Source organism: Nomascus leucogenys, unplaced genomic scaffold (assembly GCF_006542625.1).
Source record: "Nomascus leucogenys isolate Asia unplaced genomic scaffold, Asia_NLE_v1 Super-Scaffold_361, whole genome shotgun sequence".
In the NCBI taxonomy this organism is placed as follows: Eukaryota; Metazoa; Chordata; class Mammalia; order Primates; family Hylobatidae; genus Nomascus; species Nomascus leucogenys.
This window is the reverse complement of record NW_022095772.1, coordinates 1,461,489-1,602,668: the sequence shown is the minus strand read 5'-3', so window position 1 is coordinate 1,602,668 and position 141,180 is coordinate 1,461,489. Positions and strand designations below refer to the sequence as shown.

Sequence of the window (141,180 nt, the reverse complement as noted above, 5' to 3'; positions counted from 1 at the left end):
CTCAAGAGAAACTAGACTAAGCACTAACCTGATATGTCCAGAAGGCCAGTGCTCGGGAGCTAATGTCCAACACGATCTCTGGTCGCAGTCCTGCCAGTACCATAGCTTTATATTCCTCTGATGGACTGAGTTCTGTGCGGACAATATCTAGCTTTCCAGAAAGGGTACTGTTGCAGGCAGGACAGAGAGCTGGTGAGCGACTAAACTCACCACTGCCATGCTGATCACAGAAGATGTGAGAGCAGGCAGTGACCCATGCATAGCCAGAGAGTTTGATGCGACACTTTCGATAATTACAAAGCAGCATGTCTTCACACAAAGACATAAGAGGATAGTGAGGTCTCCAGAAGCTGAAGAGAGTCCTAAGAAGGGGTAAATAAAAAGGCCAAGTAAGTTAAATTGCAATGAAAATAAAATAAATAATAAGTAAAAAATAAATATAACATGCACGTTTTTATCATAAAATACTGCACATTATATTCCTCGTATTTATTATAATTGATATATTGATTTCAGTTACTCAATAATATTAATTGTGCTCCTTGTTTGTCCGGTTTTCTAAAAACACTTTAAGGATAAAAGGTAAAGACAAAGGTGGTTACAAGCTTGCTAAAGTCAAAAATAATATATACGTGGGCCAGGCTCAGTGGCTCAAGCTTACAATCCCAGCACTTTGGGAAGCCAAGGCAGGCGGGTCCCTTCAGGTCAGGAGCTCGAGACCAGCCTGGCCAACATGGTGAAACCCAGTCTCTATTAAAAATACAAAAATTAGCCAGGCGTGGTGATTCAAGCCTCTAATCCCAGCTACTCGGGAGGCTGAGGCAGGAGAATCACTTGAATCCGGGAGGCAGAGGTTGCAGTGAAGCGAGATCACACCACTGCACTCCAGCCTGGGCGACAGAGCAAGAATCTCTCAAAACATATATATATAGGCCGGGCGCGGTGGCTCACCCCCGTATAATCTCAGCACTTTAGGAGGCCGACACGGGCGGATCACGAGGTCAGGAGTTCGAGACCAGCCTAACATGGTGAAACCCCGTTTCTACTAAAAATACAAAAAATTAGCCGGGTGTGGTGGTGGGCGCCTGTAGTCCCAGCTACTCGGGAGGCTGAGGCAGGAGAATCGTTCGAACTCCGGAGGCGGAGCTTGCAGTGAGCCGAGATCGCGCCACTGCACTCCAGCCGGCGACAGAGACTCCGTCCCGGGGGGGGGGGGGGGGGCGGGGGGGGAAGTTGCCTTGGCCCTCCGGGTCGACAGAAAGGAACACTCGCACACCTTTATCCCAATAGCCCCGCTGAGTGAGTTTCCTCAGGTATGTCACCTGGCAGCCACAGTTAAGATTAAGAGGCCTATTTTACGTCTGGCAGAGTAGGGGGCAGCGGGAAAGCAGAGGAGCTGGGAAGCTTTAAAGCTGAGTCCTCTCTCACGCAGGAGAGGCGCAGCTAATTCCGAATCTTCCACCAGCTGGGAGTAAGCGCCAATCTAATGTCTGTACAAGCTGCGTGAGGGGCAAGTTTTAGAGAAACAGACCCACAGAAATTACACTCTGGAATTTTCAGCCAGCTTTCCACGCTCAGTAGAGAAAATAATAGTAACAATAATAATAACAAACGATACTTAATCTGAGGCTGAAAGAAAAAGCGCGGAAAAACTCCGTCGCCTCCACAGCTCCCCAAGTGAAGATTCCAGGATTCTCTGTGCGCGAGTGCGTCAGGAAACTACGCCAGAGCGCGCATGCGTGGGGTTGCCCCGAAGCATCCTGGGACCTGGCAGGCTGAGGGAGTTGCGGCCAACAGCTCCGGCTAAGAATCAGGAGAAATTCCCAGAAACACTGTGACAGCTGTAATTGGACAGCTAGCACCTCCATGTTGAGGTAGTCCACCATTTTATTTTTTATCCACCTTGGAATAGACATCTTTCCACTCTCACACATCCTCTATACACATTTAAGGAAATTATAATTTTCCTTGAGTCTGCATTACAAACATGCATTACAGCTCTTTAAATTAAGCGATAGTGGGCCGGGCAAGGTGGCTCACGTCTGTAATCCCAACACTTTGGGAGGCTGAGGCGGGCAAATCATCTGAGGTCAGGAGTTCCAGACCAGCGTGGCCAACACGGTGAAACCTCGTCTCTACTAAAATACAAAAATCAGCTGGGCGTGGTGGTGGACGCCTGTAATCCCTACTCGGGAGGCTGAGGCAGGAGAATCACTTGAACCCAGGAGGCAAAGGTTGCAGTGAGCCGAGATCGCACCATTGCACTCCAGCCAGGGCAACAAGAGCAACACTCCGTCTTAAAAAATAATAATAATAATAATTAATTAAGCGATAGTATTGAGGGTCAGAACTTTGAGGTGACCTACCTGCGTGCTCTCCTGGAACTGCTGGCAGTGTTTAAATGATTGCACTGTGCCAGTTTCACTCTAATGCTGTTGCCTGTCATTTTCTTTGCTCTTCTGTGCTTACCCATAGCAGCTGCTTTAGGTAATTATTTTCTGCTTAATCTATATAGATCTGTTGGAATTCAGATTAAAAATTAGCCTGAAGAGGAAAGCTAGACGGGTCCTCAGGATATAAATCTTAATGAAGCTTTTTTTTCTTTTCCAGATAGGGTCTCACTCTGTCGCCCAGGCTGGAGTGCTGTGACGCAATCTCGGCTCACTGCAACCTCCGCCTTCTGGGTTCAAGCGATTCTCTTGCCTCAGCCTCTGGAGTAGCTGGGATTACAGGCACATGCCACCACACCCCGCTAATTTTTGTATTTTTAGTAGACACAGGGTCTCGCCATGTTGGCCAAGCTGGTTTCAAACTCTTGACCTCCAGTGATCCACCCATCTCGGCCTCCCAACGTGCCGGGATTACAGGCGTGCGCCACCATGCCCAGCCTTATACCGTCTTTTGTAGCCATCTTTCCAGATGTTGTGAACCTATTATGAATTAGTAACAGATGCAATTAGCCACGCAATGGACATCAAACCCTGCAAACCCCTGAGTAGTGCCAAACCACAATATCAAATCTTTTTCCTTCAAACAAAAAACTGTCAAAAACTATGCAACTTCCTACAAGGTTTGTCAACTTTTCAGAGTAATTAGGCCTTTGTACATTTCCTAAAATATCTTCTGATAACTTTAAAGTGGTAACTTAATTCTGGTATAAACCAGTTTCAAAAAAATGAGATCTTCATGTGTGAACCATATACTCCCTAACATCTGTTTTTGGCTGTTCGAGCCTTCTGTGTGAATTCTGGTTTTAACTATGCCAAATGTAGAAATATTAATACAAAAAAAAGTACAACTCATTTAAAGTTGAAAAATGCAAAATATTCTAATTTGACTAGTACCTAACTTTGTGATCCTAGCCAATTCCCTTCGTACTGCAATATGATCACTTCCTGGAGATGTATCTAAGTTAATAAATACTTAACATTAATTCATTTTAACACCATGTACTGCAAATATGCTACAATTTATCCATTCTTCTAATAGACATTGATTGCGGGTTTTTACAATTAAAAACAATACTGCAATGAACATTCTGTACGTGTCTCCTTGAGTACACATGCCAAAAATTCCTCTAGAATATAACACCCAGAGCCTGGGTTAGTATATAAGCAATTTCAAATCAACTAAATGTTGCCAAACCACTCTCCAATGTAAAAGCATAAATTTCACTGCCACCAACAAAGTAGAGAAGAGCCCAATGCTATAAATTCAGCAACATGCAGACATGTCAGGTTGTTTTACTTTATTTCATTGTTGTCTATCTGATGACAGTGAAATGGTATCTCAGCGTTGTTTTAATGTACAACTCTTTCATTACTCGTAAGAGTGAGCATTTTTTCATCTGAATGACTACTCAGGGATCCTCATCTGTGATTTGCCTGTTCATGTCCTTTGATGATTTTCTTGATTTATATGGAGTCATTTAACAGTAATATGACATGCAAACATAAGTTTGAATTTTAGTGTACACAAATTTATCAACTTTTTGTTTTTGTACTTATGTCTACTCCAATATCATACTCTTGCTTTTCAATAATTCTAAAGTTTTGCTTTTCATATATACAACTTTAATTCATTCTTCCCAACATAAAGAGTCTGAATAACTTACAATAGGAGTTGTGAAGGCCAGAGTGACCACAACATTCAAGAAAGCAAACATTCCAACAACTTCACTATTTGATGGAGTGGTAGTCTAGTCTATAACATTTCTAGGTTATATTTACCATGCAAGGGATACAATATGCATCAAAATATTAGATATGTTATCTTTCATTTGCTTTTAGAATGATATTTCATCATATTTATTGACTATACAAAACAAGGCAACCAACCACAAAGACAAAACTACTCAGAAGAACAAAATTATATTCCAGCTCTTTGGAAGGCCAAGGCAGGTGGATCACCTGAGGTCAGGAGTTTGAGTCCAGCCTGGCCAACATGATCAAACCCCATCTCTACAAGAAAACACAAAAATTAGCTGGGTATGGTGGCAGGCACCTGTAATTCCAGCTACTCAGGAGGCTGAGGCAGGAGAATAGCCTGAACCCGGGAGGCGGAGGTTGCGGTGAGCCAAGATCATGCCACTGCACTCCAGCCTGGACGACAAAGCCAGACTCTGTCTCAAAAAAAAAAAAAAAATTATAGATGTGAAATACTTTCCATAAGAATCAGGCCAGGCGAAATGGCTCACGCCTATAATCCCAGCACTTTGGGGCGCCAAGGTGGGCGGATCACCTGAGGTCGGGAGTTCGAGACCAGCCTCACCAACATGGAGAAACTCCGTCTCTACTAAAAATACAAAAATTAGCTGGATATGGTGGTGCATGCCTATAATCCCAGCTACTCAGGAGGCTGAGGCAGGAGAATAGCTTGAACCTGGAAGGTGGATTTGCAGTGAGCTGAGATCACGCCATTGCACTCCAGCCTGGGCAACAAGAGCAAAACTCCGTCTCAAAAAAAAAAAAGAAAAGAAATACTTTCCATGAGAATCTATATAGAGAAAAGCAGTCTGAAGATATTATAATGAAGGAGAAAAGGCTTTGAGTTTCAAGTACTAGTTTGCTATATTTGAACACATAGAAGTAACTTCCTGTTTATTTTGATACCTTGTTTTTATAGCCAAAAGTTGAGATTTGCAACAGAAAAGTCTGACTGCCTGAAGACCTAACATATTTCTTGTAATTTGTAAAATGGTTTAACTCAGTTGTTTACTGTTTTTAGACAAACTACTGAATATTCATGAAATGTATATTATTGATGAAGCAATTTCAAGAATCTTTTTTTTTTTTGAGACGGAGTCTCGCTCTGTCACCCACGCTGGAGTGCAGTGGCACGATCTCAGCTCACTGCAACCTCTGCCTCCCGGGTTCAAGCAATTCCTTGCCTCAGCCTCCTGCATAGCTGGGACTACAGGCACGCTGCCGCACCCAGCTAATTTTTTTTTGTATTTTTAGTAGAGATGGGGTTTCACCATCTTGGCCAGGCTGGTCTTGAACTCCTAGACCTCCTGATCTACCCTCCTCGGCCTCCTGAAGAGCTGGGATTACAGGCGTGATCAAGAATCTTAATTTAAAGAATAGGTTTCATATTCTGGCAAACACAAGTTAGTACAGTTGCATACCATTTGTGAGATTCTGGTATAAGCACGAGTATTAAATCTCATTACAAAAACAGTAAAGTATACCAGACTTTCAATATTTGGATTTTATTTTGTACCCCTTGCATGTTAAATATACCATCATGGATGTAAACACAGCATACAGGACAGTATGCTTTAGCCAAAACAATTGAGAATATTTCAACATGAAGCAGAAATGAGTTTTTAACCATACCTGAATGGTATGTGCAATTTAACTCAATGATAAATATCAAGTAAGATTGTAAATAAAATATTAACAATAAAAGATTTCCTACTAAGTACCAGTAAGGTTTTATGTATCTATTCCTCACATAAATAGATTGGTTTTGGCAGTCATTCTTATAATAGGCACTGATTCCAGGTTTTACAATTAAAAACAATACCACAGTGAATGTTCTATACATGTCTCCTTGAGTACACATGCCAAGAATTCCTTTTGGAAACTGCCCTGGTTTGTCAATCAGGGCTTCCCCCACCTTCCCCACCACCCCACCATGAACCCTCTATGGCTCCCATACCCAGAGACTAAGTTAGTATATAAGCAAGTATTTTTTTGGTATCTCTTTTGGGCCAGGCCTTAGGGAAAAAGAAGGTATCTTGCTTTCGTGGAGTTTACAATCTACCAAAGGATCTAAGAATAACATAAGAAAATGAAAATATTATTTTATTCTTTCCTTTGCCACCTCTTACATTTTTGCAAATTGATTCCATAAAGCCATTTCTGGTGAAAAAAGTCCATCTTTAACTTGAAGAATTATCTACCTTCATACTGCAAAGAAAAGTTTTAGGTATATAAATTTTTCTTTTTTTTTTGAGACAGAATATCTCACTCTGTCACCCAGGCTGGAGTGCAGTGGCACAATCTCGGCTTACTGCAATCTCCACCTCCCAGATTCAAGCGATTCTCTTGCCTCAGCTTCCCAAGTAGCTGGGACTACAGGTGTGCACCACCATGCCCGACTAATTTTTATATTTTTAGTAGAGACAGGGTTTCACCATGTTGACCAGGCTGGTCTCGAACTCCTGACCTCAGGTGATCCGCCCACCTCAGCCTCCTAAAGTGCTGGGATTATAGATGTGAGCCACCGCACCCAGCCAAAAAGTGTATTTTTAAAACTGCCCTGATATGTGTGTGAGCAACCACTCTAAAAAACTGAGTAAACCATTTAAAATTTGAACATGAATGACTTTAGAGTATGTTTCAGTAACTCTCAGAATCAACTGGTTTTATTTCATTGTGCCAGATGACAGCTATCTAATTACTATATGCTCGTGTTTTGAAACTAGGCTGCTTCTTTTATTTTTTTAATCACAGGTACATTTTCTTAATCTGGAATCACCACCTGTTTAGTAATTGTTTGACTCCGCAAAAATCAGAAGGCACTAACGGACAGCCAGCCCATCCTCATGGTGCCCTGAGTGAAGATAAGCCATTTTTGATATATGATGGATCAAAATCCCACTGCCTAAGGCTTCAAGCAGTGAGAGGAACAGCCATCAAAGTTTAACTCCAACCACATTAATTTAAGAAACGTTTATAAAAAATAAAGACATCCCAACCTGGGCAACATGGCAAAACCCCATCTCTACAAAAAATACAAAAAATTAGCCAGGCATGGTGGCCTGTGGTCCCAGCTACTTGGGAGCCTGAGGTGAGAGAATCACCTGAGGTTGGGCAGCCAGGGCTGCAGTGAGCCCTGATTATGCCACTGCACTCCAGCCTGGGCAATGGAGTGAGTCCCTGTCTCAAAAAAAAAAAATGAAGACATCAAGAGACTCTTATAAGATAGGAATCATTACATCTAAATAAGAACTAGAGGCCGGGCACGGTGGCTCACGCCTGTAATCCCAGCACTTTGGGAGGCCGAGGCAGGTGGATCATGAGGTCAGGAGATCGAGACCACAGTGAAACCCCGTCTCTACTAAAAATACAAAAAAAATTTAGCCGGGTAGGGTGGCAGGCGCCTGTATTCCCAGCTACTCAGGAGGCTGAGGCAGGAGAATGGCGTGAACCCGGGAGGCGGAGCTTGCAGTGAGCCGAGACTGCACTCCAGCCTGGGTGACAGAGCGAGACTCCGTCCCCAAAAAAAAAAAGTAAGAACTAGAAGAGATCATTAAGGATCAACTGATCCAGCAAGGGAAAATGAGGAACTAGATAACAAGTTAGTACCAAAATCAAGATTAATCAACTAAAGAAAATGTTATTCCAACAATTATATAAAGATACACATTATAGTGCCTATGACTAATTCTAGAAATTAAGTTTTGAGGGGCGGGGTGAAGGTAATGAGGGGTAGTCTAATTAACAGAAAGATATATAAGCAATAAAAAGATTTCCTCTTTTTTTTTTCTGAGATGAAGTCTAGCTCTGTCACCCAAGCTGGAGTGCAGTGGTGCGATCTCAGCTCACCACAACCTCTGCCTCCCAAGTTCAAGAGATTCTCCTGCCTCAGCCTCCCAAGTAGCTGGGATTACAGGTGCATGCCACCACACCCAGCTAATTTTTGTATTTTTGGTAGAAACGAGGTTTCACCATATTAGCCAGGCTGGTCTTGAACTTCTGACCTTAGGTGATCTGCCCACTTCGCCTCCCAAAGTGCTGGGTTTACAGGCGTGAGCCATCACATCAGGCCAAAACAAAGAATTTTCGTCAATCTATTATGCAGATGTCAAAAATTGCCAGGTAGTACAGAATCTAAGAGAAATATACACATGGATTCTGATGACAAAATAGTTAACATCAAACTGAGCATTTACCGTATGCTTTACCCACACCCTTACTAATTTAATCTTCAAAATAACCACCCTGAGTCAAATACTGTTGTCATCCTCTAAAATATAAAACTAAGACACAGATATTAGGAAACTTGCCAATGCTGTATAACTGGTGAAGTGATAGAGCATGGGTTTGAACTCAGTCTCCAGAACCCATATATATACTATACAATGCTACTTCTCAACATCTTAATTGACTTTTTTTTTTTTTTTGGAGATGGAATCTCGCTGTCACTCAGGCTGGAGTACAGTTGCGCTATCTCTGCTCACTGCAACTTCCACCTCCTGGGTTCAAGCCTCAGCCTCCTGCCTCAGCCTCCTGAGTAGCTGGGACTACAGGCGCACACCACCAGGCCCAGATAATTTTTTGTATTTTTTTTAGTAGAGATGGAGTTTTGCCATGTTGGCCAGTCTGGTCTCAAACTCCTGAGCTCAGACAATCCACCCACCTCGGCCTTCCAAAGTGCCAGGATTACAGGTGTGAGCCACCACTCCTGGCCTCAACTGACTTTTAAAAAGTGAAATTTAGCCGGGCGCGGTGGCTCAAGCCTGTAATCCCAGCACTTTGGGAGGCCGAGGCGGGCGGATCACGAGGTCAGGAGATCGAGACCATCCAGGCTAACACGGTGAAACCCCGTCTCTACTAAAAATACAAAAAATTAGCCGGGCGTGTTGGCGGGCGCCTGTAGTCCCAGCTACTTGGGAGGCTGAGGCAGGAGAATGGCTTGAACCTGGGAGGCGGAGCTTGCAGTGAGCCGAGATCGCGCCACTGCACTCCACCCTGGGGGACAGAGCAAGACTCCGTCTCAAAAAAAAAAATAAAAAATAAAAAATAAATAAAAAATAAAAAGTGAAATTTATAGCACCATAGCAGCTGGCCATGAAGTCACAAACCTGAATTTTCAAAGACTCATATATATGTCAAAGCTTCTCAATCTCAACGTAAGCCTTACCATAAAAGAAAAACGCAGTACTCATCTACTGTATATCCAGGATTTACAGCACCAAAGAGGTCCAGGCTGGAACAGCAAAACTCAGATCTGGTTTCAGTCTCTTGAAATTTTACTCCTGCAAAAGACAACAAAAGCTAAAAAATTATTTCGGCCGGGCGCGGTGGCTCAAGCCTGTAATCCCAGCACTTTGGGAGGTCGAGGCGGGCGGATCACGAGGTCAGGAGATCGAGACCACGGTGAAACCCCGTCTCTACTAAAAATACAAAAAATTAGCCGGGCGTGGTGGCGGACGCCTGTAGTCCCAGCTACTCGGAGAGGCTGAGGCAGGAGAATGGCGTGAACCCGGGAGGCGGAGCTTGCAGTGAGCCGAGATCCCGCCACTGCACTCCAGCCTGGGGGACAGAGAAAGACTCCGTTTCAAAAAAAAAAAAAAAAAAAATTATTTCAAGTTCTGATACTACTTTGAGTTGTTTGTATTTCCTGTATTCACCCTTCTTTCTACCTAATTCTCTGCTGAAAATGCAGGCACGGGTAAAGAATATAAGCTTGTCCTAAGTTACCTAAAATAACTTTTAAAATATTATAATACATGAATACAATAAAATTAGAAAATAGGTTTATAATAATAAACGATTGCTTGTAGAACCCAATTCTAGAGAAAATAACCCCTAGTATTTTAGTATATATATCCTTTCAGTTTTCTTAAGCAAACATATGCATATAAAAATATTTAAGCAGAAACATATTGCTCTATATAATCTGTTTTTCATGTGTCATGAATACCATTCTATTTCAATAAACATAAACCTGTATCATAACTTTTAGGTGACTCTATAGTGTTGTACCATATAGTCTTCACAAAATTGATTTAACCAACTCTGCGTTTCCTTTAATCTATATGTATAGATTGATAAAATAATGATTAGTTTAAAACTGCCAGGCTAAATTGCCTATAGAATTATACCATTGCCAGTGCTTTTTCTGTAGTGTTTTAACTTTTAGATTAATGATTCCTGACCCTAGTTCTAACTCACAAAAGTGATTTTTTGGGGATATAGAGATATCACAAAAGATCAAAGCACAACAAAACATTAGTCTCAAATTCATAATTTATTAAGATTTAAGAATTACCTGGGATTACAGACTAAATCCCAGTATGAATTCCAACAAGCAGAATTCAATTGCAGGTGTTTGCCCCTAGCTTTAGTCTGCTCAGAGCATGTGTTTAATCAGGCTGATCAGCTGAAACACGGACTTAACATGCATTTCATCATGGCAAACTGTAAATGACTGGGGAAGGGCAAACCAGCACTGGCTCCTCATCCCTAAACAGGAAAATTCTCCTAAGGTTAGAACTGGGGATTTTTTTGAATTACCAAATTCCATCCACTAATAACACTGAGTCCCAAGTCTTCTAAGTGATTAGAAATCCAAATGAGGTAAAAATGAAGATTTTGCTCTTACTCTTACCTCTGGCATCACATGAATCCAGCTTCTATCTAGAAATCCAGTTGAACCACAGGATCTATCAATTACCTAGGATCATTTCTGGAAAATTAAAAAAAAAAAATTAATTCACAAAGGTTATGATTACATGACAACTCACACCAGCATGTTCTACACCAAGTCACAAGAAAGTTTAGAGTAACCGTTCATCCTTTATTTAACTCTCCATTCATTAATATAAATTATTGACTCATCTATTTGGAAAATGTCACCAAATGCCCAAGCTCAGTATCAAATAGGGCAGGATCAGGAGTTCAAGGTTACAGTGAGCTGTGATCGTGCCACTGTACTCCAGCCTAGGCAATAGAGTAAGACTCTGTCTCAAACAAAACAAAACAAAAAAATTTAACAACAACAACAACAACAAAAAACTGAGCAGGACCCCTACACAAGCTTAATTTTGTATAAATTTACAAGCTTGGATAAAACTGCACAATAGTCTAACCAACTTCTGAAAGGCTATAAAGGTTAACAGCTTCACAGTAAGAAAACAGTTATGCAAGAGGAAGGAGTCAAGAACTTGTAAGATTCAGATAACTGAGAAAATAATCCAAAATAGTTTTTTCAAAGCATGTTTCAATTTCATTTGAGCCAATGCCAGATGGTATTTAACCTTTATTCTTCGTAATCCTTTGTCAAAATAATCTGAAGAAAATCTTCCCTTTATATAGAAAAATTGAATTAGTAACATTTGTAACCCAAGTCTGCCACAAGATGGCAATGTAAGAAAGAGGCTTGCTTTAATTTCCTCTTCCAGCATTTGCATGTAATCTGAACTTTCAGGTCACATACATACTAGATACGCAGTTCATTTTTGCAGGCAACCTTCACACTATTCCCTACTCTTTACCTAATTACTAGCTAGAAAATTTTTTGTGTTTACTTGTTATGATCATCTAAAACTTGTTAGCTAAAAATACTGCAGTTATACTTTCATCATTGTGTTCTTTTTCATGCAGCAATGTGGAGATTTAAAAATCCATAACCTCAGATACAATCTAGCCAGAAAGACAAGACTCATAGAAATTAACATACCACCAAATAAGTAGTAGAAAGCAAGTAAGGTTAAGAAAAGTAGAATTGGTCAAGGAAGGCTTCATGAAGCAAAAAGAGTGGGTCATAAGTGGACCCTAAAGTTGCATGTCCAATAAGTAACCACTTAATTAGAGTTAAAAAGTAAATTTCTCCATTACCTTAGTCACATTTTCATTACTCAATAGCTATATTGGCAGTACAAACATAGAGCATTTCCATCATAACAGAAGCCTCCATTGGACATCAGTGCCTTTAAGAATGAGTCTAAAATAAGCTGACAGATAAGAAAGCAGTGGTTATCATTCTTTAGAAATCCTATCTGTCAAGCAGTATAGAATTTGTATCATTTACATTTTACAACCCCCTATTTACAGGAAAATTGAGGCTCAGAAAAATTACATAAATTTCTTAAGGTCACCTAACTAGTAAGAGCTAGGATTTAAATTGAATTCCATCAAAACTCCATACTCTTCAATCCACCATGGTACTTCGTACAGGAAATAAGCAGAGCTAAAGAAGATGGTTTGCTTTAAAATGTAATGCAGTGACATGCTAGCTCAGTAGGTTGGAAAGAAACTGAAGCATTTTAAATATCTCAGACAGATATGATCAAAATGTTATTTTACTTCTTCCTTGCCCTATATTTCTACAATGCTTTAACTATGTAAAATGTTTTCAGATCAGCAGGATGCAAGGTTAACTAAGAGAATGTAGACAAGAAGCAAGACATGGTGTGAAAGGTTTCTCCAGTTTTAACAATGTCTACCTTAAAACTCCTTGATCTGTCCAAACCTAAAATAAATTTTTTTAAAAAGGAAATTAAAAAAAAACTACTTGATCTAAGTATTCTTACAGGATAATAATTATAGGTTGAAAGGAACAACTTTTCTATTAATCTCAACTCACAAACAAAACTCAGATTGCAAGAGGCCTGGTCTTTTTGTTTTGACACATAGCACAAAGCCTGGCACATAAATCCTGATGTTAAATATGTGAAATATGTGATACCTTTCCCAATGTGTGATGCTCCCTGCAGGATTCTAGTCATGCATGCTTCAACAAGTGTCATTCCACCATACAAAGGACATTTCGTATTTACTAAGTATTTTGCAAATGCTCCATAAACAATCAATGATCCCAGCATTTTGTTGACTGTGGGCAATAATCACTTCAAAGTACTAGTGTTCATAGCCAAAAGGTGCATTTTATAGGTGTGAACAGATGCTTCATGAAGGCCTAATACAAACTACAAATTGATACTAAATCAGCAGATACTTGTGTTAAGATTTCATTACCATTCCTTTCGACTCTATTCCAATTTACTCGGTGCCACCTAGCATTATAGGATACAATGGTAACTCAAAGAATCTCTAAGCTAGGCTTTTTAGATAGAAAAGACACACATATGTGTAATTAAGAGAACTTAAGGCAGCTTATCTTGATCAAAATTCAAGTACCAGGCTTTAGGTACCATCAGCCTTTAACCCTTTCTGTTGAGAATATCCAAATCCAAGCCCATATGATTTTCTTTTTTTTTTTTTGAGACGGAGTCTCGCTCTGTCGCCCAGGCTGGAGTGCAGTGGTGCAATGTAGGCTCAATGCAAGCTCCGCCTCCCGGGTTCACAGCATTTTCCTGCCTCAGCCTCTCCGAGTAGCTGGGACTACAGGCGCCTGCCACCACGCCCGGCTAATTTTTTTGTATTTTTAGTAGAGACGGGGTTTCACCGTGGTCTCGATCTCCTGACCTCGTGATCCGCCCGCCTCGGCCTCCCAAAGTGCTGGGATTACAGGCATGAGCCACCGCGCCCGGCAGGCCCATATGATTTTCAGGGGGTCTACAGATGGGCCAGTTCTGGACTGGCACACAGGGTGCTGGACTTCCCTCCTCAGTGGATTTCATCTTCAACCTGAAACAAAATGAAAACACAAAATTTTGTTTATAGTAAGTAAATACTAAACTAATAGCTTGGCATAGTTTTCTTTTAGAGATAGTTATATAAGTTACTGCTATCAGAACAGACTCCAAGTTTTATTTCCCACTCACTATCAGAGTTTCCTTCCTTTTTAAGGCAGAATAGTATTCCACTGTACATATGTATTAATATTTGCTTTATCCATTCATCTGTTGATGGACCCTTAGGTCAATTCCGTATCTTGGCTTTTGTGAATAATGATACAATGAACATGGGAGTATAGATATCTCTGACATACTAATTGTATTTCCTTTGAATATACCCAGAAATGAGATTTCTGGATTATATGGTAGTTCTATTTTTAATTTTTTGAGAAATTTCCATACTGTTTTCCATAATAGCTGCACTAATTAATATTCCCTAAAATAATAGATTTTGAAATCATACTAAACTAGATTTTAATCCTGGCTCTCTCATGTATTTGCTGTGCCCATGGGTAAGTCATGCAACTTCTCTAAACCTCAGCTGTCCCCTCTGTAAAATGAGGACAAATACCACATACCTTTTAAAACTTCTGTGAAGACTGAGGTAATAAATACACTTTGCACTGTAGCTGGCAGGGAGTTAAATGTTTAATATGTTATTTCTATGTCTTGCCCAAGGTCAACCAGCTAGTGAGTAGAAAGGCAAATATTCTGCCTAAAAATTTCACACTTTTCCACAGCCATAAAAAAAAAAAACAAACCATGTTCTTTGCAGCAACTGGAGCTGCTGGATGCTGCTGGAGGCCATTATCCTAAACGAATTTACACAAAAACAGAAAACCAAGTATTGCATGTTCTCACTTATAAGTGTGAGCTAAGCCTTGCGTAGGGAGCTAAATACTGGGTTCACAGGGACATAAAGTTGGGTACAAGAGACACTAGGTACTCCAAAAGGAAGAAAGGAGAGAGAGGGGCAAGAGCTGAAAAACTTCCTATTGGGTACAATGTTTACTACCTAGATGGCAGGATCAATAGAAGCCCAAACCTCAGCATCATGCAATATACCCTGAAACAAACCTGCACATGCACCCCATGAATCTACAATAAAAACAAATTTAACAACAAAAAGTCACACTTCTCACAATAACCCAGAAGCCAGAAAGGTCACTCATACAGTACTCATAAGGGCCCTTCCAACTCCAAGATATTGCGTCTTTTTTTTTTTTTTTTTTTTTTGAGACGGAGTTTTGCTCTTGTTGCCCAGACTAGAGTGCAATGGCGTGATCTCGGCTCACCACAACCTCCACCTCCCGGATTCAAGCGATTCTCCTGCCTCAGCCTCCCGAGTAGCTGGGATTACAGGCATGTGCCAACACGCCCGGCTAATTTTGTATTTTTAGTAGAGACGGGGTTTCTCCATGTTGATAAGGTTGGTCTCGAACTCCCAACCTCAGGTAATCCACCCTCCTCGGCCTCCCAAAGTGTTGGGGTTACAGGCATGAGCCACCGCGCCCGGCCATATTGTCTTTCAAGCAAAAAAAGACACAGGTTTGCTTCCTCCTTCCCCTCATTTCCTACTTAACAATGAAGACTCCAGTGTATTAAGAAGTTACTTATTAACAAAAGCATGCTTCCGTTGGAAAGAACGTAATTTTTTCCCAACTCACAAAACTTCCACCTAAAAAACCAGAACTAAGCCTCTTAAGACTAAAACAGCTTTGGAGAAATTCCCAAAGGCTTCCTTTTTTATTTTGCATGTTTACATCCTAAAATACATTTCAGCTTTTCCTAACTTAATACTAAAATACTCCCTCAACACCATGAGTTCAGGGGCATATCCAGCACACATTTTGTAAGTAAACACTGAAAGCATGCCCTTTCTGCCCCTGTGAATACAAAGATGACTTGGTTGTTCTGGGTCACTGCTGTCACTCCTTCCCGACATTAAACACATGCTCATAACAAGATAAACCATCCCCTACTCAAACCAAAGTGGGCAAAGATATATTCACATAAAAGCCATCAAGATGATTTTCCTTTCGGTAGAAAATGCTTTATTGCTCAATCAAGTTTAGAGTATTGATTGGTTTCTAATCACCACTATGTGTACAAAATAAATATAAATAGGAAGCACTGCAAAATATCTAGAGTCCTTTTAAACAAGAATATACCAAAACCCAATTGAAATGCCTTTGTGCCAACTGACTTATTTACAAGGTTATTCATTTGAGGCGGAAATATCAAGATCATAAACTATCTGAATATCTACTGATAAAAGCTAAATAAATTACAGTAGGTACATAAATTAGAATACTAAGTTACCATTATACCCTGAAAACCTACTGAAACAAAAAATATATTTTTAAAAAAATAATTTTTAAAGAATACTATGTTACCATTATAAAGAATGTGAACACTCTACTCATGGAACTTAAGTGGAAAAAGTAAGACACATAGTAGAGTAGGTATAGTAAAAGGGAAGGATACCTACACATATTTGCTTATATGCATAAAATATCTTAGTAACACTGTTATGAGGGAGAGGAATTGGATGGCTTAGGGAAGGGGATAAGAAACTTTGATATCTTTTGAATTTTGAACCATGTGAATGTATTACCTATTCACAAATATATATATGTATGTGTGTGTGTGTATATATATATATATATATATATATATATTTTTTTTTTTTTTTTTTTTTTTTTTTTTTTGAGACAGAGTTTCACTCTTGTTGCCCAGGCTGGAGTGCAATGGCGCGATCTCGGCTCACCGCAACCTCCACCTCCCGGGTTCAAGCGATTCTCCTGCCTCAGCCTCCTGAGTAGCTGGGATTACAGGCATGCGCCGCCTTCCCCCAAAAAATAAATTTTAACAATGCTTGAGAATTATAAAAATTATGGGAAGCCTACAAATACCTATTACTACATTCAATTAACTGGTTTATTATTTGTCTTTCTCACACTTTCTGCCTATAAGAATATCCAACACAAACATCATATAAAAATTAACATGTATCGGGCCGGGCGCGATGGCTCACGCCTGTAATCCCAGCACTTTGGGAGGCCGAGGCGGGTGGATCACGAGGTCAGGAGATCGAGACCACGGTGAAACCCTGTCTCTACTAAAAATACAAAAAATTAGCTGGCCGCGGTGGCGGGCGCCCGTAGTCCCAGCTACTCGGGAGGCTGAGGCAGGAGAATGGCGTGAACCCGGGAGGCGGAGCTTGCATTGAGCCGAGATCGCGCCACTGCACTCCAGCCTGGGGAACAGGGCGAGACTCCGTCTCAAAAAAAAAAAAAAATTAACATGTATCAAAAGAAAGAAAGGAATGTAGTGAAATTACATTGAAGGTCACTAAGCAAAACTTTTTACGAGAAAACAATTATCCAAAATACTTACTGTAAATAAATAAGTACTGCTTACTTCTAAAGGTACCTAACATTTATTACACACCAACTAGAGCCTAGTTTTTATATATTTTATCTGATCTTGGAAAGCTAAGTCTCGGAATGGCTCACTGCTTCTCCCAAGGTCACCAGAGCTGTAAACTGTGGCGCTGGAATTTAAATCTAGAGGCTTGCCCTGAACTAAGGTCCCTGATCTTTTTCCATAGCTTTTAAGGACACAATCACCACAGTGGCAACGTTAAAAATTAGGAGCTCCTTTTAAGGCTTATCTGTCTTCAGAGTTTGCTGCCCAGGTTCACCAAGAAAGCCGAAATGATCTGAGCAAAGGCCAGGGGAAAGACAAGGACCGCTGCAGCTTCCACAAACCCAGTAAGGACCTGGGCCCTCTAGACGCTCACCGGAGTAAACTCTACTAAGCTGAACGCCTTCTCCCGAAATCTGACCTCGCCCAGGGAGATATAAATCAAAACAGCATTGGGATGATAATATCTTTACCGCCAAGCAAAATGAAGCCGGCGTTTTCAAAGAACACACGCACTGTGCACATGAAGCACAGTCTATTGTTCCTGGGTCACCAGGACTCGGAGATGGAAGGCAAACCCAGTACTGCAGAGGCCCACGTGGAAACAAGCCAGGCAGAGCATTTCACTGCCTTCTCCCAACCTCCACACAGCCGAAATTAATCTCCTTGCGACTCACACACACTCCAATGCTGACTTGAAATAAAGGCCTGCCACCTGGGTATATAACTCAAATGGAAGAGAAATTCAAAACAATTAGACAGCAAAATTAAGCGCACACTCACCAGCCCACCAAAACGGAGAGGGAAAGTGGAGAGACAGGAAGTCGCCTTGGGAAGTGTCTTCAGAACCTGATTGGCTAATGAGTTCAAGAGGATTCCCTCCTCCTTTACCTTAAAAGGTGCTGAATTGACGTAACCCACTCCACCCCTCTCTCTTTATGGACCAGTGATGCTTCTTGCACTATTTTTAGAGTGAACTTCTTAAACCAAGTTTCCTTTTGAGTTAATGTACTTAGGCAAAAACAGGCTAATTTAAGCTATTTATACACGTTGTTGTTTGCGTGTGCCTACTGCATTCTATTCCAAAGAATTTTCATCCCTTAAGGGTAATTTATTATCTTTGTGACCTCAACATGGTTAACTTATGCTAGGCAACAGATTCCATTATAAACAGTCTAGATCGATTCAAGTTAAAATTTACCTTCATTTTTTCCCCCCAGATCCAAAGCTGGCCTGATAAAATTTACCTTCAGGTAATCTTTGAACTAACAGGCTTAGCAGATAAAAGGTAGGTGGATTAACTGTTTTAGGCTTCAAATAAAATTTAGCTGATTTTGAATCTGAACCTTGCCACTTATTTGCACACATCTAAGCCTCAGTTCCCTCAACCATAAAAAGAGGGAAAAAAGATGAAATCTTCCTACTCTGATGGTTGTGAGGATTAAGTAAAATAATTTATATAATGTACTCAGTACAATACCTAGTACACAGTACTCAACAATGTTAGCTGTTATTATTGTTATTACATATTTCTTGTTAGATTTATCTTCCCAAGTAGACTATAAACAACTAGAGAGCAAAGTGTACGTTTTACACATCTCCAGACAAAAACAATGACTTTCATTGCTGAGGACATAATTGATGAATCAATTATTTTGACTCCTCACATCACCCTCCAGTTAAAGTATAGGTTCTTACTCTGTTAAATTTTTTTTTTTTTTTTTGAAACAGGGTCTCACTTTGTGTCTCAGGCTGGAGTGCAGTGGTGAAATCTCGACTCACTGCAGCCTTGACCTCCTGGGTTCAAGCGATCCTCCTGCCTCAGCACCCCACTAAGTAGCTGGGACTACAGGCGTGCACCACCACACCCAGCTAATTTTTGTATTTTTTGTAGAGACGGGGTTTTGCCATGTTGCCCAAGCTGAAAGATTTCTTTTTAAGCCATAATTAGAGGACTCCCTGGCACAATATTCATCATTATTCTTAATAAATACTATTATAATAATAGGGAATACATATACAAATATGTGTTATATGTACAAATATACATGTAATGTGCAAATATTTGAAGTATAAAGATTCAAGGTATACAAAGAAATGATACAACTCTAACTCATAGTAGTTCTCATTTTTTAATCATTTCATCCTATCCACCCTGCTTCCATCTTACCAGAAATTACCTATTCCAGTCCACTTTAGAGTTTACCTGCCCCAAATATCCCAACATTTAGCATCAAGTCCTCATTTGTTGTTTCATAATTGATTTATTGTAACTTCTAGAGTCAAAACATTTCTTGAATGTTTACTATAAACATTCAAGAAATGTAATATTCATTACCTTGTTTAATCTTCACATTAACCCAAGAATGTAAGCACTTTCATTATAACTATTTCACCAAAAAAAAAAAAAAAAAAAAAAAAAAAAAAGGAAACAGAGTTATAGAGATTAAGGAATTTGTCTATTTAGCAAGTGGTAAAGTCAGGATTCAGATCCCAGTTGCTATGGTTTGAATGTCCCCTTCAAATGTTGAAACTCAGCCAGGCGCGGTGGCTCACGCTTGTAATTCCAGCACTTTGGGAGGCCGAGGCGGGCGGATCACGAGGTCAGGAGATCGAGACCACGGTGAAACCCCGTCTCTACTAAAAATACAAAAAAATTAGCCGGGCGTGGTGGCGGGCGCCTGTAGTCCCAGCTACTCGGAGAGGCTGAGGCAGGAGAATGGCGTGAACCCGGGAGGCAAAGGTTTCAGTGAGCCGAGATCGCACCACTGCACTCTAGCCTGGGTAACAGAGCGAGACTCTGCCTCAAAAAAAAAAAAAAAAAAAGAAACTTAATCCCTAAAGTGGCTGAAACTTAATCCTCATTAGAAGTGGGGCCTTCAAGAGGTGACTGGATCATGAGAGCTCTGCCCTCATGAATAAATTAATCTATTCATGGATTAATAGGCTATCATGGGAGGGGAACTAGTGGTTTTACAGAAAAGGAAAAGAGACTTAAGGATAGCATGTTAGCAGTCTCAGCCTCCTGGCCATGTGATTTCCTGCCACGCCTTGGAACATCACAGCTAGTCCCCTCCAGCAAGAAGGAGTTCAGATGCAACCCAGAGGCAGTCCCTTCACCTGGGACTTCACAGCATACATAACTGCAAAAAATAAATTTATTTTTTAAAATAAATTACCCCACAGCCTAGCCAACATGGCGAAACCTCGTCTCTACTAAAAATACAAAAATTAGCTGGGCATGGTGGTATGGGCTTGTAGTCCCAGCTACTCAGGAAGCTGAGGTGGGAGGATCGATCACTTGAACCCGGGAGGCGGAGGTTGCAGTGAACCAAGATTGTGCCACTGCACTCCAGCCTGAGTGACAGAGTGAGGGCCTGTCTCAAAAACTAACTAAATAAATAAATAGGCCGGGCGCGGTGGCTCACGCTTGTAATCCCAGCACTTTGGGAGGCCGAGGCGGGTGGATCACGAGGTCAGGAGATCGAGACCACAGTGAAACCCCGTCTCTACTAAAAATACAAAAAAAAAAATTAGCCGGGCGTGGTGGCGGGCGCCTGTAGTCCCAGCTACTCGGAGAGGCTGAGGCAGGAGAATGGCGTGAACCCGGGAGGCGGAGCTTGCAGTGAGCCGAGATTGCGCCACTGCACTCCAGCCTGGGCGACAGAGCGAGACTCTGTCTCAAAAAAATAAATAAATAAATAAATAAATAAATAAATAAATAAATAAATAACCCAGGCTTGGTGCAATGGCTCAGACCTGTAATCCCAGCACTTTGGGAGGCCGAAGCGGGTGGATCTCTTGAAGCCAGGAGTTCAAGACCAGCCTGGCCAACATGTTGAAACCCCATCTCTACTAAAAATAGAAAAAATTAGCCAGGCATGGTGGTGCACACCTGTAATCCCAGCTACTTGGGAGGCGAAGGCAGGAGAATCGCTTGAACTAATGAGGTGTAGGTTGCAGTGAGCCAAGATTATACCACTATACTCCAGCCTGGGAGACAGAGCAAGACTTTGTCTCCAAAAAATAAATTAATTAAAAAACAAACAAACTAATAAATAAGTGACCCAGTTTCAGGTATTCTGTTATAAGCAACAGAAAGCAAACTGAGACAGCAGCCATCCAACTTGAGAGCCCAAACTCAGCCACCACGTTGCACTGCCTCCTATTGTGTGATTTCAGAAAACCTTAGAAAGTACAATATTCTTTTCAAATTCCCATTAAATATCTAACATTTCTTTTTTTTTTTTTCACTTTATTTTATTTTATTTTATTATTTTTTTTTCTTTTTCATGTTTTTTTTATTTATTTTATTTTTTTTTATTATACTTTAGGGTTTTAGGGTACATGTGCACAATGTGCAGGTTTGTTACATATGTATCCATGTGCCATGTTGATTTCCTGCACCCATTAACTCGTCATTTAGCATTAGGTGTATCTCCTAATGCTGTCCCTCCCCCTTCCCCCCACCCCACAACAGTCCCCGGAGTGTGATGTTCCCCTTCCTGTGTCCATGAGTTCTCATTGTTCAATTCCCACCTATGAGAGAGAACATGCGGTGTTTGGTTTTTTGTCCTTGCGATAGTTTACTGAGAATGATGTTTTCCAGTTTCATCCATGTCCCTACAAAGGACACGAACTCATCATTTTTTATGGCTGCATAGTATTCCATGGTGTATATGTGCCACATTTTCTTAATCCAGTCTATCGTTGTTGGACATTTGGGTTGGTTCCAACTCTTTGCTATTGTGAGTAGTGCCGCAATATGAAAGTTTTGTCTCAGAGAAGTACCGGGTTGAATGAGATGTCAGTCTGTCCCTACTGGGGGGGGGGTGCCTCCCAGTTAGGCTGCTCAGGGGTGAGGGACCCACTTTAGGAGGCAGTCTGACCGTTCTCAGATCTCCAGCTCCGTGCTGGGAGAACCACTACTCTCTTCAAAGCTCAAGCAGAAATGCAGAAATCACCCGTCTTCTGTGTCGCTGGGGCTGGGAGCTGGAGACCGGCGCTGTTCCTATTCGGCCATCTTGGCTCCACCCCAAATCACTTTATTTTAAACTAGTTTTAAATCCCAGCTGTGTGAATTTTATCCTCTTCTGCTTTTTCTCACCTATAAAATGACCTCTCCCATCGCTCTTCCCTCCAGAGCAAGTGCTTGAAAATCATGATTCAGTTCATCCATAGAACGCACAGGCGGAGCGGTAGGATGAAGATGGATTTCAGCCCCCCCGATCTTCTCTCTCCGGCGCTCTCACTCCCCCTTACCTTTCACTCCGACAACATGGCGGCCCACTCTAACATTTCTTTATGATACTCTGTATTCCAGGCTTTAATACTTATAATAATCCATGATGAAATTCTCTTCAGCTGGTAACATCAAAATTTTGTGCTCTGTAAAATAACTTTGAAATTGCTTAAAAGTAGATAGATTCTTGGGGCCAGGTGTGGTAGTTCACATCTGTAGTCCCAGTACTTGGTAGATGGAGGCAGAAGGATCGCTTGAGCCCAAGAGTTTGAGAGCAGCCTGGGCAGCATGGTAAAACAACTGTCTCTACAAAAAAATAAAAAAATAAAAAATTGCCAAGAGTGGTGGTGCCTCTGTAGTCCCAGCTACTAAGGTAGGCTGAGATGGGAAGAGAGCATGAGCCCAGAAGGTAGAGGTTGTAGTGAGCTGTGTTTACACCACTGCACTGTAGCCTGGGCAACAGAGTGAGACCCTGTCTCAAAAAAAAGTAGATTCCTGGGGCACACCTTCAGAGATTCTAATTCAGTGGGTGAGACTCAGGAATATGTATTTTAATAAGCACCCTCAGGTACTTCTGGTAGATTTGAGGCTCACCCTTTGGAGAACACCGACTGAATGACTATCATTTAAGGATGTTATCACTGAAAGGGTGGTGGGGGTGAGGGATAAAGACTACACACTGAGTACAGTGCACACTGCTCGGGTGATGGGTGCACTAAAATCTCAGAAATCACCACTAAAGAACTTATTCATGTAACCAAACACCACCTGCTCCCCAAAAACCTACTGAAATAAAAAATACATTTAAAAAAAGGAAAAAAGGGATGTCATCACTGCTGAAGTGAGTAAAATCTTGGAAAAGGCAGCACTCTTTAAAAATTTCATTTATAATTTATTCAAAATGAAGAATTGAGAATAGCCATTTGTCTGTAATTAAAAATTAAGCATCTCCTTTGCAAGTTCACATTTGGTTATCCACCCTGGAGAAATATTGTGCTCAAAGGGGCATGTTCAAGAAAGGATGTTCCTTGTAGCACTGGTTATGACAGCAAAACAGTTAGAAACACCCATGTCTATTCAAAGAAGATCATTAAATCATGATACAACTATTCCTTGGCGGCAGGGGTGGTTAATGGGTACAAAAAAATCATTAGAAAGAATGAATAAAACCTACTATTTGATAGCACAATAGGGTGACTATAGTCAATAATTACTTAATTGTACATTTTAAAATAACTGAAAGACTGTCCATGGATAAAGGTTTCAGGGGACGGATACCCCATTCTCCAGGATGTGTTTATTTCACATTGCACATAAAACATCTCATGTGCCGGGTGCGGTGGTTCACGCCTGTAATCCCAGCACTTTGGGAGGCCGAGGCGGGTGGATCACGAGGTCAAGAGTTCAAGACCAGCATGACCAACATGGTGAAACCCTATCTCTACTAAAATATACAAAAATTAGCCAGGCATGGGGGCGTGCGCCTGTAATCCCAGTTACTGAGGCAGGAGAATCGCTTGAACCAGGGAGGCGGAGATTGCAGTGAGATGAGATCGCGCCATTGCACTCCAGCCTGGGTGACAGAGCGAGACTCAGTCTCAAATAAATAAGTAAATAAATAAATATCTTGCCGGGCGCGGTGGCTCACACTTGTAATCCCAGCACTTTGGGAGGCTGAGGCGGGCGGATCACGAGGTCAGGAGATCGAGACCACGGTGAAACCCTGTCTCTACTAAAAATACAAAAAATTAGCCAGGCGTGGTGGCGGGCGCCTGTAGTCCCAGCTACTCGGGAGGCTGAGGCAGGAGAATGGCGTGAACCCGGGAGGCGGAGCTTGCAGTGAGCCGAGATTGCGCCACTGCACTCCAGCCTGGGCGACAGAGCAAGACTCCGTTTCAAATAAATAAATAAATAAATAAATAAATATCTCATATACCCCATAGATTTATACACCTATTATGTACCCACAAAATTTTTTAAATGATACAACCATTCTATGAGATACTACCCAGTAGTTAAACAGAATGAAGTAAATCTGCATGTACTGACATGAAAACATCTCCAATGCATATGAAGTGAAAATAGCCAAGAGTAACACCATGTAATATGCTCACATTTATGTAACACTTCCCCCCCACACACACAAAAAAGGCAAAATAGAATAATTCTGTATGTGCACATCTTTGCAAGCAAATGAAAAGAAAATAGTCTGGAAAGAGACACACCAAACTGCTAACAAGTTACTCCTAGGAGCAGGATCGAGGGAATTAAGGGAAGAGCTTTTTGGTTTTGAATATCTGCAATGTTTTACAAGAAGAATGTGTTCGTGTTTAAAAAATAAAACAGTACCTCTCCACAAAATAAGGATAGAGATCCAAGAGTAGGTTTCAATTTAGAGGGGAGAAGAGAAAAGTAGGAGACCCCAACCCCCTAAGGCAGCAAAGGACAGGCTTCAAAGGCTAAATGGACACAACATTGAATGCCTATCCCCCAAGTTGAACCTAGGACTCCAGAGATTGGGCCTTCTACATGTTCAACACCTCCTACCCCAACCCTGAGTTACTACTTTCCCCCTTTTAATAGGTCTCAGAACTCTCTCCATTTTAAATTAATATCTCTTGAGGATCCTTTCCTTCCAAAGTTGTAGCAAAGTAGAAGGCTGTCATCAACATCCCCTTTCCTACCTATTCCTGAAGACATGTATGCAAATTCCTTTAAATGGTGTTCCTGATCCAAAGCTTTGCTGATCACTTTTGGGAAATTGGCAAATAAATAATAAATAAATTTGGAAATTTGTTTATAACATCAGGCAATATAACATATAAATAAATATAAATAAGTTTGGAAACATATTTGTAACACCAGGCAATATAATAAACCATACTTGTGGAATTTCAAAGCTTTTAAAATCTTACTAGTTTCCTTCAATTACTGATCTTTTTGATCCTGAATTTCTTTTTTAAACAACTCTCAAGATCCACCTCTTTGAATAAGGTGGGAAAAAGAAATCTTCAAGAGAGTGAAGTTCAATAAAATCTCACCTTTCCTTCAGAACCCACACTCTTTTTCAAGTCATACTCCTTGCTCCTTGACACCCTGTCTTATTTAGTATCTCGTCCAACAAATATCATTGAAAGCTAGATACTGTTCCAGGCATTGGTTACAGAGCAGTAAACAAAATACAAAAAGCCCTGGCTCACTTGGAGCTTACAGTCTATTCGAGAGAGTCAGATATCCTAAAAATTAAACAAATATATGTTAAGTTGTAATTAGTACTCTGGAAAAAAATAAAGCAGAGTAAGAGGCTACAAGTGATAGTGGGAGTGATGTTATTTATATCAAGGAAGGCACCACTGCTACTAAGAAGATGACATTTGAACAAAGACCTGAAGAAAGTCAGGGATCAATCTTGTTAGCTGCAGGAAGAGTAGACCAGGTAGAGAGAACAGAAGCCTGTAGGGAGAAGGGTGACTGGTATGTTTGAGACAAAGTGGAAACAGGCCAGAGTGCCTAACAGGAGTAAGCAAAGGGAAAAATAGTAGAAGATGAAATCAAAGCACTGGGGTAAGAAGCAGATCATATAGAGCCTGGTCAAGCCACAGCATTTGAGATGGGGAGCCACTGGAACAAAAATCTAACATGAGCTAACTTTCATTTTATTTATTTATTTTTAAATTTATCTTATTTTTCAGACAGGGTCTTACCCTGTTGCCCAGACTGGGGTGAAGCAGGGGAATTGCTTGAACCCCGGAGGCAGAGGTTGCAGTGAGCTGAGATCACACCACTGCACTCCAGCCTGGGCAACAGAGTGAGACTCCATCTGTAAAAATAAAGTAATTCTAGATAACCTGATGTCTTATCAGAAAATACTATAGCATGCTTTCTTTAAAGAAGTTTTTTTTTTACTTTTTGAGAAAGGGTCTTACTCTATCACCCAGGCTGGAGTACAGTGGCATGATCACAGCTCACAGCAGCCTTGACCTCTCAGGCTCAAGTGATAAATTATACAGCTAATTTTTGCACTTTTTGTAGAGTCAGGTTTCGCCATGTTGCCCAAGCTGGTCTTGAACTCCTGGGCTCAAGCAATCCTCCTGCCTGAGGATCTGAGTGCTGAGATTACAGGCATGAGCCACCACACCTACCCTAAAGGACATTTTAAAATCATAACTAGAATATCATTATTTTAAACATAACTAGAATACCATTATAATATCTAATAAATAATTCCCTAAAATCATCCAATTTCCAGTCCATATCCACATATCCCCATTTATTGCTGGCTTGTTCAAACCAGCATCCAAACATTGCATTTGGTTGTTATGCTTCAAATGTCTCTTTTACTCTAGAACAGTCCTAACAATTTTTTTTAATATAATAATATGAAGAGAGTAGGCCAGTTGTCCTGTCGAATATTAATTTGCATTTTTCATACTATGTGAGCCTGAATATCTTTTCCATGCACTTATTTATCAAATGCAAACTGTTTATTAATATCTTTCATCCACTTATCTATAGAGGTTTCGGTTTTAATTATGAAAATAAATTTATTGGTTTCTTCCAGGTTTTTTTTGTTTTTGCTTTTGAGACAGAGTCTCGCTCTTGTCACCCAGGCTGGAGTGCAGTACTGCGATCTTGGCTCACTGCAACCTCCGTCTCCTCGGTTCAAGCTTCTCCGGCTTCAGCCTCCTGAGTAGCTAGGATTACAGGCGCCCACCACAATGCCCAGCTAATTTTGTGCTAGAGAGGGGGGTTTCACCATGTTGGCCAGGCTGGTCTCGAACTACTCACCTCAGGTGATCTGCCTGCCTCGGCCTCCCAAAGAGGTGGGATTACAGGCATGAGCCACCGCACCCAGCCGGTTTCTTCCAGTTATTGGTGACATGCTTCAGTACTATTTTAGTTACACTTGTTCTGTATTTGACTATAAAGAAGTTATATCTTCAAAATATATTTTCAGTAATTCTCACTCTGACCACCATAATAACTAAAAAAGAAAAAGAATCAATAAAAACTTTAAAAATACATTTTAAAAAATGTGTGTGGGATGGTAACTACTGTGATGAAACAGAATACATTAGCCTAGTAGATAACAACATAATTTGGAGTCACCCAGATCTGACCCTGCCTTTTAGGAACTGCATATTATGAGCTGAATTGTGTCACCTCAAAATGTATATATTTGAATAGCTCTCATTATCTCAGAATCTGCCTGCATCTGGAGGTAGGACATGTAAAGGGGTAATTAAGATAAAATAAAGTCATATGGGTTGGGAATAATCCAGTATCACTGATGTCCTTATAAGAAAAGGAGATTAAGGGCCAGGCACGGTGGCTCACACCTATAATCTCAGCATTTTGGGAGGCTGAGGTGGGTGGATCACTTGGGGTCAGGAGTTTGAGACCAGCCTGGCCAACATGGTGAAACCCCGTCTCTACTAAAAATACAAAAATTAGCCAGGCGTGGTGGCCCACGCCTACATCCCAGCTACTCAGGAGGCTGAGGCAGGAGAATCGCTCAAGAACCTGGGAGGTGGAGGTTGCAGTGAGCCGAGATCTTGCCACTGCACTCCAGCCTGGGCAACAGAGCAAGACTCTGTCTCAAAAAATAAATAAAATAAAGGAGATTAGGACATAGACGCACAGAGAGGAAAGACAGCATCCATCTGCAAGCCAAGGAGAGAGGGAGGCAGGCCTTAGAAGAAATCAACCATGTCAAGACCTTTATCTTGGGCCTCTAGCTGCCAGAATTATGACAATGTATGTAGTTATAGCAGCCCTAGCAATACACTGTGTGATCTTGAATTAATTAAATTTTTCTAAAGCTCAGTTTCCTCAACTATAAAATGGAGATAATAACATATGCCTCATGAGGTTGTTGTGAGAATTAAATAATGTATGTAAAGCTCATAGCATATAAATAAATTCTGGCTACTATTCTTACAAAGATTAAATGAGGTTATGCATGTAAAGCATTTAGCTCAGCCTCTAGTACACAAAAAGTTCTACTATTAGCTATTTTTAATAAATTTTCATTTCATAAAGGCTTACATTATATTTTTCCTATCTCCAATGTATTTTCTTTTAGACCTAGTCCAATTTATTTGTGTCATAATTAAGTCAGATGTAACAGGCTTTTTACCACTGAAACAGGTTAAGCAATCCTATCCAACAAACATTTATTGAGCACTGGCATTTTGTTAGATTTATTTCCAACTACTTGATATGCTTTGGTGTTATTGTAAATGCTACCTTATCCAAAAATTTTATTTATAGTTGTTTGAAGCTCTTTTATAAGCATGGAATTTATTTTCATACGCTATTTTCTATCAGTCTTGCTAGGCTTTGTATTAAGGTAAAATTTTTATTCTGTAGTTTCTTCTAGCTTTTAAAATATTCATAATCAAATTACATGCAAATAATGAGATTTGGCGTTTTTTCTTTCTAAACTTCACGTCTTTTGATGAACAAAAATTAAAATGTATCAAATTTTTTTCTCTCTTTTTTTTTTTTTTCAGACGGAGTCTCACTCTGTCACCCAGGCTGGAGTTCAGTGGCGCGATCCCGGCTCACTGCAACCTCCGCCTCCCGGGTTCAAGCGACTCTCGTGCCTCAGCCTCCCAAGTAGCTGGGACTACAGGCGCCCGCGACCACGCCTGGCTAATTTTTCACTTTTTTTTTTTGGAATAGAGACAAGGTTTCGCTATTTTGCTCAGGTTGGTCTATAACAGATACTATTTTATCCTAACAATATGTTTCTAAATGATATTAGTGCCCAAATCAGGATTACCCAGTGATTTTGTTAATACAGGCTTATTGAATCAGAGCGTCTGGGGTGGGGAATTTGCTTAAGTATGCAGTCCCCATACTCGGTGATTCTCATGCAGCCAAACATTTGGGCGCCCCTCACCTAATGTCGCCAAGAACCAGAAGACCAATTAGCATTTTCGTGGGCTTCCTGCCCGATGGTTCCCTGTGTTCCCAAAGGGTTTTTGCAGTTTCACGGAACTTTTCACATTCCACTCGGCTTTTTTTTTTTTTTTTGAGACTCGCTCTGTCGCCCAGGCTGGAGTGCGGTGGCGCGGTCTCGGCTCACTGCAAGCTCCGCCTCCCGGGTTCACGCCATTCTCCTGCCTCAGCCTCCCAAGTAGCGGGGACTACAGGCGCCCGCCACCACGCCCGGCTAATTTTTTTTTTTTTTTTTTTTTTTTAGTAGAGATGGGGATTTCACCGTGTTAGCCAGGATGGTCTCGATTTCCTGACCTTGTGATCCGCTCGCCTCGGCCTCCCAAAGTGCTGGGATTATAGGCGTGAGCCACCGCGCCCGGCCCGATTTCCTTTTTTTTTTTTTTTTTTTCCAAAAAAAGGGCGGGGGAGAGTAGTCTGAATTGGGTTATGAGGTCCCCTGGGGAGTACCTCACCTCAGCCATTGAACTCACTTCGCTGGCCGTGAGTCTGTTCCAAGCTCCGGCAAAGGAGGCATCCGCCGGGCCCCTCCCCGAAGGGCGGGGTCCACGGCATCTCCTGCCCAGTCTGACCTCGCGCGGAGCCCCATTCTCTGGGAACTCACCTCCCCGAAGCTCAGGGAGAGCCCTGTTAGGGCCGCCTCTGGCCCTAGTCTCAGACCTTCCCAAGGGACATGGGAGTGGAGTGACAGGACGCACTCAGCTCGTGGCCCCACTGATGAGCTTCCCTCCGCCCTATGGGGAAAAGTAGTTTTTTTTAGACCTTATAAGATTCCCAAACCCAAAGACATTTCTCGTTTATGGTGACTTCCCAGAAGACATAGCGACATGCAAATATTGCAGGGCGCCACTCCCCTGTCCCTCACAGCCATCTTCCTGCCAGGGCGCACGCGCGCTGGGTGTTCCCGCCTAGTGACACTCGGCCCGCGATTCCTTGGAGCGGGTTGATGACGTCAGCGTTCGAATTCCATGGCGGCTCGGCGGCGACGGAGCACCGGCGGCGGCAGGGCGAGAGGTTCGGAGCTCAATATCATGGGACGGCATGCGGGGGCGGGGAGTCAGAAAGGAACGATACCACCTACTGTGACCCCCTTCCCCTTCCAGCACTGTAACCTGCACTTGGCTACCAAACCAGTTGGGGTGCTAAATTTTGTAAATTTCGGTTTTCAGAGCTTTGGGGATTACATAATTGTGCATAAAGCCTTGCGGAGCTGTAACAGCTAATGTGCCAGTACTGTTGTTAATACCTAATGTCATCCAATTTACAAAAAGTAATTGTAAGGCACACCATTATTTTATACACAACAAAGGATAAGCACTGAAAATGGTGAACTGTGATTGACTGCTTATGTCATCCATTGTAAGATGCATCCCAGTTCCAGAGAGTAAAATGCGAGTCTTAGACCTATTGAGATACGGTATTATGTGTATAATGTTCTTAAATGCATAGGTCCACCCTATAAATTAGGTACTATTGTACTTCTCTAGAAGTACAGTATTGTACAATATTCTAATATTGGAGCAAGTGAAGTAGGAAGAGATCAAATACTTCACGTTTCCACAGAGAAAAGCAGCAGAGCTAGGCTCTAAATTAGGCACAGACTCTTGAGCACTTTACTAACCTTTATCCCATACCGCCTCATGTATGAGGTGGGTATTTGGGGGACATTGGGCCACAAGTAAAACAGATAAGCAGGCCTCAGTCCATAAGCTTACAAGACTCCTGGGGCTCCCTTTTATTTTGTTTTATTTCATTTGGCTAGAATAGCAATTTAGGAAGAATTACACAGAATGTTACACAAGAGTAGTGTGGTGACAGTTGTTATTGCCTCTGTAAACTTAGAAAATTATCTGAAACCGGCGGGGTGCGGTGGCTCACGCCTGTAATCTCGCACTTTGGGAGGCCGAGGAAGGCAGATCACTTGAGGTCACGAGTTCGAGACCAGCCTGGCCAACATGGTGAAACCCTGTCTGTACTAAAAATACAAAAATTAGCTGGGCATGGCAGTACACGCCTGTAATCCCAGCTACTCGGGAGGCTGAGGCACGAGAATCACTTGAACCCAGGAGGCGGAGGTTGCAGTGAGCCAAGATCGCACCACTGCACTCCAGCCTGGGCGAGAGAGTGAGACTCCACCTCAAAAAAAAAAAAAAGAAAATTATCTTAAACCATTTCTTTAAAAGATTTTTTTCAATCTTTAAAATCTGCACGTATTCAGGTGTACTCATTCTTTCCTAATTTCCAAATTCTGTAGCATTAAATGAAAGCAAAAGAGTTAATAATGGCAACACGGCTCCAGAAGACTCTTCCCCTGCCAAGAAAACTCGCAGATGCCAGAGACAGGAGTCGAAAAAGATGTTTGTGGCTGGAGGAAAAGCTAATAAGGACAGGACAGAAGACAAGCAAGATGGTATGCCAGGAAGGTCATGGGCCAGCAAAAGGGTCTCTGGTAGGAGTGGATCTGGGGGATGATATCTTGTTATTTCAACTCTTATTTCTTCTTTCTTTCAGGATATAATTAATTTCTCTATCCTTTGGGCATACCACAGCACTAATCTACTGCCTTGAATCTTCATTTTCATGTATTTGAGATGGATTGGGGTCTAAGGAAAGACCAGGATTGGTTGGGCAGGCAGAGTTAATCCTGACAAGTTTCTGTTTAACCACAACAGCTGTTTTTGATTCCCATAAAGTAGTACCTATCTGTCTTTCCTCAGAATCTGTGAAGGCCTTGCTGTTAAAGGGCAAAGCTCCTGTGGACCCAGAGTGTACAGCCAAGGTGGGGAAGGTAAGAGACTCTGGAACCGATCTTCAGTCCATGGATGTCTCAGAGAGCATCCTTTGTTATAAGGACTCCTGTCTGGGATGCTGTTAGTATTCATTTTAGGAACCCTCTCCAAAATATGATGAGTGATTAGTTTTCTCTAATGGCAAGAGATAGGGCTTGGGGTTAATAATCAGGGTATTTTTTAACATGGTTTGTTAGACCATTCTTGCATTGCTATAAAGAAATACCTGAGACTAGGTACTTTATAAGAAAAGAGGTTCCTAGAGGCTGTACAGGAAGCATAGCAGTATCTGCTCCTCAGGAGGCCTTAGGAAGCTTTTATTCATGGCAGAAGGTGAAGCAGGAATAGGCACTTCACATGGCAAAAGCAGGGGAGAGAGAGAGATTGGAGAAGATGTCACAGAGAGAGAAAGAGAGAATGGGGGAGGTGTCACATGCTTTTAAACTACCAAATCTTGTGTGAATTCACTCACTATCAAGAGGACAGCAGCAAGACAGTGGTGCTAAACCATTCATGAGAAATCCACTTCCATGACTGAATCACTTCCCACCAGGCCCCACATCCAGTACTGAGGATTACAATTCAGCGTGAGATTTGGGAGGAGACAAATATACAAACTATATCACATGCATACCTTTTGTGGTTGCCATCAGCCTTCTACACCTCATTCTCTTTTTAAACCAGAAAATGGTATCCTTGTTAAGGGAAAACTGTTTTCTTGTTCTAATGAGAAACTGTACCCTGGAATGGCATGAGTTACTGATGAATGGGGAAAAAAGGAGGCTACCTCTGGAGTAAGTTTTCCTTAACTCAGTTAGAATCTTTTTTTTTTTTTTGAGATGGAGTCTCAGTCACCCAGGCTGGAGTGCAGTGGTGTGATCTCAGCTCACTGCATCCTCCACTTCCTGGGTTCAAGTAATTCTCTTGCCTTAGCCTCCCAAGTAGCTGTGATTACAGGTGCCCACCACCACGCCCAGCCTGGGCTAATTTTTATATTTTTAGTAGAGACGGGGCTTCACCGTGTTGGCCAAGCTGGTCTCGAACGCCTGACCTCAAGTGATCTGCCCACCTCAGCCTCCCGAAATGCTGGGATTGCAGGCGTGAGCCACCATGTGCAGCCTAACTCAGAATCTTTTGTATAGTTAAAAAAAAAAAGGAGGCATGTTTTCATTTATAGTAAGGTTACACCCAGGTTACTGGTAGAACATAGGTTTGCAATTCTTTCCTTGGGAGATGAATGTTGATGTTGCTGTAGAATGACAGCTTGAGCCATAAGAAAATTTAAAGCCTCATTTAGGATCTCAGGGCTGAACCTATACTAATGTTGATTTTTTCTCTCTCTTTCTTTCTAGGCTCATGTGTATTGTGAAGGAAATGATGTCTATGATGTCATGCTAAATCAGGTAAGAGGCAGAAGAGGTGGAACCATTATATTATGAGACCATCTTCTTGATAATTATTGATGATAGCATCCCAGTGCTCAGATCTTTAAAGTCCCTTTTTTTTTTTTTTTAAATTTTGTTTTTTCTTTTTGAGATGGAGTCTCACTTCATCTCCCAGGCTGGAGTAAAATGGCGCAATCTCGGCTCACCGCAACCTCTGCTTCTAGGGTTCAAGCAATTCTCCTGCCTCAGCCTCATGAGTAGCTGGGGTTACAGGTGTGCACCACCACACCCAGCTAATTTTTTGTATTTTTAGTAGAGACAAGGTTTCGCCACGTTGACCAGGGTCTGGTCTTGAACTCGTGACCTCAAGTGATCCACCCACCTCAGCCTCCCAAAGTGCTGGGATTATAGGCGTGAGCCCCTGCTCCCGGCAAGTCCTTTATATTAATATTAGCCATTAGTGGTTAAACACCTGAGTACTCAGCCCTAGCACACATCAGATAGCAGAGTCCTCTGTGACAAGATTTTTTTTGCAAATTTCGTATCATTTATTGAAACTGTTAACTCTCTGTTCATATCCTTTTGCACTTTTTTTTTTTTTTTTAAAAGAGACAGGATCTTGTTCTGTCACCCAGGCTGGAGTGCAGTTGGTACAGTCATAGCCCACTGCAACCTTGAACTTCTGGGCTCCAGCAATCCTCCCACCTAAGCTTCCTGAGTAGCTCGGACTTCAGGCGCATGCCACGAAGCCTGACTAATTTTTAAATTTTTTATGAAGATAAGAATCTCGCTATGTTGGATAGGTGGTCTTGAATTCTTGGCCTCAAATGATCCTCCTGCCTTGTCCTCATGAGGCACTGGGATTACAGGGATGAGCCACTGGGACAAGCTGTTTTGCACATTTTCTAAAAAGTTATTGGTCCTTTTCTTACTGGTTTCAAGGAACTTTATATAATATGGAGAAGAGCCTTTTGTCTGTAACATAAACTGCTTATATGTTTTCCAGATTTGTCATTTACCTTTTGGTTTTCCTTATAGTACACTTTGCCAATATTGAAGTTTTAAATTTTTTCTATAGTTAAATTTATTAATTTATTAATTTTTCTTTTTTAAAAAATTTTGGGTTTTTTTTTTTTTTGGAGACAGTCTTGCTATGTTGCTCAGGTTGGCCTTGAACTTGTGGCCTCGTGTGATCCTCCAACCTCAGCCTCCCCAAGCCCAGCTTTCTTTTTAATCAACCTTTTTCTCTTGTTTGTGGTTTTGAGTAGATAATACATTTGCCTCATTAATATATTTCCTGGATATGACTTCATATTTGAATTTATTGATCCAACAAATTATATATTATATATTATATATATTACAAAAATATATTATATATTATATATATTACAAAAATATATTATATATATTATAACCAATTAGTATTTATTTGTTACTATTTCTTCTACTTAAAATACCACAAGCAAATAGAAAACACCTTAAGGTTGGCTGGGTGCAGTGGCTCACACCTGTAATCCCAGCACTTTGGGAGGCTGAGATGGGCAGATCACCTGAGGTCGGGAGTTCAAGACCAGCCTGAGCAATGTAGAGAAATCCCATCTCTACTAAAAATAAAAAATTAGCCGGGTGTGGTGGCACATGCCTGTAATCCCAGCTACTCGGGAGGCTGAGGCACGAGAATTGCTTGAACCCGGGAGACGGAGGTTGCGGTGAGCTGAGATCGCACCATTACATTCCAGCCCTGGGCAACAAAAGCAAAACTCCTTCTCAAAAAAAAAGAAGGAAAATACCTTAAGGCAGCCAGGTGTGGTGGCTCATGCCTGTCATCCTAGCACTTTCAGAGGCCAAGGCTGGAGAATCACTTCAGGTCAGGAGTTCAAGATCAGCCTGGGCAACATGGTGAAACCTTGTCTCTACAAAAAAATACAAAAACACCTGGGCATGGGCCAGCTACTTTGGAGGCTGAAGTGGGAGGATTGCTTGAGCCTGGGAGGTTGAGGCTACAGTGAGGTGTGATTGAGCCATTGCACTCCAGCCTGGGTGACAGAGGGAGACCCTATTTCAAAAACAAACAAACAAACAAAAATCATAAAAACATTTACAAAAAAATTTTTTAAAGGAAAAGAAAATATCAAGCTGGGCGTGGTGGCTCATGCCTGTAATCCCAGCACTTTGGGAGGCCAAGGTGGGCAGATCACTTGAGTTAGGAGTTCAAGACCAGCCTTGCCAATATGTTGAAACTCCATCTCTACTAAAAATACAAAAAAAATTAGTCTGGTGTGGTGGCGTGTGCCTGTAATCCCAGCTACTAGGGAGGCTGAGGCACAAGAAATTGCTTGAACCTGGGACACAGGTGGCAGTGAGCGGAGATTGCACCACTGCACTCCAGCCTGGGTGACAGAGCAAGACTCCGTCTCAAAAAAAAAAAAATCTCAGGCTCCTTTTTGTTCTAACATCTAATGACCTTTTTTTTTCACCAGTGGGCTAAGGTCGTACAATGGCTTTAGAATGTGAGCAAGCAGGAGATAGAGGTAGGAAGGGGCAGCATGCTTAACAAAGAAGAATGCCTCCATATCCAGGGCTTGGCCATACAACATCAGCTGCTATGCCTTATCATGGACTTCTCTCTCTCTTCACTCTGAGTGATTTACTTACAGATACCTCTTTTTAGATACTGGCCATATTCTCTCTCAGTATCTCCAAGTCAGGTCAGGTTAGGTATGGGACAGATGTGGCAGTGGTTTTGCGTATCCCTTGTCCCCTCCCATTATTGCCCTGCTCTCAGCTCATTGTCAAATTTCTGCAGCTGACAAACAAAAGCTGTGAGTAGAACTGTCAAGGAGTAAGTCATTTAACAGTTGAGCATAACAGTTTTAGACCTTTGGAGCATCAAAATTGTTTTCATTTGGGAAATAATTATTGGGAGTGGATTGGGACCTGGAAAACACATATAGCTTAGAAAATATCTAAATAGGGAGCTGAGGCAGGAAAAAACTGGAGGAGCCATTCAATGTAGGATATTTGAGGTTGGATAGAGGGTTTTAGGAAGCTTCTAGACTCCCACTTTAATTCCTAAGAATCCAAAGTTTAATGTATAAGCCCTATTTCTTCTTTATGTCTTTAATCTTCCAAGAGTCTAATTTTCTTGCCTGATACTATGCTTTTCCTTATGGAAATCACTGGCACCTGTGACGAAGGATAAGTCATTGGTTTATGTGATTCCCATTTGCAAAACTCCTTTTTTTTGTTTTTTGTTTTTGTTTTCACTCAACGTAGACCAATCTCCAGTTCAACAACAACAAGTACTATCTAATTCAGCTATTAGAAGATGATGCCCAGAGGAACTTCAGTGTTTGGATGAGATGGGGCCGAGGTAATGATTTTTATTGAGATTTTATGAGTTGGCATTCAGAAAGTCAGAAGCAGCTTAGAGGGTGGCCAAAGGATTCTCTGGGTTTAAATTGGGTCAGTAGAGGCCTGAAGTCTGGGAGAGGCTTAGGAATCAAGTTGAGCATCTTGAAATTGGGGAATGGCAGGCATCCTCCTTAGAGTTCCCACTGGAAAAACTAAGAGCAGCCCATTGAGGCTGAAAACTCTTCTATAGTTGAACTGCTAGTAGTGCTCATAGACTATGGCAGTTAGCAGGTAACTTGTATTAACATGATTAGTTCCCTAAATCCTTTCACCTTTCCCTTCTCCCTTTCCTGCCTGTTTGTCAGATGTTAAGCAGAGAGATCTTGGAGAGCTGGCCTGTTACTATTAGGGAACTATCTTACGTGTGGCATTTACTTTGCAGTTGGGAAAATGGGACAGCACAGCCTGGTGGCTTGTTCAGGCAATCTCAACAAGGCCAAGGAAATCTTTCAGAAGAAGTGAGTGCTGAAAAGTGACTATAAAAAAATACACCCTCCTCTTCTTAGATGTATCTTCTCTAAGAATTTTTTTTTAGACAGTTTCACTCTTGTTGCCTAGGCTGGAGTGCAATGGCACGATCTCAGCTCACTGCAACCTCCACCTCCTGGGTTTAAGCGATTCTCCTGCCTCAGCCTCCTGAGTAGCTGGGATTACAGACGCCCACCACCACGCCCAGCTAATTTTTGTATTTTTAATAGAGATGGGGTTTCGCCATGTTGGCCAGGCTGGTCTCGAACTCCTGACCTCAGGTGATCCGCCCGCCTCAGCCTCCCAAAGTGCGGAATTACAGGCGTGAGCCACCGTGCCCTGCCTTCTCTAAGAATTTTATAAGTGTGCGGCTTATAAAAAACTTTTCGTTTTATAGGTGTGATTTGGCCTAAATGTTAATGTCTTTTCACCCTGACATTCTGTTGTTGAAACACCAAACTGCATCCTTAGTGATTAAATCAAACTAATACCTTGAAGGTCACTAAAAACAGAAGAATCTAATATATTTAACACATGACCGACAAATTTAGGAAATTTGGGATAAGTGGAGACTATCCTGGGGTAGATAATATTCAACTAGGGGCCGAGCACGGTGGCTCACACCTGTAATCCCAGCACTTTGGGAGGCTGAGGCGGGAGGATTGCTTGAAGCTAGGAGTTTGAGACCAGCCTGGGCAACAAAGCGAGACCCCTGACTCTCCCAAAAAAAAAGAAAAAAAGAGAATATTCAGTTAGAGTTTTTAAAACTTTATGATATAGATGAAGAACTTTCTGGAGAATTGGGGAACATGTTTCTTTCAAGGAAAGGGATTAGATAGGTATCTTTTGTTTGAAATCTCAATGGCTTTTGTGGTGTTTGGGAAGGACAAGCATTGCTTTTCCCATTTTTTAAATTCCATTTGTCTCCAGAGCTTTTTTGTCCATTTAGTGTCCTCATTTAGAATTAGACTAATTTTGATTTATGGAAAGTTGATGTGTAAAGGAGCTCAGTGCTGGAAAATAAATTCTTTGGAGATTTTCTGTCTAAGGAAACAGTTGTAAGTCCATCTTCATAGTAGACCTTTATTTGTAAGGTTTTCTTACACCTTGGACTCTACAGATTCCTTGACAAAACGAAAAACAATTGGGAAGATCGAGAAAAGTTTGAGAAGGTGCCTGGAAAATATGATATGCTACAGATGGACTATGCCACCAATACTCAGGTAACTCTCACTATACTTTTTGAAAGAAACCCATCTTCTTTTTTCTTTATTTTTTATTTATTTTTTTTTGTTGTTGTTGTTTTTGTTTTGTTTTTTTTTTTTTGAGAAGGAGTCTCGCTCTTTCACCCAGGCTGGAGTGCAGTGGCGCGATCTTGGCTCACTGCAGGCTCTGTCCCCCGGGGTTCACGCCATTCTCCTGCCTCAGCCTCTCCGAGTAGCTGGGACCACAGGCGCCCGCCACCACGCCCGGCTAATTTTTTTTGTATTTTTTTAGTAGAGATGGGGTTTCACCGTGGTCTCGATCTCCTGACCTCGTGATCCGCCCGCCTCGGCCTCCCACAGTGCTGGGATTACAAGCGTGAGCCACCGTGCCCGGCCTCTTTTTTCATTTTATTTGTTAGAGGCAAAATTGTGCTCTGTTGCCCAGGCTGGGTGGCACAATCATGGCTCACTGCAGCCTCAAGATCCCTAGGCTCAAGTGATCCTCCCACCTCAGCCTCCTCAGTATCAGGAACTACAGGCATGTGCCACTGTGCCCAGCTGATTTTTTTTTTTTTTTTTTTTGTAAAGACGAGGTTTCACTATGTTGCCCAGGCTGGTCTCGAATTCCTGGGCTCAAGCAGTCCTCTTGTCTTGGCCTCCCAAAGTCTTGAGATTACAGGCATGAGGCACCACACCTACTCCTGTTTCTTCTTACTCAGGGTAAAGCAGAATAGCTTAGATCATTCCTAGACTGGGACAGGCCAGGATATCTTGAGTCCTTTCTACTTCTCACCTCAGGGGTGCTCTCACTGATCTTTGTAATCCCGAAGGGACAGTAAGAATGAGGACAGAATATGCCTTTCTAGTCGCGGCTCTGTTATTTACTAAGGTGTTTTGTTTTGTTTTTTTTTTTTTTGAGATGGAGTTTCATTCTTGTTGCCCAGGTTGGAGTGCAATGGCTCAGTCTCAGCTCACTGCAACCTCCAGCTCCCTGCAACCTCCAGCTCCCGGGTTCAAGCGATTCTCCTGCCTCAGCCTCTCAGGTAGCTGGGATTACAGGTGCCCGCCACTATGCCCAGCTAATTTTTTTTGTATTTTTAGTAGAGACAGGGTTTCACCATGTTGGCCAGTCTGGTCTTGAACTCATGACCTTGGGTGATCTACCTGCCTCAGCTTCCCAAAGTGCTGGGATTACAGGCGTGAGCCACCACGCCCGGCCTACTAAGGTTCTTATAAAATCTTAGGCCCTATTTCCAGAAGTTTATTGTTGTTTTCATTTTTTTGTTTTTGTTTTTTTTTTCTTGAGACGGAGTCTCGCTTTGTCGCCCAGGCTGGAGTGCAGTGGCATGATCTCGGCTCACTGCAGGCTCCGCCTCCAGGTTCACACCATCCTCCTGCCTCAGCCTCCCGAGTAGCTGGGACTACAGGCGCCTGTCACCACGCCCGGCTAATTTTTTTTTTGTATTTTTAGTAGAGACGGAGTTTCATCATGTTAGTCAGGATGGTCCCAATCTCCTGACCTCATGATCCGCCCGTCTTGGCCTCCCAAAGTGCTGGGATTACAGGCATGAGCCACCGTGCCTGGCCCAAGAAGTTTATTGTTATGGACCAAGAGAGGAGTGATAAAAAATCAAACTGATTAAACAATTACATTTAAATTTGTTTTCACTTCTGGATATATACCACCATAAAAAATTTAATTTAGATAAACTGAGGTATACCAGTATGCTGAAACTGTCCTGAAACAGTCACATATCCAAAAAAATGGAGAAGTTTTAGTCTTTTTTAAGATGGGAAGATCTGAGACATAATAGCTATCTTTACACACTGACGTCATGAGGAAAGCCTTTTTTTTCTAGACTTATTCTGAGTTGTAAAATGTGGGAGGCAGAACTAGTATGGTCAACTGTCTATATCCATGGATTCAGTGAACTGAGAATTAAAAATATTTGAAAAATTGCTTCTGTACTGAACCTGTACAGCCTTTTTTTCCTTGCTTGTCATTATTCCCTAGACAATGCAATATAAAAACTTTACAAAGCATTTACATTGTATAATACTGGGTGTTATAAGAAATCTAGAGATGATTTCTTAGATTTTCTTTTGTTTTGTTTGTTTTTTGCTATAGGATGAAGAGGAAACAAAGAAAGAGGAATCTCTTAAATCTCCCTTGAAGCCAGAGTCACAGCTAGATCTTCGGGTACAAGAGTTAATAAAGTTGATCTGTAATGTTCAGGCCATGGAAGAAATGATGATGGAAATGAAGTATAATACCAAGAAAGCCCCACTTGGTAGGACTTCACATTTTCTTCTGCATTCTCTCCTCATAATTCCTAGTTCCTTTAATGGATGTTTTATTATCATTATGATTTAAAGCTTGCTCATAGTACTGAATGAAGAAAATGGAATTTGGGGTGACAGGTTGTATGGAGGGAGGAGGAACTATTTTGAAAGTTGAGGCTGGGTGTGGTGGGTCATGCCTATAATCCCAACACTTTGGGGGGCCAAGGCAGGTGGATTTCTTGAGCCCAGGAGTTTGAAACCAGCCTGGGCAACATGGTGAGACCCTGTCTCTACTAAAAATAGAAAAATTAGCCAGGCATGGTGGTGTGTGCCTGTGATCCAGCTACTTGGGAAGCTGAGGTGGGAGGATCACCCGAGCCCAGGAGGTTGAGCTGCATTTAGCTGTGTTCGTGCCACAGCACTCAGCCTGGGCAACAGGAGTGAGACCCCATCTCAAGAAAAGAAAAAAAAGTTGAAAGATGATAGTCTTTTTTAGGGAAGGACGTTAAGTACAGTTCACTAGATGGGATCCTAGTTTGGAGTCTGATCTCTGACTGGGCCTTTAGGGAAGCTGACAGTGGCACAAATCAAGGCAGGTTACCAGTCTCTTAAGAAGATTGAGGATTGTATTCGGGCTGGCCAGCATGGACGAGCTCTCATGGAAGCATGCAATGAATTCTACACCAGGATTCCGCATAACTTTGGGTAAGGCCTGTGCTGTTACTTCACTTTGTTCTTCTACCTATACATATCCCCTGTATCCATCAGCAGCAGCTATACTCTTTTAAATCTTTTATTCCTAAGAAAATGATCGTCTTGAATAGATACAGAAACAAAATGATATATAGGTAGCCTATTTAATCAGCTTACAAATATGGGATGCAATCTCCCGGCTTGACCACAGCCATGTTCTCTGAGAAAGTGGAAGTTACCAACCCAAGAGAGAATGGATCTAGCTATCCAACCACCAAGTAAAACACCTTCAGGCATATCACCCCATTTTCCTATTTGAGGTAACTAAAGCCACACAAACACCATTTCTGTGAACTCAAGTGATATTAGATAGACAAAATAACATTTTACATTTGTTGATTCTGTTTTCTGGTTTTCATCCGATTGCTATTTCTTTTATTGCTTTATAGAGCCCCATGACCTAGAAATAACCCTGAGTGGTCAACAGGTCTACCTGTGCTTCTAGATAGAACTGTATCCAACTGTTCCCTGTTGATATCAATATAACTTATTTTTAAATGATTTTATAAAAAATAATTTTAACTCTAGTCTCAAAAGTCAAAATCCACATAGTTCATCTTATACCGAGTATATATTTAATAATATTTTATATATTTGGAAGTTAAGGTCTCTTTACGGATCTCTTTCTCTCAAATGGAAAACCTGTTTCTCATACCTGCTTTCTAAAGGATCTATCTGTCATTTTCTATTTTTAGTCATGCACCTTTTAGCCACATGTCAGAAAGCTCATTATGGGTTATATCTCTGTTCTTAGACTCCGTACTCCTCCACTAATCCGGACACAGAAGGAACTGTCAGAAAAAATACAATTACTAGAGGTGAGATATGTATGAGTTGAGAAGTATTATATCCCTTATACCAGTGTCCTCCCACATTGATTCTATATCTCATCTTCTCAGGCTTTGGGAGACATTGAAATTGCTATTAAGCTGGTGAAAACAGAGCTACAAAGCCCAGAACACCCACTGGACCAACACTATAGAAATCTACATTGTGCCTTGCGCCCTCTTGACCATGAAAGTTATGAGTTCAAAGTAAGAAAAATGATCATTTATTTTCATACTCTTGCACTCTTAACCACCTCCCCCATCCCACTGTTCTCTAACTACTTCTGGTCAAGAGCAAATTGTCAATTAGGGCAGACTTTTTATGTACTAGGGATTTGGGAAGGCCAAGCTTTTCCTAGCTGCCTTGTAAGACTGTTTGGGAGCAGAAAGGTCTGCCAAGTTATATCAGAATCCCCAAATTCTTCAGTTCAGCTCAGTCTCTTTTAGAGTCCACATCGGCCTTTTTTTTCTTATTTTTCACAGGTGATTTCCCAGTACCTACAATCTACCCATGCTCCCACACACAGCGACTATACCATGACCTTGCTGGATTTGTTTGAAGTGGAGAAGGAGGGTGAGAAAGAAGCCTTCAGAGAGGACCTTCATAACAGGTCTGAGTCTAGCTTTGGGTTTGGAAAGACACTCCTTGCCCAAAAGTACAGCTATAGAACTTATAAGAGGGAGTCAGAGGAAGGTGTTGGCTTTTTTATGCTTATGGCCTATCTGTGCAGAACAACAGAGTACAATAATAATTGGCTTTTCCTTAGGATGCTTCTATGGCATGGTTCCAGGCTGAGTAACTGGGTGGGAATCTTGAGCCATGGGCTTCGAATTGCCCCACCTGAAGCTCCCATCACAGGTTACATGGTGAGTGAAATTGAACTCTGGGAGGAGCACAGGGGAAAAGGATACAGTAATGTTCTCGGTGCTTTTTTTCCTAGATTAGGATTAGGTGGTTCCCCTCCCCAAGAGTTAAGCCAGCTCACTGATAACCTTGTCATCTCTTACTGTGTCCCTCTTTCTTTAAATTCCTAAAGATACCTCAGCTTTCCCTCAGAAGGCAGAAATTCACAGGTGCTTCTACCCTCTCTAGAACAGCATTGTGAGGGGAAATGGAGAAGGGTCTATATTGTGTTTAAGGGAATAGAAAAACAGGGTCAGTGGTATGCACCTTCTCTCTAACACAGTGGGTTAGAAGCTGACCTTGGTATTCATTTATATATTTCAGTTTGGGAAAGGAATCTACTTTGCTGACATGTCTTCCAAGAGTGCCAATTACTGCTTTGCCTCTCGCCTAAAGAATACAGGACTGCTGCTCTTATCAGAGGTGAGGCAGGAGTATGTCTGTGATCTCTAGTTTATTAATTCCAGTTTTTTTCCAGTGAGAAAAGTTTGACCCCAGAACCAAGAGGTTTACCTGGGATAGCTTGAGAGAGGACCAAGTACAATTTCTAGTACATTGGATTCCTCTGCTGGAGTAGGGGAAAAAAAGTACTGATGGGATTTTCTGTTTGGCTTTGGAGCCATCTAATTCTTAGTAGGATATGGGCATTCAAAGATTTTTTGCTTTGCAGGTAGCTCTAGGTCAGTGTAATGAACTACTAGAGGCCAATCCTAAGGCCGAAGGATTGCTTCAAGGTAAACATAGCACCAAGGGGCTGGGCAAGATGGCTCCCAGTTCTGCCCACTTCGTCACCCTGTAAGTACTCAGAACCAGGAGGACTAGAAGACTCCTTTTGGCCAGATAAGACTACGTTCTCTATTGCAGCTTCTGAACCAGAGACTGATGTTGACACACTTTTTTTCCATTTGGCAGGAATGGGAGTACAGTGCCATTAGGACCAGCAAGTGACACAGGAATTCTGAATCCAGATGGTTATACCCTCAACTACAATGAATATATTGTCTATAACCCCAACCAGGTCCGTATGCGGTACCTTTTAAAGGTTCAGTTTAATTTCCTTCAGCTGTGGTGAATGTTGATATTAAATAAGCCAGAGATCTGATCTTCAAGCAAGAAAATAAGCAGTGTTGTACTTGTGAATTTTGTGATATTTTATGTAATAAAAACTGTACAAGTCTACCACTGGCTTCTTTGGCTTTATTTCTCCAAGAACTTATTTCTTCTGACATTAGTAGATCTCCATTTCCAGGACAGAAATTACTCATTGCTCTGAGGGTTATTCAGTATCCTGTTCTTAGTGGCATCTGTGCATTGAGGGACACTAATGGGGGCGCTAATGCTTTTACCTGTTTAATTCAGTTTTTCTGCAAACTGGAATTTGTTGAGTATTATCACAGGAAGGGTAGAGGCAACAAAGGCTAAGTTGTGTTTTTCTTTCCCATGCATATGTATTCACTTGCCTTTTTCAAACTTATCCACTGCAGCCTAGGTCTCCCACTACTCAACATCCTAGGACTCATCACGTGTCCAAAAATTTGGGAAGCCCTTGGAGGACTGTCACTAAGCCTGAATACATCTTGAGGAGGAAAGGAAAAAAGTGGAATGAGTTTTTACATACCCTGCTCCAACTAAGAAGTACTAAAGTTCAGGTCAGATCCTGATATGGTTAGGCTTTGTGTCCCCACCCAAATCTCATCTTGAACTGTAATCCCCAGAATCCCCACGTTTTAAGGGAGAGACCAGGTGGAGGTAACTGAATCATGGGGGTGGTTTCCCCCATGCTGTTCTTATTATAGTGAGTTAGTTCTCACAAGATCTGATGGTTTTGTAAGGGGCTCTTCCTACTTCGCTCGGCACTTCTCCTTCCTGCCACCCTGTGAAGAAGGGCTTCCCCTTCACCTTCCTCTATGATTGTAAATTTCCTGAGGCCTCCTCAGCCATGGTGAACTGTGAGTCAAACCTCTTTCCTTTATAAATTACCCAGTCTCAGGCAGTTCCTTATAGCAGTACGAAAACAGACTAATACAGATCCAAAGACTTCCTGATTGTATTTAAATACACAACACAGATAAACAACACACTTCCTTAAGTAACAGAGAAGTTTGTTTAAATTTATCCTGTAACTTTTTAGAAACCAGATATCTATCAAAATTTGAAAATGTTCATGCCCTGTTGACCTAAAACTTACAGATATATATGTTTGCATAGATGTCACTGAGGCATTGGTGTACACAAAAAGATCCATAGATAAGGAACTAGTCAAATGTATCTACTCATTGAAGTAACCTGCTATTAAAACTGAAGTAGACTGCATACTTTTCCAAAGAATAGAAGAGAGGAAAATACTTTGCAACTAATTCTACAAAGCAGTATGAAACCAAAACCAGATGAAGGTATCACAAGAAAGTAAAATTGTAGACCAATATCCCTTAATATAATTGCAAAAATCAACAAAATACTACCAAGCCTAATCCAGCAACATTATAAATGGACTATATACAATGATCAAGTGAGATTTATCACAGTAATGCAAGATTGAAAACCGAGGTAGGGCAAAAATCACATGATCATCTCAGGTGCAGAAAAAGCATTTGGCAAAATGTAACATTTTTTCATAATAAAAAAATCCAACAAAGTAGGAATGAAAGGGAGTTTCCTCCACCCTATGAAGAACATCTATGAAAAACAGCTAACATTACAGTGGTGAAAGACTGAAAGCTTATCCTCTAAGATCAGGAATAAGGCCAAGATGTCTGCGCTCACCACTTCCATTCAACATTGTACTGGAGGTTCTAACCATGGTACTTAAGCAAGAAAAAAAAGGCATCGAGATTAAAAAGGAGATAAAACTATATTTGCAAATTACATGATCTATAGGGAAGGCCCTAAAGAATCCCCATTTAGAGCTAATAAGTTCAGCAAGATTGTAGGATACAAGATGAATTGTATTTCTTTTTTTTTTCTTTTTCTTTTTTTTTTTTTGAGACGGAGTCTTGCTCTGTCGCCCAGACTGGAGTGCAGTGGCGCAATCTTGGCTCACTGCAACCTCTGCCTCCCAGGCTCAAGCGATTCTCCTGCCTCAGCCTCTCGAGGAGCTGGGACTACAGGTGCCCGCCACCACACCCGCCTAATTTTTGTATTCTTAGTAAAGACAGGGTTTCACCATATTAGCCAGGCTGGTCTCGAACTCCTTACCTTGTGATCCTCCCACCTCGGCCTCCCAAAGTGCTGGGATTACAGGCATGAGCCACCATGCCCGGCCTGTATTTCTTTTTATTTTATTTTTCTGGAGACGGCATTTTACTCTTGTTGCCTAGGCTGGAGTGCAATGGTGAGATCTCAGCTCACTGCAACCTCTGCCTCCGGGTTCAAGTGATTCTCCTGCCTCAGCCTCCCGCCTCAGCTTCCCGACTAGCTGGGATTACAGGCGTGTGCCACCACGCCTGGCTAATTTTTGTATTATTAGTAGAGACAGGGTTTCACCATGTTGGGCCCAGGCTGGTCTTGAACTCCTGACCTGAGGTGATCCACCCACCTTGGCCTCCCAAAGTGCTAGGATTACAGGTGTGAGCCACCATGCCCGGCCTATGAATTGTATTACACTAGTAAAGAATAATCTGAAAAATTAAGAAAACAATTCCATTTATAATAGCATCAGAAAGAATAAAACACTATAAATAGATTTAACCAAAGAAGCATGAAACTTGTACACTGATAACTACAAAACTATTGAAAAACATTCAAGGCCACCTTATTTATTTATTTATTTATTTATTTATTTATTTAAGACAGAGTCTTGTTCTGTTGCCCAGGCTGGAGTGCAGTGGCGCAGTCTTGCCTTAATGCAAACTCTGCCTCCCAGGTTCAAGTGATTTTCCGGCCTCAGCCTTCCAAGTAGCTGGGATTACAGGTGTGCACCGCCACACCCAGCTAATTTTTGTATTTTTAGTAGAGATGGGGTTTCACCATGTTGGCAGGCTGGTCTTGAACTCCTGACCTCAAGGCCCGCCTCAGTCTCCCAAAGTGCTGGGATTACACACTTAAGCCACCATACCCAGCTGAGACCTATTTATTTAGGTCTTGAATTTCTTTCAACAGTTTTGTAGTTTTCAATCTACAAGTGTTTGTAGATTGGAAAATTTATTATTAAAATGGTAATACTTCCCAGAGCAACCTATAGATTCCATACAATTCCTATTAAAATTCCATTATCCTTTTTTTTGCAGAAATGGCCAAGAAAAATTCATAAGGAATTGCGAAAGATCGTGAATAGCAAAAACAATCTTGAAAAAGCTACAGTAATCAAGACAATGTGATAATGACATAGGATAGGCATAGAAATCAATGGGATAGAATTGAGAGTCTGGATATAAACACAAGCAAATATGGTCAATTGGTTTTCAACAAGGGTGCCAAGACCATTCAATGGGGGAAAAATAGTCTTTTCAACAAATGGTGCTGGGACAACTTAGATATCCACATGCAAAGTAATAAATTAGGAACACTGTCTCATACTGTATGTAAAAATTAAAATGGATCAAAGACCTAAATGTAAGCTAAAACTAAAAAGCTCTTAGAGCATAAGGAGAAATCTTTGTGACCTTGGATTAAGCAACAGTTTCTTAAATATGACACCAATGCACAAGCAGCAAAAGAAATAAGTTGGTCTTCGTCAAAATTTAAAACTCTTGGCCAGGTGTGGTGGCTCACACCTGTAATTCCAGCACTTTGGGAGCCAGAGGCAGGTAGATCATCTGAGGTCAGGAGTTTGAGACCAGCCTGGCCAACATGGTGAAACCCCATCTCTACCAAAAATATGAAAAATTAGCCAGGTGTGGTGGCATTTGCCTGTAATTCCAGCTACTGGGGAGGCTGAGGCCTGAGACTGACTAACAAATCTCGGCAAAGATGTGGACAAATAAAAATCCTCACACACTGCTAGTGCAAATACAAAGTGGTACAGCTGCTTTGGAAAAGCTTGGCAGTTCCTCAAGTAGTTAAACATAAGAGTTATCAGGACCTAGCAATTCTGCTACTAGGTGTATAACCAAGAGAATGAAAAAGAAATGTTCACACAAAAACTTGTACATGCATATTGATAGCAACAATATTTATAATAGCCAAGAAGTAGAAACACTCCAAAGGTCCATCAACTGATAAACGGATAAACAAAATGTGGTTTATTCCTGTTAGATATGTTAACTATCTTGACTGTGGTAATAATTTTATTGATACATATATATATGTCACGCTTTATCGAATTGTGTATTTTAAATATCTGTGGTTTATTGCATGCCAATCATAACTCAATAAAGCTGTAAAAACAGAAAGTATATCCATCCAATGGAATATTATTCCATCATAAAATGGAATGAAGTACTGATACTGCATGGATGAACCTTGAAAACATTAGGCTAAGTGAAAGAAGCCACACAGGTCACATATTATATGATTCCATTTATCTGAAATGTCCAGACTAGGCAAATTCATAGATACAGAAAGTAGATTAGTGGTTGCCAGTGGCTGGAGGAAGAGAGAGGGGAGTGATTGCTAATGGGTTCAAGGATTCTTGGTGGGGTGATGAAAATGTTCCGGGATTAGCGGTAATGGTTGCATAATTTGTGAATATACTAAGAACCACAGAACCGTACACTTCATAAGGGTGAAAATGAATTATAGGCCAGGCACGGTGGTTTACGCCTGTAATCCCAGCATTTTGGCACGGTGGTTTACGCCTGTAATCCCAGCATTTTGGGAGGCCAGTGGGGGTGAATCACTTGAGGCCAGGAGTTCAAGACCAGCTGGGCCAACATGGTGAAACCCTGTCTCTACTAAAAATACAAAAATTAGCCGGGTGTGGTGGCACATGCCTGTAATCCCAGCTAGTCAGGAGGGTGAGGCAGGAGAATCGCTTGAACCCAGAAGGCAGAGGTTGCAGTGAGCCAAGATCAAACCACTGTACTCTAGCCTGGGCAACAGAGTGAGACCCTGTCTCAAAAAAACCAGACAAACAAACAATAACAACAAAAAGAAAATGAATTATATCACAATAAAAATATACCAAGTTTTTGTAATGTAAATATATATATATATTATTTATTTATTTATTTTTGGGACACGGTCTCGCTATGTCACCTAGGCTGGAGTGCAATAGTGTGATCTCAGCTCACTGCAACCTCTGCCTCCTGGGTTCAAGTGATTCTCCTGTCTAAGCCTCCTGAGTAGCTGGGATTATAGGTGCACACCACCATGCCTGGCTAATTTTTTGTGTTTTCAGTAGAGATGGGGTTTCACTATGTTGGCCAGGCTGGTCTGGAACTCTTAACCCCATGATCCACCGACCTCTCCCTGCCAAAGTGCTGTGAGCCACCACGTCTGGCCATAAGTATATATATATATATTTTTTTTTTAGCTTTTAGAAATTTTTTTTTATTATTTTTTTTTTATTTTTTTTTTTATTATACTTTAGGGTTTTAGGGTACATGTGCACAATGTGCAGGTTTGTTACATATGTATCCATGTGCCATGTTGATTTCCTGCACCCATTAACTCGTCATTTAGCATTAGGTGTATCTCCTAATGCTGTCCCTCCCCCCTCCCCCCACCCCACAACAGTCCCGGAGTGTGATGTTCCCCTTCCTGTGTCCATGAGTTCTCATTGTTCAATTCCCACCTATGAGAGAGAACATGCGGTGTTTGGTTTTTTGTCCTTGCGATAGTTTACTGAGAATGATGTTTTCCAGTTTCATCCATGTCCCTACAAAGGACACGAACTCATCATTTTTTATGGCTGCATAGTATTCCATGGTGTATATGTGCCACATTTTCTTAATCCAGTCTATCGTTGTTGGACATTTGGGTTGGTTCCAACTCTTTGCTATTGTGAATAGTGCCGCAATAAACATACGTGTGCATGTGTCTTTATAGCAGCATGATTTATAGTCCTTTGGGTATATACCCAGTAATGGGATGGCTGGGTCAAATGGTAAGTATATATTTTTATCCTATATAAATATTGGCTAAAAAAGGGTTGTATTAAAATATAAATACAATGAAGTTTCAGTATCAAAATTCAAGAGGCTCCTAAAGATGAAAATAAATACTCATGCATTTATGGTGACATAAGTAAATAATTGAATACATAAATTGGTAGGAAGGGATAAAATTCCTTTCAGAATTTCAGACTGGGTGTGGTGGCTCACGCCTGTAATCCCAACACTGAAAGGCCGAGGTGGGAGGATCTCTTGAGGCCAGAAGTTCAAGATAAGCCTGGGCAATGCAGTGAGATCCCATCTCTATGAAGATAAAAAATAGCCAGGCGTGGTGAGGCACGCCAGTAGTCCCAGCTACTTGGGAGGCTGAGACAGGAGGATCACTTGAACCCAAGAGTTTGAGAGTGTATATGGTGAGCTCTGATTGTGTCACTGCACTCCAGCCTGGGTGACAGAGCAAGAGCCAGTCTCAAAAAAAGAAAGGAAATCAGAAATAATTTCAATAAATGAATGTCAAAGGGAAATAGAAAATATTAGGGAAAATGGAGGTGAAAAGAAAATCATGATTAGAAAACCACAGTAATAATACTGCAGTCAAGATCCACGGATGAATGCTAAGGTTAATTGGGAAAATGATATGTGCCTAGCCTCAAAAAACCTACCTCCAGATGTATAAATTTCTTTGATACCTCTCTCTTCTAAAGGTTTTCTTTCCTTCCCCTTGAGTATGGGCTGGACTTAGTGACCCGCTTCTAACAGAAGGTATGGCAAAAATGCCTGGCAAATATCACTTTAACTTTAAAAGTGATCAAGGTTAACACCACCAGTTATAAGTTATGTTAATATCATATGCACCCAATAGGATGCAGTAGGAAGGCACATCATCTCTTGAATTCGTCCATTAAATCCATAATCTCAGCCTATTCATGAAATGGCCATGTGACTTGCTTTGCTTGTATTTATTAAATATGAGTGGAAGTGATGTGTTTTATTTCCAAGTGGAAGATTGAAGAGTTACTCGCCACATGAATCACAGAGCTCAAAGTATGTGCAAAGTAGAGCAGGGCCTTCTCACTGACCCTTAACGGGCCATGTGGCATGATTCAGAAATAAATCTTTGCTATTTTAAGTTGTTGAGATTTTGGGATTGTTATGATAGCCTAACTTTAATATTTTACCTGATAAAGAAACATACCCATCGTTCTGGATGAGAAGATTAGGTATTTGGAGGGTGAGAGGAGGGAGAAGATCAAGAAAAACAACTAATGGGTATTAGGCTTAATACCTGGGTGATGAAATAAACTGTACAACAAACCCCATGGCACAAGCTTACCTCTGTAACAAACCTGCACTTGTATCCCTGAACTTAGAAAGAATACTAGTTTCACATTTTTTTGAAAACTGAAAAATTCAGTCCAGATTTTCTGATTGATTAAATATATACTAATAAATAAGACATTTATGAGAAAGAATAATGTGGTGATACTCGTACTGCCAGATAACAAAAAGAACAGTCAAGTTAGCACTTATTGAACATTACCACGTAAGTGTCACTGTTCTGTGTTTTACACCTTAACTCATTTAGTTCTTAAAACACTCCCATGAAGTAAACACCATTATTATGGCTGTTGTACAAATGGGGGAAAGGAGGCATGAAGATTTGAACTCAGGCAGTCTTATTCCAAGTCCATGCTTTTTGCTGCTGTTACCCAGTCTCTCTAGAGTAGTGCTTCTCAAAACTTCTGAGATGAAGAACTAATCGTTCCTTTGTCTTTCTTTCTTCCTTCCTTCCTCCCTCCTGCCGTCCCTCTTTCTTTCTTTCTTTCTTTTTTTTTTGACAGAGTTTCATTCTTGTTGCCCAGCCTGGAGTGCAATGGTGCGATCTTGGCTCACTGCAACCTCTGCCCCCCGAGTTCAAGCGATTCTCCTGCCTCAGCCTCCCAAGTAGCTGGGATTACAGGCGCCCACCACCATGCCCAGCTAATTTTTTGTATTTTTAGTAGAGAAGGGGTTTCACCATATTGGCCAGGCTCATCTCGAACTCCAAACCTCAGGTGATCCACCCACCTCGGCCTTTCAAAGTGCTGGGATTATAGGCATGAGCCACCGTGCCTGGCCTGTTTTAATTTCTTATCTGTCATGGAATAATACTTTTATAAAATATAATCAAAATGGATTATTAAGAAAATGAAATTAAAAGGCACACAAAATACAAGCCTCCATTTTTATTATTAAATTTGTCAGATATTACTTTTTAAATTCCTATACAGTTTCTAAATGGTTACTCTCAACTTCCGTACTTATCTCATTATGAAACATTAACAATTTGTGAACTGGCACTAGTCCATGAACCAAACTTTGAGAACCTCTGCTCTAGATTTCAAAAACAGATGTGGATATATGTGTAAAAATTTGCTATATAAAAAAAGATGCTTTTCTAGATGGGTAGAAGAAAAGATTGTTCAAATGTCCTATGGTCTCACGATCTAGTGGTTATAACTGTAAAACTCATCCAGCCTTTGGGAGATCCGAAACTCCAGTTAATGATAAGAACTTGAAGGATGTTTAATGTAAACCTAAATTGATTTTCCCTTCAACTCCCTTTGGGTACATAATTACTTTTACCTAGAATCTGTTCTTGACTTTACTCATAACAATTATACCGTGACCTCACTGTCTTTCTCCAAGATGAGACAAAAAACACTTCAAGTGGGCCTGGCCAACAAGACTGAATCTATTGAGCCTATTGGTCAAGTTAGCCTTTGCTTAACTTTCCCCATCCCCTTCACTCCAGCCTTAGCTGGGATGCTTTTGTATAATTTTCAGAGCATGGAAGACAGACAAATAGAGCTTCCTCCTGCCATTGGCCCATGCTTTTAGGGGAGCAAAAAGCAAAAGATTGAAATCAGTGACTAGGATGATGCCATGCCATGGTTCGCTGCAGGATTTCTGGCAAGGATTATGGATAGTAAATTTCAAAATACCATAACTAGGACTTCTAGTCACAAGGTAGATGTGGAAATAATGGTCCAGAAGGTATATTTCGAGGCTTGGCATGAGGCACATAAGAGAAGATAGAAGCATGGCCTATCAGCTGATGTCATCATCCTCTGGTCAGGATGGAAACCAGGGCATTGGATAGAAATAAAGTCAAGTCCCTCAGGTGATTTCTCCATGTAAAACCTGGAATCAGGGTACAGTGAGAGCAAAACTCAGTGCCCTTTAACTCCCCAAGGCTTCAAAACTCATTTCTAGACCAGAGTGTGGTGGTATTTCTCCGAGAGAAACCTACCAAACCAGGACAAAATCCCTTGTCTCCTACAAGTCCTTGAATTCTTGGCCACAGAAGACATTTCCTTCTTCTTTAACCCTTAGAAAGAAAGGGCCTGAGGAAACTAAAGTCACTGGTTTCAATCTTTTGCCTTTTGCTCTCCTAAAAGCATGGGCCAAGGGCAGGAGGAAGCTCTAGTTGTCTGTCTTCCATGCTCTGAAAATTCTACAAAACACCCCAGCTAAGGCTGGAGTAACAGAGAGGAGGAAAGTTAAGCAAAGGCTAAACTGCTCAATAGATTCTTCCATATGATTGAATTTTAGGAATATAATAAAGTTCTTTTATGGGCCGGGCACGATGGCTGACGCCTGTAATCCCAGAACTTTAGGAGGCTGAGGTGTGCAGATCACCTGAGGTCAGGAGTTTGAGACCCACCTGGCCAACATGCTGAAACTTCATCTCTACTAAAATACAAAAATTAGCCGGGCGCAGTGGTGGGTACCTGTAATCCCAGCTACTCAGGAGGCTGAGGCAGGAGAATCGCTTGAACCCAGGAAGCAGAGGTTGCACTGAGCCGAGATCGTGCCACTGCACTCTAGCCTAAGTGACAGAGCCAGACTCTGTCTCAAAAAAAAAAAAAGGTTTTTTACTTAAGAAAATTAGAGTTCAGGCCGGGCGCGGTGGCTCACGCTTGTAATCCCAGCACTTTGGGAGGCCGAGGCGGGCGGATCACGAGGTCAGGAGATCGAGACCACGGTGAAACCCCGTCTCTACTAAAAATACAAAAAAAAAAAATTAGCCGGGCGTGGTGGCGGGCGCCTGTAGTCCCAGCTACTCGGAGAGGCTGAGGCAGGAGAATGGCGTGAACCCGGGAGGCGGAGCTTGCAGTGAGCCGAGATCGTGCCACTGCACTCCAGCCTGGGTGACAGAGCGAGACTCCGTCTCAAAAAAAAAAAAAAAAAAAAAAAAAAAAAAAAAGAAAATTAGAGTTCATGGCTATGATTGTGCCACCTCTCAGTTAGTTTTAATCTTCGTGAATTTCAATTTGAGAGAGAGTAAGACACTTTCGTGATCTCTTCTGAGAATGCCAATTACCATATTGACTAAAGTTGGAAGTCATGTCAGAAGTTGGGAAAACCAGAAGGTTTGTTCCGCTTTCAATGGCTTGGCTCCTCACCTCTCATCTGGGTAGTTCTTTTTTTTTTTTCAGACAGAGTCTCGCTCTGTCGCCCAGGCTGGAGTGCAGTGGTGAGATCTCGGCTCACTGCAAGCTCCGCCTCCTGGGTTCACGCCATTCTCCTGCTTCAGCCTCCCAAGTAGCTGGGACTACAGGTGCCCGCTGCCATACCTGGCTAATTTTTTGTATTTTTTAGTAGAGACAGGGTTTCACCGTGTTAGCCAGGATGGTCTCGATCTCCTGACCTCATGATCCGCCCGCCTCGGCCTCCCAAAGTGTTGGGATTACAAGCGTGAGCCACCATGCCCGGCCTCCTCTGGATAGTTCTGAGAAAAGGGCTGTCTGTGACAGAAACATAGCTCTTTCTAAATGCCCTGATGCATGACTGACTTATTCTCCCTCCCTCATTCTTTCTCGATGAACTGAAAGGTCTTCCATGCTCTGTTCAAATTGAATGTTGGCCAACATCACTCTCATTCCTCCTCCTGGCAAGAATGGCATCCTAGGGTCCTAGGGCCCATGAGTGATGCAAGAATTCTAAAATCTAGTTTCAAAAGAGTACCTACTAAAGATTTCATTCACTTTCTTGTGGTTCTAGTAAGGATTAATGTTAAATAAGAAGAGACACACATTAGAATGTACATATACATATACATAGAATATCCTCCTGTTCTAAATCCACATGAGAACACAGGCAGGCCTACACTTGAGATTTTTTGACACTTCATTTTTATAATTATCAAGAAATTATTAATTTTATAATTATTAAAAGCTACCAGTGTCTTCAGGCTTTGCATCTCTAGCACAAGGGGTATCATTTTTCCCGAGTGGCACATCTTCATTCCCAGTTCAGAAAGTACACATTGCCCTGCACGTCTCCCACGGCAAGCTGCAGGGTGGAGTTAGCGCCCAGCCAAGGTTCCAGGCAGCTCACTGACCCTTCGCATCGGAACAGGCCCAGCTACGATGGGAAGAAAAACAGAGGAGGTCAGGGCTACAAGCCTAGGGCCTCCTTACTAACATTTTTTCTCACATTAATGCCTTTTATTTAGAAACAGGTTAGTCATACATTGCAAGTGATTGAAGAAAACAGAATTTTGATCTTTTGCCCTTTCTAAGTTTGCTGTCTTGTGACATCCCTTTGGGATAGGTGTGTGTGAGCACACACACACACACACACACACGCTTACCAGCTGCATACTGGGTCTCTCCCATAGCTTAACATCTCTGTCCTTTGAAGCTGTCACCAGCAACTCAGGTAGCACATGGAGGGCTGTGACAGAGCCCGAGTGAATCTCAAAGAGGAAAGGGGAGAGCAGGATGGTGAGTTCTCAGGGCCCCTCCTCAGAGAAGCATCACAGTGCGCTGTGTCAGACCTAGAGCCCTCCTCCCCTAGTACTTCTCTTTTATTTTGAGATGGAGTCTCGCTCTGTCGCCCAGGCTGGAGTGCAGTGGTGTGATCTCAGCTCACTGCAAGCTCTGCCTCCCGGGTTCACACCATTCTCCTGCCTCAGCCTCCTGAGTAGCTGGGACTACAGGCGCCTGCCAACATACCCAGCTAATTTTTTGTATTTTTTAGTAGAGACGGGGTTTCACCGTGTTAGCCAGGATGGTCTCGATCTCCTGACCTCATTATCTGCCCGCCTCGGCCTCCCAAAGTGCTGGGATTACAGGCATGAGCCACTGCTCCCAGCCCTCCCCTAGTATGTCTGACCCTTCCTTCAAACTCACCTTTCTACGCTGCCGTGTCTTTAGCTGTGGTGTTGGCTCGCTATCCATGCTGGCATCAGTATTCATGCTGGCATCAGATTCCCTGCAGGTAGATGGGTCTGTCCCTGGAGTTTGGATTTCTGGAGTGTTTGCTTTTTTCTGCCAGATGTTACCTGTGGTCCATTCTCCTTCTGGGCTGCATTTGGCCAGGTTCCATAGCATCCCATCAGAGCTGGCACATAAAAATGAGGACTCTGCCATTTTAAGGACAGAATTAGAGCCAAGTCTCAGGGATCTGCCATCCACCCTGGGCCATCTCCCGGCTCCTCAGGTCCTCCTGTTACCACTCACCAGATTCAGGTTTGGCTTGAGTTATCGATATTAGGGTCCTACTAGGATTCTCTAAGTTTATATCAAAGTTCAGGCTCTCTTCAAACTCTCCTGATTCCTTTTGCCTCTGTGAAAGGACAGATAATTTTGTTTAGCCTACCCATATGAGTCAACTTGTACCAGACAAAGCAACAGTTTTCTGCTCTGGGCTGGTCAGGAATTTTTTTCTTTTTAACTATAACTTAGATACAATCAAGTGCGCAATCTTTCTTTTTTTTTTTTTTCTGAGACAGAGTCTCACTCTGTCGCCCAGGCTGGAGTGCAGTGGCATGATCTCAGTTCACTACAAACTCTGCCTCCTGGGTTCAAGCGATTATCCTGCCTCAGCCTCCCAAGTAGCTGGGACCACCGGCGTACACCACCACACTCAGCTGATTTTTTTATTTTTAGTAGAGATGGGGTTTCACCATGTGGGCCAGGCTGGTCTCGAACTCCTGGCCTCAGGTGATCCACTGGCCTTGGCCTCCCAAAGTGCTGGGATTACAGGCGTGAGCCACTACACCTGGCTAAGTGAACAAATCTTAAATGTACATCGCGATGTATTTTTACATGTGCATCCACCCATGCAGTCACCCCACAGATCAAGATGTAGAGCATTTCCATCACCTCAGAAAATTGCCCTTATGTCCCTTTCCCATCAATACCAGACCATCACCACAAAAGCTAACAATATTCTAATGTCTGTCGACTGAAATTAGTCTTGCTTGTTCTTGAACTTCATTTAGGTGAAATCATATAGTATGTACTCCTTTGTAACTGGCTTCCTTTGCCCAGAATAATGCCTACGAGGTATGTCTGTATTATTCCATTCATGAGCATGCAGTATCACATTAATTTTTTTGCCATGTAGCATTCCATTGTATAAATATACCACAAATTATTTATCCCCTTTCTATTTATTAATATTTAGCTATGATGAATAGAGCTGCTATGAAGATTCTTGTACCCAGCTTTGCAGAACATATGTACTCCCTTCTCTTGGGTATATATTTAGGAGTGGAATCACTGGCTCATGAATAGGCTTTAGTAGATAACTTTAGTGCGTAGCAGGTCAGGATTTCATAATCTTCCCAATAACAAGCAGCTCCCAGGAACCTGCATTTGAAGTGAACAGCTAGCTTTGGCACACTCAATCCAAAAAGTGTTGAACATCTATTAAGTAACTGCTAAGTATGATGACAAAAACAAGATGTAGTCCTTGCCCTCAAGATGCTATTATTCATAGAGGCAAGACAAGAGAGACACGGGAAAAAATGCAATTGAGAAAACTTCTAGGTTTATGGTTTTCCACGGCTTTCTAAAATGGTAGAGTCCTTTCTTGTACCAGTGAAATCTTACATAGGAACCCAACATACAATGTCCTAAATTAGAACTGCCCCAGTTGAAGGAGGATAGGAGGATTTGCAGCCCACTGCCTTTCCCTTCCCTATCCTCCACGACGGGCACCAAGGTGTAAAAACACTGGTCCTAGAAGAACATTTGCTTTAGCACACACTCAAATAGGACTTACCAAGAAAGAAAGAACTCCAGGATCCTTGGGCTGCAGGACAAATATGCCATACTCCTTGTGGGTGGACAATATCATAGGCTTGTCTGTATAGCTGCTCCTGGTTTGTAAGAAAGGAATAGGTTGAGCCCAGGATTTAAAGAGGTAAAGAGAAGAACATCTCTCTTTAAGACTCCAGAGTTTTCTTCTAAGTTAGACTCAACCTCAGGATAACCACTAATTCACGTTTCCTTTTTCCCCAGCTCAGGAGGAAATGGCATTTTGGATCTTACCAGATTTCAGATGGAGCATCCCCTGGCTTCATGCAAAGTAACTTCAAATCCGCTTTGGCCAAGATGAGAAAGTGACCATCAGGAGCCCAACCCAGACTTGTCAGCACCCCTAAGTCCTCCTGTAGAATTCGGTTCAGGTGAAGACTAGCTCAAAAAAGTACATGGACAGAGGAAGATGCTATTTTAGTTAACCTCTCTCAGGCTCCTCAATCCCACATGAATTCCTCAGGAACGAAGTATAAAGCAGGATGTATTACCTTCCCTGAAACTCCTGTTCCACTTCCTGGTGTTTTTAGCATTAGTATTCATCAGTGCCATCCCATTACTTGCTCAAACTAGGAATCTCTGACATTCTTGGCTTTTCCTTCCCTCTCTACCTCCAATTCACTAGTAAGGTCTGTGGATGTAACACATGCCTAAATCTGCATCTCCCCTTCTCGTCTCTATAGCCCAGGTCAGGCCCACATTATGTCTTTCCTAGGCTATAGCTACAGGTGTAAACGTGGTCTCCTTACCTTTAGTATCTCTCTACTACCATCCATCTTCCATACTGCCACCAGAGTTCTCTTTATAAAATCCAGATCATTATTCCACCCAAAATTCCTAGCACTGTGCCCTCTACAGCCTGACCCCAGTTTATCTATTCAATTCCATTTCCCTTACTCCCACCAGGAATCCAAGGAGCTGGCTATACCCAGAATATACTACACATTCTCAACATCTCCATATCTTCTGTACATGTTCCTTCATCTTCCTGAAACACTGTTCCCTTCTCTTACTGGTCCAGAAAACTCCTACTCATTCTGTTAGGTGTCCAATCTTAAATACCAACTCCTTCCCACAATTTCTCAAATTTTGAAGCCCCAGGAATATGTATGGGTGTGTGTGTGTGTGTGTGTGTGTGTGTGTGTATCTTCATTATAGCACTAGTCAGTCTGAATAGTGCTGGTGGTTTAATTATATGCATATTCCTCTACTGTGAGCTTCCTTAATTAAAGGATGAATTTCATCTGTAACTGATTCATACTGCCTGGCCCAGAGCTTGGCATCAAGTAGGCACCTGAGAATTATTCATTTACATTGCCATGGACAAAAGCAGAAAATAATGTCTCGCTCAGTAACTAACATCCAATTGACCTAGTTCAGAAGCAGAAGTGCAGTGATTTGGGTAAAATGCCAGGAGTGAGGAGACTGCTGTTTCTATCCCATTAACCCATCAGCCTGTTTCACCTCAAATTTCTGGGTGCCGGACCCTTCCGCAGTTTCACTTGCCACTCGCTGATTTTCTCATCAGCACTGAGGACAAAAAAGATGCGTGCCGAGGACCAGATCAGAGCACCAATGTGGCCTGGAGCCTGGTGTACACAACAAGTTCAGTTCAGTGCTTCTGATGAGCCAGGATGCACCACCTTTTCCCTCCCAGGCACAGATGCAACCTCTAATGCCCAGCCAGGGTAGAATTCACACACACAAAGAACCAAGGGTACACCGACTCACCTGTGCTGTGGCCACAGCCTTAGCTTCCTGCCACAGGATTAGTTCCCCAGCTTGATTTCCAGATACTGCCATGGAACCATCTGGTGCCCAAGCCACAGCAGTGATGGCTGCAGAACTCCTTGGTACACATGTGTCATCTGGAGAAGAAAGGAAGTGTTTCATTAGGAGCTGGGATACTGCTGGGATAAGAGATATCAGGCCACCCTTGACCTTTTTTTTGTGCCAGTAATACACCCTGTCTCTCTCCAAGCCTCACTCGCCTGCTTCCTTAGGAACCTGCCAGAGCCGTACAGAACCATCCTCAGAGGCGGTCAGCATGAGGCCTGAGGTTTCTGAAACAGCAGCAGCACAGACTGGGCCACTGTGTCCCAGGAGGGTGTGGGTTTGGCACACCTAGGAGGAAGGGATGGAGATGGGCTCATGGGAGTGGGCACAACAGAAGGTTATTCCACATACCTTCCCCACCTCCCTTGACTCTGGTCCTTGCAGGAACTCACCAAGAGTGGATGCCATAACCGTGTGGCCCCATCTAGCCCGATGGTTACCACCAGAAGCTCTGAGCCAGGCTGTCCAGCTGACAAGACACAAAGACTGAGTCAGAGGAAGGGACGGAGCAGGGGAGAAAAGAAGAGGCAGCAGGGAAGGGGAGGTGGCTGATGTTTTGTTACCTGCACGGGGCTCCATGGCAGCTGCACAGTGGCTAATGGGTCCTGAGTGAGCAGGGATGCTGGTCAGCTCCACACCTTGATGGTCCCACACTTTCAAGGTCCCATCCCGGCCCACAGACACCACGTGCTCCTCCTGCCCACAGAGCACAAGATCAGAGCAGAGTCATATTGAGCAGGACATGGGAAACAGAACTCCCTCCACAGAGGTGGGCTGAGCACTAGGAGCATGGAAGATGTCAATGACAGAGGAGAACTCAGGAACAGTGGGGTTGGGTGGCTCAGGACAGTGGGGTTGGGTGGCTCAAGTTCGTGATACCAAGAGGCTGTGTTTTCATGCCCTCCTCTCTCCCTTTACACCAACCCTTAGCCTCAACACCATAATCCAGTCCCAAGTATCTCATTTTCTTTTTCTCCTTTATTTTTTTTTAAAGATAGGATCTCATTCTGTCACACTGGAGGCTGGAGTGCAGTGGTTTCATCATAGCTCACTGTAGCCTTGAACTCCTGGGCTCAGGTGATCTCTCACCTCAGCCTGCTGAGTAGCTAGAACTATAGGCATGCACCATGGTACCCAGCTAATTTTTATTTTTGTTTTTTATGGAGTTGGGGGGTCTCACTATGTTGCCTAATCTCCAGGTATCTCATTTTTATGCTCATTTTGCCTCTGGCATTAGATACTCCATGCACCGTCTCCCAAAGTCTGCTTAGCCCTTCCAGAGATACCCCCCAGTGGGATCTCCATTGCTTTCTCACCACAGCTGCCACAGCGCTCACAGCACTCTGATGACCCAGGAACTGACCAAGCCGCTGTCCCGACTCTGGGTCCCAGAGCCCCACAGAGCCATCACTGGAGCAGGATATCTGCAGAGTCAGAAGTCAGAGGAGTGGGGTTATCAGCATCCCTCCAGCATTTTGGTATGTCTGTAATGTAGGGTGGAAGGTAGTAAGCCATGTAATTAAGGGCCTGGGTTCTCCTGGGTTCAAATCCTAGCTCTGTCACTCCTTACTTTCTGCTTTGTGGTCTGTTTCTCTTTCTGAGCCTTGGGTTTCCCAACTATTTAATGAGTATAATGATAATCTACCTATCTGATATGGTGGTTGTGGGGCTGAGTGCGTCTACATAAAGGACTTAGGCTGGGCATGGTGGCTCACGCCTGTAATCCCAACACTTTGGGAGGCCGAGGCAGGTGGATTGCCTGAGGTCAGAAGTTCGAGACCAGCCTGGCCAACATGAGGAAACCCCATCTCTACTAAAAATACAAAAAATTAGCTGGGCATGGTGGCAGGTGCCTATAATCTCAGCTACTCAGGAGGCTGAGGCAGGAGAATCATTCGAACCTGGGAGGTGGAGATTGCAGTGAGTAGAGATCACGCCACTGCACTCCAGCCTGGGCAACAAGAGTGAAACTCTGTCTCAAAAAAAAAAAAAAAAAAAAAAGGACTTAGCATGCTGCATGCTGCCTGGCACACAGTGAGCATATAATAAATGGTAGCTATTGTCCATATTTTTATTATTATTTTGAGATGGAGTTTCGCTCTTGTTGCCCAGGCTGGAGTGCAATGGCGCCACCTCTGCCTCCCGGGTTCAAGTGATTCTCCTGTCTCAGCCTCCTGAGTAGCTGGGATTACAGGCATGCATCACCACGCCCGGCTAATTTTGTATCTTTAGTAGAGACAGGGTTTCTCCATGTTGGTCAGCCTGGTCTTGAACTCCTGACCTCGTGATCCACTCGCCTCGGCCTCCCAAAGTGCTGGGATTACAGGTGTGAGCCACCATGCCCAGCCCTAGGCTTTCTTATTAGAGAGCTCGCTGGCTCAGCTTCATCATTGACCTTGGAAACGTTCTGAGTTCAATTTCCTTGTCTGAAAAATAGAGATAAAAGGAGTATCTACTTTACAGGGTGTTGTAAAGATTAAGTGAAGCAATATATGAGAAGAGGTTAGTTCAATGCCTGGCACATATCAAGGGTGACAAATATTAGCTATTACTATTATTAATGGGTGCCAGAAAAAGGATGAGGTGGGGAGTGTTGTCTTGCCCCAGGAACCCAGCTGGGCTCTGTGCCACCCCTGGCCCTTTACTCACCAGTAGGTTATCTTTGGTCCAGGCACAGCCAGTGACCCAGTCACGGTGACAGGCAGGGAAGGAGTGGATCAAAACAGGGGTTTTGGGTGTCCTCACGTCCCAGCAGAGGATACTCTGGATAGGCCCCATGGAGAAGGAGCAGTCAGGACCAAAGGAAGGATGGGAACCCTGGAACCATTTCAGGCCAGAAATTTCAAGGAAAGAGGGGGCACAAGGAAGCACAGGCAGACAGATCTATACTAGACTTGTCAAAACAAAAAGCAGGAGGAAGCGATGGGAAATGGGTTGTTAAGAAATCTAGGAACTAGGGGGGCTATGGGACCCCAGGGTTGCATCCTTTGGCAGCTCACCCGATCCCGGCCCCCGGTGGCCAGGCTGCCTCCATCAGTGCTGAAACTACAGCAGCTCACAGGGCCCTCATGTCCCCGCAGCTCAGTGCCACAGGGAAAGTCTTCTGCCTTGTGTGGCTGCGTCAGCAGCTGCCTTGGCCACAGCCACACTGTGAAATCCTCTGCATTGGAAAGAGAGAGAGGGAGCAGCTTCCTGAAAGAGGAAGCCAGACAGGCCCTGGGAGGCCAAAGACAGGAGCGGCCATGGGGGCTGAGGGCGACACCTGAGGCACAGCTCCAGGGGAGGGATGCAGGGAGTCACAAGGCTGTGGAGAGGCCCTGGGCAAGGGTCATCAGCAAGTGTGTACATAGGACAGGAACGCCCGGCACTCCCAGCTCCAGCTCCACAGCTCAGGCCAGGAACATGGTTCCTTGTCTCTGCTTCTCTAACTGCACTCCCACAGCAGCTGCTCCAGACCCCTCCTCTTCTCAAGTGTCCAGTGTCACTTCCACCTCGCGACCTGTGAGGACCAGGTCTCCCTCCTAGAGAGGGCCTAGGCCATTCTACATTTTCACCTCAACATCTCTCTCTCTCCTTCTAAGGGAAACCTATCCCTTTACACAGCAAAGTTTCCCACGGGGCAGAAACTCAAAGGATTACTGGGAGTTTAGAGGTCCCAGAATGAGGGTGAAGGAATGAGTGGAAACAGTCTAAACAGATTACGCAAGATAATGGCATTCAAAAGCACTTTGAAAGTTGTAAAACAAAATCACACATGTGTATTTTCATACACATATACATACAACTTGGAGAAAGGTATCGGTGTCTTTAAAAGGAACAGTGATTTGTGGGCCAGGTGCGATGGCTCACATCTGTAATCCCAGCACTTTGGGAGGCCGAGGTGGGCAGATCACCTAAGGTCAGGAGTTCGAGACCAGCATGACCAACATGGTGAAACCCCGTCTCTACTAAAAATACAAAATTAGCTGGGCATGGAGGTGCATACCTGTAATCCCAGCCACTCGGGAGGCCGAGACAGGAGAATTGCTTGAACCCAGGAGGCAGAAGTTGCAGTGAGCCGAGATCGTACCACTGCACTCTAGCCTGGGCAACAAGAGTGAAGCTCTGTCTTAAAAAAAATAAATAAAAGAACAGAAATTTGTTAACCCTGCCCACTGTCTAGTAGTACCTGAGGCAGAAGCCAAGAGCTCCTGGGAAGTGGCCAGTCCTAGCACAGGCTTCTGGAATGTGGACAGGAGCCAGAGGGGCTGAAGGGAGCATTCCTTGAGCGCCCAGCCCTGCAAGGACCCGTCTTCTGCACCACTCACCAACACCTTGGGGCTTAGCCAGGCCAGGGCGGACACGGCCACATCCAGTGCCTGACTCTGAGCCCCCTGGGAACCTAGAGAATGAGAGAGAACAAGGGAGGAAGACACTTGGGAAGGGGTGGGGGGTAGGGGCTGCGCTCTTCCTAGAGGCTCAAAAACCCACCCATTCCCCCTTCAGTACCTGAAGAGATTTTGTAGATCCTAATGCCATCCACTCGATATCCAACAGCCACCCGATCACCATCTGGGCTGAGTGCCACGGAGAGGGCAGGAGAGACAGAAAGGGAACCCAGGTGCCCACGGGGCCGACCCAGAGACCCTGACCACACCTGAACCTGGGAACCAAGAAAAGGGCTTAAGGATACCACCTCCAGCACCCGGTCCTCCTCCCTGCTTTGAGTTACAGCCACCCCCGTTAAAGTCCTCCTTCCAGAGACTCGTCTCATGAGAGCTGCGCCTGCACACAGCGGCACCCCCTCCGTGTGGCTCCCGCAATCCAAGCTGCTCCACAGTCTCCTCGACAAAGGACCCCCACCCCCGCCAAGATATTCTTTGCCTTTGCTACTCCTCCTCACAACCCACCACCAGCCCTCCGCAAGCTGACCTTGCCATCCTCTCCAGCCGTCAGTAACTGGCAACCCGCATGCAGGAAAAGCGCAGCAGCAACAAAGCCATGGTGGGCAGGGAAGGCAGCCAGCCGTGCCCCTTCTCGCCAGGCCCACAGCTCCACCACACTGTCGATCCGGCCCACAGCCACAACCCCCCCAGGCACATTGAAGGCCAAGGTACGGACAGAGGCTCCGGGTGCCCCCAGGTCCTACACAGGGAGGTAGAAATGGAAACGTGAAGAACTGCTCTCAGCAAAATCCTAAAGTGACCCAGAATGCTACTGTCTGTTCTCTGCCACCCTCCACTCCTGTCCTCCTGTGCTTCCCTCAAGAGCTACACTGGACCTTCTTACCTTGGTGACTTTGAGCCCATCCACCTGGAAGAAGCTGATGCTGCCAGCCCAGCTGCCTGTGGCTATTACCTGCCCCTCTGGGTGGAAGGCAACACAGTTCAGGGACTTGGGATAGGTGTGCTGGAAGGCCAGCTGCCCACGGACTGTGTCCCACAGCTGAGGGAGAGAGAGGAGGAATCAGGATGCTGAACAGAGATGCCTGAACTTCTCAGTCCCAGACCTCCAGGAGCAACCTTGTCCAGTTACCCTGCCCTCAGCAGGGAAGGCCTTCTCTGGCCAGGGAGTCAGCAGCCTCTGCCGCACTGAGAGAACAACCTCACGAGGGTGAGTCATGGCTCAGGGCCACTCTGACCACTGCAGACCCCAAGTCTTACCTTTAGGCATCCTCCCAAGCACACGGTGGCTAGCAGCCGGCGGTCTGGGCTCAGGCAGCAGCCAGTGATTTGGTACTGGTGAGCCTTGGTCTGCAGCACCCTATCCCAGGAAGATGAAGTCAGTCCTCTGGACCCTGGCCATCAGCTCCCTCCTCATTTCCTTCTCCTGGGGCTTCTAAGAAATGGGGAAGGCCCTCACTCCAAGAGAAGCGGGGAGGACCCCTTACCGACACCCATGCTGCAGGTCCCAGAGCTCCAGGAGCCCGTCGAAGGCAGTAAGAAAGAGTGTATCATCGGAGAGGAACAAACAAGCAGAGATTCCATCACAGCCACTCACCACAGACTTCTCCTCCTGTGATAGTAGGTGAGGAAGTGCAGCTCAGGCCATCCCCTTGACCCTCCAAGTCCCACCACTCCAGGCCCCACCCAAAAAGAAGGCCAAGGCACAAAGGTCATGAGGCCTTGGCTCTCTATGTTGCAAGTCAAGCACACGTTCAACTGGGAGCGTCGTGATCCAAGTGGGGCCACATTTTCTCCCCTACTCCAAACCCCATACCTATTCCCCAAGTTACAGAAGATTCTGATGGGTCTGAGAAAATGGGATTACATGGGGTAGGGGATGACATGAGTGTAAAGAGGATAGAAAGAGGCTGTGGTTCTAGGACTACTTCTCCAGCCTAATGTACTAATAGCCTCCCAAAAGCACTCTGTGCTACCATAATTCCCAGCAATTTACAGGGAACATTCTCCCCCTGTGTCTTTGCTCAGGTTCCCTGTCCGAACAAGAGTGCCTGCCCTTCTCTATCCTATGTCCTCCTATAACTGCACAACTCACTCAGGTCTTAATTAGATTACATGGCAATGTTTTGGTTCCTTTTTTACCTTGTATGTCTTATCTCCCAACAAAACTGACCACTTGGTGGGCAATGACAAGGTCCCAAGTCCTGTGTTTCTTGCAATGCTTAGCACAGTGCCTTAAATGGAAGGTGTGCAGCAAATATTTGCTGTGTGATTGATTTTTTGACCAAGCCCTTTAAGCTGATGTGCAGGCAGTAAAGTTGCTGAATCAATCAGAGTGATAACAGGTGTGTTTGGCTCATCTAGGGCTTCAGGGCAGTCTGCACGGATTTTCAGAGGGTAAATTCTGCCCCTCCTTGATTGTCATACCTGCCAAGTTCTCAGGTCCAACAGGTAAACTGTCCCATTGGCAGTGCCCACAGCTGCTCTTTGCCCATTGGTGGAGAAGGCCACGGCAGTAGGGGATGAGGAAACTGTCAGAGACAGGCTGGAGCTAGAGAAAGAGTAGGAAGAAAGGGAGGAAATAAACGAGAGAATGCAAACAGGAGTTGATTTCTGTGCTTCTGTGCCTGGATCCCTGTCCAGTGTTTCTGGTCATCCCTATTCCTCAGTTTCAGAAAGAGCTGCAGCTTGCTCTCTGCTGGGCTTACCAGGGTCTGGGGTCAAGGTCTTACCTTTGCTGATTTTTCATGGTCTGGGGTTTATTAAGCCATCGTAGTGTGTGTTGGAGGTGCCATCTCTGGGAGAGCAGTGGGGCTTGGTGGCAAAGAGGTGAGTCCAGGGGCTGGTTGGCTGCCTGCTGGGGCAGGAGCCGGGGGTACTGGCTGAGGATTGAAGCCTGCTGCCTCAGGAAGGTGCGAAACACCGCGACGTCAGCCTCAGGGGGCTTTTGTTCCTCTCTGGGGACTGAAGAAGCTATAAAAGGGTGGCAGAATGTCACTGGGGAGCCAGCTGGACCCCATTAGCCCCAGCACCAAATAAAACCATATGGTGTGTCTACAATAGTAAGTCTCAAAGTGTGGCCCTCTGGCCCTATATCAGGAATATCTCTTAAAAGTACAAAGCTTTGGGCCCCACTCCAAACCTAGGGAACCAGAATATGGAGACCCAAGGATCTGCAATTTGAACAAGTCTCCTAGATAGGTTTATGCTAACTAAATAAAGTTGAAGAATCTCTGGTCCAAGAGATCAAGGTGAAAGGTCTCCTGAGAGTCACGTGCTCACCGTCTTGGCATTTTCGACTTGAAATGGAAATTTGAATCTTTTTTCCCTGACACCCATACCCCTGCCCCAACCCTGAGCAGGGCCCCCATAAGCACACCCTGGAGCCCCATATCTCAGAGAAGAATCCAGCCAGTGACTCATCTCACCATAGAGGGCATGGGCCTCCAAGAGCCGAGAGACCAGACCCAATTCCAAGTGTGCAGCCACCACATGGAGGTTGGTAAGAAACTTCGAAAGAAGTCCACGGTTCCCGCTCTGGAGCTGAGAAGGTCAGATTGAATTCATTAGGAATACGAAGGGGCTGACGAGAAGGGACAGTTTAGTCTCAGAACCTGGATACAGAGATAGGATGTGAGCTGGGACAAAGGACTTGAGGAAGAAGGGCAGGAAAACTGAAAGGAAAGAGGTCAAGGGAGTTTGGGAGGGGTAATGGCAGCGGTGATGGTGGAGATGGTAAGGGGGAGAGGGGTCTCAGAACAACCAAAGCACTCACTTTGGGAAAGGTGTCTATGGGGTCTGGGAACTAACCAGGTGGTAAGGCAGGTCTCCCAGAGCCTCAGGAGGGCAACTTCGGAAGGTGCCTGAGGCATCAGTGTCACATGTCTTCCAGAGCTGAGCTGCATGAAGAGATATTGAGAAAGGTTCAGCCTTGCATCATTCCCAAGGGCAGTAGGTGAGCTGGCCAGCAGATGGCAGCACAGTGGATGGTCCTGGCCTCCAGGCCCAAGCTCCACACTCAGCACCCAGGCTGGCTTGGGCTGCAGTCACCTGCAATGAGGGTGTGTGCCGTGTCCTCCAGCCCTGGCCTCTTCCCATAGCGACGTTTAGCTGCCGTTCTCAGGGGCCCATCAGGGAGGCACAGCCGGGCACCAGGGCGCTCCAGAGGGCCCTCCCCTAGCAAACTGTCATCGTATGAGGAAGGGAGAGAGAAGAAGGAAGAGGCCTGTCAGTGAGCATCCTGGCACAGCAGCGGGCTCCTATTACCCCCTCGAATAGCGGAAACTGGAGCAGCTGGAGCAGTAGCCCATTCATGGTCTGGGAGCCAGTTGTTGAAGCTATACAGAGGGCCCTGGCTCAAAGAAGGGAAGGCACAGAGAGGTCAGCGGGAGCTCAGCTGGGGCACCTGTACCTGCGCAGACTCTGGACGAGGTAGGCAAACGGGCCCATGGGGTAGGGGTCTCCACTGTTACCAGCAGCCACTGCTTCTTCCCAGCTCTTAGTCCCCTTCGGTAGTGTCCGCCACACACTCAGCACTCCATGCAGCTGGTCCACAGTCAAACCTGAAAACTCAAGCTCTCTGAGGCCCTCATCTAACCATACAGTGTCCCTGCCCCCACCACACCCAGTCTCTCCTTGCACTGCCTGCTGAGACCCCAATGGAGCCAATGTAATCCGAACCCTGGCCCTCAGCGTCCCAAACCACCCACCCCAAGCACTGACCACTCCGAGTGACCTCTAGGGCAGTCAAGGCCTGGGGAAGGACATCAGGCCCGTGCTCCTTCTCCAGTGTGCTCAGGATGTGCTGCAGCAGCAGGGGGACAGTGGCAGGCAGGGTCCGGAGTCTCTCAGACACCTAGGATGGCGGGAGGACAGCCTTGTTCAGTGTGGTGGGAGGAGAAGCAGCCTGGGTTGTGGGATAGGGAAGGGGCAGCAGGAGGACAGTGTGGAGGAATGGAAAAGTAAAGAACAACAGTAGGAGGGAAGTGAGGCGAGGTATGAGGCGAGGATAGGGAGTGGGTGATCACAAGACAGCAAAGGACGTGGGATAGGGATGAGACAAAGCAGCTGAAGAGGGAAGGGGAAGTGGTGATTAGGACTCGGAAGGTGACAAGAACCGACCTGCTCATACAGCGTGAAGAGCCTCAGGTGATCGGTGACCAAGCGCAGGTAGAGCGGCCGGCCCGATTCCCGCTTCACCAGCAGCAGTCGCATCTGGCAAGACTCAGGACTCAGGGTGGGGTCCAGGAGGGCTGCCCGCAGCCAGCCCTCTGCCCCAGCAGCAGCCCCTCTGCCGGGCAGCTCCTCCTCTGAGAGTCCCCAGCAGACGCCAGGGCCATGGCATCACCCCAGGACACAAACCATCCCTCTCCTACGCCGCTCTGCCCAGCCAGCCCTGCCAGAAAACCCCTGTGGCTCGGCCTACCCCACCAAAAACCACTTTACTCATCCCCTCACCCCGAGAGGCCCCGGAAAGGCCATTCACCGGGGGAAGAGGGCTGGGTGACATGATCAGGAATCACAGTTTTCTTATTAACAACTTCCCATGGACAGAATTTCTGAGAAAACAAAGGAGCAGGTCTGTGCAAGGCAGCTAGCAGCCTCAGCACCCCAGGTCCTCATAGCTCCCAGATTCACCCCACACACCCACCGGCCCCGGCCTAGAACCCAACCTGGTTGTTAAATGGTGACTCCTCCAGCCGCTTCCCATACAGGGCCAGCTCCTCTCTCACCAGCCGGGCCCGAGCAGAGGCCTCCAGAGGCCCCAAGGCCACCACGTGGGCACCCTGGCTCTGCTCAAGGGTCTCCCCTAGGCCTGCGTCACTAGACACGCTCAGCACCAGGTGTGCACACTGTGATATTTGGGCAAAGGGGCAGGAAGGCAGAAAGAAAAGGAGAACCACATTGGAGAGGCCCCTCTCCTCCGAGCCGTATCCCTCCTCCTCCCCAGCCTGCCTCCTGACACCCACCTCCTTCTCACACTCACCCGGGGAAGCTTCTTTGGGATCCAGTCTGAAATCAGCTGCCCATTCTGGTCCCCCAACCTATCAGCCCCATCGATGATGAGGACCAGGGTCTGGCCAGGATGCAGGGACTCAGCAGACTTGGGCAGCAGCCTCTGCTGCAGCTCCCACACCAGGCTTCTGTACATGGAGAGGAAGTCAGGGTCAGTGGGAGAGAAAGAAAAGCAGGGGTGGTACATGGGCATCAACAAGGCTGGGCTCATTGGGGGATACCCACCGGTAGGTGTTAGGGAGGGCACCTGGCTCTTTTAGTTGGCCACGCAGATAGGTACAGAGGCGTCTGAGCAGAGTGAGGGCAAGACCCTGGTCAGGACGAGCCCCGGAAAAGTGGAAGAAGACTAATGGTGACACCTTGGCCCCATCAGGAGCCTGCAGGGCTGACACAAGAGATGCCTGCATGGGACAGGAACAGAAAACATGGTCACATTTTACATGCTTGAGCTCCCTGTGCCTTACCTCCTTAGCCCACACAGCCTTCCCTCCCTCCCGCCCAGGCCCGAGACTCTGTACCAGGAAGGCTGTCTTGCCCTGTCCTGACTGCCCCGTCACCAGGCTCAGCCTCCCGTGGTGCAGCATCAGCTGCTGCACTGTGTCCTGAAGAAGGCGTGGCCGGGCAGGACTTGGTGGCTTCTGCAGCTGCTGGAAGGTGGCCTGGACCAAGTCATCGTCTGGGATGGACACTGGCTGCTCCAGCAGGGCCCCAGGCTGAGGGTAAATGGGTCAGTGACTATCCATGGTGCCATGCTCCTCAGCACTCCCAGGCTAAAACTCACAGAGCCCCCACCAAGCTACTTCCTACCCAGGACAACCCAGACCACCCCATGTCCCTCTCCAGGCCTCTGGTCACCAGTGCTTCTGCTGACCTGCAGGTAGAGCTTCTGGATCATGTTCCATACATCCTGCAGAACCAACTGCCCAAACTCCTCCAGCCCGCCAACATAGGGCCGGCCAGCTGCCACACCCCCCCACTCACAGGGGTATCTGTGGGCAAATCAAGCACAACCAGGTCAGAGCAGGCCCGGCTCCTCTCACCACATCTCTGTACAGGTGCTCCCTACCTCCCTCAGCTCACCTGCGGCAGGTGATCCCTTTCTGTCTGCTTAGGTAGCTCTTCAGCTCTGAGATCCGACATGCGGCCTCTTCAGACTCAGAAACAAAGTCAGATTTCCAGGCATCTGGCACAGAGCTGACCACCAAAGACCCCAAAAGTTGGAGTAGACTCAGACCCCAGCCAGCCTCCCTCCACCAACCACCAGACATAGCTGTAATTTCCTGAAGCTCCTCAAGAAGAGAGCTCCTGACTCCAGTACCAAGGCTGACGTGGGGCTGCAAAGGCATGCTGAGTCCTATTTCTGCCTCATAGCACTCCCCTTCTATACTCTGAATACTGAGGAGAGAAGACTAGCCTGTCTGGCCTTCTGGGGAAGGAGCCCCGACCTGCAGGCAACAGACAGTACCTGAGGAAGCTGGAATCCCGGAAGTAGATGAGAGCTTGGGCAGAGGGCTGCAGACGTTGGTTCCGGTTCAGGAACTGCATCACCTCCATCTCTGTCACAGAGCGCCCTGAAGGGTACTGCTGGGCCTGCGGGGAGGGCGGAGACAGTGGGTTTAGTCCTAGGCCACAATGACCCTCCCTCCAAACCTGCCAAGGCCCCAGGCCTCCTGTATCTGTGATGTTCCTCTCTCCTTCCCTCCAGGCGCAAGCAATAAAATATAGCTAATAGCTAATGCTTTTTATTTATTTATTTATTTTTTTTCCTGGAACAAGGCACTAAGAGCTAACATTCACTGAATGTCTGTAATGTATTGAGTATTCTGTTACAGACTTTTGTTTTTGTTTTATTTATTTATTTATTTTTTTGAGACTGAGTTTTGTTCTTGTCGCCCAGGCTGGAGTGCAATGGCACAACCTCGGCTCACTGCAACCTCCGCCTCCTGGGTCCAAGCAATTCTCCTGCCTCAGCCTCCTGAGTAGCTGGGATTACAGGCATCTACCACCAGCCTAGCTAATTTTTGTATTTTTAGTAGAGACAGGGTTTCGCCATGTTGGCCAGGCTGGTCTCAAACTCCTAACCTCAGGTGATCCACACACCTTGGTCTCCCAAAGTGCTGGGATTACAGGCGTGAGCCACTGCACCTGGCCCTGTTACAGACATTTAATTCTCATAATAACCCTCCAATGTAAATGTCATTGCTTCTCTTTAATATAGGGAAATTGAGGCTAGGTCAGAGTAAGCTGCATCACACAAAGCCACACAACTTGTAGATGGCAGAAGGGAGATCAGTACCCAGATCTATCTGATGGCAACACCTAAGCAGACCCACTCTCTTACTTTTGCTCTTGGCCAACCCCAGAGGCACTTCTCAAAGGACTTTTCTCATCTAGAGCATGGTCACTTGCAGTATCTTCGGCCTGTATTTCACTTCAAGTCTCAAGGACCTGCCTGTTCATAGTCCCAGGGTTTCTGACAGAGTATGGCTTCTCCCAGCCTCTGCCCCAACCTTTGCTTCCTCCCCAGCCCTCCTCCAAACCTGTCTGCCTTACCCAGTGGAAGTGTGGATGGTCAGGAAGGTTGTAGCTGGGGGGAATATATCCATAACGGGAGCCCAGAATCCCCACAAACAGCTGTGAGTTCTCCACCTCCCCAAGGCACACTTCCAGTTGTCTGTAAGCATGGTTATAGGGACATGTGGGAGTCACTGGGGGCATGGTATCAGGGAACATAGGCACAAATAGGGAGACAGGGCCTTGGCTCGCAACTGAGAAAAGAGAAGGTAGGCTGCTCTTGTTAGTATCCAAGGAGCGACTCCCGCCTTCACCCTCATCCATTCTTGCAGCCCCAACCCTGCCCACCTCAGGTCCACCACTCAAGCTGCCCCTCATCCCCAACCCAGCCCCTCTTCTCTGCATCCCCCACACCTGTTCCTACGGGTCTCCTCCTCAGTGACGCCCCAGCGGAGGTCAATTCCGTGAAGGCTGATACGATGAGCGGCGGCTCGGGCCTGCAGTGCTGGCAGCACAGACCTCAGCAGCAGGTCCCGCTCACCATGCATGTCTCGGAAAGTGGATGAAATGAAAAGCCGGATGCTGTGCCATCTGGGGATAAGCAGAGGGCTGCGCTCAGTCTAGGGATAGTCCCACCGCATAATCCACAAACACTGCTGTGATCACCCTTTTTTTTTTTTTGAGACGGAGTCTCGCTCTGTCACCCAGGCTGGAGTGCAGTGGCGCGATCTCGGCTCACTGCAAGCTCCGCCTCCTGGGTTCATGCCATTCTCCTGCCTCAGCCTCTCCGAGTAGCTGGGTCTACAGGCGCCCGCCACCACGCCCTGCTAATTTTTTTGTATTTTTAGTAGAGACGGGGTTTCACCGTGGTCTCGATCTCCTGACCTCGTGATCCACCCGCCTTGGCCTCCCAAAGTGCTGGGATTACAAGCGTGAGCCACCGCACCCGGCCTGTGATCACCCTTTAGCATTGAGCACAAGCCAGGCACAACAGACAGCAGACGGGTGCCCAGCAGGTCTTCAGAGAAGCACCTGCTAGCGGTCTCAACTGCAGGGCCCCGGAATTTAAAGCCCAGTTGCTATTTCTTATACACCTCTCCTTTTTCTGGTAATCATTTTTATGTACTTACTGTTTGTTCATGACAGCACTGTGAGGTAAGCACTATCATTATCTCCATTTTAGCAATCAAGAAACTATAGCTTTTTTTTTTTTTTTTTGAGACAGAGTTTTGCTCTTGTTGCCCAGGCTAGAGTAAAATGGCGCAATCTCGGATCACCGCAACCTCTGCTTCTAGGGTTCAAGCGATTCTCCTGCCTCAGCCTCCCCAGTAGCTGGGATTACAGGCATGCGCCACCACACTCAGCTAATTTTGTATTTTTAGTAGAGACAGGGTTTCGTCATGTTGGACAGGCTAACCTTGAACTCCCAACCTCAGGTGATCTGCCCGCCTCGACCTCCCAAAGTGCTGGGATTACAGGTGTGAGCCACCGCACCCAGCAAGACACTATAGCTTTAAGAAATTAAGCAACTGGCCAGGCGGGCTTGCTCACAATCTGACAACTCCCTGTGGTAGAGAAACCCCCGCCTGAGAAAGAAGAAGCATGCCTTCCTGAAGAGAACAAGCGGCACCTCACCAGCTAGAATTTCAGCCCCAGAGTTTCCCAAGGCTTGACTGCAGCCCCTCCCAATTCACAAAGGCATAGAAACACAGACTGACCCTTGCTGGGAAATAGGAGCCAAGGGGCTTGGAGTGTCCTCTTCCAGTGGCCGGAGAGACTGGACCCCTGTCTTTCCTGGGGGTGGTGGAATCTTGAATATTTTGTCCATTTGGCCCACATGTTCCAGAAGATGGGAGGCCCCATGCTCTGCAATGAACCTGACATAAATAACAAGACAAATGAGAGTAGAATACCACAGGTCAAAATCAGTGAGGTCTTCCGAAAAGGGCAGGGGAGAAAAGATACGTCTAGGTTTGGTCACCAGTTAAGTGAAGCTCCTCAAGAAGATGACCATAAGCAGTTTATGAAGACTAAAATAAATGAGGATGCAGAACCACAGGAATGAAGGAAAAGAGAAGCCCAGCTCTAGCTCCTCCTGCTGTGCATGGTAATCACAAACTTGCTGTTGGGCCGGGGCAATGGGCTAGGGAAAGGTGTAAAAATTAAAGCCATCCCAGTCTGGGCTTGAGGAGCTCTGTGCCAGCCATAAAGGCTCCCTGGAGAAGGAGGAATGTGCCTGAGGCTTCCTAACAGGAGTTGAGGGAAATGGATGGTGTCCAAAGGAAAAGCCAGGGGAGAAAACAAGTAAATAAGAAGGCAAAGGATAGAGAGACAGAGAAAAAAAAGGTGAAAAGATTTCTATAATTTTAGCTTAAATAGATGTAATTTTCTCCAGATCAAGAACTGAACAGAAGCCACAGTGACATGGCCAACTCTTGACAGTGAAATCTCCCATGTCCCTTTTCTTCTTTCCTACTGGATATAATACAAACTTGGCTGAATACCAAGATGGCTGGAGCTGAAGCAGACATATTGAATTATGAGGTAGAAGCTGAGTATTTGAGGATCGTGGAGCAATAAAAGTGCCCGGGTCCCTGTGACACTGTGTTGCTGCTATGCCTGGATGGCTGTAAAAGAGGAGTGAACTACCTTACTTTAAAAAAGAAGTGACTGGAGCCAGGCACGGTGGCTCACGCCTGTAATCTCAGCACTTTGGGAGGCTGAGGCGGGTGGATCACGAGGTCAGGAGTTCAAGACCAGCCTGGCCAACGTGGTGAAACCCTGTCTCTACTAAAAATACAAAAATTAGCCAGGCATGGTGGTGCATGCCTGTAGTCTCAGGTACTCGGGAGGCGGAGGCAGGAGGATCGCTTGAACCCAGGAGATGGAGGTTGCAGTGAGCCAAGATTCGGCCACTGTATCCAGCCTGAAGCGACAGAGTGAGACTGTGCCTCAAAAAAAAAAAAAAAAAGTGACTGGAATAGACAATCTCCTAAAAACTTTCTAACCAAGTCTCCAAGCCTTCAGTATCCAGTCTGTACTCACTTCAGTATCCCATCAGTACAGCCTGAGAGTGTCACATCATTGGGATTCAAATCTGTTGACCTGGCAAAGGAAGAAGCAGTCACTAACCATCACAAACAATACCTGGAACACAATCACTGCACACTAACATCCCAAGATGACAACCCCACTTCTGCACCTTTAATAGGGTTATGTGGTAGGCTAGGGCTAGGGTGGACTCTCACGGAGAGGTACCGAGTTAGGCTAAAGTATCCACCTGAAGTGCAGCAGAGGTGAGAAGGCAGAGTTGGGGAGATCCCTGCCAAGTGGGAGGGTCCTATGCTTTGGCAGGCGTAGAGAGGAAACATAGACCACTAATTTCCGACACTGGGCAGGAAGTATAAGCACCCTTACAGGTATTGTACCCTTCCTAGGAGGATACCAACAAAGAGGCACTTGGAATTCACACGCTGCCAGTAAAGCTGTTTGGCCACATTTATCATTCCATCATCCATGCTTCGGCCAAAGAGGATGACCCGGTCCACCTGTAACATGAAAGGGGAGAAGATGCTAGAGAAGGGATGCTAGAGAGCCCAGGACATTAAGACATGAGCTTTCTGAGGACAGGAGGATTAGGATAACTCTGAGAGGAGTACCTCTCCTGAGAGCACATAGAATGAGGGAAGCCACTACATTTTAACTTACAGGCGACATCAAAGTGGAGGTTGGAGTGGGGCAGTGGTATACTGCAGCTGGCTCATTCAGGCTCAAGAGAGCTGATTGTTAAGTTTTCAGGAAGTTTGTGGGCAGTTGTTAAAGATGGACATTATTAAACATTAAATTGTAAACATTTAAAAAATTAAATAAGTTATATTTAAAACAAATGTGGCTGGGCATGTTGACACACACCAGTAGTCCCAGCTACTTGGGAGGCTGAGGCAGGAGAATCACTTGAGCCCAGGAGTTTTAGTTGCAGTGAGCTATAATTGAGCCACTTCATTCCAGCCTGGGCAACGGAGTGAGACACTGTCTCAAAAAATAAAAATCAGAAAATAAAACAAATTTAATAAATACTCAAAATGCATAACTTCCTAATAATTTTACTACATTTTACTATTATCTACTCGTGCTTATTTACACCTATTGTATCAGGATTGTGAGAATACTACACAGCAGTGTGCTCCTGAGCGTCTTTTCCCAACTCTACGTTCAGTAGCATCATGTTGATAGCTTGAGATCAGCCACGGTAGGACTGTTTACACCATGGAAATTTAGCAGATGCTACTAACCAAGGCTTATTTTTCTAGGCAGCTGGTTGTTAGATATTTACCAGCACACCACTGGGTAGGGGGTTGTAGCCAGTAGAGAGCTGATCTGACTATTGTATGTGGTTGGAGAAGTCAGCTTTAAAGGTCAAGAAATGAAATATATCAGTTGCAGAGGAAAATGTGCGGGAGGCAGAGGGTTTCTCAGGGATTAATACTCACAGGAACCCTTTGGCCAGCCAGAGACAGCAGGTATTTCCCAAAAGTATACAGGGACCATCCATCATTTTCATCAAAGTCCTGAAGGAAAGAAACTTCATGTTATGTGGTTGCACAGTAAGCGACAAACACTGCAGTCTTGCAGTCTGCTTGGGAAATCTTCAGAACTGTGTATTATCTGTGCCTTGACCAAATATCTGGGCTATTCCCAGGCCTGCGTCCTTCATGTATTTTTGGATGGTGGGTGTTGAGTGTCTGACCTGGACTTGAGCCTGGAGCTTGATGGCAGTCTTCAGGATGCCTTCTTCTGCCTTAAGCACTGCAGTCTTCAGAGTGTCACCTCCACACAGCACGACATCCACCTGCTCCGCCCTCGTGATCATCATCCCAATCAACAGCAGCGCATAGTTCAGCGGGGGCTGATTGGACAAGTGTCAGGGGAAATAAAACTCCCTGCTTTGGAATTCACCCTCGCCCAGCCAGCCCTGGAGGCCAAACCCTTCCATTGGGTTGAGGGAATAAGAAAAGGCATAAAATCCCAAGTTAGGAGGGGTCAGCTTCAGCAGCCCTCAAGAGGAGCTGACTGTGGAGGGAGGAAGAGAGGAGCCAGGATCCCTGCTCAAGTTCAACACTGGGATGTAGTAAGGTGAAAGTGAGACATATTTTGGTGATGGAAATTTAGAGAGTACCAAGTACTAGCCAAAGGTGAAATGTTAGTATTATAATCCATAAATCTGGTTGAAACAACATCCTAGGAATTGTCCCTAGGAACCAAGGACTGATACTTGGAAGCAAATTCATATCATTTATTTCAGTCTGAGTGTTTGCCTGGGAAAACCAGCTCTGGGAACAGGATACCGCTCAGGATCCCCAGCATCCTACCAACCCAACCCCTTGGAGGATGCTTTTTATTTTCTCACCCCTTGTGGGTTGCTCTTTGGACACAGCCTGTCTGCATTAGCATCTGTCAGATAGACCAAGATGGTGCGGCCTGGCAGCAGGGGCAGGCTGTGCTTCACAGAGAGGTTCACAGCTGTCTCTAGGGCCTGTCGGTACCTGTTCAGCATCTCACCGTCATATTTCCACTGTCTACAGGCAAGAAAGACACAGACACAGGGGCTCAGGGACTTATCTGCCCCTTAGAGGCAGATGGGGAGATGAGAAGTTGCCACTAAGTATTGAGTCTTCTCCCTCCCTCAAGCACCACACCCCCTTCCACAGCCCACTCCATTTCTGGTGTAGAGGACTGGGAGAGAGCTTCCCTCTGCCCCCATCCTATAGGATTCTTCTAATCCACACTCATGGTAGGAGAGGGGAAGTCACCTGTAGACCCACTGGCTACACTTACCACATGAATCCATTCTTACTTCATGAAGCAAGATTTAATGGCTGCATAGTTTTAAATTGTATTTTAAAAAACAAATGCTAACTCCTTACTCTGAAAGCTGGCAATTAAAGGAGAATAAATTGAATATTCATCCCACCTTTCCCATACAATCTATTTCAGGGTAACTAAATAAATATAGTTGATAAGGGAGGCTGTTTTTAAAATTCCAGTTAAAAAATATGGAGGAATGACAAAACCCTCATTCTGCAACCGCCAGTGAAACAATTGGTTCACACAAAGATCACCAATGGATGAGCCATTAACTACTGTGGAGAGATCAGGCTATTACTACCTAAAAGTGCTGATCAATGTTAGCATTACTGAGTAGTGGTCCCACTTAAATAGTATATATATAGGATCACCTATGAACTACTTGGCAGATCTAAATCTGTTCAAGACTTTAGAGCTGATGCCCAGTGAACATGAAATAGAAAAACAAGTTAGATGACATCATGAGGAAGGAGGCAAATCCAGAATATGGGATATTCTTTGGGGTCCTTGAACCTGGTTTTCACAGTAGCTCAATGGCATAAGAACAATTAACAGGTTAAAAGTGACATAACAGACTTAACAACCAAATGTAATGTGTATACCTTGTTTAGATATTGATTTGAATAAAACTGTGAAATGATATTTTTAAACAATTGGAAAATTTGAATATGGACTAAATAACAGATGATTTTACCAAGGAATTATTTTTAGTTTTGTCAGTTATATTAATAACATTCTCATTGTATAAAAAATGTCCCTTGTTAAAGAAACACACACAAGATAAGGAAAGGTGAAATAAAATGTGTCTTATTATTTGACATTTGTTTTAAAAATATCTTCAAAAGAAAAGAAAAAGAAAAAAAGATCAGTAAAGAAAATATAGGCCGGGCGTGGTGGCTCACGCCTATAATCCCGGCCCTTTGGGAGGCCGAGGCGGGTGGATCACAAGGTCCAGAGATGGAGACCATCCTGACTAACACGGTGAAACCCCGTCTCTACTAAAAAAAATACAAAAAATTAGCCGGACGTGGTGGCGGGCGCCTGCAGTCCCAGCTACTCGGAAGGCTGAGGCAGGAGAATGGCGTGAACCCGGGAGGCGGAGTTTGTAGTGAGCCGAGATCGTGCCACTGCACTCCAGCCTGGGGGGACAGAGCAAGACTCTGTCTCAAAAAAAAAAAAAGAAGAGAAAAAAAAGAAAATGTAATAAAATCTAGATAATCACTGAATCGGACAAACAGTTTTATGGAAGTCTATTATATTTTTATTACTTGTGTGCATATTTAAAGTTTTTTATACTAATGTTTTAATCTAGCAAAATCAGTAGTCTTCCCAGCACTATCCAATAGAATTCAATTACAATTAAATCAAATTAAACTTAAATTATACACATATAATTTTCTAATAGTCACATTTTAAACAGTAAAAATAAATCGGTGAAATTAATTTTTCTTTTCTTTAAGAGACAAGACAGGCGTGGTGGCTCATGCCTGTAATCCCAGTACTTTGGGAGGCCGAGGTAGATGGATCACTTGAGGTCGGGAGTTTGAGAGCAGCCTGGCCAACATGGTGAAACCCTGTCTCTACTAAAAATACAAAAATCAGTGGGGTGTGGTGGCATGCGCCTGTAATCCCAGCTACTTGGGAGTCTGAGGCACGAGAATCACTTGAACAGGGGAGGCAGAAGTTGCAGTGAGCTGAGATCACACCAGCCTGGGTGACGAAGCAGGACTTCGTCTCAATAAAACAAAAAAAAGAGCCAGGGTCCTTGGCTCGTGCCTATAATCTCAGCACTTTGGTTTGGGAGGCCAAGGTGGTTGGATCGCTTGAGCTCAGGGGTTTGAAACCAGCCTGGGGAACATGGTGAAGCCCTAACTCTACAAAAAATACAAAAAATAGCTGGGTGCAGTGGTGTGTGCCTATAATCCCAGCTATTTGGGAGGCTGAGGCAGGAGAATCACTTGAGCCCAAGAGGTAGAGGTTGCAGTGAGCTGGGATTGTGCCACTGCACTCCAGCCTGGGTGATGGGAATAAAATCCTGTTTCAAAAAAAAAAAAAAAAAAGGGACAAGGTCTTCCTCTGTTGCCTAGTCTGTGCAGTGGCATGAGCATAGCTCACTGCAGCCTCAAATTCCTGAGTTCAAGAGATCCCAGCACCTCAGCCTCCCAAGTAGGTGGGACTACAAGTGCAAGCACCTGCACCTGGCTAAAATTAATTTAATACTGCATTTTATTTAACCCAATATATGAAAACATTTTCATGTCAGCCTGTAATTAATACAAAAATTATGAATATTTCACACTCTTTTTTCAGACTGCCTTCAAAACCTAGCATGTCTCAACTCAGACTTCACTAGCATATTTCAACTGCTAAATAGCCACATGTGGCTAGTGGCTACATTGGTCAGTACATGAATACCATTTGGACTGGCCTCTTGGGCTTTTTTTATTTTTATTTTTTTTGGAGACAGAGTCTCACTCTTGTTGCCCAGGCTGCAGTGCAGTGGCACGATCTCGGCTCACCGCAACATCCGCCTCCTGGGTTCAAGTGATTCTCCTGCCTCAGTCTCCCAAGTAGCTGGGATTACAGGCACCCACCACCACACCCGGCTAATTTTTGTATTTTTAGTAGACGGGGGGTTTCACCATGTTGGCCAGGCTAGTCTCAAACTCCTGACCTCATGATCCGCCTGCCTCGTGATCCACCTGCCTCGGCCTCCCAAAGTGCTGGGATTACAGGCGTGAGCCACCACACCCGGCCGGGCTTGATTCTTAAATGGCCCTCTGTTCAGCTACTGATTCAGGAGATTCCTAGTTACTGAGCCCTCTAGAAAGTTAAGTGAGTCCTGTGTTTGTTCTGAGTAAAAATAAGTGTAAGATACTGATGAACCACTTAAAAAGACAGCTGAGACTTCATCAAGCCTACAAAACAGATGGTACATCTGTCTTTGAGCCTGCTGATGGTGACTATATTTGTGTGTATTTCAAAATACACACACGCACATGCACACACACACAACAAAAACAAAAAGGATGAACGGGTCAAAAAATACAGAAAGAGAGAAACAAAAAGAAAAAAAAACATGTCACAGAAAAGACAAAGAAAGAAAACCATGAATCAGAGCGGAAGCAGAGAGGACACCAGAATACACCACCCTACATCAGCATAACTAAAAGAAAGGAATCCACATAAACCAATAAAACAATCACAGACAATAGAGTGGAGGTCCAGGAGTAGACTTTGTTTCATGATCTCTCTCTAGGACAATGTTAAAGACAAGGTGTGCTGTGCAAGAAACCAGGCAGTTCTGAGCCACTGCGATGACTGACAAGCAAACCTTTACAGAAAAACAGTTGGGCTTCCCAGATGACTTCCAACCTGGGCCAGGTAGCCCCGATTGCCCACCCTTGGCTCCCAGACAGGGCATACATACCTGGCCTTGTGAACTCTCAGCTTCTCCCTCTTGAGCTGCTCATACAACACAGGTATCCTCATTGCTGTCCGAAGCTGCTGACGGCTTAGGTGGCAAAGAAACCTCCGCCTGGGACGGTTCTTGTCATTTCTAGTTAGCATCTGCCTCATCAGTGTTATATTCGAAGGAAAGGGCAATGCTGTATGATGACAGGTAAATTTCTGAGTTAGGCAGCTTCTATTCCCTCATCTTTTCCTACCAGTCATGTGACCTGAGCCCCAACCTTTGGGGCTGGCAAGTGCCTGACCTCTGCCCCCCACCCCGACACACCCTGAGACTGCAAGGCAAGAGGCTGAAAATATTGGTGCTGCTGCTTCATTTATTGTCAGATATGGGAGGCAAACAGGAGTTGGAAGAAGGCGGAGAATACCTTGATTTCTGAGTTGAACCTCAAGAGCATCAATGGAATCATGGGCGTTAAGAAATCTGAATGGAAACTGCCGACTGTGGATCACCGACTTCTAGAAAGCAAGGGAGGGAGGGGTCATGAGCACAGGAGCCGGGAGTATGGGGGGCTTCAAGGGTCTTCTCTATTAGCTTTGTGGGAAGGTACAGAAGGACAAAATGAACTTAGACAAGAGATACAGAAAAGGGGTCATAAGAAGAAAGAAAAAAGTCATCATTTTAGGATGTGAGAAAAGGTAACGAAAGAAGAGAAAGTAAAAGAAGGAGCCCTGTTTCTTTTAAGACTCCCTCTGGGCAGGGTGTGGTGGCTCACGCCTGTAATCCCAGCACTTTGGGAGCCTGAGGCAGGTGGACTGCCTGGGCTCAAGAGTTCGAGACCAACCTTGCCAACATGGTAAAACCCCATCTCTATAAATAAAAAACAAAGACTCCTTCTGAAATCAGTTACATCACAGAAGTGTCTCTTCCTGGTGAGTCACTGAGCTCAGAAAATTTAAATGAAAGTTCTTATACTCTACTGTACCTTCTCAAAGGATTTACTGAACCCCCAAACTTATCTCCCTCAACCTATCTGTATTTCCAGACCTACTTACAGCCCACATGGAAATAGCTTGGTGGCCGTACCTGCCTCTGCCACCTGAAAAAGCCTGGCCTCCAAAGCAGCAGTGGCCTCTCCACATGCACATCTAGTTGCTGGGCCCCATGGCTGCCAGCCCCTCACACATACCGCATGCTGGAGTCTCTGGAGAATGAGCTCATGGTGGCGGGCACTGATTCCAACCCGCAGCAGGTTGCACAGGTTCCGAAGCATGGCCATGAAGGGAAGCTTCCCATTTTCTGTGGAATGTGGGGCATAGAGTGAGAAAAACAAATGAGGAGGCCAGGCACAGTGGCAGTCACCTATAATCTCAGCTACCAAGGAGGCTGAGACACAAGGATCACTTGAGCCCAGGACCCTGGAATTGGAGTCCAGCCTGGGCAACATAGCAAGACTGTCTCAAAAAAAAAAGCAAATGAGGGATGATTAGAGAGAGGTCGGAGACCAGAGCAAGAAGTTCAGAAACCAGGCATGTAGAAAAGTCCAAGATAGAGGAAGTGAGGAATTCACATACAATCTACCCTATTCAAAATATTTTAAAGGCTTGGAAAGATTAAAAACAGGGTTGGCCTGAAGTTTGGAACAAAATTTATGCAACACTGTTTATGGGATGGCTGTTTCAATAAACAACTTATGTTACCACTTAATCTGTTGGCTCTAGCCCTAAGATTGGGTTCAACTGGCAAAATGTATTATCTAGTCTAGAGCAAAGGTTTCTAAACTTTTTAGATGTCCAAATGATAAATTTCATAGTGTAAGTTGACTTATGAAGTATATACTAACATAATGTAGTACATTCATTAGTTAATATTTCAAGGCACAATATCTATTTAAAAGAAGGTTCACCATTTATGAAACCCCGTCTCCACAAAAATACAAAAATTAGCCAGGCGTGGTGTCGGGTGCCTCTAATCCCAGCCACTCGGAAGGCTGAGTAAGGAGAATCGCTTGAAACCAAAAGGCGAAGGTTGCAGTGAACCAAGATCATGCCACTGCACTCCAGCCCGGGTGACAAAGCAAGATTCTGTCTCAAAAAAAAAAAAAAAAAAAAGTTCACCATTTATAATGATGAATGTATGTAAATCCATATTCAAAATAGTCTTCATAATTTGTAAGCTTCTTACCCAATTTCTTATATTTGATTAGTCATTACTTTTTTTGCTTAAATATAGGTGAAAAAGATTTGCGCTGGAGATAGAATTTCACCTCTGACCTCTGTCACTTTCTTATTGTTCCCTTGTCCCTGTGTTATTAATATAATCTTCAAGCCATAGTTTCTTTTCTTTTTTTTTGAGACGGAGTCTCACTCTGTCGCCCAGGCTAGAGTGTGGTGGTGCGATCTCAGCTCACTGCAACCTCTACCTCCTGGATTCAAGCAATTCTCCTGCCTCAGCCTCCAAGTAGCTGGGATTACAGATGCTCACCACCATGCCCGGCTAATTTTGGTATTTTTAGTAGCGACGGGGTTTCACCATGTTGGCCAGGCTGGTCTCGAACTCCCGATCTCCAGTGTTCTGCCCGCCTCGGCCTCCCAAAGTGCTGGGATTACAGGTGTGAGCCACCATGCCCAGCCCATAGTTTCTTAATAATAATATTTTTAAGGTTTATATCAATTTTAGGCCAGGCGCAGTGGCTCACGCCTGTAATCCCAGCACTTTGGGAGGCCGAGGCAGGCAGATCATGAGGTCAGGAGATCAAGACCATCCTGGCTAACACGGTGAAACCCCGTCTCTACTAAAAATACAAAAATTAGCCGGGCGTGGTGGCGGGCACCTGTAATCTCAGCTACTCAGGAGGCTGAGGCAGGAGAATCACTTGAACCTGGGAGGCGGAGGTTGCAGTGAGCCGAGGTCACGCCATTGCACTCCAGCCTGGGTATCAAAGTGAGACTCCACCCCAAAAAAAAAAAAAGGTTTATATCAATTTTAGAGGGTTAATTCGGTTAATACTGAATAATATAATTCCAATTCCATCTACAATTGAAAGATAAATTGCTATAAGTCAAATTATGTAGAAACCAAAATTAAAAAAAAAAAGAGTGAAGGGGTGCCATTAATGCCCTCAGATTGTGGATGCTCAGAAAACCTCAACTATTACACATAACACATAACACTGTATCATATGGATTGAGTGACTATGTGGGTTCAATCTGCATGGTAAATATTGGGAAAATTCTTTTCTTTTAGATAAAAGTAAACATAAATAGGAGGTGTGATTTTCTTTTCCTGGACAGAGGTGCATTCGAACCACTTTAGAGGCCAGGCCTGTCAGTCCCTCACCGTGCCTTGTGCACCAGCCCACACCATCAGCAGCTTCATCAGGTAAATGCTGCTCCCTTTGTAAAGGGGATGTAAGTCTCATTTGAATTATAGCTGGAAGCTTTCAGCCCTCTGGAAGTCTTGGGATTCTCCCGTCATAATTTTTTTTTTATTTTTTATTTTTGAGATGGAGTCTGTCTCTGTCACCCAGTGGCACAATCTTGGCTCACTGCAACCTCCACTTCCCAGGCTCAAGCAATCCTCCTGCCTCAACCTCCCAAGCAGCTGGGACCACAGACATCAACCACCATGCCCAGCTAATTTTTGTATTTTTGGTAGAGACGGGGTTTCATCATGTTGCTCCAGCTGGTCTCAAACTCCTGAGCTCAAGTGATTTGCCCACCCCAGCCTCCCAAAGTGCTGGGATTACAGGCGTGAGCCACGGTGCCTGGCCTCCAGTCATAATTCTGATTCACAAACTGTACGGAACAATTAGGTTGTATATGTACTGTAAATGAACTAGTGCATCCATTGTTGACTCAAGTTTTTTCAACTGTTACTATGTATAAAAGGTTTTCTAGATCATTTTTGATAAGAAATTAAGTCCAACATCATACTGGTGATATTAGAAAATAAACTGGACATTTATCCTTCAGATTGCAAAATTCACTCATTTCATTCCAAAAAAATGTTAACGAGTTATTAATGAGATCTGTGGCCTCCAAAAAGGGTTCTGTATACCCAATTACATTTTATCTTATATTTTATACTTATATCTTTTTTATATTTCCTTTTATTTATTTATATTTATTTTTGGCTGGGCATAGTGGCTTACATCTGTAATCCGAGCAATTAGAGACCGGCCTTCGCAACACAGTGAGGCCCTGTTTCTAAAAAAAAAAAAAGGTACATATACATATATTCTCATATATCCTAAAAATTGTTTTTGTAGTATATGATTAAAAAAAAGAAACTCTAGCCACCATGGGATTAGACTATGGGCATTTGCCTCAACCAGGATAAATGACATTAAAAGAATAAATTTACATGTCCTTACAATTTCAGGGACAATGGTTCTCAACCAGAGGGAGGAAGTGGAGATGGGTGCATATAGAATTATCTTCATATGGCCAGGTGTCACGCCTACAATCCCAGCACTTTGGGAGGCCGAGGCGGGTGGATTACTGGAGGTCAGGACTTCAAGACCAGCCAACATGGTGAAACCCCATCTCTACTAAAAACACAAAATTAGCTGGGCATGGTGGCATGCACCTGTAATCCCAGCTACTCGGGAGATTGAGGCAGGAGGCGGAAGTTGCAGTCAGCCAAGATTGCGCCGTTGCATCCCAGCCTGGGCAAAAAGAGCAAAACTCTGTCTCAAAAAAAAAAAAGAATTATCTACATATACTGGCTTCTATCCAGGCCCCTTTATTCTACTCCACCCCAAGTGGTTTCAACTATCAGGGAAGAGGCTGTCAATTGGAGGCAGATGTGTGTGTGTATGTGTGTTTGTGTGTGGGGGTGTGTGTGTGGGTGCAGTGGCTCACGCCTATAGTTCCAGCACTTTGGGAGGCCAAGGTAGGAGAATTGCTTGAGGCCATGAGTTTGAGACCAGCCTGGGCAACATTAGAAAGACCTCGTCTCTAAAATTAAAAAAAAAAAAGTAAAAATTTTATAAAGTAAAAAATGAAAGAAAGAGCCTGCTATAGTTAAAAGTAGACCAAAAAAAAAAAAAAAAAAAAAAAAACAGAGAAAGAGAAAATTGAAGATAACTTGGTCCTCCCCTATTTGAATTCTGTTTTTCTGTATCAGTGTGGGCAAATTACCTAAAACTTCCATGTCCTAAATACAATATGAGGTTCTGTACAGATTCCAATATGCCATGTGCCAGTCCTACCTTTTTTGGAATGAGTTACAGAGATATTGATACAAGTACAATGAGAGAGAAGGTACTTTTGTCATATGTTGATAAAATCTTGTGCATCACCTAACTACATCTGGTATAATGATCTATGATGCCAACATTACTCAAAGCAGGCACCACTGTTTACTTTGGTGTAGTCAATGGCAGACCTTATAAATCAAATCATTTTCAGTAATACAACTACCAGGCAAAATAATAACTTCATCATTCCACAGAGATCTTCTACTGAGGATCTAAAATGTGGAGGCATAAATGGGGAAGAGAAGGAGGGAATGTGATGGTCAAGGTCACTCTACCAATCAGTTCTTCCCAGACCGACGCTTTGTTCCCCCGTAGGCTCAGCTCCCGCTCCCAGGTCTCTGGCCTAGACAGCTTCATCCTCTTCCCAGCTCTGCTAGAATCCCAAGGCCCAGGAAGGCGACTTCGAGAAAAGAGCTGTAGGTTGGAGGGGTATCTGAGGATAGGGAAGAAAGAGGTCTATCATTTCAGAGTCAGCAAGCAAATAACTCAGAAAAGGAAAGGTGAGTCATGTTTACAGGGCATGTCTGCCCCAATAGGCCTGAAAATAACTCAGAGAAGGAAAGGTGAGTCATGTTTACAGGTGAGTCAGAAAAGGAAAGTCAGCAATTGGAAAGTCAGTCATGTCTACGGGGCATGTCTGCCTAAAGTCATGTTGCTGGGTTTGAGAACTACTGGGATGGGGGCCATGGATGTTGAAGAGTTACGGAATTACTTAGATGGAATGCATGCTCAGGGTGGAGCTCCTCACCTGTAACCCAGCAGGGCTTGAACGTGCTGGGCAGGCTCGTGGATGTGCAGTCGCTGAACCAGCTTCTTCAGGGTGAACCTTGGAGGATTCTTTTTCTCTGACACTGTATCACGGGCCTTCTCAAACTGTGGAAACATCCCCAAGTCCCACAGGGGTCCTTTCATCCATGACCATGGGAACTTTCTTCAATAAAGCAGATTGTAAGACCATCCTATCCCTATGTGGTAATTTCTTTCTTCAAAATAGATTTGGCCAAGGAGTAGGAATAGAGGGTACAAATCTCTGGCAACAAGAGCTCCCATGGTGAGCAGCACAGCTCTTTGGGGTCACCGTTTCATTCACACAAGCAGTTAACATGGGTTGACTGGCTTGTGAGAAACAAGGTGGGGATAGAATGAACACAGGACAGCTTTGTTTGTAGAGGAGGGGAAAGGGAAAATCAGCTCCGATTTAAATCACTAAGACTCTTAATAGATAAATAGAGAAACGAGCACAATGCAGGCTACAAGGAGTTTAAAAACTAAACGTAGGCCGGGCATGGTGGCTCACGCCTGTAATCCTAACACTTTGGGAGGCCAAGGCAGGTGGATCATTTGAATCCCAGCTACTCGGGAGGGAGGAGTAGGAGGTCAGGAGTTTGAGACCAGTCTGACCAACATGGTGAAACCCCGCCTCTACTAAAACTACAAAAAAATTAGCTGGGCGTGGTGGCGCATGTCTGTACTCCCAGCTACTCGGGAGGCTGAGGCAGGAGAATTGCTTGAACCCAGGAGGTGGGGATTGCAGTAAGCCAAGACAGCACCACTGCACTCCAGCCCGGGCTACAGAGCAAGACTTCGTCTCAAAAATAAATAAATAAATAAAAACTAAAAGTAGGTAGCTTTCAGAATCTTCTATGGTAGAAGAACTAAATTTAGGATATATTAATAGGATGAAGAGAAAAGATGAGTTGACCAACTGAGAATGTGTTTTTTCTTATAACGCTAATATATATTTTCCTAGTCATCTGTTTTAATAATGATGATGGTAGTGATACCTAACACTTATTTACTTCCAGAAATTGTTAGAAATACTTTAAATATAGTAACTTATTTAATCTTTATGACAATCTAACAATGTAGGTTCTGCTTTATTCCCATTTAATACATGAGAAAACTGAGGCAAGAGAGGTTAAATCATTTGACCAATGTCTCATAGCCAGTAAGGGGTGGATGGGAGATTCAAACCCGGGTGATGTGAATCCAGATTCTATGCTCTTAACTGCTAAGTACAATACCTTATTTGTCTGAAAGTAAAAAGATTTTGTTTGGTTTGTTTTTAAAACTTCCTGTGAAAGGTAAATATTTCATAATGTTTTTAACTCACTTATCCAACTTTACTGACATGTCACCTGGCAGTAAAATACAATACCAGCTGGGTGTGGTGGCTCACATCTGTAATCCCAGCACTTTGGGAGGTCAAGGCGGGTGGATCACGAGGTCAGGAGTTCGAGACCAGCCTGGCCAACATGGTGAAACCCCATCTCTACTAATAATACAAAACTTAGCTGGGCATGGTGGCACACGCCTGTAGTCCCAGTTACTCAGGAGGCTGAGGCAGGAGAATCGCTTGAGCCTGGGAGGTGGAGGTTGTAGTGAGCCAAGACTGCACCACTGCAGCACTCCAGCCTGGGTCACAGTGCATGACTTTGTCTCAAAAACAAAAAACAAAAAACAAAAATACAATACCAAGAAGAGCGAAGTGAAAAAAAAAAAAACCACATGCCTTTCCCAGTGCTCTCAGACCCTTACCCACAATCACAGCCAAGAATCCCCAGGAAGAAAGTATTTTTAACCCTAATAGAATTTTGTTCCTAAATATTAGTCCAGAAAAGATTGTACATGCACATATACAACCCCAGAAGAAGGGACTCACCTTTCTCTGCTCATCTCTAAGAAACACTATGTACCTTGGAAAAGGTCTGCAAGAAAATGGAGGCTCCATCCTCTGTAGGGACAGGAGAAGCAGTTTAAAAAAGGGAAATGGAGGCTGCCCTTGAAGAGACTCAGTCAATAGCCCTGAAGGTGCATCTCTACCAAAAAGGAAGTCAACTAGAAAAGAAGCCTGCCCTGCACCACATGCCCCCAAGCTCTACCCAGCTCCCCTGCATTTCTCTGACTCCCTTTGCTCCTGGTGTGGGACTCCCCAGCATCAGCATGCTCCCTCGTCCTGCCCTTCCTGGAGAAAAGGGGCGTGGGTTGAGGGCTGGAGCAGTGACTGACTGGAGAGCAGGGTGGCCGGCGGGGGCGTCTCTTGGCCCGGTGCTTCCGAGGGTTGTACTTAGCCAGCTGGTACTCGTCAAACTGAGCAAATTTGTCCGTCATGGCAGTACGGAGACAGGCGGGCAGGGGCACCAGCTTATTCTTATCTCCCTCAGCCAGGCTCTGTCAAAGAGAGAGGAGACCACTAGAAGCAAGACCCAAACCAACCCTCCAAAACAAAACGAGGCCACTTCATGGAGATACATGAGAGCACAGAATAGCGAGAAAGTTCCCAGCCCTAGCCCCAAAATCACAATTTCTGTGGTACTGATTTTCATTTCTTCATTAGAAACATGAGGTCCTGGCTGGGCAGGGTGGCTCACCTTTACGCCTGTAATCCCAGCACTTAGGGAGGCCAAGGCCAGTGGATCACCTGAGGTCAGGAGTTCAAGACCAGCCTGGCCATCATGGTGAAACCCCATCTCTGCTAACAATACAAAAATTAGCCAAGCATGGTGGTGTACGCCTGTAATCCCAGCTACTCGGGAGGCTGAGGAAGGAGAATCGCTTGAACCTGGGAGGCGGAGATTGCAGTGAGCCGAGATCACGCCATTGTACTCCAGCCTGGGCGACAAGAGTGAAACTCCGTCACCAAAAAAAAAAAAAAAAAAAAAAAAAGCATGAGGTCCAGAATAAGACCATTTTTTTTTTTTCTCAAACTTTGGTCCACCAGCCCTTCTCGATCACATTCTCCATGTTGGGCAACCCAGCCTAGTGGAGGGAGAAGCTGTCCTGTCTAGGCACCAATGCTGAGGAAAGCTGAGGGGAAGCCAAACTGCCTGAGAATTTTCTCCAAGGATGCAGTGAGCATAAGAGAAGGAATGAAGTGAAGGCCCAAGCTCAGGGAAATGAGTACCATACCTGGTAAAGCTCAGCCACCTGGATCCAGTCAGAAGGCAGCTGGACAATGGCACAGAAATATCGTCGCAGGTGGGGGCGACACGCCGGCAAGAAGGCAGCAATGGCCAAGATTTTATTGGCCACATTCCGGACGTTCAGCTGCTGCCTGGCATACAAGGATGCCTAGGACACAGGGTGAGAGGACTAGAATCTCAGTCACTCCTCCCGTAGCTTTCTGCCCTGAACTTACTTGCTGATTGAGTGTGCCTGTATAAAACCTTTCCTGAGCCCTCCACATTGTCCACAAAATACGAAGCCCAGGCCACCTGACTTGGCATTCTAAGTCCTCCATACTCTATCCCTTACCCACCTTTCCAGCATATCTTCTTCTGAGTGTACTGACTGCCTTGTAAGTCAACCAGGCCTTTTCCTTCTTTGGAAGACCTCCTGCATCAATAGCTATCAAAAATTTACTCAGGGTTCAAATCATTTATTAAACCCGCCATTCTCCAAAGCATCATAGAAGCTATTTCCCACCACGCTCTTCTCTGCTTCAGAAATGCTCACTGTCTAATATTCCAGCTGTATTTGTATGATATTTGGAAAAGTATTTTGCTTCCCTAACAATACTATAAGCTCCTTGAGAGAATGGGTACTTACTAAACAAACCAAGCCTAGTATACTCTTTCCCCCATTCTTCACTGGACCACAGGGACTAGGCCTCAGACTCACCCAGAAATTCTTCCTAAGAGAAGCTCCTCCAACCCCCAACATGAGGCTAGTCACCACCCTGCCACACACCATAACCACACCCCCGTCTACCAGCTTCACGCCCCCATCCCTTCCTTCACACCTCAATACCTTGAGGATAAACTCAGGCTCCAGGAGGGCAAGATCACGACAGATTTCAAAAATGGCAGCCAGGGTGGGGTCAGATGCATCGTTTGTGTTTACTTCTGAGACCAGAGTAGAGCACAGCAAGCTCAGTAGAGCCATCTGGGAATTGAGAAAGAGGGAAGAAATGAGAAGAGAGGTAACAAGGACCAACTGAACATCCATGCAGACTAACTTACAAAGTCAAAGACAGAGAGAATGGACTCGAGATGTGGAGTCCAATTGAGAACTTACACAAGGGGATTAGCGCCAGGCATGGTGGCTCACATCTGTAATCCCAGCACTCTGGGAGACTGAGGCGGGCAGACCACCTGAGGTCAGGAGTTCAAGAGCAGCCTGGCCAGCAGGGCGAAGTCCTGTCTCTACCGAAGATACAAAAATTAGCCAGGCATGGCAGTGCATGCCTATAATTCCAGCTACTCAGGAAGCTGAGGCAGGAGAATAACGAACTCCAGAGGCAGAGGTTGCAATGAGCTGAGATTATGCCATTGCACTCCAACCTAGGTGACAGAGTGAGACTCCATCTCAAAAAAAAAAAAAAAGAAAAAAAGAAAAAGAAAAGAAAGAAAAGAGAGAAAGGAAAGAAAAAAAGAAAAGGAAAATAAAAGAAAAAAGAAAAGGGGATTAGGAAGTGAGAAATAAGAGCTAGGTTGTATCCCTATCTTCCCCTTCCAACTGGGGAGGGGACCTGGTTCAAGTACTCCACCGCCAACCTCCCCTCCACACCATTAACCTTTTCCCAACTCTTGAACTTTTACCTTCTTTTCCTGAAGGACATGGTCAGTAGGCTCTGGATGAGATTCAGAGTCTCCAGAGGTGAGCTTCACGGCCAGATCCTCCACCTCCTCCTCCTCTCCCAAGCTCAGACTATAAGAAGGCATTTGGGTCTCTGCCCTTTTCTTCTCTTCTGAATCAAACCAACGACCCTGGGGATAGTAGTGGCAGTTATGAATCACAGCATGTATCCACAGCTCCTCAAACCCAGATGGGTCTGAAGGCAGCACCAGACCACGGGAAAAGTCTACATCTTCATTAATAGCACCTCTAATCTCCTCTCCCTTCACACACCAGCACTGATGTGTCCTGTCTGACTTACTGCTCTCACACACCACCTTGCTCTACTCAACCTTCGGAGGCTTCACCCACATGCTTCACGATCTGCCCCTGCTTTCATCTCTTCATTGATGTCACAACCTGGGAGCATGGGGCTCTTCACACACCTTTTAGGATATTAGTAAGATGTTTTGGGGGTCAGAAGAAAAAGGGCAAAGCCTCATATTAATCCCGCAGCAGCCATGGGCTGCTTAACCTCTCTGAACCTCAGCTTTCTCTCATTCACTACCACGTATCTGATAGGGCCACTGGGAAATTAAATGGAGTGATATATGTATGTATGACCCTTTGCAAAATGCAAAGCCCTAAATCAATGTAAGATGGCAGCAGTTGTAATCCTGATAACAACCCTGTGAAGTAGATTTTCATTAAATTCATTTTAAAGGTGAGGAAATTAAAGCTCTAAAGGGCTAAGAGGTTGCCCAAGGTTGCATAGTTTGTAATTGGCAGAGACAGAAGAGGGTTCAGATTAGCCTTGTCCCTCAACCCGAAACACAAGTATATACAGAAACAATGTGTGTCCATCTAGTGATTCTGAACTGTATACTAAATGTAGGCATGTAGATGGGTAAAAGTGGACATGTATTTGCACATGCACAGACAATTAAGTGGTCTCTGGTATAAGCCCTGATAGGGCTGTTGGAAAATTAATTAACAGAGGTATCTCATGCCTGATCTCAAAAGCACCTAACTGACTCTGCTATAGTAACATTAAGCTGGCTCTTCTGAGCAGAGGCTTCCTAAGGACAGGGACTGTTTTTTGTTGTGGTCTTTTGGGCTTTCATTTTTTTGAGACACAGTCTCTCTCTGTTGCCCAGGCTGGAGTGCAGTGATGCAATCTCGCCTCCCAGTTTAAGCAATTCTCGTGCCTCAGCCTCCCAAGTAGCTGGGATTACAGGTGCGTGCCACCACACCCGGCTAATTTTTGTATTTTTGGTAGAGATGGGGTTTCATCATGTTGCCCAGGCTGGTCTTGAACTCCTGGACTCAAGTGATCCACCCGCTTTGGCCTCCCAAAGTGCTGGGATTACAGGCATGAGCCACCGCACCCAACCAGGACAGGAATTGTTTTTGATCTATTGCACAAAATCTCCAAAGTAGATAGGCAATAAAAGTAACGATGCCAGTGAAGATGGTCCTGCAACAAAGGGCACCTTCGGAGAGGCTCTGAGGAGAGAAGATAGCCAGACACAGGCAGCATAGAGAGAAACTGAGACACTGAAAGCTAGAGACAACAGCATACAACAGACATGGCTGGGGTCAAGATGAGTGCCTGGAGCTATTACCAAAGTTGCTTCCTGAGCTGTCTCTGTGGCAGAGATGGATTTCAGGGCTATAGGGCAGGTTGAAAGGTCTAGTCCCTTAGAGAAATGCTGAGCCCTCCAACTTGGAGGCTCAGAGAGCAGGCAATTGCTGTTGTTCACACGGTACAAATCAGCTTGCGTCATGTGAGATATCTGTAGACTCTGGAACAAGGGGGTGGCAGACACAGTGCTCTTTAGACTAGGGAGGGTGGCCAGGCACCGGTTCTCCAAGGAGAGGATGTCTGGGTGGGCAGACACATATCCATGTGGTTTTTCCCTGGTCTTCAGGTCAGGAAGCGTGGCTAGGCACTGGTTCTTCAAGGAGAGGATATCTGAGTGGGTAGATACATGCTGATGTAGTTTCTCCATGGGCTGTAAGTCAGGGAGCATAGCCAGGCACCGGTTCTCCAAAGAGAGGATGTCTGGATGGGCAGACACATGCCCATGGAGTTTTTCCATGGCTGAAACTCAGCTTGTATATGCCTAGAAGGAGAGAAAGACAGGAGATGAGCACCTGGCTGCACTGAGCGTGTATTTGCACGAGAGCATATCTTCCCCACAGCCCTCCTGATAATGCCAATGATTTGTGGGTAGAAAACAACCAATGTTGTTTTTCCCAGGACTGGGTTCATCCAAAGAATATTCTAAGAGAGAGGGATAGGGAAAAGGTAACGCAGAGGCTTAAGAGCAGAGAAATTAAGAAAAGGCCAGGTGCAGTGGCTCATGCCTGTAATCCCAACACTTTGGGAGCTGAGGCAAGAGGATTGCTTGAGCCCAAGAGTTTGAGGCAAGCCTGGGCAACACGGTGAAACCTCATCTCTAGAAAGTTTTAAAAAAATAAAAAATATTTCTTAAAAAAAAAAAAAAAAAAAACAGGCCGGGCGCGGTGGCTCACGCTTGTAATCCCAGCACTTTGGGAGGCCAAGGCGGGCGGATCACGAGGTCAGGAGATCGAGACCACGGTGAAACCCCATCTCTACTACAAATACAAAAAATTAGCCGGGCGTGGTGGCAGGCACCTGTAGTCTCAGCTACTCGGAGAGGCTGAGGCAGGAGAATGGCGTGAACCCGGGAGGCGGAGCTTGCAGTGAGCCGAGATCGCGACACTGCACTCCAGCCTGGGCGACAGAGCGAGACTCCGTCTCAAAAAAAAAAAAAAAAAAAAAAAAAACAACAACAAAAAGGAATGGCTGGAGAGGAAGGGACATGCCTTCTCATAAGAAGGTAAAGGAGACCCAACCCCCCTGACCCCCACTGCAGGACTATCAGTTTGATCCCTACTTAGTAGAGAGGCCTCGCAATATAATCTGGACTGTGGGTTCGTAGCTCCGGAGAAACAGGTACTTTAATCAAGTTGTCAATATTCACCACCTCAGCTTCCTTGCCTCCTATTCACTCTAACCAACTAAATGGGATCCTGTCCCCACCAGTCCACAAGTCCTCTTAGGTAACCAAGGAACTTTTTGTTACTCCCATAAATAAATACATCTTGGCCTTTATCTTATTTCACCCCTCAAGTAGAATATGACATTGTTGATTACTCTCTCATTAAAACTCTGTCCTCCTTTGCTTTCCATGATGCTACTGTCCTGATTTTCTTCTTAAAACTATTCTGGCTAGATCTTCTTAGGGATTCTTTCTCTGCCATTTCTTAACATCAATGCTCCTTGCGGTTCTATTCTAATCCTTGTACATACTTTCCTGGGGTGGTCTCACCTACTATGTGGCTCCAAATGACATTTCTATGCTGGCGACTCACAGATCTATTCCTGGACCTAGATCTCCCTTCTGAGCTTCATATTCACTTATCCATTTGCCTGTTGGACATCCCCACTGGATGACTCAAAGGTGCTCCAAATTCCACAGATCCTAAATGTATCATCTTTCTCCTTCTCATATCTCTGCCCCAAATCCATTCCCCTTCCTTTGCCCCCTCTGCCTCCTGGAGTTTGAAGTGAGACAGACTTTAGTTTGAATCCTCCTTTACCGTGGAATCTTGGTTGGATAAGATACTTAAATTCTCTGTGTTTCTAGGGTTTTCTCATTTATAAAATTGAGAAAAATGCTTACCTCACAGAGTTGTTATAGAAATAAATGAGAAAAAAATATTAGGCACTTTGAGCATTGCCTGGCACTAAGTGTTCAATATAGAAGCTATTATTATTTGTTATTATTATCCAGTAAACTACTAAATCCTATTGATACTACTCCCTCAGTGTCTCTCAAATCTATCCAATTCTCTCCATTCCTCCTGCCACCACCTTTGTTGAAACCCTTTAATCCATGTGGTGACATACTGTATATAGATTTGTCTAAAGGACCTCCCTGCTAGAGCCAGATGTGGTAGCCTGTAATCCCAGCGACTCTCGAAGGCTGAGGCAGGAGGATCACTTGAGCCCAGGAGTTTAAAACCAGCCTGAGTTACATAGTGAGACTCCTTTTTTCTTTTTGAGACAAAGTCTTGCTCTGTCACCCAGGCTGGAGTGCAATGGCACAATCTTGGCTCACTGCAACCTCCGCCTCCTGGGTTCAAGCCATTCTGCCTCAGCCTCCCAAGTAGCTGGAATTACAGGCGCCCGCCACTATGCCCAGCTAATTTTTTTTTTTTTGTACTTTTAGTAGAGACAGGGTTTCACTATGTTGGCCAGGCTGGTCTCGAACTCCTGACCTTGTGATCCGCCCACCTCGGCCTCCCAAAGTGCTGGGATTACAGGCGTGAGCCACTGCACCTGGCCGACTCCTTTTTTTTTCTAAAGCATGTTTGCTTATTAGCCCACTTGCTAATTGTTTCTCCTTTGTTTTTTTTTTTTTTTTTTTTTGCTTTTTGCTTTTTGAGACGGAGTCTCACTCTATTGCCAGGCTGGAGTGCAGTGGCGCAGTCTCAGCTCACTGCAATCTTGACTTCCCGGGTTCAAGTGATTCTCCTGCCTCAGCCTCCCAAGTAGCTGGGATTACAAGTGCACGCCACCACACCCAGCTAATTTTTGTATTTGTAGTAGAGACGGGGTTTCACCATGTTGGTCAGAATGGTCTTGGTCTCCCGACCTCATGATCCACCCACCTGAGCCTCCCAAAGTGCTAGGATTACAGGCGTGAGCCACCGCACCCAGCCTAATTGTTTCTCTTTACTGAAATAAAACTCCTTAACATAAGGGCTCCTCTGTCTTGCTCCCCTCTGCATCCTCAGCATCACACACAAAACCTGACTTCTGGTCACTTCCCAGCATCATCTCTCACTAACACCCCAATCTAACTGTCAGCACTCTAAGCTTCAATCATACAAATTTTATTTAGCTTTTTAATTGCCAAGGTATCTCTTGACTCTGGGCCTTTGCACAGGCAGAGCCCTGGAACACTCTTTCTTCTACCAACACCACCCCTCCTTTACAAGGCCAAATGCTACTTTCCTCTCACTCTACAGGCTTCGGTTTCATCATCAATTCCTCCAAAAAGCCTGTGCTGACACCAAGCCCCAGTCTGGTTTAGGTGGCCTTCTCCTTGTTTTCACAACACCCATACTTCCCCTATCATAGAGCATATCACCTGTTGGTCTTTCTTCCCAATAGACCATGAAGTTCCTGAGGAGAGAGACCCTTTTAGCCTTGTTAACCATTGTTCCCACAATTGCTGGTCAGTGGGATTCAGAGGCGTTTGAGAATCTGGTAAAAGCTATGGAGCTTTTTCACAGAAAAAAAAAAAAAAGAGTATATACTGTTTTGTGCTCAATTTTCAGAGTGTCTATGAAGCCCATTTATGGACCTCCCAGGATCTCCATAAACTGCAAATTAGAAACCTCTGCCTAACAGAATGCTTGAATTATACCTTCAGGAACCTATTTTCCGGCCGGGTGTGGTGGCTCACACCTGTAATCCCAGCACTTTGGGAGGCTGAGGTGGGAGGATCACTTGAGGTCAGGAGTTCAAGACCAGCCTGGGCAACATAGTGAGACCTCTATTTAAAAAAAAAAATAAAGGAATGTATTTTCTTTTTTATTTGGACAAAGGCTAATCTCTCATTCATATGTAAATATTTTGGGAATAATATTGTTAAGTCAACCACCTAAACTTAGTGTGAAAAAGGTTAGGGACAGGAGTACAGAACACTTCCAAGAAGACCTGAATGACTAACAATCCAGGGCCAAAAAGGACAACAATATCTCACTGGACGTCAGTGTGACAAACACATAAAAAATGATGGCTTCTGTGCCCTATACACTTTGCTCATGTCGTTGCCCTATATAAGCCCCCAAGGAAAGGAGTGGGGAAACTCAGAATTGACTCAGATTTTTTTTTTAAAGAGGTCTCAAACCAAAAATAAACAGAAAAATAAGGACAGTTTATGTAAGCAACATAGTGAGACTGTCCTATCCTTAAAAGGACAGTCTCACTATTTTGCTCATTTTATTTTTTTGCACCCTGGAGTTTTTGAAAGGAGATTCAGCTGAACCACAAACGGAAAGTTAAAGTTCTGTCCCCACTGGGGACAGAACTTCTCTGGAAGTAAACATTGCTAACAGTTTTATACTAACAGTTTCACAGTTTCTATGCATATACAAATACACGCCTTCACCATCACCACTGCTTTTGCTTTACACAAACAGGATCATATTCTGCACTTAGTATATCTCAGAGACCTTGCCCTGTTAACACATTAATACCCACCTCACTCTTTCCATTTTTTTTTTTTTTTTTTTTTTTGAGGCGGAGTCTGGCTCTGTTGTTCACCTCACTGAAATCTCTGCCTCCCGAGTTCAAGCGATTCTCCTGCCTTAGCCTTCCGAGTAACTGGAATTACAGGCGCCCACCACCATGCCCGGCTAATGTTTTGTATTTTCAGTAGAGAGGGTTTTCACCATGTTGGCCAGGCTGGTCTCAAACTCCTGACCTCAGGTGATCCCCAACCTCCGCCTCCCAAAGTGCTGGGATTACGGGCGTGAACCACCGCGCCCGGCCTCCACCTCACTCTTCAAGTGGCTGTATGGTAGTCTAGCACAGTCTGGGTTTCTATTATTACAAACGGTTCTCATACTACCATTTGTTGGTGACAGCCACTGTCCCCTTTCAATGGGCACACAGGGCAAGGAAGTAAGAGGGGATGATTCTTACGTGGTCTCTCTTCCTGTCCCTCCCTCTCCCTCAGCCTTTTCCTCCTCCTTTCTCACCTCCCCTTTCACGCAGTATACACTCCCTCCCCCTCCCGGAGCCGCTGGGAGGAGCAGAGTGGATGCACCCCTAGCTGAGTCTCGGGTGGTTCCTAACCGGCCCCGCCAGGCCCTTCCCACCCAGCTCTCAGCCTCAGAGCCCAGCGCCCTAGACCCAGGGCCAGGGCAAGTTCTGCCTGCGCTCGGACCCTACCTTAGACTGGGGCTGGAGACCCTGGGTGCCTGACCTGGGGCGTCCGATTCCCGCAGCAGGAAGCAGAAACTTCGCTCTGGATTCCGCTAGTGGGAAGGGTGGCAGCCGGGGGAGGAGCCGGATGCGGATCTGGGAAGAGACAGTGCGGGCGGAGAGTCTCGGGCCCGGGCGGGGCGCAGCAGCTGCTGGAAGGGCGGCGAGCCGAGGGCCGGGCAAGACGACATGCCAGGCCGGCGACGCGAATGCCCAGGACCCCTGCAGCCTTTTCTGGGGCCCAAGTTTAGTTTGTTATTGTTTCTCTTTTTTTCCCTTTCTGGTTCTATTTTCTCCCGTCCCTAGGGCTTCCCCCTCTACCAAATTCGTCTCCTCTGGCTAATTTTCGTCTTTTTTTCTCCCATTAACTCTTCAAACACCGTTTCCTGGAAAAGATTTTAGCAAGTTCGCTGCCTATCTGTACACCTCTCCTTCCTAGTACCAAAGACGGTCAGACTCAATTCATCCTAAATTTCTTTTAAGGAACGCCTTAAAAGGAGACGGAAAGCGGAAAGCAACCACCTGTAACCAAGTGTAGACATCAGTCAATCAAAGTTCGCTGAACTGAGAGCAAGTCCCTCCCCTCCTGTTGATCAGAAATCACACAGAATCTATCTGGAGCCATCCTGAATGATTAATGCTGAACCCTTTCCAGGAAGATGGAACCAGGCTTAGGAAAGAGACAAGTGACCCTTAGGTTAATAATGCTAGCTTCGTAAAGAGAGGACCAAACATAGTAGCAGGAGAAATATGCTTTCTGCCTTTATATAAAGCAGATTAGCTGTCTTCTGGAAAATATCATTGCTTTCCTTAGAGAGTTACCCTTGAGCCTCAGGTAACAGCTGAGCTTCCGCTCAGAATTGAGGGCATTTTACCCTCTATCAACTGAGCCAGTACCCCTTTCCTTCCTTAGAAACCTCCATTGCCACCCACCCCATCAGTCCCAACACTCCCTGCAATGGTCTTTATGTTCGTGTCTCCCCAAAATTTATATATTGAAACCCTAATCCCAATGCGATGGTATTTAGGGTGGGATCTCTTGGAGGTCATTAGGTCATGGAGTTTAGAATACTCATAAATGGGATTGGTGGCCTCATAAGGAGAGACGGAAGAGCTAGCTAGCTCTTTTTCCACGATACGAGGATACAAGAAAACAGCCATCTGCAATCCCAAGGAAGGCCCTCATCTTCAGACGCAGACCATGTTGGCAATCTGATCTTGGACTTCCATTCTCTAGAACTGTGAGAAATAATATTTGTTGTTTAAGCCACCCAGTCTACGGTAATTTGTTATAGCAACCTGAACTAAAACATTTCCTTCTTATAACAAATATTTTAAAGCTCCTTTTATTTTCCTGAAACATAATTCATAAAGAATGTAACTTACCTCCACACACAATTTTAAACAAAAATTTAAAGACAAAAAGTAGAGACAGGGTTTTGCTATGTTGCCCAGGCTCTCTACCTCCAGGACTCAAACAGTCCTCCTACCTTGGCCTCCCAAAGTGCTAGGATTACAGGCATAAGCCACCATGCCTGGCCAAAAATTTAGTAAAATCACTTAAAGAGATATAAAGGAGTCTACAGCCATACCACCCTGAATGTGCCCGATCTCCTTTGATCTTGGAAGCTGAGCAGGGTTGGGCTTGGTTAGTACTTGGATGGGAGATAAAAGGAATGGTAGAAGGAATATGACTTATAATTAAATACTATGTGTTTAGACATGTAAATGCTTGTGCATAACATTCAAGAAGACACAATGCGGTACTCAGATATATGCATCTCTATATAAAATCACCTCGAATGTAACAGCTACAAATGCAGAATGATACAGGCATTATAATGGCAATTCAAATACCATGAACAGAATTACTGATGTGGTATGATTTTCCAGAATACTAAATAACTTTTGGCAGATTTTCAAACAAAACAAGGTATGATCATCCCATGATTTTCATGGTAGTTTCATCCCTGGAAAGTTCAGTGTGTATTAAAACTACGCATAAAATACCTTGTGTTTATATTTAAAATTAAATTATGGTCAGGCACGGTGGCTCACACCTGTAATCCCAGCACTTTGGGAGGCCAAGGTGAGCAGATTACCTGAGGGCAGGAGTTTGAGACCAGCCTGGCCAACATGGTGAAACCTTGTCTCCACTAAAAATACAAAAACTAGCCGGGCATGGTGGTGGCCGCCTGTAATCCCAGCTACTCGGGAGGCTGAGGCCGGAGAATGGCTTGAACCCAGGAAGTGGAGGTTGCAGTGAGCTGAGAGCACACCACTGCACTCCAGCCTGGGTGACAAGAGCAAAACTCCGACTCAAAGAAAAAAAGAAAAAAATTAAGTTAGATCCTAATTAAAATCAGTTTTCAGCTACATGAATGACTGGCAAGTTATTCAAAGTTAAAGATGCGGAAATGTCACTCATTGTGTGGTAGTGTCCTAAACAGTTCCTGAATGTTGAGCTATCCTGGGCCCTACCCATTTAAATGTGTAAAATCATCCTAATTATTGTGAAAGCCAAAAACACCCCCTAGAGGGCAGTGCCACTCACATCGAAAACCATCATTAGCGGTCTGTTTAGAGGAGAAAGAGAGGAGTTTGGTGAGGGAACACAAGAGCTAGGAAACCTGAAAGAAAGGGTTATGTGAGGTGACAATAGTGGGAGCATATTGAGGAGAAGAAAGTGAGGGGAGGGATTGAAGGAGTCCATGCAGGGCCTTTCTTCTAAAGGCCAGCTTTATAAGGCCTCTTCCCCATAGAATATACCTTAGATAATAATCCCAACCTCAAGACCTTGTAGTCTGTGACTCTCTGTGGGAAACACCTGCCCCACCAGTGAAAGAACAGCATATGCAAGCCCTTCCATCATATTCCCATAAATATCCGACCTGAGAAGACTGGCAATACAGAAGGGAAGGCAAATTGGTGATGGCTTCCTGATTGGCTTTGAGGATCTAGTTTTACTTTCTGGTTTCCTGAAGCAGCAAAGAGATTCAAGGCCAGCAAGCCTTGTACATTAGAACTACCTGGAGATCTTTTAAAAATTCCAAAGTCCAGGCCACACCCCAGACCAATTAAATCGCAATCACCCAGAGTAGGACCCAGGCATCAGTAGTTTTTGAAGTTTCCTAGGTGCTATGGTCTGAATATGTCCCCCAAAATTCATCTTGAAACTTGATCTGCAATGTGATAATATTAAGGGTTGGGGTCTTTAGGAGGGATTAAGTCGTGAGAGCAGAGCCCTTATGAATGGAGTTTGCAGCCTTATAAAAGGGCTAGAAGAAACCAGCAATCACTCCTTTGTTTGCCCTTCCACCTTCTGCCATGAGAAGATGCAGCAAGAAGGTTTGTTCTCGCCAGACACCAAATGCTAGTGCCTTGATCTTGGACTTCCCAGCCTCCAGAACTATGAGGAATAAATTTCTATTATCTATAAAATGACCCAGTCTCAGGTATTTTGGTATAGCAGCACAAATGGATGGAGACATCAGGTGATACTAATGTGCAGAAAAGTTTAGGAACCTCTGCTCGAGGGTCTCACTAATCAAAGGATGGGATTGTGGACCACAACATCAACATCACCTTGTTGCACATGCAGATTCTCAGGCTCTACCCCAGATCTACTGAATCAGAATCTTTTAACAATATTTCCAGGTTATTCCCACTCACATTAAAGTTTGAGAAACATTGATCCAGACAAGTGGGGTGGAACCTGAGAATCTATATTTCCAAACACTGGGGTCAGGGCCCAGTGATTTGTATTTTAACAAGTTCTCCAGTTGGTTTTGGTACATGCTTAAATTTAAGAACCCCTGATTAGGCATGGTGTGGTGGCTCATGCCTATAATCCCAGCACTTTGGGAGGCCGAGCAGGCAGATCACTTGAGCTCAGGAGTTTGAGACCAGCCTCAGCAACATGGTGAAACCCTGTCTCTACAAAAAATGCCAAAAAAAAAAAAAAATTAGCTAGGCATGGTGGCGCACACCTGTAGTCCTTGCTACTTCTGCAGCTGAGGCAGGAGGATTGCTTGAGTCCAGGAAGTCGAGGTGGCAATGAGCTGTGTTCCTGCCCCTGCAACCTGGGTGACAAAGCAAGACTTTGTCTCAAAAAAAAAAAAAAAAAGCTCTGATTAAAACGAAGATTGTTGCTCATCTCTTTTGAAAATTTCTGATTCAGCAGGTAGGTCTGAGATGGAACCTGAGAATTTGCACTTCCAGCAATTTCTCAGGTAATCATGACTCTTATCTCTGATCTGAGGTAAACATTTTAAAAACTATTAATCTAGGATGACTACCTAAACAGGGGAGATAGTTACTACCTACCACATGGCAGAGGTAGGTAGTAAATAATGCACCTGTCACACTTGAATTGCACATAAAAATTTAAAATGTGGCCCAATTCCCAGATATTCTGTTCCAATCACACAGCCACTGAATGATCCCTGAAGGACATTTCAGCTGTGTTTTGAGGTGCCAGATAAACTATTTCTGCTTTGCAACAGAGAAAACCTTTCAACTGGCAAGATGTTCACAATGTTCAAATTCAGCTTTTCATACCCGTAGGAAGTGCTAGTCATATTGCCAATATTTGCTTCTTTGAGTCATGCCTTCCTAAGTTAGCCATTCCCTTGAGTTGAAGCAATCTTTCTTCAGATTACTATCATTACAATAAATCAGGAGTTTTGCCAATCAAATAACTATACCAGGGCGGAAAGATGTGCCATTTCCCACTGGAATGAAATCACTTAACTCTCACAGAACCATCTTACATTCCTTATTTGCAAGTTCTTAAAGGACCATTCACTTTCTCCTGCATATAGGCCTACACCACCTTACTGTTGATCAGTAGCATTGAGCTGCAATGGCCAACTGATGGGTGTAGTATCCAGACTGATTTGTCTCTGGGACAAAGGAGTGCCACCCCCTCAGTCTTCCCTTTTGGGAAGGGTCCTACCACCTATTAAAATTGCTTACTTGTGGTCAGTTTTCTTGCACGTTCATTGTCCTCCTCTACTTTGATCAACAAACATCTGCTAATCCCCTGTCAAATAATAGTGCTAGTACATGGGTAAAATGTATACAACATGCCTTCTTCTCAAGACTTCATCATCTTGTAGAGATAGACACATGTAGAAGTCACAAAAATACAAGGCAGATAAAGAGAAGTGCTATAATGGACTAAGAAACAAACTATAGGGTTATATAGGTGAGAGCAAGGATCTCGAGCAACTCCCTGGAGAGATGGACTTTGAACTGGGAAGGGCAGGCCTCTGATAGGCTGGGAGGGGAGTGACCAGTAGGAAGTGGAAAGGCCATTTGTTTTACCTGATTTTTTTCTTCTTTGTGAATGATTACCTTTAGATTCACAGTATGTGTTTGTTTGACCTAACCATCACAACTTAAAGCATCACACAAGCCGTGATATGTGGACAAGCACACACTTACTGGATAGCCACTTATCACCTCAGACAAGCCCTTCTGGGCCATCTGAAAGCAGATTACAAGAACCTCAGTGTCTTCTCTCCCTTCTGACTCTTCTGAATCAAAACAACCCTGCATTTGGCCTCTGGTCTGTTGACATTTGCCAATATTTTTCTTCATCTTTCTTTTTCTTTTTTTTTTTTTTGAGGCAGAGTCTTGCTGTGTCGCCCAGGCTGGAGTGCAGTGGCACGATCTCGGTTCACTACAACCTCTGCTTCCTGGGTTCAAGCAATTCTCCTGCCTCAGCCTCCCGAATAGCTGGGATTACAGGCACCCACCGCCATGCCCCGCTCATTTTTTGTATTTTTAGTAGAGACAGGGTTTCACCATCTTGGCCAGGCTGGTCTCAAACTCCTGACCTCAGGTTATCCGCTCGCCTCGACTTCCCAAAGTGCTGGGATTACAGGCGTGAGCCACCGTGCCCGGCCTCTTTCTTCATCTTTCTTTAAGGACATTCCTCACTGACTAGTCTCCCTAATCAGGTATGGTAACTAAAATAGGCCACAAATTCTTTGCTTCCTTTCCCATTGAGAGGCAGAGTCTAATTCCTTCTTGAAACTGGGCTGACCTGGTCACTTGCTTGACCAATATAATGTGGCAGCAGTTGGATTCTGGGACTTCTGAGGCTAGGTCAAAGGAAACTTGCACTTCCTCCAGGACTCGGGAACACTCCTTTGGGAAGCCCTGAGCTGCCATGTGAGTCCAACTACCCTAAGACTGCCACTCTAAAGAGGCCACACGTAGGTGTTTCAATTAACACACTCAACTGAGCTCAGCCTTCTAGCCGTCTCCACCAGGGTACCAGACATGTGCCCTGTCTGGTGCCCTGGTGGAGAAAGAAGCTGTCTTAAGTCCTTCAGATCAGTTCATCTACCAATTGTCTATCATCAAGTAACTTCCACTAATGACACATGAAACAGAAGAATCATCTAGTGGAAGCCTGCCTAAATTTAGTGAAGTCAGTTACACGTAAAATTGTGAGATATGATTAAATGGTTGTTTTAAGTCACAAAGTTTTGGGCAGCAAACGATAACTGGTACATTAGGCCTGCAAAATATAAGACAGTTTACATCAGGGTACTCTGTAATCATCCTATTTTTTTTTTTTTTTTTTGAGGCAAAAACAGTACACCTGATCTCAAAAAGGATTTGAGTCCTGCTTTTGGATGGGATGAGGCAGAGGTAATTGGAAGTAAAATTTGGATTTCAAAATAGTGAACTTGGTGCTGGGCACAGTGGCTCACACCTGTAATCCCAGCACTTTGGAAGGCAGAGGCAGGCAGATCACCTGAGGTCAGGAGTTCGAGACCAGCCTGGCCAACATGGTAAAACCTCGTCTGTACTAAAAATACAAAATTAGCTGGGTGTGGGGGCATGCACCTGTAATCCCAGCTACTTGGGAGGCTGAGACTGGAGAATTGCTTGAACCTGGGAGGCGGAGGTTGCAGTGAGCCGAGATCCTGCCACTGCACTCCAGCCTAGGCAACAAGAGTGAAACTCCGTGTCAAAAAAAAAAAAAGAAAAGGAAAAAAAAAAAAAAAGACCAGGCATGGTAGCTCATGCCTGTAATCCCAACACTTTGGGAGGCCAAGGTGGGCGGATCAAAAGGTCAAGAGATCAAGACCATCCTGGCCAACATGGTGAAACACCATCTCTACTAAAAATACAAAAACTAGCTGGGCATGGTGGTGTGCGCCTGTAGTCCCAGCTACTCGAGAGGCTGAGACAGGAGAATTGCTTAAACATGGGAACGCAGAGGTGGCAGTGAGCTGAGATTGTGCCACTGCACTCCAGCCTGGTGACAGAGTGAGACTCCGTCTCAAAAAAAAAAAAAAATTAGTGAACTTGGAACATTTTAATGACTTGTAGGAAGAATTAAAAAAATATGGGAATTCAGATAATTAGGGAAGAACTGGAATACTTGGCTGCAATCCAAGATATGGGTGAAGATAGTATATTACATATATATATATTTTTTATTTTTTTTATTTTTTTGAGATGGAATTTTGCTTTTGTTGCCCAGGCTGGAGTGCAGTGGCATAATCTCAGCTCACTGCAACGTCTGCCTCCTGGGCTGAAGCAATTCTCCTGCCTCAGCCTCCCAAGTAGCTGGGATTACAGGCACCTGCCACCACCACTGGCTAATTTTTTGTCTTTTTAATAGAGACAAAGATTCACCATGTTGTCCTGGCTGGCCTTGAACTCCTGACCTCAGATGATCCACCCGCCTCTGCCTCCCAAAGTGCTGGGATTACAGGAGTGAGCCACCACACCCGGCCAGATAATATATTATATATTAAATATGGTTGTTTAAACATGCATTCTGGAGTCCAAAAGATCTGGGTTTATTTTTTATTTTATTTTTTATTTTTTGAGACAAAGGTCTTGAAACATGTGCCACCACACCTGGTCCAATGGATTTGTGTTTAAATCTTCCTCTGCTACTGACTAGCAGTGTGACCTAAGCTGTAGAAGAAAATAAGGTTAATAATCTCAACCCTCAATGGGGCCAGAGAGTGGTCCTTGGGTCTGCAGTAAGATCACATGATGCCGATGTGGCAAAGGGGTCAGGCTAGTTCTCCGTTTGAAAAGTCTCACCTCCTGTCTCATTTTCATAACAATCCCCAGCTCAATACATCCTAATGAGTGAAAAAAAACTGTTGGAAGGAAGAACCCACTACCCCTTGCTCTGGCTGAGCGTCTTTTAAATTCACAGCTATTTGCATTACAGCAATTAGATGTTAATTTTTCAAGACCATGTCTCCAAACCTCCAGTGGCACTTATACTCGCTCATTGCTCCCACTTGTAGAGCCCATGTATGAGTTTCATGGATAAAGCTTGCCACTCAAGTGGAGATGGAGCTACATTAGAGAGGGGGCATAATAAAGTCCTTCTACCAGTTTAAGTACATGCGCAACATGATTACAACTCCTCTAATCTTCCAGTTTTCTCATCTATAAAGTGGGAATAATAATAGCACCCACTTTTTATGGCCTGTATTGTCATTCAAATTAGATAATATACATAAAGCACTTAGCATACCACCTGGCATATAGCTAGCACAAACAATGATAACTATAATCTAAAACAAGTAGTTCTAGGCTGGGCACAGTGGCTCACGCCTGTAATCCCAGCACTTTGGGAGGCTAAGGCAGGTGGATCACCTGAGGTCGGGAGTTCAAGACTAGCTTGGATAAGATGGTAAAATCCCATCTCTACTAAAATTACAAAAATTAGCCAGGCATAGTGGCGGACTCCTGTAATCCCAGCTACTCTGGAGGCTGAGGCAGGAGAATCACTTGAATACAGGAGGCGGAGATTGCAGTGAGCCGAGATCGTACCACTGCACTGCAGCCTGGGCGACAGAGTGAGACTATCTCAAAAAAATAAAAAATAAAACAAGCAGTTCTTACTCTAATGAGAGTTGGCTTTCATCAGTGACAGTTTGCTTGAAAAGCATGTATTGGGGCTCAGACTGTCTACCTGGAAATTAGTCAAACGGATATATAGGCCGGGCGTGGTGGCTTACTCCTGTAATCCTAGCACTTTGGGAGGCTGAGGCGGGCAGATCACTTGAGGTCAGGAGTTCAAGACCAGCCTGGCCAACATGGTGAAACCCTGTCTCTACTAAAAATACAAAAATTAGCTGGGCATGTGCCTATAATCCCAGCTACTTGGGAGGCTGAGGTAGGAGAATCGCTTGAACCCGGGAGGTGGAGGTTGCAGTGAGCGGAGACTGCGCCACTGCACTCCAGCCTGGGAGACAGAGCAAGACTCTGTCTCAAACAAAACAAAACAAAACAAAACAAAACAAAACACCAACTAACTGATATATAGCTCTCTAACTATATGCCTTGGCTTCAGTTGGAATCCAGATGAATCTGCTTCCCTGTCTCAGGAGTACATCAGGCTGGAGTAGCTTATAACCTTCTGTGCGGTACTCATGGTCTCAGGAGCCTGTCACTACAGGACACTGGCCTCCTTGTTTGGCATCATTTTGCTCTCTGATCTAAAAGGATATGTCCTAGGAACTTGATTTATAGATTACCAAGGCACACTTTTCCAAATGTGCCTAGAAGTCCTGAGGACTGTCCCAAGCTCTGGGGTTCATGAGCTATAATAACACTGTGGTGTTTACAATACCATTATGGTGCTTATTTTATGGGGTACGAACTTGGAATTCAAACTGGTTAAAGGACTTACTCATAATTGCCAAGGCAACAATTGAATTGAAACTTGAAGCCAAGTTACTGAATCTAGCTCAGTACACTTTCAGGGCTATACTTTTTTTTTGTCATTCTTCTAATACTATATTTGTCTGTTCTCACATTACTATAAAGAAATACCCGAGACTGGGTAATTTATAAAGAAAAGAGGTTTAATTGTCTCATGGTTCTGCAGGCTATACAGGAAGCATGGCAGCATCTGCTTCTGGGGAGGCCTCAGGAAGTTTCCAATCATGGCAGAAGGCAAAGGAGGCGTGAAACGTCTTACATGGCAGGAGCAGGAGCAAGAGAGAGAGCAAGGCGGGAGGTGCTACACACTTCCAAACAACAAGATCTCATGAAAACTCCCTACCAGAAGAATACCACCAAGGGAATGGGGCTAAACCTGTCATGGAAACCACTCCCATGACCCATCACCTCCCACCAGGCCCCACCTCTGACACTGGGGATTACAGTTTGACATGAGATATGCGCAGGGACACAGATCCAAAACTTATCAAATACGAACTATAGATGATTATATTCTGAATCAGCTACAGTAATAATACCATGATCATTTCTCTCTCAGAGAAACAAGACTATAATCTCACCACTAATGATATATATGTATGTATGTATATACACATAAGTATCTATCTGTCTATAATTTTTTTTGGTAGGTGTTTTACCAGGAGCTGTGATAAATTGACACCTTTTCACTTAGGGCTCCTTGATCTCAAGGGCTAAACAGGATTTAGAATATAGTCTATGATCCTGAAAGAGTAATTATGACTGTCCTGTCTATAGACCTCATCTGTGATGTTTGTCTTAGCCTGCCTGTTGGTCCTAATGTACGTGAGAGACTAGTTTCATGAAAAGCCTTCTTCTTCATTATCTAGACTGTGTACCACATACCTTTATTTCCTAAGCTGTGTAACAAAATGTTTGAATTACATGATCTCTGAAACCTCTCCATTCTATAATTCTATTAAGTAATCTTTCTCTGCAATTTTTCTTTTATTCCTTTTTTTTTCGAGATGGGGGTCTCACTATGTTATCCAGGCTGGGCTCGAACTCCTGAGCTCAAGCGATCCTCCCACCCCAGCCTTCTGAGGAGCTGGAACTATGGGCACGTAGCACAGTGCCTGGCAGTTTTTCATTCTTTTGATTGAACATTGTTGCTGCTACAATCCAGAGTGTCTGTCTGGGTAAGTAATAATTCTTGTTTTCACAGCTGGTGAAATTTTCATATAAATTTGCTCTTCTATTTTTTTAAGTCTTCCTTGCTATCAATTTTCCATATATTATTGTTATTAATTTGAGACAGAGTCTCACTCTATCACCCAGGCTGGAGTGCAGTGGCGCAATCTCAGCTCACTGCAACCTCCGTCGCCCAGGTTCAAACAATTCTCGTGCCTCAGCCTCCCAAGTAGGTGGGATTACAGGTATGTGTCACCATACCTGGCTAAAAATTTTCCGTATATATTATATTCAACATAGAAAAGATTGGGAGAAGACACTAAGTCAGTTTTTCTTTCGGGAGTCCAGTATTACATGATGAGTCAAGTAAAGAAGAAAAGATAAAGGAAAATAAGCTCAAGATGATTCCAAAGCTTCAGGTCCAGGAAATAGGGGAAATGATAGTGCCAATAAAGCATGAGGAATCTGAACTAATGATGCTGGCACATCTAAATGGAGGTGAGAATCACCGAAAAAAATCAGACTAGAACCCAGGCGAACCATCAAGGTTGGAGACAGAGGAGAGGTGAGCTTCCTGACAGGGAGCATAAAACAAAGGAAAGGAGGAACGTGAGCAACCCAGCCAGGACTAGGCACAGGAGACAAGTGATACATAGAGTCCCATACACTTACTTGTACTAAACATTAACCTGCATGTCCAGTCCTACCCTGAGTCAACCTTGGAAAGATAAGAGAGATATCAGAAATTTCACCCTCACCAGCAAAGGGGGTTGAGAGAAGAGTGTCGGGGGGGCTGTTAGAGAGCATCTAGAACACCTTGGCTTATTATCTGATTCACCAAAGCTAAGAATCCCAGGCCTCTACAGTCGTCAAACTAGCCTTGCCAGGTCATCACCATGGTTGCCCAATCTGTATGCATGGTTTCTATCCCAATTCCTACTTCTCACTCCACTTCCCTTCTGGGATTGAAATGTTACCCTGATATTACCCTATTCTTAGTCTGCCTGGCTGAAGCCCCAGGCTGTTGTTACCTTGCCTATATTCAGTCCCTTCTCACTGATGAATGGACTATTGACTAGGGTCCTCCTTCAAGTCAGAGATCTCCTCTCTCCTCACTCTACCCTCAATTTTAAAGATAAATAATGAAAGTCAGAACTTTCTGCAATGAACCACCCTCATCCACATACCTGTGGATCCTTGGCTATCAGCTCCACTAGAGACGAAGCCACACTCCCTTGGACACTTTGATCTGGCTTACTGGATTTTGGATTGGAGAAATAAGAGAAAGTCCATCCAGGAGAGTGTGCTATCTCTAAAGCCAGGAGAAGAGAAACTTTTAGGGTAAGAGCCAGTTTTCACGCTAATCAGTCCCTGCAGAAAGATGAAAGAGAATGAAGATGGCCACAGACTGTTAGATTTGGTAAGAAGTAGGTCACAGTAACAGCAGAGGGAGATGATTTCAATCATGTGGTAGACCTAGAAGGCAGATTACAGGGAATTTTATTTTGAATGCTTTTTATAGTAGAGAAACTCAGATAAGAAAGATTCAGTCACTATGAAACCTTTATTTAAGTCTGCCTTTGGGTACAAAATCACAAAAAATGTCTATAGAAGTTCATCCAATATTTATAGCTTCTCATCTCCTTCAATTTCCTTCTTCCCTTTCTTTATTTTTCCTTCTCTTTTCTCTTATACATCCTAATTACCCCTTCTCATTTTCAATTACATTCCTAGTCTAGCTTAAATAGAGATACAGAAAAAAACCTTACTAAAATAATGAAATCGAAAAATAAATACATAAAATACATGCCAAGTACTTCTGGGGCCAGAATGAAGAAGGGTGCAAGGGAGACTCCACCATCACCCTTAGAAACATGAAAATCTTAATAAACAATGGTAATAGAAAACTGACCTACACAGGCCAGGCACTGTGGCTCACGCCTGTAATCCCAGCACTTTGGGAGGCCGAGGTGGGTGGATCACCTGAGGTCGGGAGTTCAAGACCAGCCTGACCAACATGGAGAAACCCCGTCTCTACTAAAAATACAAAATTAGCCAGATGTAATAGCTGTAATCCCAGCTACTCAGGGAGGCTGAGACAGGAGAATCACTTGAACTCAGGAGGAAGAGGTTGCGGTGAGCTGAGATCGCGCCATTGCACTCCAGCCTGGGCAACAGAGTGAAACTCTGTCTCGAAAAAAAAAAAAAAAAGAAAGAAAATTGACCTACACACACACACACAAAAACTGACCCTTTTTTGCTCTCAGCTGTCCAGTAGGCAGAAATGGAAAGAGCAGACAGGAAGGATAGACGTGAGTCGTAGAGGGCAGGAATATACAATCATTAAGTGAAAGCCATTATCCTCAGGAAGGCTCCAGAGAAGAGAGTAGGTGGCAAGAGCAGCAGAATTATCTGAAAAATCTCTGGAATACTCACTTCCTCTTTGCTATGGAGAAACGGTACGGCATGCCCCACTTCTTTCTGTTTCAAATGCATTCCCCCTTCTCTAATGGATGAGACTCTAGGCAGCCTTTAAGATCCAGTTCAAAATACACCCATCGGATGACACCTTCCCTAACAGAAGCCTTCCTGGGCAGAGTTCACTGCTCTATCCCCTGGGCTCTCACAAGACTTGTCCATACATCTAAGTCCACTCAAAACTTGTATTTGTTTACGTCTATCTGCTGGTCAGGAGCTCTCTGACCTCTGTATCCTTGGTGCCTCCTACAGTGCCTGCCACAAAGTAGGTAATTAATAACTGTGTGAGGGAGAAAGAAGAGAAAGAAAAATAAAAAACAGAGGCAGTGGGGAGAGCAGGATGGGGGAAGAGAGGAAGAGGAAGCACCTGACTACTTTCCTGGCCAAGATAAAGGGAAATGGATTTAAAAATAACTCTGGGGGAAAGGGACTGAAAGGGGGAAATGACTTTTCTGAGTCTTGTCTGCTTCTCACTCTTCTCTCCGTCACATCCTCTCACCACTTGAGACCTCAGGCAACAACGGTCTCATTTTCACTCCTGATTCCTTAGTTTGCCTAAAAGAAAGAAGCCAGATAGGCTTCTGACTTCTTCCACCCCATCTCCTTAAACCTCAGATCATCTGTTTTTCCACTGTGGGCCTCTCCCTCCTTGGCCTCTGCCCCAATCATCTTCCCCACACAACACTCCTGCCACATGGCCCTGGGGGACCCGTCAGGCCTCTCAGGTCCCTGTGCCGTGCGTGTCCATGTGGGAGCTTCTGCCTCAGAAGGAAACCAAGAGGTTCTCAGGGGCAGCCTGTGGTGTCTCAGCTGGGAAATGCTAGACCAGGCCTACAAAATTACCTGAGAAAGAATATCGTTAAGAAGGTTTAGGCATCCCAGGGATGGGAGAGGAGAAAGGAGCAAGTTCCGGGGAAAAAAAGGGCTGAACGATTTACAGTCCTTCCTCCTACACTCCTCGAACTCTTTCATGGATGGCCATTTCACATTTTTCCCATGATCCATGGGTCAGAACCATTTTTCCAACTGTCCTCCCATGGTCTCTACACTTTGGCTACTGAAGCTTCTTAACTCTCTTTCAAACCAGATGCACTTTCCCTAAGAATCCGTAAGCCTTGTGGAGTTGCTCCCCAGTCTCCTTTCCTTACCTGGGTATTCAGCTGCCTCCCCTTTCCCTATATGTTTTCCCCAGGAGTTCTGGAACCACCATTTCCTCAATGGAGATCACACGTACAAAAGCAGTTTACAATGCGCAGTGTGAGAATAAAATACTACCAAGAATAAAGCCTTCTCTTTTCTCTCCTCACAATCTGTGTCCTTCTCTCAGGCTATTTCTTACGCCTTCCTCTCCCCATACGCTGCTGCTCCCTCGTCACCCAGCAGGTTTGGTTTGGTGTGGGGTGGGAACCAAAGCTATGTGCTGCACAGTGGGCAGTGTCAGGATGCAGGCGGGCATCTCAGCCCGAGGCCTTGGCAGAGTTCCCAGGCAGAGCCATCGGCCCAGGCCAGGACAGTAGGCATGGATAAGGTGGGAGAGTGCATAAGTACGGTGACTGTAGCCCCCCAGCACCAGTAGCTCCCCCTGCAGCACAGCACTTGCAGCCCCCACATGGGGGGAGGGTAGGGGTGCCAGGTGAGTCCAGCTATCAGTCCTTAGTTCATAGGCCTCAAAGCTTAGCAGGTCCCCAGTCTCACCCAGCCCACCTGCCACATACAACCGCCCACCCAATGCAGCCATGACATGGCCAGCCCGAGGTACCCCCATAGGGCTCAGAAATGTCCCTGGCTTCTCAAGTTTGGGGTCATAGTGCATCAGTGAGGCCAGGTATTGGCCAGTCCCACCACAGCCACCGCTCACGTACAACTGGCCCTCCAAAATCGCAGCTGCGTGGGCAAAACACGGTGCTGGAAGTGCAGGTGCTGGCCTAAGGGAGAACAGGACACGAGATAAGGCAACTAGCATCTTCAACGCTCCTTCTATTCCAAGTCTCCTAATCTCTCCCAGACGCCCCCTTGTCTGCTTACCTCCAGACATCGAGCTCAGGGTTGTAGGTCTCCACAGAGTCCAGGGCAACACCATTGTGTCTTCCACCCAGGGCATAAAGTTTTCCATCCAGTGCCACCAAGGGGAAAAGGCTTCGAGCCTGGGACAAAGGAGCCATCTCCTCCCAGTCCTCTTGACTGGGCTCCCACCTGGACACAGTAGGACAAGAGATTGGAAGAGTGACTCTGGGCATCTGTGGTTGGCTAGGCCAGCAATTTCTCTCCCTGCTCACCTTAGGGCCTGCCACACCCTGCCCACTCCTAGAAGCTTATACCTGAGAGTTGAAGCCAGGGTGTTGGAGTGACTGTAGAAATCTTGTCCCCCACACACATAGAGTTCACTTCCTGCCAGGCTCGCAGCCCCATGCCGGAAGCGTCCGGGGGCAGGCAGGGCAGGCAGCTGCCCCCACTCAACAGTTCGTACCAGTCCCACGCCACAGCGGAAGGCCCGGGCCCACCACACTGCTTGGGACGGTTGTCTTAGGGCCATGTCTGGTCTGAGCCCATCCCCGCCAATCACTACCAGTGCCCGGTCAGGCTCCCTCCGTCTCTCTTGGCCTGGAACATCAGCCTCCACCATCAGCTGGTGCAACAGATCCGGGGTCAGGGGTGGAAGTAGCCCGGCTGCCCGCACCCTCCGCAACTCCCTAGTGGACATGCGGCCAAAGCGGACACATCGCAGCAGGGCCTTGGCCTCTGACTCCTGGGTCTCGGGGTTGGCAGCTAGCCAACAGCGTGCAGCCACAAAGGCCTCAAACTCCTCCTGCACATGGAGCTCATCACTCCCCAGGAGCTCAGCCAAGCAGGCAGCCGGTAAAGAAGGGAAAGCAGGACACAAGGCTACAGCAGGCAGGTGGGTGAGGAGGTAGTGACGGGCTTTGCTCCAGAGCCTCTCCAACCCGGGGGCTTCAGCCATGGGGAACAGGGCCAGGCAACGGGCAGGGCTGAGGCCCCGTGCCAAGCCTTTCTGGCACAAATCCAAGCAGGAAGAGCTCTGGTACTGCAGAGCAGCCTGGGCAGCTCTCAGTAGCCCTGGCCACCTTGCCCGCACAACTCCGGAGTAAGCAAAAGAGACGAGGAGCCGCAGGTCCTGGGTGGAGATCGTCCGCAGAGATACCTCCGTGCCCTGGGATTCCCTCATCCCGCTCAGGAGCATGGCCCCAAAGAACTCACTGCCGCAGGCCAGGGCGGCTCGGTGCACTGTAGGAGGGGAGAAGAAACAGACGAGGACTCAGTGTTGCAAGACCGATAGGCACTACCCCAACTTGGTACCTCTAAGTTTGGCCCTCCAAGCCACCCACTGCTACAAGCCAAACTGTGGTGTGCATCAGAATACCATGGGGTAGTTGTTAAAATGCAGGTTTCAGCAGTCCACTCCCGGAGATTCTGATTCAACAGTTCTGGACGGAGACCCTAGAAATTTGTATTTTAACACTTCAGGTAACCCTATGTGATTCTCATGTTAGTGGCCTGAAGACACTTTGATAAACATTGCTTTAGTCTTTTTGGTCAGATCAGTCAGAAAAAGAGTCTTCAGGGATCAAGTTGAGAAGAAAGCATTTGCTAAGAGGAGCACAAAATAAATGGAAAAGACCAACATGCAACTTATATAGGTCTGTCTATATTGTGCACAAAATAAAATTCTTTACAATTTCAAGAGCCAAAACTGTCAGCCATTCTGTTAGATTTTGCTGGGAAAGTGGCACCACGCGGGAATGGCTGTAATCCAACCTCATCGGATTGCTGTCTCCTCTTGCCTAAGATTTAGTATTTAATGTTTTCCATGTGTCCCAGCTTTTCTCTGCATAACTCTTTCCTGTTCTTGGTATAATTTGTAGAAATCATGAGATCTGAAACTTGAGACCTTCAGAATAATCTAATTCAATTATTCCCTTTAAAATAAGGAAACTGGTTGGGCGTCGTGGCACACGCCTGTAATCCCAGCACTTTGGGAGGCTGAGGTGGGTGGATCACTTGAGGTCAGGAGTTCAAGGCCAGCCTGGCCAACATGGTGAAACTCCATCTCTACCAAAAATACAAACATTAGCTGGGCATGGTGGCAGGTGTCTGTAATCCCAGCTACTTGGAGACAGAGGCAGGAGAATCGCTTGAACCTGGGAGGCGAGGGTTGCAATGAGCTGAGACTGCGCCGCTGCACCCAGCCTGGGTGACAGAGCGAGACTCCATCTCAAAATAAATAAATAAATAAATAAATAAATATGTGGAAACTGAGTTGGGTCCCAGAGAAAGCATGTGATTCATTTTTCATTTCCATGCAGTGGCTGTCTGGGCAGATCATCTCCATCCACTGTCACTGATGTCAGGCTGCAGTAAGCATGCTTGTGTACCAATACTTTGGTTATCTGCATGGTCCTCATGACAATGAAACTGTCCTATTAACCTATGCTGTTAAACAATTAGACCTCATACTCAGCATCACTTATGGATTACTCTGGTCAAAATATTTAACTTGAATCTGTTCAACTCTTTAGATCTAAAGTCAAGTTTATAGGAAGTTGAAAGGCTAAAGGAACAATTTAGACAAAACCATGAAGGGAAAAACCACACAAATCAAGAAAATGGAGCATTTTATAGGATAACCAATTTTTTTTTTTTTTTTTTTTTTTGAGATAGGGTCTTACTCTGTCACCCTGTCTGGAGTACAGTGGTACAATCTCGGCTCACTGCAACCTCCACCCCCCAGGTTCAAATGATTCTCGTTCCTCAGCTTCCAGATTAGCTGGGACTACAGGTGCACGCTACCACGCCTGGCTAATTTTTGTATTTTTAGTAGAGACAGGGTTTCGTCATGTTGAACAGGCTAACCTTGAACTCCTGGCCTCAAGTGATCTGCCTGCCTCGGCCTCCCAAAGTGTTGGGATTACAGGCGTGAGCCACCGTGCCTGGCCCACGATAACCAATCTTACACGTTATTGCCTTTACCAATCAATATATAAAGTAATAAAAAAAAAAGGAGGGAGGACTGTACTAGATTAAAGGAAGCTTAAGAGACATGCAACTGAGAACAGCATAGTCCTTGATTAATTCCTGGGTTGAACAAACTCACTTTAAAAAATGTTTTTTGGACAACTGGGAAAATATAAATGTGGACTAGGTGATATTAAAAAATTGCTGGCCAGGAGCAGTGGCTCATGCCTGTAAACCCAGCATTTTGGGAGGCTGAGGCAGGTGGATCACCTGAGGTCAGGAGTTCAAGACCAGACCAGCCAACATGATGAAACCCCGTCTCTACTAAAAACACAAAAATTAGCTGGGCATGGTGGTGCACGCCTGTAATCCCAGTTACTCGGCAGGCTGAGTCAGGAGAATCACTTGAACCTGGGAGGTAGAGGTTGCAGTGAGCCGAGATCGTGCCATTGTACTCCAGCCTGGGTGACAGAGCAAGATTCCATCTCAAAAAAATAAAAGAAATTACTATTAATTTTGTCGTGCATGATAAAAGTATTATGGTTATGAGAAAATGTCCTCTGATTTATTTTTTTCCTTTCACACCAAATCCCACAGAATTGTCTTCTTTTAAAAAGATACATACCCAAATACTTACGAGTAAAATGTCATGAATTTCCTTTAAACTTCAGTAAAAATAAAATTAACATATGAAATAAATACAGTAAAATATTAGTTGTTAAATCTGGGTGATGGGTGTTTGAACGTTCATCTTAATATTCTTTGCTTTGTAAAATGCTTCATAATAAAAAGGTAGGGGGTAATGCTGCTAGAAGTCCTTTTAGGCAGGTCACAGAGGCCAAGCTGTTTAAGAACTCCATGCTGCTTTAACCAACTGAGGCATGCGTGCCTTTCCCAAAGGGCAGGTGTTGCTCATATGACTTTCCACTGTCTTTTAAGCAGTAGGTAGTGGCCTGGTGCTTCCCAAGTAGTAAACATCAATGACAGATTTCAAATATATATTGTCTGAGAAAATCTGCATTCCTCAAAACAAGCTAAGCCATCTCAGCGCCCATACCATCAATCAACCTATAGTTCAGAGCCAACCCTGAAAGGGCTCACAACCACTTGTATTCACCTCTTATTCATTGCTATACCCTAGGATTTTAAGTGACAGATTCGCAACCATTAAGCAGGAATATTTCCTAGGGAAATAAAAGCAGTGACACGAGTATGCTTAAATTCAAAAGCCTAGTGAGAATTTTATGATTATGAAAAATTTAAATCCCCTCTCCATCTAGTGCTATCATAAATGAAAATAAAGACTTTTGGAGTGGTTTTCCTTCTAGGAGTCCCGGAAGCACTTTAGTTCCCAGTCACTCCTCTAATGGGCAGTAGCTATGTGACTTTGGACAAGTCTTGGATTCTGATATCTTCATCAGCAAAGTGTAAGAGCACAACTAGATAATCTCTTAACTAATCCCTTGTAATTTTAAACTTTCAATGTGTCCACATGGCCTAGTGGAAGCAGACTGGACTAGTGATGTAGGCTTGTATCCTAGTTGTCCCAAGTCAACATCTCTGAATTTAATGTTCCTTATGTGCACCTATAGATAATGATATTGACCTCACCAGCTTTCAGTGAAAATTAAAAAGGGATGTCATGTGTAAAAATTTCAGGTACCCAGTGCCTCACTAAATGTTAGTAGACTCCGAATAATACTCAACTTATGCAACCCTACTTAGCTTTCCTGGTGATGAGCAGAGTTAACTTCAAAGTGCCATGGCCAGGCCAGGCACAGTGACTCATGCCTGTAATCCCAGCATGAGACAGGTGGACCACCTGAGGTTGGGAGTTCAAGACAAGCCTGGCCAACCTGGTGAAACCCCGTCTCTACTAAAAAATACCAAAAAAAGTAGCCAGGCATGGTGGCAGATGCCTGTAATCCCAGCCACTCGGGAGGCTGAGGCAGGAGAACGGCTTGAACCCAGGAGGTGCAGTTTGCAGTGAGCCAAGATCGTGCCACTGCACTCCAGCCCAGGCCACAGAGTGAGACGCTGTCTCAGAAAAAAAAAAAAAAAGTGCCATGGCCTGGTAACCTTAAACAGTACCAGTCCTTGCTCATTAGCTGCAGGGCCCATAAGTCAGCCATGGTGTCAAGCACACCAAGGTGAAAGCACACACTGAGTTTTCCACCATGTTCCCCTGGCTTTCCTGTGCCCTGAATGGAGGATGCCAACAAGGGCCTTTTGTTAATTTCTGTTTGAGTCAATCCACTTTCTGCTTGTTCTACTGCCATGGATTGTACCCTTAGCTCTAGCCAGCTGGCTGGAGATTCCTTGTTACTGGACACAGGAAAAGCCAGACAGAGGGTCAGTTTAAATCTGTCAGTGCGCCTAGAAAACAACTCGACTGCGCATGCCCGGCTCTCAGGAGAGGCACCAAAGGCCACCCCAGGGAAATTCTGACAGCAGCAGGGATCAAAACCATCATGGTGGGGATCAGACCACCTGCTGCTTGCACACATCATTCCGGTAGCATATGCACCTGCAGTAATTTAATGCCCCACAGGCCCTCACCCCACAGCTGGCAGCCGCCTGCCTCCAGCTTCAAGTCACACCCGACGCCCTCTCGGTAGAGGAGCTCGATTCCGCGCAGGTTCTCCCTTAGCTCCTCTGCCTGGCTGGGCTTCTTTACATTTCCAGCCCTCTCGCATGTCCGCTGGGCAGCAGCCTTCACCCGGGGAGCTTCCAGCGCCTCGGCTGCGGCCAGCACATCCCCCTGCGGGGCGGGGCCCAGCACCCCCTCATAGGCAAAGGTCAGCACGGCCTCCCAGCCCCCTGGGGACACCTCGAGGCTGAAGGGGGGCCGCGGACCTCCGCCGCCCAGCAGCCTGTCTCGGAAGAGGCTGCTGATTGCGGCCAGGATCACCCGATGCACCCCGTATACCCGCCCCGCGACTGACACCTCTTCGTCCAGCAACAATCTCTGCTCCCGCAGCCGCTGGGCCTCGGCGAAAAACTGGCTTGGATGCTCCTCGCTGCGCAGCCACTCGGGCTCTGCCGCATCTTCATCTTCTTCCTCTTCCTCTTCTTCCTCTAGGGACAAGGCTGGAAAGGGAAGGTTCCCTGGGACCAGGGGCCTGGAGCCAGGCTCTCCCAGAGGAAAGGAAAGCAATCTGGGATCCTCGTCGGGGGAGGGATGCCAGGAGGGGGTTCTCTGGGCGTGCACAGGGAGTCCAAGGCAATCCTTCTGGACGGGATGAGAGACACTCTCCAGCTCAGGGGGATAATGCGGGGTGTCTGAGACGCTCATGCCGAGGTTTGCTGGATAGCTGCAGGTGAGCAGAGGCAAGACAGCCTGGCGTCAGAGCTGGGCCCAAGGAGGCCAGAGCAACAATGTCTCCAGCCAGTCGAAATGTCAGTCTCTCCCCTGCTCCAACACCCTCCTCCTACCCTCAGCCACATCCCAACACTGGAGTATCTGGGATATACAGGACAACTATAGGGTGCACACGGTGCAGTGAAACATGCAAGAAGCCGTGTAAAGATCCAGTAACCGGGACCACACCCCTCCCCTATTGCCCCCATCCTTTTAGTCACCATCGGGAGACACCAGTGTTCCGCTTGCCCTCTCACTTGAGTGCCCGCTGTGCTTGGGGCTGCGTGGCAGAGGGAACTTGCCCACATGGCATCCCAGTCAGCCAGTGGCCCCATAGGGCTAATTATAGCCGGTCCTGGCTGGCTAGGCACTTGGCACCTAGTGTCCTAACTCTGACACCCAATCCCCTGGGCTCCTTCCCAGACTGACACCCCCACCCTTCCACCTGTAGGTCATACGGGGGTGCTGAGCTAGGCAAATTAGGAAACCAAGGAGAATGAGGGGATCCGGTGGAATGAGCCCAAGGCCAGAAGGGCTGGGCCACTAGAGTGGGCTGGAAGGGTCAGGCAAAGAGTCTGGACCAGGCTTTGGCTATTGACTTTTCTGTGCATGATAAAGCTGGGACCCCACCGGGCATGGCGGTTCTTGCTGGTAATCCTAGCACTTTGGGAGGCCAAGGTGGGGAGTCACTTGAGCCCAGGAATTTGAGACCAGCCTGAGTAACATGATGAAACTCCGTATTTTTTATATCTACCAAAAATTACAAAAATTAGCTGGACGTGGTGTCTCATGCCTGTAGTCGTAGCACTGTGGGAGGCCAAGGCAGATGGATCACTTGAGGCCAGCAGTTTGAGACCAAACTTGGCAACATGGTGAAACCCCATCTCTACAAAAAAATACAAAAATTAGCCAGGCATGGGGGGGCGCAACTTTAGTCCCAGCTTCTTAGGAGGCTGAGGTGGGAGGATCACTTGAACCCAGGAGGCAGAGGTTGCAGTGATCTGAGGTCGCACCACTACACTCCAGCTTCGGTGACAGAGCAAAACCCTGTCTCAAAAAACAAAAAAGCTGGGACCCAGGAGCCAACAGCTGGGACCCAGGAGCGAATATAGCCCAGCTTTATCCATGGAGGGCAGAAGAGTGGGAAAAGTGAAGGGCCAGGGGGCAGGGCTATGGACCTAGGAGGCTCACCCCCGCACAGGGATTCCTATCTGTCCAGAGGTGGGGTCCAGGGTGAGAGCCTGAAATCCAACCCTGTGTCTTTAGAAAAGTCTGGGGAATTCTAACTCTCCTCTTGGCACTGGGATAAGAACCAGACAGTGGAAGGTGTGCTTGATCTGCATGCTGTGAGGACCAGAGTCCTGGACTAGATGGGCTATGGACATGCAAGTATTTCGTCTGAGCCAGACGGTAACAGCCACTCCTTCTCCCTCCAGGACAACACTTCCTTTCTCATCCTGAGGGCAAGTGCTTGACTAAAGCCCTAAAAGCCAGGCAATCACTTTGTGCCGCAGTTTTGAGTGTCATCTTGCGGAAAGGATTTAGGGAAAGGTGCAGTGACACACTTCCTCTGCCTTCTCTGGGGGAGGTAGGACAGGCCAAGGGCTCCTACTTCCTGGCCTATAAACTGGATAGGTTGACTCCACAGGCAGACTTAATAAGGGAAGGAGGCACGACTGCTCCTTGTGATTCAGATGAAAGGGCTCATGTGGAGGGCAGGGTGGGGTGGGAAGTGGGCTGACCCGCACAGCACCCCCTCCTACTTTCAGAGCTGTCTCCATTTCCCCATTTGTGGCCTGGGTATCTCTGGCAACTCTAAGTAGCTGGCATTCCCTGGGTGAGCCTAGCCAGCAGGTGCACTCCCCAAGATGGTTCGACTGAAAGGCAGTTTATGGTTACCCTGGCCAGCAAATGGAGAGATAGTGTCCAGGCTCTGCTCCCTCTTTCCCAGTTCGGACATTTTGAATGCCTCTCACGTCCTCCCCAGAGCAAGACAATGTGGCCAGCATCTTGACCCCCAACCAGGAGTTGGAGGAACTGCAATCTGGTGGAGACATACCCCAAGCCAGCCTCTGTTCACCAACTGCTTACAAGGATGAGGACACTGGACCCTGCTACGAGTTCTAGGCCAACTCCGTAGTCCTGGGATGGCTCCACACAGCTTTGTAAGACCCAGGCCCCACAGTGAACTCCTGAAGGTAGGATGAAATCTGCATGTGGGCTACCACCACCCTTCATGTAGCTCTGGGACTGCCCTCCAGGTCCATTAGCCGTCCTCCTGGTTGCAGACGCACTGGCTAGCAAGGGGTCTTGGCATTTCAGTTATGTATATGCTGTCCCAGCCAAGAAATAGCACCACGTCCACCTCGAGAGGAACCCCACACCCAGCCACACTCCCAAGATGATCTGGAGAATTCTGGAGCCAAAACAGGCAAGGCCCCAGTGCATTTCAGCTGGGTCATAGGAATCATGGTAATAGATTGGCGCTCATGGTTCCCTAAGTCTGGGCATCTAGGCAGGCGAGAACTTTTTGCTCCAGGAGAGTTTTTGGGGAGTACCTCTGAAAAGAGGGCAAGGGGTGGGGCTCACACTGGAGACTGCGACCCCTCCCTTACCACCCTGCTCCCTGGATTTGCTATGTGCTCAACATCTGAGGCATCATTCTCTACCTGCAGTTGCCTTGTATTGCTGCTCAGGCCAGCATGGGTATGAGCTCAGAGCTCTCCTGGGCAGTAGGAAGGGATGTGCATGTATGAATTAATTCCCATCCTCACCCCAGGGCTCACATGGCTCATCATCCTGTTCTTGGCCTCAGTCATACTGTCACCAGATTGTCTATCTCAGCCATCTCCAGCAACGGCAAAATCAAGGCTGGTGAGTCTGTAGTGACTCCCGCTCCTCCCTTCATGTTTCCCCATCCCTCATATCTGTTAATGAATTGTATGGTGTTCTTTGATCATCACATTTGGTCATTTCCTCACTCCCCCAACCCCTGCCATACAAACACTTTCATTTCCCCTTTTGGTACTGGTGGTACCTAGATAGCCCTACTGCTTTGGGATGGGGTTTTCTTCCCACGAAGAAATGTGTATCCTCCATCTCATTTCCAGGCTCCTGTATGATTCAACGTGCTTCAGAAAATAGGACTGACGTGGGTGTGCAGAATGGGAGCCGCCTGGGCGCAAAGTGCCAGTATGGCTGGGATTTCAGCAGTTGTCAAGAGCAAGGGTCCTGCCTCTATGGGCTCCCTAATCACTACGAGGTGAGTGAACCAGAGCGGAAGTGTAGAGAGAGAAACCTTGCCCATTGCCTGGCATAGCATAGATGTTTAAATTGATTAATTTGGGGCAAAACCTTCAAAGATGCAAATAAATTTTAATAAGTCTGGGAAAACTAGGTGAAAATATGGGTGGAATGCATTACTTTGGAAATGCATTGATTTTTGCCTCTGTCTGCCCTTTTCCTCAGGCCATGAACATGGTGTCTGCCTTCAGCCCTCTGATGTCTGCTGGAATCTTGAGTGCCACTCTGTTCTGTGCCCTTTCCTGCTTTGTTTCAGCCCCTAATATTTTCCAGGCTAGTTGAGATCTTAGCAAGACGCTTGCAAGAGAAAGGAGAGAATATTAGCAGACATGGTCATCCCAAGTGTATAATTTTTGAGGAGGGGCAAAAGAGGGCTCAGTTCTCAGCAACTGGGAGTTAGATGGTAACTTTGGGAGATAAAGGTGACTGTGGCTGGCTAGCGTTTAAACAGATAATCCAAGCCCACATAGCAAAATTCAAAGTCTGCCTGTAAATCAAGGGAAAGTATGGGGAAGGTGTCACTCCTTTTTTTTTTTTTTTTTTTTTTGAGACAGAGTCTCACTTTGTCACCCAGGCTGGAGTGCAATGGCATGGTCTTGGCTCACTGCAACCTCCACCTCCCAGGTTCAAGTGATTCTCCCACCTCAGCCTCCCAAGTACAGGCACGTGCCACCACCCCCGGCTAATTTTTGTATTTTTAGTACAGATGGGGTTTCACTATTTTGGCCAGGCTGGTCTCGAACTCCTGACCTCGTGATTCGCCTTAGCCTCCCAAAGTGCTGGGATTACAGGCGTGAGCCCCCAGGCCCGGCCCGGTGTCACTCGTCTACCTACCTCCCCACTCTGTTTTTCCCATCCCTCATTCCCAGGGATCTTACCACCCCCTACTCCCCCCCACTCCTATCCTTTCTGCCTCTGACCCCTAAACTCCCTTGACTTCTGTCTGTGCTTCCCTCTCCTGCCTCTTTAGAGGAAGAGAGGGCTCTCATTCTCCCACTTCCTGGGACCCTCCCCTGTTGATCACCTACACCTCTTGCAGCAGCTGTGCCAGGATAAACCATACGCAATCACTGGCTTTTTGGGGGGAAAGGCCTTGGCGAGAACCATGAGCCTCTGTGGGGCTATCTGCTCACCTTCCTCATTGCTGTAGGTTTCATCCTTATCGGTGACTACTCCCCACTCCACCCTCCACACCAGGCTCTATTAATCACCATTCCTCTCAGGCCCTTCCCAGCCCTACCTCTGGCTTCTAGGACCTGATCCTAAAACCTCTTTTCTATCTCTCTTTTCCTGAAAGTGGACAAAAACGTCTCCTAACCTTGCAGTGGTAGGGGTGGTATGTGTGTGGGGGTGGAGTGAGGAGTAAGAAGGGAATAGAGAGAACGGAGAAAGCCATAGAATGATGTCCTGGACTTCTAGACCTGGATCTTATGACACTAGTGTGGAGACTCACTCCTGACCTTTCATCTCCCCCAAAGCTGAGCTGAGTATCATTACCCCCATCATCACCAACTTCCTCCTCTGTTCCTGTGCCCCCATCAACTTGGACTGTTTCTACACCTCCCTTACCTGGTCGCCTGGTTAGTGTGGGCAGGTGTTGAGGTAAGGTCTAGGGCTGGAAAGACCTGGGGAGTTGGGAAAGCATACTTGGGGTACATGAGTGGGTGGTGCTGAGGCTAGGACAAGGGCCTACATTTGCTGTCCCCTGCAGGCCGGTGCCCTTCCTTCTGCAGGTAAAGTCCCTGGGTCTCTCTGCTCTGCCTGCTCATCATGTTCTTCCTCATATGGCGGAAAACACTGATTACTGTGTTGCTTACCCTTCTGCTGTTACATGATCTACAAAACCTGGTGAGTGAGTAGGCGGGTGGGCAGGGAATCAGGAAGTGAGTTACAACAGGAGGCTGACCCCCCACAAGAAGCCCAGAACTACGAACAGTCTGTTTCCTCTTCTACCTGACGATTGATGTGCCACTCCTAATCATTCTGCCACCACCCCTTCCTCTGCACAGTTGTGAACTGGGGCTCTTCAGTCCAGGCAGACACCTACCAAATGGCACTGTCCTACTCAGTGAGGCTCACCAACATGTAAGATCACATTAAGAACTTCCAGTAAGGAAGTCTCTAGATGACAGATTGAAAATGGTGGCCTATGGATGGAATCTTGCCTGGAAATGAGTTTTTCGATTGCACAGCATTTACAATTTTTAAAATAAACTACCAACATTTAAGATCCAGGCATCTGCTAATCCTGGGCCTCCAACCCACATGACACAGTTAGCTGGGGCTGAGTAGCTCCTGTCCCATGGGACAAGGCAGGTGCTCTCCAGTTTGCCACAGTTCCCACTTGGTCCACTGTATTCTTTAATACTACATGACTGGTTCTTGCAAACTTTTGGCTGTTTTGGGAAAGGCCATGGCAAGAACCATGAACCTCTGCAGGGCTATCTGCTCAGACGCAGAAGGAAACTAGCTTCCTGAAATCTGGGAGGGGTAGTGGAGAAAAAGGAAGTCTTCTTGTCACCCCTCACCCAACATACCATATCCCCTTCTTTCCTCATTGCTTCTCCTTTCAGGTCTCATGTTTGAACCAACTGAAGTCCAGTGCGCTGGTCTTGGGATATAAGCAAAATTGGCAGAAAGGGCCTGTACCTGCCATGGAGTACTACATAGGCATTCTACTGTGAATGTGAGATAGAGAAGGGTAAGATCGGCATAGAAATGGTCAGGAACTAGAAAGCAGAGGAAATATAATCATGGTGAAGCCCCTGTTCCCAACAGCTGCCCAGCAATGCCTGTGTCTCCAGGAAAGAGACCCCCACCCCTTCATCTCTTCCTCCTCTATCTCCTTTTCTCTCCTCTCCATAAAGTGATGCCTTTGACTACAACTATGGCATAGGCCTCATAAGGATGCCAGGAGGGTTAAGCCTGGCTACTCAGCACCAAGCTCAAGGTGAGTGAGAAGAGGTGGGCCTAAAAGAAGGATGTGGTGTGGGAGGTACAGAATTGGCTCTCAAAGACAGTCTGGGAGGCAAATGAACTCATCTAGTTACCAAGACCTAAGACTGAATAGAATTGGGTACCAGGATGTGAGAGAAATGAATTTTGCTTAAGCTTTAGTTCTCCTGAAATTTTTAGGGTGGGGGAAAGCTTTAAAGGTATTTTCTAAATTCAGGTGGGAGAAATTTGGACCAAAAGATACAACATAGCAGGGTGAGCTGGAGTGTGGTCAGGAAGGGCTATGGCCCAATTCTAGAGAAGGGTTTCTGGCACTACCCCAATTCTAATAACATTACACATCTTACCAGTTAAATTTTGGGCATCCTTAGCAAAAAGATAACATTATTTTACGTTATACCCCCACTTTTCCCAGTAAACCCAGCATATTTGGATGTCATAGGGATGGACACTTTGCAAGGAGACCAATCCTAAAACATGTCCTATTTTAGGAAAAACAGAGTTGTAGAGTGGGTTAGAGAAGCAGGCACCAAGGAAAATAAAAAGGGAATGTGGTTAGTCAATGCGGAGAGAAGCCACATGACATTTCTCTAGGATAGCAATGATTCTCTTAGGGAAGGAGAGGTATTATACTGAATTAGCAGCAACTGCTCAGCTGGATCAGAAGTTTGTCTTTCTTTTCTTCTCTTTTCTCAGGCAGCATCCTTACTCCAGCAGCCTCAACGTTCCAATCCAAGCAGGGCCGGAGGGCAGTAGATGCGTACTGGCTCGGTGATGATGAAGGTGGGGACTCCATGGCTCCCCAGGAAGTCCCAAGTTCTCCAAGTTCCAGGGAGAATAGGAAAGGGAAGACAGTGACATATAAACCAGAAAGGACTAGAAAACGAACTCTGCATTTACCAAGTACCCAATACTCTCTTCCCACATCAGAGGACAACTGTGGTGTTTAAAGGCCAACAGAAAAGCCCGTGTTGCTGGAGCAGCGCAAACAAGGAACTGAGTAGCAGATCAAAGTGGTAAACAGCGAAGGGCACAGTGGATCACAGAGGGCCTCACAGATCTCTAAAATGACTCTGGTTTTTCTTTTGATGTAAGAAAGCACTGAGGGTTTTGAGCAGAAGAGTAACATGATCTGGCTTCCACGCTAACACTATTCACTCTGGCTGCTATGTGAAGAATTGACTCTAAGTTGGCAATGGGGAAAGGAGAAAGAGCAGCTACTGCAATAATCTTGAAGACACATAATTCTGGCTATTAAGCATCCAAGTGGAGGTGCCAATGGGCAGCTAGGTATTTGGGATAGAAGTCCAGGTTGGAATTATAACTGGGAGTAACCCTCATCAAAATGATTTTAATGTATACAACTAGATGAAGTCACTGCAGGTGTATGTGTCAAGAGAGCAGTCTGAGGACTAAACTCTGTGGAGATGAGAAACTAGCAAAGGAGATTAAGAAAGGGCAGTCAGTAAGCTAGGAGGCAGACCACAGAATGCATCCTAAAGCCAAGTAAGGAAACTTTTCAAAGAGGGAGTGTCAAATGCTGCTGACAGTTTCTGAGGATGAAGAATACGCCATTGGATTTAGCTATGTGCAGGTCATTAGTGACCGTGATAAGAATAGTTTTGGTGGAGATTTAATAGGGAACTGGTGGAGAGAAACTGAAGACAAGTCTAAGTTTTGCTGTAAAGTGGAACACAAAAATGGGAAGCAGCTGGAAGGGCAAATGGGGACAAGCAGGCATTATTTGTACAATGAGGAAAACAGTGGCATATTTGTGTGCTGATGGCAAGATTCAGGAGAGAAGGAAATATTGACTCTCCAGGAAAAGAGGGAGAATTATCCCTCTTTTTGAGAGAGAGTCTTGCTCTGTCACTCAGGCTGGCATGCAGTGGCACAATCTTGGCTCACTGCAACCTTCACCTCCTGGGTTCAAGCGATTCTCATGCCCGAGTAGTTGGGATTACAGGCGTGCGACACCACGCCAGCTGATTTTTTGCATTTTTAGTAGAGGAGTTTCACCATGCTGGTCAGGCTGGTCTTGAACTCCTGGCCTCAAGTGATCCACCTGCCTTGGTCTCCCAGTGCTGGGATTACAGGCGTGAGCCACTGCATCCAGCCCTGACTTCTAATCAGTAAAATATCCTCCTATCCACGGTGACAATCCAGTGTCCTCTGAGAAGCAAAATCAGCTCTGGCTGAGAACCACTGGTTTATGGTAACAGGAGGAAGGCAGAGTACATGGGTACAGATGCTGGAAGGTGGTTAGCTTCAGGGGCAGAAGCTTGTAAATGTATACCGATTGCTTCTATTTTCTTACTGAAATAGGAACTAAGGTAAGAGTCAGAATAGGAGGAGATGTTAAGAGATTTGAGGGCTCAGAAGGGACGAAACAGTCACCAGAGAAGAGGGCAAGTGAAAGGACTAGAGAGATGGAATATTTCTGGGTGGCATAAAGGACCCATTTTAGTGTCATGGTCATAAGTTTAAAGTAAGATCAGTCAGCATGGCTATTTTTTACTAGCCCTTTCAGCTGCATGGGTCTAAAGTAGGTGATACGTTGAATATGACAAAAGCAAAAGAGGGGAAGGGAAATGAGGTGGATTATGGGAATTTAGCTGAAGGAGGGAAATAAAAATATGTGGGGGATAAAATCTGTAGAAAGGAAGTATCATCAATGGACCGTACGTCCTGGTGAAGGGATGAACTGTTGGATTTAGCATACTAAAGAAAATGAACTGGAAAGACAGGAGGTGGTAGTAGTCGAGAGCGGGATGTCTGAAACTGAGATGTGGAGGATCTGCAGCTCTAGAACATGACCAGGGAAATAAGTGGCTGAAGTGGGTGTTAGTATGATCTCCCTGAATATTGAAATCATCAAGATTTATGACAAAAGTGGTGTTCGTGTGGTAGTTTGTTTCAAAGCAGAAGGGTACTAGGGATGAGGGACAATGGTCTGGAAACAGTATTAGGACACGTGCACCACCTCTAGGCCCAGTGGTACAATGGGTGTTGAAGGGAAAATGCCACCACTACCGAGGTGGTAGGAGAAGCAGAGTCCTCATAAGAAACCAAGTATGAAGAGCATAAATGTGAAGGGAACATTCAGAGAAGAGATTGAGGATACAGAGAATTTGACAAATGACTGGCCATCGGTTCCAGAGGGCACAGTGGAAGAGCTTCCAGAGTTGGAAAAGGTAGGTAGATGGAGACAAAACAGAGTGGAGATACATGTTATTAAGTGTAAAAGATGAGATGACTCAGTAGTTTAGGACTAATTGTGATGACTGATATTAACATCAATAAGAGAAAGGGTATGAGATTCGTTCTGTTGTTTGTGGTAGGGAGGGATGTGCATCTGCAGGCATTCCTCAAGCCTGCCAATGGATGTGCATGTAGGAGAAAGTATATGGAGTAGAGGCAGTTTTAGAGTTACAAATTAGGCCAATCTCCAGGCTGTTTGTTTGTTTTTAAGAGACAAGGTTTTGTTCTGTCACTCAGGCTGGAGTGCAGTGGCTGAACCACAGCTCACTGCAACCTCAAACTCCTGGGCTCAAGCTATCTTCCCACCTCAGCCTCCCTTGGAGCTGGGACTACAGATGTGCGCCACCATGCCCAGATAATTTTTAAATTTTTCAAATAGATGGTGTCTTCCTATTTGCCCAGGCTGGGCTCAAACTCCTGGGCTCAAGGGATCCTCCTGACTTGGCCTCCCAAAGCACTGGGATAACAGGTGTGAGCCACTGCACACAGCCTCCAGGCTATTTTAAGAGAAGTCTTGCATACCTGCTTCAAAGAATTTAAATGAGAGGATGAATGTAAAGCAGTTAGCACAGGACCTGATACTATAATAATAGTTATGATAATACTATTGTTGCCAGACACAATGGCAATGCTTACTCAGGAGGCTGAGGTAGTAAGACTGCTTGAGCCCAGTTCAAGACCAGCCTGGGAAACACAGCAAGATTCCGTTTCTTGAAAAAAAAAAGATACCTCATTCTTGGTTCCACAGCAGCAAGCTCCAACAAGAATTTATCCAGCACCAAATCTATTTTGGTCCTGAACAACACAATCTAATCACCAACATACAAAACCAAAACACTAAAAATATTTTATTGCTGAGTCATCCTGGGGTTCCATAAAGGACCCCAAGCCTTGCTTGGAGTCTATAGCTTTGCTAGGACTCCCATGACATCAGGATAGAGATTGAGGCATGGGGTCCTTTGGGTTCCAATTAAGGAACTATCTACTCTGATTCTGTGAATCTTATCAGTCCCTCCAGGTCACCTCTACTTCGTCTGTCCGATACCTGTGGAAAAACAGAAGAAACATGGTGGAGAGCCAGCCCTTAACATCTTCCATTCTTCTCTGCCCTCATGTTCCTGGACTCTCTTCCCTGCTGGTTTTGTCTACATCCCAATAATCTACCCTCACCAAGAGGTGAATCACTCACCTCTGTGTAACCCCAGAATCACTGAGTGGGGTCCTGTGTCCAGCCCGAAACATCTCCCAGCCAGCCTGGGCTATCATGGCTCCATTGTCAATACAGAATCTGGGATACAAGAGATATGAAAATTGGGATCTAAGGGTGGAAAATCACCATAACAGGAGAAGTAAAAAAGAAACCAAAGGGAAAGTGTCTTTACCTCTCATCTGTAGCAAAAAGCAGGGCTCCACGTTCCTGGCACATTGTTGCCATCATCTCCTGTAGCCTCACATTACCTACAAAAAGGTAGGGAATGGGATTAGCTTGGTTTTAGCTATCTCTTCATGGTCCAGCAGAACACATCATGTTCACTTACTTAGAACAATGATGCAGGGGACTAGGGGCAAGGATTGGGAAGCCTACTCCAAACCCTTAATGATTTAGAGTATCAGGAGGAAGACGCACAGTGCTAAGAATAGGAAAGAGGAATACTTCAATAATACATACACCCCACTCCTCCCACAATGAGGGCCTCCTGGGAGCCACAATGTGCCATGGCTCGCTCTGTGATCTCTACCAGCATTGCAAACACAGTTTCCTGTCAGGGACAGATAAGGAGAAAATATTAGAGGGGCATCCCAGATTAGTTCTGCTCTACAATATAAAACCTTCTCCAGCCCCAACTTTCTGTCCCAGCTTTTTACTGCATTACCTGCAGGGAGAAACACAGATCCTCAGGAGTACACTCGCCTGTGGCCAGCATCCGATGGGCTACATCCTACAATTAAAGGGAAAAACAAAAGAATCGACAAATCATGGCTTTGGGATTACATGAAAGCAAAAATTAATGCATTCAGAGGGTCACCATGTTCCACCACAATTCAAGTTACCAGCACATCCTGTACCACATTCCCTTCACTGGCATCATGTGTAGAATGAGCAAAATTCATTTAAGATGCCATCATTACTTTTTGAATGCTTGTCCTGACATCTCTCACCCCTTACTTATCCTGCTTAATTTTTCACCTGTACTCATCATCATCTGGCACTTCATTATTTTCCTCTTTCTTATCTCCCCCGCCCCCCCATTTAGAGTCTAAGATCCATGTAGGCAGGGATTTTTGTTTTGCTCCATGCTGCATCTCCACTATCTAGAACGGTATCTGGCACACAGAGATAGTCAATGAATACCTTCTAAATGAATCTACCCAGCACATGATATGGACCAGTACTGTGCTATATGAATATACTGAGCTATATGAAATACAATGGTAAGTAAAACAGATACGCTTCATTTAAAAAGCATGAAAGTGCCCCTGTCTCATCACCTCTCTCACACTCACCTCAATGAAAGACAGGATCCCTGAGAATGAGACATCCATCCCCTTTACAGTGTATGGCAGCTCAACTAGCTTCTTGCCTCTATGTGGGAATAAGTATATGAGGCACTAAGCCTAGTCAGCTGGCTTCTCATCCTCCAAAGCCCCTCCCAAATTTTGTTAATATATACCATATATGGGGAAATCCCTGAAGCCCCAGCAGCCAGCCTGCTTCCACCTTATGTCCCCTTACCGCTTTGCCATCTGTTCAATGTTGTATCCTGGACTTGGGTCATTAGAAATCTAGCAGAAGAAAAAAATAAGGAAGGAGGGAATGCAAGAGGATGAAATCAGATATGCAGGAAGCATAAGAAGCTTATTTACTATTTCCTCCCTCCACCTCCATGGCTTCCCAAAAATTCACCCACATTTTATGTTCTCTGCAGCTCCACTGGCTTACCTTCAGCACTCGAGCAAAACGATCCAGACAATTACCCACTGCAATATCGATGGTTTCCCCAAAGATACGGTAACGATGTTCCGAGTATGCAATCACCTAAGGGTGATGAAGATGTCCATGAAACCCCAAGTCTGTAAAGAGGATTGTTTGGCTTTGGGAGAAAAACATAGCAGAGGATCAACATGACCACCAGGGCTTCCAATAAGAAGTGGAAGAAAGGTGTTTCCCGAATGGTGAATGGGTAGTTTTTACAGCTCTGATCTGAGAAGAAATCTGTATACCCTGAGGATTCCAGGAACAGATTCCTAGATGGTCTAGGTTCAGGCAGAAATAAATTGTCATTTCAAATACATTTGTTTTCTGGCTTAGAAGTTCCTAATATATCCCTTAAATGCAGTCTTGACAGTAGGGAACAGGCTTTTCTGCTTGGAGGCAGAGAACATGAATCCTTCTAAATTATGACACAGTGGCAGTGGTATTTGATTTTTTGAGACAGGGTCTCGCTCTGTCTCCCAGGCTGGAGTGGAGTGGTGTGATCACAGCTCACTGTAGCCTCCACCTCCTAGGCTCAAAGGATCCTCCCACCTCAGCTTCCTGAGTAGCTGGGCTACCATGTGTGGCTAATTTTTATAGTTTTGTAGAGATGGGGTCTCACTATGTTGCCCAGTCTGGTCTCAAACTCCTGGTCTCAAGCAATTTACCTGCCTCAGCCTCTCAAAGTGCTGGGATTATAGGTGTGAACCACGGTATCCAGCTGGGCAGTGGTATTTAGAACCAAGAAGCAGAGTTGAAGAACTCAAAAATCTCATATGGAGTCAGACTAATGGCCTAGCCAAGTCAGCAATGGCAATTCACTTAAGGCCATTTTTTTTTTTTTTTTTTTTTGAGACAGAGTCTTGCTCTGTCACCCAGGCTGGAGTGCAATGGCGTGATCTCAGCTCACTGCAACCTCTGCCTCCCGGGTTCAAGCAATTCTCCTGCCTCAGCCTCCCAAGTAGCTGGGATTACAGGCACCCACCACCACGCCCAACTACTTTTTTGTATTAAGGCCATTCTTCATATGTGACCAACTTTTAGCACAGAGAATATCTGTCACCTACTGACACATATGCTGCAGACTTCTAACACCGAGGGCTTCCTACGAACCTTAAGAAGTCCCTTTCCCTTCCCAGTGCTGTTAGGGACTTCTTCCCTTTCTGATACAGATCTTAATCTGCTGTCAAAAAGACAGTAACAAAGGAGAAGGAAACATCCTGCCTTTCTGCTTCTGCTATCCACTCCTCTCCACCTAATTACCCTCCCTGTTTCTTACACCTAAGCAAACATTAAAAGAGAAAAGGAAGACAAAACCATCACTGCTCCTTTTCATCAACTCTTGTGGCCTCCATTATACTTTCCGCAACCCAAGTCCCTAACCTTGTATGTCATCCTTCAGGCCTCAACTACTTGCCCTCTACCTGCTGAAGTTTTTGCATCGTTTTCATGGGAAACATGTGCCTCATCTTCTCGACACAGCCCTTTCATGAGCTGGGGACAATGCTAAACTATTTCTAATAATAATCAAGTGTTCTGTTGGAAAGGAATCCAATCCCAACCTTAAAAAGGTCATATAAGGTAACCCAAACAACTTTAGCTTCACCTATAAATTTAAAATACCTTCTGGCCAGGCACGGTGGCTCACACCTGTAATCCCAGCACTCAGGGAGGCCAAGGCAGGTGGATCACCTGAGGTCAGGAGTTCAGGACCAGCCTGACCAACGGGGTGAAACCCCGTCTCTACTAAAACCCCAAAAAATTCGCCAGGTATGGTGGCGGGTGCCTGTAATCCCAGCTACTCGGGAGTAGAGAAGAATAGTTTGAACCCGTGAGGCAGAGGTTGCAATGAGCCAAGGTTGCACCATCGCACTCCAACCTGGACAATAAGAGCGAAACTCCGTCTCAAATAAATAAATAAATAAGATAAAATAAAATAAAATACCTTCTATAATTTACAAAGTATTTTTTAAAGTTATTTATATTTCTAAACTCTTAGAATAACAAAGTCTACATAATCATTCCCAGTAATATAAAAACAAAACATGTAGTTGCCCTAAAATAATAAATCAGGTAGTGGCCTTTGTTTTTTTTTGTTGTTTGTTTGTTTTTTTGAGACAGAGTTTTGCTCTTGTTGCCCAGGTTGGAGTGCAATGGTGTGATCTCAGTGCACCGCAACCTCCGCCTCCTGGGTTCAAATGATTCTCCTGCCCAGCCTCCGGAGTTGCTAGGATTATGGGCACCTGCCACCACACCAAATCAATTTTTGTTATTTTTAGTACAGATGGGGTTTTGCCATGTTGGCCAGGCTGGGCTCAAACTCCTGACCTCAGATGATCCACCGGCCTCGACCTCCCAAAGTGCTGGAATTACAGGCATGAGTTGCCGTACCCAGCAACCATTAGTTTCAATTGCTAAGATTTACAGAAAAAATAAGCTTCGAAATAATGCCAAGATCTTTCAGATATTCATTATTTTGAAGATTTCAATCCTTTTCAATCCCATTCATTCCTTTCCTGAAGTAGAAATTCCTAATCTTTATAATCAGATATAAAGTCTGATAATGATAAACCATCTAATGTTCTGATCATGCTGCCAAAATTTGCAATGTTACAAACTCTGTTGGGGGTTTTCTGGTCTACAGTATTTTAGGTTCGGATGAGTCCATCTTTGTTCCTGACATTCTCATGACTCAGGTAGAACAAAGAAGATACTGGTTCAGTGCCTCAGAAATTGAGATGGAGTGGGTAGAGCACTCTAAATACCTGCGTATTTCCTCCACTCACATACAACACGGTTGGGCTGGTGGCTCCAGTGATGAGGCGGCCCATCTCAATGTGGCCTATACAGTGGTTCACACCCACCAATGGCTTATTCCACAGTTGGGCCACAGTACGGGCCACAACAGCCACAGCAACCAGTGGGGCACCCATGCCAGGGCCTAGGGAGATAGAAATGGAAGTTATAATCCTAGAGATTGGAAAAAAACAATAGATGGGGGAAGTAAGGGATGTGAGGTGGGGTAGGGGTAGTGATGGTGGCACAGGTAAGGTGTTGGCTATTTTGACCTAGCCAGGTTGCAGGTATATTCCTCCATCGTTGACCACTCTCCCAGCCATACCCTTGGTGTATGCAATGCAATCGATATCCTGGGAGGTTAATCCAGACTCTGTTAGTGCCTCCTGCAGCAGGTCTAGGATAACAGCTCGGTGATGCCTGGCTGTATCACCTGGAAGGAATCCTAGAAAATGAACATAGGTCAGAGATCACAGGGATTTTCTGTAGCAAAGGTAGGTAGGAAGTTAAAGAAAGCAACAGGAGTCTTAGTGATGTAGTAAGAGTCCTTTCACTTTCCCCAAGCATCCTATCTTCCATGTTTTCAGATCTACTCTTTCCGGCTTCTATATAGGCTGTTCAACTTTCAGAAATGCTCTTCTTCTTACCCTACTTAGCCTTCAGGTCTCAATGCAAGTGGTATCTACCTCATATCCTTTGGTGATCTTTTTTTTTTTTTCTTTTGAGACAGTCTCAGCTCTGTCACCCAGGCTGGAGTGCAGTGGCACGATCTCGGCTCACTGCAACCTCCGCCTCCTGAGTTCAGGCGATTCTTCTGCCTCAGCCTCCTGAGTAGCTAGGACTAGAGGCGACACCATCACGCCCAGCTAACTTTTGTATTTTTAGTAGAGACGGGGTTTCACCATATTGGCCAGGCTGGTCTCGAACTCCTGACCTCGTGATCCGTCTGCCTCGGCCTCCCAAAGTGCTGGGATTACAGGCCTGAGCCACCGTGCCCGGCCTTTGGTGATCTTCTTTCTCTGTGACCCTACAGAACTCTATAGATGATGATGTCATTTATTTAACATAACAATTATAGCATTATAATTTTCTATGGTTTGCTCAGCTTAATCATGAGGATCTCAAAGCATTGAGTATGTTATTTATTTTTGTATTCCCAGTGCCCAAGTGCCTAGAAGAGTGAATGCTAAACATACATATATATTTCAAATGAGTAATCTGTCACATCACCACCTGTTCAGGGAGGCTTTTCAGATACATGCAAGTCAGTTGCCCTCTCCTATGTATGCATGTGTTTGAGGGGAAAGTAGGCAAGATATAATAGCTTATTTAAAATATCAATTAAAAGTTGTGTTTTGTACTTTTTTTTTTTTTTGAGACAGAGTTTCACTCTTGATGCCCAGGCTGGCGTGCAATGGCACCATCTCGGCTCACCGCAACCTCTGTCTCCCTGGTTCAAGCAATTCTCCTGCCTCAGCCTCCCGAGTAGCTGGGTTTACAGGCATGCGCCACCATGCCCGGTTAATTTTTTGTATTTTTTAGTGGAGACAGGGTTTCTCCGTGTTGGTCAGGCTGGTCTCGAACCCCGACTTCAGGTAATCTGCCCGCCTTGGCCTCCCAAAGTGCTGGGATTACAGGAGTGAGCCACTATGCCCACCCGTGTTTGGTACTTTCATCTAATCTTCAAGACCTAATGATACAGGTATTATTCCCATTTTAAAAACAAAGACCAGGCCCGGGCGGTGGCTCATGCCTGTAATTTCCACACTTTGGGAGGCTGGGGTGGGCGGATCATCTGAGGTCAGGAGTTCGAGACCAGCTTGGCCTGGTGAAACCCTGACTCTACTAAAAATACAAAAATTAGCTGGGTGTGGTGGCACACACCTATAGTCCTAGCTACTTGGGAGGCTGGGGTAGAAGAATCGCTTGAACCTGGAAGGCAGAGATTGCAGTGAGCCGAGATCGTGCCATTGCATTCCAGCCTGGGCGACAGAGCAAGACTCTATCTCAAAAAAAAAATAAATAAATAAAAAATTAAAATAAAAAATAAAGACCAAATATCCAAAACAAAAATATTTAATATGAACATAGCAAAGCCAGCCAGTTCTGTCTGACATGTAAGCCAGGAGTCTTTCCACTCTCATCTCTCTACTCATCCTACAATACTTCAAAAAATAATTTTTTTTTAAAAAGAGAGTGTATATTCAGAGCAACTGGAATCTATACTCCTGCTAAGCGTTTTTTAAACAGAATATTTCGAGTCCACCTCTATTATACTGTTTATCATGCTGTAGTATAAACATCTATTTATATGTCTGACTCCACAGCAGTATAACATCTATTTCCGAATACTTAGCACATAAAACGCGCTCAGTAAAAGGTAAATGAACTCATCAGATCCACGTCCAAGTGCTTGTAACTCTTATAGTCATCAGCCTTGTGACGTTAATGTCACATAATTTCAATGAGACTCGGATCAAAAGCTGCACCTCACTAGTATTTAGGAAGACGGAAGGCTGATTCTGTGCGGGGAAGTGCGCGGAAAACTCTTAAGTCCCCTACTCACCCACCTGTGCCCGGAGGCGTGACATAAGTCCGCCGCGGGTTCGCCAGCACCTTGCCATCCCGCACCACACCCACGCCAATCTTATTGGCGCTGCCTTCAAAACCCAGCACCGCCGGCATGGCGGAGCCTGGGAGAAAACGCCGACAGGACTCCTAGCAATGTCAGGAGCTGTGGAGGTCCTCACTAGTCCGCGCTGGGCCGCAGCTTTCCGGAGCGCAGAGGAAGCTGGCCAGCCTGCAGATAGCACCGGGAGAGACACCGCAGAACTCCCGCGAGCGGAGACCCGCCAAGGCCCCTCCAGGGACCTGTCTTCCTAACTGCCAGGGACGCCGAGCCGACTCTGTGCCTTACATTCCTATCCGTTTTCCTATCTCTTTCCCGTGGTCCAGCCCAGCCTTCTCCACTGTTTTTCTCCCTCTTGCACAGGGTTAGAATCTGAAGTCAGTGTGACACAATGTGCTGTGCATCTGGCACAACGATAAACAGCCCGCGGGAGGGTTGGGGCCCTAAGTCTCCTAGAGAATTAGAGGAGAGAGGCGAGGCTAAGCGTCTCCGTCACGTGGTGTCAGACAGACCAATCACGCGCATTCTTCGGTCACGTGAAGCGTGCCTGTGATCACGTGACCAGGTCCGCTACCCACGTGGTTGCTCAGCGTGCACCCTTCTTTGTGTTCGGGTTAGGAGGAGCTAGGCTGCCATCGGACCGGTGTAGATACGGGGTTGCTCTTTTGCTCGTAAGAGGGGCTTCGCTGGCAGTTTGAACGGCAAGCTTGAGTTAGGACCCTTAATTAAGATCCTCAGTTGGCTGGAGGGCAGATCTCGCGAGTAGTGTACAAGGCATTATGAAATGATCTAGTTTCGTGGGTGAGGGGCTGAAGGGCCTATGATGCACGGAGGCGGGGAAAGGATTTAGAGATAACATGGTTTGAAAGGCGGGACCTGGTGCGGGGACGCTTTTGGGAGGAGTCTTCTCCCCAGCCTTAGCTGGTTTCATGATTTCTTTGCGTCTGTAGGCAACGCGGTAAAAATATTGCTTCGGTGGGTGACGCGGTACAGCTGCCGAAGGGCGTTCGTTCCGGGAATGCCGAAGCGTGGGAAAAAGGGAGCGGTGGCAGAAGACGGGGATGAGCTCAAGACAGGTAAGAGATTGAAATGAGCCCTTCTTTCTAGAAGCTGCGGCGGGGGTATTTGT

General features: G+C 45.0%; 6 protein-coding genes and 2 non-coding genes across 22 annotated transcripts in view; 2 read left to right on the top strand and 6 right to left on the bottom strand.

The window, feature by feature from the left end:
- Positions 1-12,268, bottom strand: part of CCNB1IP1 (cyclin B1 interacting protein 1) — a 17,040-nt gene extending 4,772 nt beyond the window's left edge. Inside the window, exons 1-4 of the mRNA XM_030808350.1 lie at positions 12,072-12,268; positions 10,843-10,920; positions 9,373-9,487; positions 29-362 (exon numbers count right to left, since the gene is read on the bottom strand). Coding sequence (XP_030664210.1) covers positions 29-325 — 297 coding nt within the window. The 5' untranslated portion in view covers positions 326-362; positions 9,373-9,487; positions 10,843-10,920; positions 12,072-12,268. The remainder of the gene's footprint in view (positions 1-28; positions 363-9,372; positions 9,488-10,842; positions 10,921-12,071) is intronic.
- Positions 6,997-7,144, bottom strand: LOC115833637. The gene has a single exon (XR_004029021.1). It is a non-coding gene; the product is annotated as a small nucleolar RNA SNORA79 (small nucleolar RNA).
- Positions 10,578-10,654, bottom strand: LOC115833638. Its single transcript, XR_004029022.1, has one exon. It is a non-coding gene; the product is annotated as a small nucleolar RNA SNORD126 (small nucleolar RNA).
- An 18,084-nt stretch (positions 12,269-30,352) lies between the features above and the next one.
- On the top strand, positions 30,353-44,654 carry PARP2 (poly(ADP-ribose) polymerase 2). 4 transcript variants are annotated; one of them, XM_003280886.2, is made up of 16 exons: positions 30,353-30,458; positions 31,699-31,854; positions 32,162-32,232; positions 33,586-33,636; positions 36,898-36,994; positions 37,418-37,493; positions 38,624-38,726; positions 40,837-40,999; positions 41,558-41,696; positions 42,499-42,562; positions 42,644-42,778; positions 43,055-43,182; positions 43,339-43,438; positions 43,800-43,898; positions 44,146-44,270; positions 44,388-44,654. In XM_003280886.2, the coding sequence occupies exons 1-16, from the start codon at positions 30,413-30,415 to the stop codon at positions 44,545-44,547; spliced, it is 1,713 nt and encodes a 570-aa protein (XP_003280934.1). In that variant the 5' UTR covers positions 30,353-30,412; the 3' UTR covers positions 44,548-44,654. The 4 variants fall into 4 exon arrangements, with proteins under 4 accessions (XP_003280934.1, XP_003280935.1, XP_030664208.1 ...); XM_003280887.3 differs by having other exon boundaries at positions 30,376-30,458; positions 31,699-31,893; XM_030808348.1 differs by lacking the exon at positions 33,586-33,636 and having other exon boundaries at positions 30,376-30,458.
- Positions 44,655-55,627: 10,973 nt separating this feature from the next.
- Positions 55,628-115,720, bottom strand: TEP1 (telomerase associated protein 1). Of its 9 annotated transcripts, none has more exons than XM_030808359.1 (55): positions 115,664-115,720; positions 95,029-95,529; positions 93,388-93,555; positions 92,597-92,731; positions 91,757-91,918; positions 90,857-91,018; positions 90,510-90,581; positions 88,596-88,720; positions 88,123-88,280; positions 83,774-83,883; positions 83,012-83,102; positions 82,603-82,780; positions 78,715-78,883; positions 78,055-78,213; positions 77,798-77,875; positions 76,725-76,855; positions 76,353-76,412; positions 75,026-75,184; positions 73,722-73,898; positions 73,347-73,467; positions 72,259-72,383; positions 71,874-71,987; positions 71,665-71,782; positions 71,312-71,506; positions 71,019-71,194; positions 70,765-70,921; positions 70,451-70,630; positions 69,900-69,992; positions 69,501-69,633; positions 69,190-69,340; positions 68,829-68,962; positions 68,589-68,677; positions 68,207-68,321; positions 67,511-67,751; positions 67,206-67,329; positions 66,266-66,390; positions 66,039-66,138; positions 65,665-65,820; positions 65,308-65,520; positions 64,885-65,038; positions 64,565-64,810; positions 63,396-63,556; positions 63,046-63,159; positions 61,713-61,820; positions 60,960-61,092; positions 60,789-60,865; positions 60,552-60,684; positions 60,292-60,428; positions 60,025-60,149; positions 58,795-58,938; positions 58,526-58,622; positions 56,977-57,082; positions 56,647-56,879; positions 56,106-56,210; positions 55,628-55,876 (listed from the first exon to the last, which is right to left on the bottom strand). In XM_030808359.1, exons 2-55 carry the CDS (start codon positions 95,503-95,505, stop codon positions 55,754-55,756), a joined length of 7,827 nt encoding a protein of 2,608 aa, XP_030664219.1. In that variant the 5' UTR covers positions 95,506-95,529; positions 115,664-115,720; the 3' UTR covers positions 55,628-55,753. The 9 variants fall into 9 exon arrangements, 7 of the variants coding, with proteins under 7 accessions (XP_030664219.1, XP_030664218.1, XP_030664217.1 ...); XM_030808358.1 differs by lacking the exon at positions 115,664-115,720 and adding an exon at positions 100,435-100,522; XM_030808357.1 differs by lacking the exon at positions 115,664-115,720 and adding an exon at positions 100,401-100,503.
- On the bottom strand, positions 113,512-128,058 carry KLHL33 (kelch like family member 33). 2 transcript variants are annotated; one of them, XM_030808365.1, is made up of 5 exons: positions 127,974-128,058; positions 121,332-122,086; positions 116,120-117,044; positions 115,827-115,994; positions 113,512-115,726 (listed from the first exon to the last, which is right to left on the bottom strand). In XM_030808365.1, the coding sequence occupies exons 2-5, from the start codon at positions 122,065-122,067 to the stop codon at positions 115,174-115,176; spliced, it is 2,382 nt and encodes a 793-aa protein (XP_030664225.1). In that variant the 5' UTR covers positions 122,068-122,086; positions 127,974-128,058; the 3' UTR covers positions 113,512-115,173. The 2 variants fall into 2 exon arrangements, with proteins under 2 accessions (XP_030664225.1, XP_003280942.3); XM_003280894.4 differs by lacking the exon at positions 127,974-128,058 and having other exon boundaries at positions 121,720-121,898.
- Positions 128,059-132,474: 4,416 nt separating this feature from the next.
- On the bottom strand, positions 132,475-140,532 carry OSGEP (O-sialoglycoprotein endopeptidase). Of its 2 annotated transcripts, XM_030808366.1 has the most exons (11): positions 139,993-140,532; positions 137,748-137,867; positions 137,392-137,567; positions 134,594-134,689; positions 134,387-134,436; positions 134,158-134,236; positions 133,527-133,592; positions 133,322-133,412; positions 133,035-133,110; positions 132,842-132,940; positions 132,475-132,697 (listed from the first exon to the last, which is right to left on the bottom strand). In XM_030808366.1, the coding sequence occupies exons 1-11, from the start codon at positions 140,105-140,107 to the stop codon at positions 132,658-132,660; spliced, it is 1,008 nt and encodes a 335-aa protein (XP_030664226.1). In that variant the 5' UTR covers positions 140,108-140,532; the 3' UTR covers positions 132,475-132,657. The 2 variants fall into 2 exon arrangements, with proteins under 2 accessions (XP_030664226.1, XP_030664227.1); XM_030808367.1 differs by lacking the exon at positions 137,748-137,867 and having other exon boundaries at positions 139,993-140,499.
- Positions 140,533-140,614: 82 nt separating this feature from the next.
- APEX1 (apurinic/apyrimidinic endodeoxyribonuclease 1) overlaps positions 140,615-141,180 on the top strand; it is a 2,566-nt gene continuing 2,000 nt past the window's right edge. The window contains exons 1-2 of one of the 2 annotated variants that reach the window (XM_003280889.4): positions 140,615-140,762; positions 141,002-141,127. In XM_003280889.4, coding sequence (XP_003280937.1) covers positions 141,070-141,127 — 58 coding nt within the window. In that variant the 5' untranslated portion in view covers positions 140,615-140,762; positions 141,002-141,069. The remainder of the gene's footprint in view (positions 140,763-141,001; positions 141,128-141,180) is intronic. The other variant, XM_030808356.1, reaches the window with a different exon arrangement.

What these genes read in the sequence shown, in the direction of transcription:
- PARP2 (XM_003280887.3), top strand. Translation starts at nt 30,413, where the DNA reads ATGGCGGCTCGGCGGCGACGGAGCACCGGCGGCGGCAGGGCGAGAG. An exon ending in CGGCGGCGGCAGGGCGAGAG is followed by an intron (nt 30,459 to 31,698) that starts GTTCGGAGCTCA and finishes CAAATTCTGTAG; the next exon opens with CATTAAATGAAAGCAAAAGA. An exon ending in AAAAAATACAATTACTAGAG is followed by an intron (nt 42,563 to 42,643) that starts GTGAGATATGTA and finishes TCATCTTCTCAG; the next exon opens with GCTTTGGGAGACATTGAAAT.
- TEP1 (XM_030808359.1), bottom strand. Translation starts at nt 95,505, where the DNA reads ATGGAAAAACTCCATGGGCATGTGTCTGCCCATCCAGACATCCTCTCT. An exon ending in CTGAGAGTTCACAAGGCCAG is followed by an intron (nt 78,884 to 82,602) that starts GTATGTATGCCC and finishes TCTTGCCTGTAG; the next exon opens with ACAGTGGAAATATGACGGTG. An exon ending in CCTAGAGGTCACTCGGAGTG is followed by an intron (nt 69,341 to 69,500) that starts GTCAGTGCTTGG and finishes TTGAGTTTTCAG; the next exon opens with GTTTGACTGTGGACCAGCTG.
- KLHL33 (XM_030808365.1), bottom strand. Translation starts at nt 122,067, where the DNA reads ATGAGCGTCTCAGACACCCCGCATTATCCCCCTGAGCTGGAGAGTGTC. An exon ending in AGGCGGCTGCCAGCTGTGGG is followed by an intron (nt 117,045 to 121,331) that starts GTGAGGGCCTGT and finishes CCCCTCCTACAG; the next exon opens with TGCACCGAGCCGCCCTGGCC. An exon ending in CCTGAGCTCGATGTCTGGAG is followed by an intron (nt 115,727 to 115,826) that starts GTAAGCAGACAA and finishes GTTCTCCCTTAG; the next exon opens with GCCAGCACCTGCACTTCCAG.
- OSGEP (XM_030808366.1), bottom strand. Translation starts at nt 140,107, where the DNA reads ATGCCGGCGGTGCTGGGTTTTGAAGGCAGCGCCAATAAGATTGGCGTG. An exon ending in CATTGTGGGAGGAGTGGGGT is followed by an intron (nt 133,111 to 133,321) that starts GTATGTATTATT and finishes ACCTTTTTGTAG; the next exon opens with GTAATGTGAGGCTACAGGAG. An exon ending in CTTTTTGCTACAGATGAGAG is followed by an intron (nt 132,941 to 133,034) that starts GTAAAGACACTT and finishes CTTGTATCCCAG; the next exon opens with ATTCTGTATTGACAATGGAG.